The following is a 120593-nucleotide window of genomic DNA, read 5'->3' as shown; positions in this document are numbered from 1 at the left end:
GGTGTCCCCGAGCCCAGGATTGTAACGCCCATTCACAGCCAAAGAAACTGAGGCTTAGAGAGCGGAACGTCCTAAAGGTCCCACAACCGGTGACCAAACTCAGCCCGCAGCCCCCGCACACACGTCGCCTCCGCGCTGTGAAAGCACTGACCTTGACGGTTAGTGAGAGTCAGCAGCCCCGGTTACCTGGGTGGTTCCAGCCCCCGGGGAAGCTGAGGGTGTCTTCCTCCTTCCACACTGGATGTGGACCGGTCCCCAGAAACCGCTGTCACCACACAGTGTGGCCTGACTGATTTGTTGGGCCACCGCCGTGTCTCTGAGTACAGATGACCCCAGGGCACCAGCGTTTGCCCAAGGATGTGCCCCTGTGGTTGGAGAGGCCGGTGCCTGGGGCCAGGAGCAGCGTGTCCGGTTGGTGGGGACAGGCTGGGGGCTGCTGGGGACAGCTCTCTGCTGTGCAACTTAAGGAGGACAGCAGATGACTTCAGGTTGCTGGAAGGGAGCAAGAGCCAAGCCCAGACGGGCATCTGAAGTGGTGACATATCTTGGCTAATGGTGGGCACAGCTCCCCTTTGAAAGTCCAGGATCCCCACCAGGCTGAGGGCATTGGGCTGTGGCTGCAGCCGAGCCGGGGGCTTGCCACGTGGGACTCATCTTTGAGCCTCGCCGGGGCCTTCCCACCTGCCTGCCCCCAGCCTCGGCCTGCCACCCGCCAGCCCAGGAGGTGGGTTTTCATAAAACTCATGGAACTAGGAGCTCACGTGTTCTAGAAGCTTTACGATTAATGAATAAACTGTTTATTTCTTCCCTCTCTCCCCTGCACGGCAAATACAAGAGGATTGGGTAGAGCCCGAGAGGCAAAGGATACTTCAGTTTGCAGAAGGGGGTTGTCCCTGAAGCAGGTGATGGGAACAGAGAGTTCATTACACTCTTCTTTCTCCTCTTGTGTATGTTTACAATGTTCCATAATCACAATGAAATAAATGCACAAATACAAAAGGCTCACACCAAAAGTATACAGTAGAACGTTTATGCTTTTCGACAGAATAAACACTGCATTTCCCTGTAGACTAGGGTGCCGACGTTCTCACAACAGGCTGCACGTGAGGGGCCAACCCCTGTGATTCTCGCTCTCTATGCATTCCTCGAAGTGCGGCTCTGCTAGGAAGGAGTCACCAAGAGAAAATGAGTCATTCTAGCATGGGGACATTGAAACACATGGAGGGGAAATGAAGAGCACCAGAGAGAGGAGAAGAAAGGGGTGTTTTTATGCACTCATCACACCCACCAGGCTAGGCCCTGGGGAAAGGCAGGGCACGGGGCGGGGGGACCTCTGCCTCCTGGGGTCACTCTGCCATGTTCCTGGGTTGTGCTGGTCCAGCCAGTGCAAGGGCCCAGACGTGTAGATCCCCTGGGTTCTCCACTGCCCTGCTGGTGGGCCTGGAAGGAGGGGGCAGCCAGGTTCCTCCGAAGAGGTGGCAGGAAGGGATGAGTCCCAGGGAGGGCAGCCTTTACTAAAGACTTGAAGAGAGCAAAGAAACAACCAGGGACGCGTAAAAGCTGGCTCATGTGCCCTACAAGGAGGAGCTCCCTCCTCTTCAGCTGTGGGGCCGATGGCGGTCTCCCTGCCCGGCCCCACCCGGCAGAGGCCAGAGCCCTATCTCTTGGGAAGACCCTTGGGCAGGTCTGGACAGCTAGAAGGAAGCCCAGAGCGAGGCCAGAGTGAGCGTGTGAGCTCTCTGGCGGAGGCTATCGTCTGCGTCCCACGTCCTGCCTGACACCTGGCACCTTTCCCAGTTGCCAGGCCCCTGGGATGCCTGCCTCTCCCAGGTAGGGCCCCACCCTGCCCAGGTGTGCATGTTTAGCCTAACAGGTGATCAGGAGCCCCGAGAGAGCAAGGGCTGAAGTCGAGTGCAGGGGAGTGGGGGTGGGGGTCAGGGTGGAGGAGGAAGGGACGGGGAGGAGCAGGTGCTGCCTGCCTGTGAGTGTCAGGCGCCTGGCGACTGGCACAGCTAACCTCAGGACGCTCTTCGAGGATTCGAAGCCGATGCTGTTGCCCCTACTTGACAGTTGAGTGACCTACCTGGGCTTCACAGCGGTAAGTGGCAAACCCGGGATGTTCCTGCTCAGCTCTGCCTGACTCTGAGGCCTTGTTTTCAATGTTCTTGAGGGGACGGGCTCCCAAGGGACAGTGGGCCCAGGAACATTTGTGTGGCAGAGGTAGGATGTGCTCTGTGACTCAGAGGAAGGAGAGAGGGAGTGTTCACCTGGGGGCCAACCTGAGGGTCTTCATGGGGGAGGTGTCTTGAGCTGGGACTTGCTGGGAAGGACCAGGGGGTGCAGTGGCTGAGGAGCAGATGTCATTCTCTGCAGGGGGTGGGCAGGCGGCGTGAGGGCAGGGGTGGGGAGGGAGGAAAGTGTGGGGTACAGTTCCCTGTGGCAGTAGCTTACAAAGTGTTGTGGGGGGGTGGGGAGGAAAACTAATCAGAGCCAAAAGCCAGATCTGAAGAGGCCACGGGTTAAGAAAAACGGAGGCTGTCCGTGGGCCTGGGGAGCCCTGGCTGGGAGAGGAAGAGGCTGCAGGAGCAGCGCACAGGCGGGAAAAGTGCAGGGTGTGGGGCTTGTAATGCCATTCATTGCTGCCTGCTCCGTCTGTGGGCGGAGCCAGGGGCTGGTCCCACCTGGAGGGACTAGGCAGAAAGCGAGCGCAGGGGTGGGCTCTAGGGGGCAGTGTTGAGTGGCAGAAGGACGTGTGTTCCAGTGCTGACGGCCCTGACCAGCTGGGGTCGCCCTGGGGTGCGTGGCTCCACCGTAACCGCTCCATGCACGCTGGAGCCGCATCTGTCCAGGGTGATTATACAATAGGGGTGCTGACCTATTTGTAGAGGGGTCAGCTGACCCATGTTGAGGTTGTCTTGAGAGACAGCTGAGGGCAGGTTCTAAAGCCCCTGGAATGTCCGACGGAGCCGGCCAGCTGTGGGCACAGCGGGCTTCTCGCGCTGTCACCTGCACATCCGCAGGTAACTGTGAGGTTTCCTAGAACTTCATCCCGGGTAGGTTAAGAAAAGAAACCGGAAAAGGACCAGGTTTGGGAGACAATGCTGAGCTCTGTTTGGGATGGCTGCTCCCAGGTGGCCGCAGGACAAGTGGCAGGAGGTTGGGATCGGACAGGGAAACTGCCCTTCCAGAGCCTGGTCTCCCGGGACCCGTTCAGACTGGGTCACCCATCCTCGAGGACACGCGTGTCATTCCCGGGCCCCTTGGTCTCCGGCCTGCCCGCGGGGCCAGACCGTGTGCATTAGAGGGACTGTGAAAAGCTGGCCCCCTCCCGAAGATGACCAGCATGGCAGCAGTGATATCTGAGGACAGGGATCCTGTCAGCTTGTGTTGTGGACTCCATTATCGCGCCCCCCCCCCCCCCCGCCCCAAAACATACCTTGCTGCCCTGCCCCCACTGCCTCAGAATGTTTGGAAACAGGCCCAGTGAGGATGAGGATGTAACTATGACGACGAGGTCAGACTAGCAGGAAGTGGGCCTTTCGCGCAATCTGACTGCCGTCCTCAGAAGACGTGGGAGACGCAGGGAGAACACCTGGGGTGGCGGACACAGAGCAGGAAGAGGTGGGTTTCAGGGGGAGCCCAGAGCTAATGACACCTTGGTTTTGGACTTTGGTCCTCAGAGCTGTGAGAGGACACACTCTTGCTTTAAGCAACCCCCGCCCCTACCCCATGTGTGTGGTCCTTCGTTGTGGCAGCCTCAGGAAACTCATGGGATATCCTGTCTCCCAGCTCATCATAGCATTGGAGGGAGGGAGGGAGGGAGGGAGGGAGGGAGGGAGGAAGGAAGGAAGGAAGGAAGGAAGGTCGCTCAGGGAGGGATGCAGGGGTGCAGGCAACAAGGAGAAGTGTGGGGGCGGGGCGAGATTGGCTGAGCCCCCAAATGTCAAGGGGCATGAGGCTGTGCTTGCCTGCCCCAGGAAGGCTAAGGGGAGGTGCAGGGAAGTGTAGGCAGCAGCAGGTCTCCAGCCACTCACTCTGCTGGTCTTGTCACCCAGGTTGGATCCCGAGGGCTGGGGAGAGGACAGAGGGTACAGAAGCTCCTGGAGTTGACGGTGGAGCTGGTTCTCACACCGAGTGTCCCCTCCCTGCCTTGTCCCCACTGCCCCGGACCCTGCAGTATCTTCATTTGAGTGCCCTAGCCCTTCTTCCCACATTGGTTCACTCCTGGGGAGTGGGCCCTGGGATGGTCCGGGGTAGGGCCGGAGGCCCAGTGGTTTGGGGGAGATGGCAGCTCTCAGAGCTTAGCTGGAATGGGCGTCAGGGGCCCAGACTCCTGTTTAAGTCCCTCTGGAGCTTTACTGTTGGGGTGGTTGGGGGCAAGTTACTTGCCCACACTTAGGCGTCAGTTTTCTTATCTGAAAAATGGGACTATTTCTACCTACCTTTGTGTCTGCCGTCACAAAGATGAAACAAGGTGGTGGATACGTTCATCATCATCACCGTCATCTTTGGTGGCCAAGCTTTCCTAGGAGAGCAGCATCTATGCAGGGTGGATGATGGGGGCTGGGGACGTTCCTGACCACATCTCTGTGGCATTGGTGACCCGACGGCCAGGCAGGATGGCACTGAGGCATGGCCATGTGACACCCCACCAGGAACGTGGGAAGCTTCCTACAGTTTAGATGGTGCCGTTGAACCCTGGTGGTCACACAGAGCTGAGCCGTGGTGGCAGATACGTGACAGCCCCCGCTGAGCATGCGGAGGCCCCTGGGTGTGAGCCAACACCATGAAGGCGGACGTGAGTCTCCATGCCGGAGCCCAGCAGAGAGTGGGGATGAAGGGGGCTGAAGCCACTGCTGAAAAGCAAACCTCATGCCTGAACATGGAGGTGGGCAGACCTGACTGCATGGAGTTTTCTGGGCACGAAAGAGGTGGGGGTTGGGGGACGACCCTGACTTTCAAGGTCAGACCCCATGAGTCAGGTTCTGCACTGTGCTGTGGGTTCTGTGGAGCCTGATCTGTCTGCTCAGCAAACCGCGCTCCCTGCGACGTCGGAGACGGGAGATGGGCGCTGTGAGGAATTACTTAATTAAAGGACGCTGTTGGGGGCGGGGAGCATCGGGCGCAGGTTTCCTGGTGAGGGTGAGTGCACGTGGCCGGTGTCCTGTGACTGCATTAGAACTGCCGCTGTGGACGAAGCTCAGGTTGGCAGCCTCCAGGCGCAGGCCCCTGTGTGTCCTGGGACAGTTTCTCTGCTGTGAGTTTGGAGATGTCCCAAAGCAACACTTCAGAGATTCCACATGTGACTTTATGTTTCGGCCAACGGCATGCTACCCCTGGGCTGTATTTCCAGGGGTCCTGTGAGTTTTGGGGGCTCCAAGGACAGGGAGTCGGGAAATGGCAGGATGAGAAAGCGACACCGCAGATGTGTTGGGGGCTGGTGGGCAAATTGTGACCGGCGTGTCCCAGGCCCCCCGTTTGCTTCCTGCCTGAAAGTGTTGTGACTGAGCTGTCGGACAAGGCGAACCAGCAGGTCCATGGCTGGACCGATGAAGCTGCCCTGAGAACGTGGAGGGACTCTGTTTAAACAGGGGGCCTAGAACTGTGGCAGAAGCTGCTGCAAATAACAGTAAAGAAGGTCTGGGGGAGACTACAGCACAAACAAGAGGCGGGCCAGTTCACTAGACTTCCAGTGTGGCTTTCGAGGGTGAGGTAAGGGGTCCCGTCAGGGACAATGGCCACCTGGATCTCTGAGATCAACAGGGAGTGGAATCCGTGACCAGTCCACATTGACAGGGGGCAGGAGAACCATTGATAGTGTGTGTGTGTCGTGGACTCTGAGTCCTTACCCTGCTGTCCCCAAGGATGACTGCCTGAGGAGTTTGTTGTCACTTCCGTCACCAAACCCAGGGCCAGGGTTCAGACTGAGGCTGAGTAAGTCCTCGGTATCTGTGGGGCTGGGGAGCAACTGGAGCTCCAGGAGTGTTGTTGAAATTTTCTTCAGGATTTTGCTGAACATCATTCTTCACTATTTACTTACCCAAGTCCAAATTGCCAGAGAATTTGTCTAGAAGTCCAGTCTTTTCCTAGTTCTCTGACAGAGGGGCCCCGTGGGCCTGCGGGTGAGCACCGTCAGATGGAGCAATTGGGTGCTGAAGCAACAAGGCACCGTGAATGCACAGCGGGGGACAGAGGGTGGTTAGAACTGTGAGCCTCACACGCAGCTTCCAGATAAACCCTGGCGGCAGGGACCCTGACTCATCCTCAACACACAGCATGTCCAGTTCTTGAAGTCTAGAACTGTCCCTGACAACCTAGGCACATATCCCTTACACCCCTCAGCTGTTTGCTCAAAGGCCCTTGGGACCCCAGCTGGAGCAGCTCTTTACCTGGGCGTCTGGGGTGGGAGGGAGGTCGGCCGCTGTGTGACGCCCGGTATTTTGTTGGAAGACAGCCCGGAAGCTTAGAGTCTGAAGGTGCGTTGGGAAAGCATGGTAGCACTGGGTCTGGGACAGAAGGCCTAACCAGCCAGAGCCTCTGTTCAGCTCAGCCAGGCGGAGCTGGAGATGAGAAATCGAGTTCCCTAATCTTGCCTGTGACCCAGAGACGATGGTACCTCAATCGGTGGGCCTCTGTTAGTGGCTGAACTGAGAAATCTCTTTGGCCAGAGGATCTGGTATCTCCCCTCCATGTTCCTGTCTCACTCACTTCTCTCCAAGGAAAACACTGTTTTTACTAAGAAGTGCCTTAGGTAATCATGTGAGGAAGTCGCGGGAGACAAAATAGCCCCTGAATTTCCAATTGCTCACATGCATATTCTTGTTTCAAACAGACACATTAAAACACCATTGAAGACCTCTCCCAAGATTTAAAGTGTCTGTAATATCCTTTAGCACATAACAGGCTCTGTATATCTATACACAGAGTATGTAACTTGCTTACAGCTCAGTTCATCTCAGGGAATTCTGCGACTAACTTCTCCGGCAGAGACTTAAATCAGACCAAAGGAGAAACAGATTTTGGAATAGGCATGTGGGAGACTTCAGTAACACCTCCCCTTGAGCTCTTTAAGGTGATGTACAGATCTTTCATGGAAGAGTTATACTCGCTGAAAATCAGAGTACGTTTGGGTTTAACTGAGGTCAACCAGCAAGATGAATCCTCTAGAGGGCCTCTGGCTTAAAACAAAATTCTGAAAGGGAGAGGAGCCAGAAGGAAAAAGGTGGGTAGGAGTTGGGGGAAGCTTGTGGCCCCTCTAGTGGACAGTTGTGGAATTGCATTCAGAAATTCACTCTGGCTTGCCAGGGCTCAAACACCTCACCTTACAGAGAAAATTAGACCTCCCGCCACAAAAAGGAATCACTGTCTTCCTAAACCCAGCAAGGTCAGTTCACCTGCAAGGTTCTAGCTACTTAATTTTCTTGGAGATAATACAGTCATAAACTAAGAAAGTACTATAAATATGATAAAGTTTATTTGAAAAAGGCAAGAAAACCAAATTTCTGGTTTATCTAAATTTGAGATATTTATACTTAGGTCATGACATACTCATTGCTCTTCAGAAATTTGACATATATGGTGTTAGGATTTTTTTCAAGTTTATCTTACTCCGTTTTGGAGGGAAAACATCTCCATGGCTTCACAATCTTTTGAAATTATCACCCACTGAAATTCTTTTTTTTTTTTAAAGAACAAACCCTCATAATTTTACTTAAAGAGTTCCTATCTGAGAATAATCTCCAAGATATAGTAAGTGTAAAAATCAAAATAATGTGTAGTAGTCTACCATTTGTGCTAAAGAATAAAGCAGAGTACTTTTATGTGTTGATTGTATATGCATCAGTATCTCTGGAGGGACGCGCACACACACACACACACACACACTAGTGAGGCTGGTTGTTTTCCCCCAGCTTTACTGAGCTATAACTCACATGCAACATCGTTTAAGCCGAAGGTGTGCATTGTGATGATTTGATACACTTACATATTATGAAGTAATCGCCACCATACTATTAGCTAATACCTCCATCACAGCATATAAGTAGTATTTCTTTATTGTGTTGAGAACATTTAAGATCTACTCTCTTAGCCACTTCCAAGGATATGATACAGAATTGTTAACTATACTCACCATGCTGAACATTAGATCTTGGAGAAGTAACTGGAAGTTTGTGCCTTTGGATCAACTTCTCCCCAGCCTCCCTCCCCTGCCCAGAGTCCCTGGCAATCATCCTTCTACCGTTTCTGTGAGTTCAAAGTTTTTAGGTTCCTCACGTAAGTGATGTCATACAATATTTGTCTTTCTCTGATTCTCTCACTTGGCATAATACCCTCCAGGCTCATCCACGTTGTCCCACGTGGCAGGATTTCCTTCTTTCTCGTGGCCGAATGATACTTCTTTGTAGTATATGCATCCTCGTTATCCATTCATCTGTTGATGGAGACTTAGATTGTCTCCGTGTCTTAGCTACTGTGCATAGTGCTATAGTGGACATAGGAGTGCAGGTATCTATTCGATATCCTGTTTTCATTCCTTTGAATATATACCCAGAAGAGGAAATGCTGGATCATATGGAAGTTCTATTTTAAGTTTGCGGGGAAGTTCCATAGTTTTGTGGGGTTTTTTTTAAAGATTTTATTAATTTTTAGACAGAGGGGAAGGGAGGGAGAAAGATAGGAAGAGCAACACCAGGGTGTGGTTGCCTCTTGAGCTCCCCTTGCTGGGGCCCTGGCCTGCAACCCAGGCATGTGCCCTAGACTAGGAATTGAACCAGCGACCCTTTGGTTTGCAGGCCAGCGCTCAATCCACTGAGTCACACCAGCCAGGGCCATAGTTTTTTTTCCATACTTAATGTACCTATTTACATTCCCACCAACAGTGTACAGGGTTTTCTTTTCTCCACATCCTCACCAACACTTCTCTCTCGTCTTTTTGATAATAGCCATTCTAAGCAGTAGTATCTCGTGATTCTGGTTTTCACTTACCTGATTAGTGATGCTGAGCATCTTTATACGCACATGTTGGCCATGTTTATGACTTCTTTGGGGGGAAGTGTCTATTCAGTTCTTCTGCCCATTTGATTGTTTCTTGTGCTATTGAATTTTACTTCCTTATATATTTTGGATGTTAACACCTTAGCAGATATGACTTGTAAATATTTTCTCCCATTCCATAGGTCGTCCTCTTTTTGTTTCTTTTGCTGTGCAGAAGGTTTTTAGTTTGATGTAGTCCCACTTACTTTTGCTTTAGTTGCTTGTACTTTTGGTTTATATCAAAAAATGGTTTTCAAGACCAATGTCAAGAAACTTTGTGCCTATGTTTTCTTCTAGGAGTTTTATGGTTTCAAGGCTTATGTTTGTCTTTAATCTGAGTTAATTTTTGTGGTGCGAGTAAGGTGTCTAGTTTTATTCTGCATGTGAATATCTAGTTTTCCCACCACCATGTACTTGAGACTATCCGTACTCCACTGAGTGTTCTGGGCTTTCGATTCTGTTCCATTGGTCTGTATGTCTGTTTTTCTGCCAGTACCATACTGTCTTTATTACTATAGCTTTGTAGTATAGTTTGAAATGAGGCACTGTGATGCCTCCAGCATTTTGCACACAGAATTGCTTTGACCATTTGGATTTTTTTGTGGTTTTATATGAATTACAGGATTTTTTTCTATTTCTATAAAAATGTCACTGGAATTTTGATTGGGATTGCATTGAATTTATAATGACTTTGCATAGTATGGACATTTTAACATTAATTCTCGTGATCCATGAATATGAGCTGTCTTTCCATTTATTTGTTTCTTCAATTTTTTTTCATACAAGTCTTATAGTTTCAGGTGTACAGATCTCCTTGGTTAAAGCTATTCCCAAGAATTTCGTTGTTTCTTTTTAAACTTACTGAATTTATTAGGATGATACTGATTAATAAAACTATGTAGGTTTCAGGTGTACAGCACTGTAACACATCATCTGTACATCGTGTCCTGTGTTCGCCACCCAAAGTCTCCTTCTGTCACCACTTACCCCCTTCACCCTCTTCTACCTCCCCCACCCCCCTTCCCTGTTAGTCACCATACTGTTGTCTGTGTCTACGAGTTTTTTCTTTCTTAATCCCTTTGCTTACTTCACCCAGCTCCCCAACCGCCCTTCCAGAATCTGTTTTTGATGATATCGTGAATGTGATTTTATTTTTCAGGTATTTCATTATTAGTGTACAGAGATGAACTGATTTTTCTATGTTGATTTTGTATCCTACGACTTAACTGAACTTGTTGATTAGTTCTAACAGTTTTTGGGTGGAATCTTTAGATTTTTCTCCTTATAAGAACATATCACCTGCAAATAAAGACAATTTTACTTCTTCATTCCCAATTTAGATGCTTCTTTTTCTTGCCTGATGGCTCCGGCTAGGACTCCCAGAACCATGTTGACTGGGAATGATGAGAGCGGACACCCTTGTCTTGTTCCTGATCTAAGAGGATAAACTTTCAGCCTGTAATTGTTGACTATGACGTTGGCTGTGGGCTTGTCCTATACGGTCTACATTATGCTGAGGTTCATTCTTTCTAGACCCAATCTTTTGAGAATTTTTATCACGAAGGGAAAAATGCGAAATTGTCATCGCTGGAGGGGGGCGACACAACAAGGGGCATCTACTGCAGCCATGTTGCTGATGTCACTGAGGGGGTTGTTTTTAGTGAGGACAGCTGGGTGGCTGGGAAGAAATGGATGTCCAGTAGTCTCTCGTCAATTTTCAGATTTCTGCTCTTCCTCTGCTTTGTCCTCTTTTTCTGAGATGCAATTCCTTTCCGTTGTGAAGGGTAGGAGTTCAGGATCAAGGTGTTGGCAGGTTTAATTTCTGCTCTGCGCTATACGGAAGGGTCTCTTCCAGGCCTCTCTGCTTGGTTTGCAGATGGCTGCCCTCCTGCTTCCTCTTCACGTGGTCTTTCCTCTGTGTACTCCACATCCCCCATGTTCTCAAAGCTCTTCCCCGGCTAGCTGACTGAGACTGGCATTTCACATCCTGGCGTCGGTTTCAAGTCATGAACTCCTTCAGCTACTGAAATCCGTCAACAAAAATGGATGAAACCGTAGGCAGCTGATGAGGCTTTCACCTGTGCTCTAAAGGTTTGAGTTCAAAGACCAAGGCGCTTAAGGATAACTCGTTGGCTCCTGGGAGCACCCACGTGCTGGAGATCTCAGGGGACCTCCGCCAGGCCTGGGCCGACCCAAGCGGCTGCATTCACAGTCGAGCACTTCTCCTGGGATGAAGCTGCTCGGGGTGGACACACAAGCCTTGCGAAAAGTGGTAATAAATGTTGTGAACACTCACCACGTGGCAGGCCATCTTTCTCTCTGTGCTTCAAACACATGAGCAGGCCCATTTCCTCCGGTTTAGGTTCTTTTGGTGGCCCTTTTTCGGTACGGGGCTGGCCCTGCCGGAACCTGGTCTGGGCCACTCTTCCTCACAGGACCGACTGGTGCTCCGCACAGACCCTGCTCAGCAGGTCCTGCATAAAGGTTTACTCAGTGAACATGGTAGTAAATTAAGACAAAGTGATCCCTTTGCTTTTCCCTCCTCCTGACACCCCACGAGAGTACAAGGTGAACTAGCTGGGGGAAAAGTGGGGTATGGCAAAGGTAATCCTTCTCTATGAATAAGGATACATGTGACTGATGGTCCTTTCAGTAATAACCACACAGAAACCCAGAAATATCACAATAAAATACAATTAGGTTTCTGAAGAACAGAAGTTTGCATGCACATAAATAGCCCCACACTTTACTTAAGAACCTCAGTGCTATTTATTTCTATGACATCAACACACAAAATGCGCAGAGATTTACAAAACCAACCGTACAAATTTCAAACACTCTTACAAAGATGAAAATATAAAGAAATAAAGACTATGGAGTTCTGTTTGCAAACAATTTTACTTTGAATCCTGTCTTGTGTGAAAACCAAACTGTTCATCAGAATTTGTATTTGATACAGCTATATGTTAGGATTTCAGCAGACAAAATTGATGAAATCCCAATCATCAATCATCTAGAGCAAATAACTATTATAATTAAAATTAATGTGATCTTCAATCATTCCCCTAAATACTGCTGTTACAGTTTTCTACGTATTAAAACTTGCATTTAGGGAATAAATCTGACAATGCTATTTCAGGAAAGCGAATAAACCTTAATGAAATCTTTAATCTCACCTTTTAAAGCTTAGCTTTTCTGCTAATCTCAAACTATTTTTGGTTCATTGCTAACTCTTAAAACGTCTTAAGACAATCAATGCGATTTAAAGTCGTTTTTTGTCTGAACAGCGCCCACATTTTTAATTGTATGCTGAGGCAGTAAGGCAAGAAAGTTTTTCCTTTCCCAAATCAGACAGAGAGAGAGCATCTACCCGTCTAAAAAGTCAGGACTAGAGTCACTGCAAATAATTCTGCCAACAGGAGGTTAAGGCTGCTGTGATTTTCCTTTATGTTTGAACCATAATGTAAGATTAGCAGTGTTACTGCCTACAAATGTTGAATTTACGAGCCTTTGGGCTTAACTCACAGGACATAAACATTGTCAATTTTGTCTATACTTGCATTTCAGTTAGTAAGACACTGTTTTTCCACAGTCACCTTTGATAGGTGTGAAGATGAAGTGAGAAAACACTACAAGAAGCTGAAACCGGGTGGTTCTGACACACGGAAGCAACGCTCGAGCGGACAGGAGTAGTTGTGCAGCGTCTGGTGAGGGTTAGCACACTGTGCCCACAGCCACCGGAGCCGGGCAGGCCCCACCCAGGCACCCCGGCTTGGGCACCGGTTTGGGCGCCTTCCCCGCCACCTGAGCCTGGCCCACAGGGCCCCAGACAGGATGCTGGCTCTGCAAGAACCACCAGGCACCGGTCAGAGCACATCCTGTCTGCTGCAGCATTCTTCTGGAAAGCAGGCCCTTCCCGACACGTGAATGAGAAATATCACATAACCTAGCCAGCAAACGGTTCCTGAAGTCCTTTCCCAGCATGAATGTGGACCTGTCTTTGCAGTTACCTCTATCATTAGCACCATATTTAAGCCTGAGTTGAGGCAAAAGTAAAGTTTCAGGTGGCTCTGGGTAGAAAGTACCATAGTGACTTTTTGTGGGTGATTTTTTTTTTGTGGGAGGGGTCTTTATTCTTCAATTTTATTTGTTAATTTTGAATGGGGTATCTGCAGCAGTATTCTTTTTGATCATTAAAATAAGTTGTTTGGAGAACCATTTGATCCCAAGTGTATATATGTAAGTACATGTCAAAATTGATAAATTATAAAGCCAGGTGAGTAAGCTTTTAACAGGAGAAATGTAGCAAATAGGAACTCTCATTTTTGAAATTTTAACTATGTTATTATTGGGTTGATGAAGTCAAAAATTTCGATAAAATACACAGAGCCAGTATCACAAGGCTGGGTCTTCAAACGGCAACGCCCAGGAATTGCATCTGTCGGGGCACGGTCAAGGTTACTGCGGGTGCTACCCAGTCTGCCCTGTTTTTGCTCCGTTTAAGGAAAGGTGAGGCGCTTCTCTCTTCCCTGATTGTTTTAATTTATGCCGATAAACCTCTCTGGAACTTATACGTATCATTTATATAAAGAAATACAAAGGGAAATACCCTAGAACTTGGTTAAAATTTTGAAGGGGTACATATGTTTCAGCAAATGAAAACAGAGATTACTTAGGGGATAACTGGGCAAAATGAGATAATTCTCTAACGTAGTTCCCATGAACTGGTAAGGTGAGATAATGTGTAAAGAACTAATGAGAACTTTTCAAATCGTTCCCCCCTTAACATCACTTAACACAGGAGACACAAGAAATCTTAGACACAGCTAGTTTGGAGGGCAACAGAACTCATTTTTCAGAGGAGAGTATAATTACCTCACTCGCACCAGAAAACCCGCCCGTGGAGCCCACCGCACTGGGGCTCAGCCTCCAGCTGAAGCTGACCTCGGTGCCCCGGCGCCCGTTCTTCACTCGGCGTGCCCGAGGTTCTTCAGAAACGCTCATCAGTAGTAGTTCCCTCTGACTCTGGGTAACTTTGCCTCGTAGAAACATTTTTGGGAAACGGTTTAAGGTCTGCACTTCACCTAAAAACTCAGCGGAATCCTGCTGATCAGGCTCCAGAAAACGCGCATGAACAGTCTCGCTTCCTTTGTGAGTCGCTGGTGCGCGGGGGGCCGCACGTGGTAAAGACGCAGAGCCCAGAGCAGCTGTGTCCGCAAGGGTGCTGGTCAGCAGATCAGCTCTCTCAGTTCCTGGTCGGTCAGTTCGTTCACCTCCATGATCTTCTCTAAGTGCTCCATGTACCGGCCCTGGTCCTGCAGGAAGTGAGGGACCCGCATGTTTTCGGTAACTGCCAGTCCTTTTAAGCGGTCCACATCTTCGTAGGAGACCTGAGAAAGGGAAGCTGGTTCAGTTTTAAGTGCAACCACCACTCACATTTGGAAGAGCAACTTCTTCCCTGGGTAGGGAGTGAAACTTTAAGTATGTGGGCTGTTTTTCAAATTACTTTAATACCCACAAAATAACAAAAATAAGTGACTTTGTCCTCTTTACCATGTTAAGAAAGAATGTACTTATCTGCCCCCTCATACTATGGCCATATTTTTTAAAAAGACCAAAAGCCAATATTTGATTTCTTGGACCTACTCAGTTTGTCTAAAAATGATACAACTGCACTTAATATACATGTTAGAGACTCTAAACTTTAACAAATCTCCTGACTAAATGATATAAAGGAGTCAAGAAAATAGCTCAAATATAAATACCATATTAATAAATTAGAAAAATCAGCCCAATTATGTATTGGGTTCCTATTTCTATTTAATTTGAAAAAATAATGATTTGTTTTGTGTTAAATTCTCTTGCTTTTATTTTGAATTTTTGTAAGTATTTAAAAAATTTGCTATCTCTTTCATTTGCGTGTGTAAGACCTCAACTTTGACAAGTATTTATATGACATTTAGGGGTGAAACTTTTTAAGTTCTATAAATTATCTTTGCAACTTTAAATTCTGAAATAGGGCTGACTTTATTTTTTTTAAAGAGTTTATTGACTTTTAGAGATTTGGGAAGGGAGGGAGCAGGGGGAGGGAGGAGGAGAGAGAGAGAGAGAGAGAAACATCAGTGTGTGAGAGATACATTGACAGGTTGCCTTGCTCCCAACGGGAGACCTGGCCTGCAACCCAGGCATGTGCCCTGACAGGAACCGAACTGGTGACCTTTCCATTTGCAGGCCGGGGCTCAATCCACTGAGCCACACCAGCTAGGGCATGGTTAACTTTAAACACTATTGTCTTTTGATCAATATTCTTCCTGGCTCAGTAGGAAGACTTTAAGTAAGGAAATTATGTTTATATTATATCTGTATTTTATTAAGTGATTTAATTATTATTAAAATTATTAATTTTATTGAGCATTTACACAACTAAGTAAAATGAAAATAGGTTTGTTGTTGACAGCGGCGTGGTTAATACGTCCCCAACCATCCTTCGTCTATCGCCAGAGAGAAGGAGCAGGCAGAGTGGTGTTCTGTCAGGGTAGGGGGATGCACGTGTGGGGTGGGAATGAAGGGGTGAAAGAACCCTGCTGGTTTGAATCCAAATGCCCTCATAATTCAGAACACAAACAGTCTGCTCTCTGAAAAGGTCTAGAAGCATCAGCACCCAGTAACAATGAGCACGCCTAGTGCCCACATCTTGTTTTCTGAATACCATTTCCCACTAAAAGGGATCGAGGCTTCCTAGAAGAATTCTCAGACTTGGGTAGGAAAAGTATAAGATGAGCTCAGAACATTTTATACTTTTTGTAAAATGCAGGGAAGCCACTGGAAGAGTTCAACAAAAGAGAATAAGTACAAAATAATACCACAAAACAAGGGGAGGGAAATGTAACAGAATTCAAAGTCTCTGTTCTGCCACCACCAGGGTAGGGAATGATGTGCGCAAAGATCATCAGCGGGTATTAAAGCCATTCCTTGAAAGGTTAAGAAACATTCATAGGGGTCACCCCACAGGTTACTTATTAATTCAATCAGGGAAAAGTCCTTTACAGCGGAGCAACCTGGCAGCAGTAACTAAGTTACCCAGACGGTCACACTCAGCATCAGCAGTAACGAGGCACAGTGACATCATGTGCTTTCTAACGGGATGCAATGGGAAACACACAGCTCACTTATGTCGGGTTCTTGGCAAAATGTTTAACCTGACTCTAATTACAAGGGAACAATCAGATATCCAGATTGTAGACATTTTCAAGAAAACTGTCCTGGATTCTTAAAAATGTCATGAAAAACAACAAGACTGGGGCAAGAGGGCTGTTACAGACTCAGAGCGATGCAACACCTGAGGACCTGAAGCAACAAAACGCAGAGAAGAAAACACAGGCACTAACTTACGGACCTTGCTCTCTGAGGGGTTCTTGTGAACTTACCCAAAGGCAAGGGAAATAAAGGCGAAAATAAATGCACAGGGCTACATCAAACTAAAGTGCTTCTGCACAGCCAAAGACACCGTCAACGGAACAAAAGGGCCACCAGCCGAATGGGAGAAGGTATTTGCAAACATGACCTCCAGTAAGGAGCTAATATCCAAAACACATAATGAACTCATAAAATTCAACAACAAAACAGCAAAGAATCTGATCACAAAATAGGCAAAGGAACTGAGTGGACACTTTCCCAAGGAAGACGTGCAAATGGCCAGCAGATACGTGAGAAGATGCCCAACTCCATTACCTATAAGGGAAAAGCAAATCAGCGCCACAGGGAGACACCTCCTCACACCTGTCAGAAGGGCTGTCGTCAAAAAGACAGGAAGCAAGACGTGTTGGAGAGGCTGCGGAGGAAAGGGAGCCCTCGCACACGCCTGGTGGGAACGCACACTGGCGCAGCCGCTGTGGAGAGCAGTGTGAGGGTTCCTCAAAAATTAAGACTAGAAGTACCCTGTGACCCAGCAATCTCTCTTTTGAGTATCTACCCCCAAAATTTGAAAACACTTATAAAAATGTAGGTCCCTCTATGTCCATTGCGGCACTATTCACAACAGCCAAGACATGGAAACAAGCTGCGTTTACCCTGAGGGGTGACTGGACAGAAGAGGGGGCACATACATAAAGTGGGACACGCTCAGCCGTGGAAAAGATGAAATACTGCCATTTGCAACAACACGGGGGGACCGGGAGGGTTCGATGCTAAGTGCAGTAAGTCAGATGGAGGAGGACAGGAGCCGTATGGTTTCACTCACGTGTGGGACACAAACGAGCGAGCAAACCAAACTAACGCACATACACAGACAACAGTACGGCAGTGACCGGACAGGAAGGGGGTCCTGGGGAGGGTGGGGGAGTCAAGGGGGCTGAGTGCATGGTGACAGAGGGGGACTAGGCTTTGGGTGGTGAGCGCCCAATGGAGTACCCACATGTCGTAGTAGAAAGTTGTGCATCTGAAGTTCATATAGTGTTTTTAACCAATGTCGCCCCAATAAATGTAATTAAAACATAAAGTAAGTGGCACTGGGGAAAGGGGAAATCATACGGTCATGTCAGCACGGCAGAGACATGCTGATGTATTGGGGGGGTGCTGTACCTACAGAGTACTTTAAAGTGCTTTAGAGAGAAACAGCAGCATATGAAAATAAAAATAAAACTATGTAATATGGTCCCAAATCTCCTCTTCCCTTCTTCACCTCTTACTGTCCACAAAGAAACGTTGCTGTTTCCTTAGTTTCTGTGACGGAACCACATTGCTTCCCTCCTGCCGTCGCATGAAGGACACCCCTCCAGCCACAGAGGCACAGCGGCCTGACCCCGAGCTGCGGGGAGGCTGCCCCGGGCCTGCGCCCCGCCTGACTCACCTTCCCCAGGGCGGTCAGCAGGGGAAAGTCGATGGTCTGCCGGTGCCGCAGGATGCGCAGGATGCCGTCCAAGTACACCTGGTCTTTGCTGAAACACCCTGGAGGGACCGCAACAGTGCTTACTCTCCGAGGTTCGGGAGAATCACCAAGCAATTAGACACTAACCCATCCCCTTTACTATAGGAATCAGTCCTGTAATATAAAAGCAATGTTCTCATTTGCCATGCTTATTTTCATTTAATTACTATATCTTCATAACATAAAACGTAAGGTCTTTGGAAGTACCAGGGTAATATGCAGACCAGTAGCTTCTTTTTAAGAATTCCTGCTCTGGCCAGCATGGTCACTGGGAGGGGCGTCGTCCTGCAAACCTAAAGGTCGCCAGTTTGATTCCCGATCAGGGCATGTGCCTGGCTTGCGGGCTCTGTGCTCTGCTCCCTGTCGGCATGCTTGCAGAAGGCAGAAGGCAACCAATCGATGTTTCTCTCCCTCTCCTTCTCTCTCCCTTCCTCTCTCTCTAAATTTTTTAAATATTTTTTTTCAAAAGAATTCCTTCTTCCCATAACCACACTCACCGTAATTAAAATAGCATTTCCCTCTACTTATAAAGAAACACTGGTAATTTAAACTGTATGACTGTGAAGACAACAGGTACTGTGACTGTGCCCCTTGCCCCTCTCTTCTTTAGAAAAATAAAAAGAACAAGGTGCCAGAAACGCCCAGTGAAATTAACGGATCCAGGCTAGGGTTGCTGATGGACGCAAACACCATTAGATAAAACTGTTGGAAAACGGTATTTTCACAGCAACTGTCGCCTCGCAGATCTCTTAATAATTAAAAGGGGGAAGGAAAATGCACTTTTACAGAGGACAGGGCGCACAGCCCGTGCCTGCACCAAGAGTCAGAGTTAGCATCGCTACCAGGGGAAGAGCCCGCCCTCAGGCAGCTCCTGATAGGATCCAACATCACACGTGTAATAACCTCTTACAAATGTCCACCCTGAATCTAATCGTGAGGAAACCATCAAAGGTGTCCAGGCTGTGGGCTTCCTGTAACAACAGTGGCCTGGACTTTTTAAAGACAAGTCGCTGTCATGAAAACCAAAAAGGTGGGAAGATGCTCCGTATTAAAAGAGGCTAAGGCGACATACCCACGGAGAGTAGTGGGTATGCCACGGCTGGGTCTAGATTTCCTTAAACAGCCACGGAGGCCATCCTGTGGCAGTCAGGAGGTCTGACTGTTGCGGGTGTATTAACTGATATTGCCAAAGTAATGCTCACTTTCTTAAGTGTGATAATGATACTGTGTTGGGAGAATTTTTTTTCCTTAAGGGATGTATGCTCAAGTTTTTAGGAATGAGATGACAAGTGTACAATTTACTTGTAAAAAGTCACATCTGGAAACTGAGCCTACGACCCACAGAAACGGGAGAAAATATTTGTAAACCATGTATCCGATGAGAGATCTACACCGAGAATATACAAAGAACTCTAAACCCAACAGCAAAAAGAAAGCCGATTTAAAAATGAGCAAAAGATCTGAACGGGTATCCGAAGATGATGTACAAACAGCCAATAAGCACATTAAAAGATGCTCGACTTAAGCCCGAAAAGAAAACAGGAGCTGAGGAGGCTGTGGAGACACTGGAGCCTCGCACCCTGCTGGGGGGTGGAAAGCGGGCAGCCACTTTGGGAAACAGCCTGGCAGGTTAGAGGTTAAACGCAGAGCTGCCATTTGACCCAGCGATTCCACTCCTAGGTATTTACCCCAGAGAATTAAAAACATAAACTTATACACAAATGTTCATAGCAGCATTATTCATAATAGTCAGTGTGGAAACAACCCAAATTTCCATAAACTGGTGAATAGATAAATAAAATTGTCAAATCCATGCAGCGGACCATTATTCAGGATTAAAGAGTACTGAAATACTAATACCTGCTACAATGTGGATGAAACTTTAAAACATTATGCTAAGTGAAAGAAGTTAGTCACAACGAATGACATATTGTCCGATTCCGTTTATGTGAAATGTCCCAAATGGTCAAACCTATACAAGTATGTTAACAGTTACTCAGAGCTGGGGAGAGGGAATGGAGAATGACTACTATGGGGTGCAGATTTCTCTTCGGGGTGACGAAAACATGCTGGAATTAGAAGTTAGCGACGGCTGCACGACTCTGTGAATGCTCTAAAACCCACTGAACTGCACGTTTCAAATGGGTGAATCGCATGTCACATGAGTATCTCAGTGACGCTGTTTTTAGAGCCAGAGAAAGAAACAACAAATAGCAACACGTTAGCAATTGGTGGATGTAGAAGGAGGGTAGGCGAATGTTCATTCAATCTTTATTTCTGTATTTGTCAGTTTGAAATTTGTCCAAATGAGATGGAAAAAATAACGCTAAGGAAAAGTGGTTTGGGAAAACCGGCACTGACCTTAAGTAACAGAGGTTTAATGTTTCATAGGTAAATGCTTGGAGAATTAGGATGTAAGCAAAATCAACAAGCCACCACCCACAAAGTCAGAAGACCTCACTCAGGGGACACCCACCTGGTTGGGAAGTGTCAGTCCAGCCCCTCTTGGCTCTAACACAGTAATCCCACCTGGTGTTGGGGTCCTTGACAAACCTCCCGATGTCCTCAAAGAGCTCGCAGAACGACATCTGGCCGGCCTGGTAAACGGTGTAGTAGAGCAGGGCGGCTCGCCACAGGAAGGGGTCTTTTCTGAACAGGACGCTGTGGATGCTTGCCAGGCCTTCCTCCGTGGGGTTGTTTGGCTTCAGCTCGTGCTTTCTGCGGCCAGTCCAACTGTTCCACGGCTGCTGCAGGTTGTTAATGCCTCGAAAATAATGGGTGCCTATTGAGAGGAGAGGCGCATGAGAGCGAGGAGGGCCATTCTCATTCTCTTTCCCCAAAACGTCTCTACGAGCAGTTCTAAAACCAAGGCTTTTGGTTTGAAGGTTTGTCTTCCGAAGGCTCACATGTCTCAGTAGAAGAAGTGTAACTTCTATAGCGGCTTTTTTTTTTTTTTAAATGAAAGAATCATAGACTTGACATTGGAAAAGAATCTCAGAGATCATGTAATTCAGTTCCTTCGATTTAAGGTCAAGGGCCTGAAATCTCCAAGGTTAAATGAGTTTTTAAGGTTAATACAGCTACATAGGGCCCTAAAAATCTAACTTGAAATGAGACATCGCTCATTGTAGCTTCCGTTCAAGTGAAACCTAACAACTTCGTTACTTTTCACCAAACACTACTAAGAAAAGCCCATTATAAAAGAACATTTCTGTGAAGCTGATTTCTGATACTACGAATGAACAGCAGCGAAGGCTTGCCCCTACCTATTTCGTGCCTCAGCATTCCCTCCAGCCAGTGCTCGCGTGCTGTGGAAACATTGATGGTCAGCGTCGGACACCCATTGACCACTGTCATCGAAGCTCGGGACAGCAGGTCCTCGGTGAGGTGGACTACAATCTAAGGAGCAACCGGAAATACACACACACGCACACATACATATATACACACATACATATAAACACACACACAAAATGTAAAGGTAAGAGACATCAATGTCCCCATAAACAAACACTTTTTCTTCTGTTTATACCACCCCGAATCTCCCAGAAACCAAAATGAAGAAACACAGGGCCGGTCACTTTGACCCTCCGATTCTGAGCTGGTGGGAACTCCGGGCCTTGACGGGAGGAAAGCAGCAGCTTTGCCGAGAAGGCACCGAGCGCTGACCTGCCCCCGCTGTGCTCTGACCCCAGCCGGAAGGACGCACAGGAAGGTGCGCAGCGGGGGCTGGGGGCTGGGGGGCGGGAACGGCTCACTGCCCTGCCAGTGTTTTCAAGCCTGAGCCCAGGGCCTGGCTGCTGAGGAGAGGGGCCGCTGGAGCAATCACCTCCTTAACAACTTCCCACAAGCTACACAGAAACGGTAGTAAAAAAGGAACTCAACCCAGTTCAATGCAACAGACAACGAGATGTGGAGTGCTTAGTCAGAAACCTGGGTGACCCCTTCAAGGCGCTAACCAGGGTGGGAGAAACAAAACCTGCCGCAGACACCAAGTGGTGCTGCGGGGGCCACGTGCCCGCAGTCCGGCCGCCCTGCTCTCCGGGCCCCACCTCGCCCATGCAGCCTTCTTTCACCATGTACTTCCTGACGTGGCTCCAGATCCGCGGTTTCGACAGCAGGCTACCGCCTGTGGCCTGTTCAAATTTTTCGTAACTCCCATACTTCTGCAAAGTCAGCTCCATAATATTGATAGACTGGAAAAGAGATAATGAAAGCAAAGTCTCCTGTTACTTCGAGATGAGCAATAAGCCAGTTATACTCTTATTTATCGTGACCTGTTTCTGCACTTATTGATTTCCAAATGAAAATGCAGTGGAGGCATCACACCTCTCTAACCCCGGACAGCTTCCGCTCACTTTCACTAACGTTTACAAACGCCCGGGCAGACGCTACGAACACCACTTCCTGTGGTCACCCCTCTTGAACCCAGACGCCCCACTGCTGTGCAGTCTACTGCCACAGGACGGACGGCACGTGGCCACGGCCAGGTGTCCACACAACCTCTGTGCACATGTGTTCACAGCAGCAGTGTTCACAAAGGCCAAAAAGAAGAAGCCACCCAAACGCCTATCAACTGGTCAACGGACAAATAAAATGCAACATATACATACATGGAATATTTCTCAACAATAAAAAGCACTGATACACGCTACGACATCAATGAATCTTGAAGACGTTATGCTAAGTAAAAGAAGCTTGTTACAAAGGACCACATGTTGTATGATTCCTTGTATCTGAAATTTCCAGCAGAGGCAAATCCACAGAGGAAGAGACCATCGACTGGGGGTGGCTGAGGGCTGGGGGGTGGGGGGGAAATGGTGAGTCTTGCCAGTGGGTGTAGGGTTTCTTCTGGGGGTGATGAAACATCCCCGCATTTGATAGTGGTGGCGTTTGTGTAATTCTAAACACACTGAAACTCACCAACTGTACACTTTTGGTGGGTGAACTATAGGGCATGTGAATTTTGTCTTAATGAAGCTGTCATTTAAGAGGAGTAGTGATCAAATAGCACTATGTAACATTTAAACCACTAACCCAGAAAATGAAGAATCGCTATAGAAAATGTTCAGCACTGTCTTGGGTAAAACCAACTTCCTGAAAAACCTCAGCATTCTGTTGCAAGATCTGCTCTCGGTCTCCTTGCTGGATCGGCTCACTGTTCAGCATTTGGAAATCTGACCGTCCTTCACGAGCCACCTCAAGAGTCATGTGCTAAAAAACGATCTCCCTTCTCAACTGTGGGCTCCATGCCGTGGAAAACAGTATGTAATGGGGACACCAGCAGGACAGGAGGCGGGTGAAGAGACCAGAAGTCAGGAGGTCCGGGTTTACATCAGTGCCCTGCCTTTTACTGACTGTGAGACCTTAGGCATGCTGTTGCCTTTCTCAGGTTTAGTTTTGTCACTGGCAAAGTGGAGATGGAAATTTTTGCCCTACTCACCTCACAGGGTTGTTGTCAGGGCAAAATTATATATAATGACAGAGAAAGAGAGAGAGGGGCAGAGCGAGACTGTGAGTACATTTTGTAATTATTCCCCATATAACTGTATGCAGTATTTAAGTTTTAACAGGATTAAATGCTAGGTTCTAATTTTAGAATTGAAGATAGTTGGTTTGACCTCCACCCAATCCCAGCCCTCCCTTCATTCCTCCCCTTTGTAGCAGGCTCCGCCATCCAGAACTCCCCCACTCCCAAAATATGGCATGGCCCCGGAGGTCACTCCACCCTGTGTCCTGTGGGAAGGAGGCTGACGAGACACCATTGTTGAAAGGGCTCCAAGGCCAAGTGTGTTGGGAAAGTACTGGATTGAACAAAGTCAAACAAGACTCTGCCAAGCCTTCATCATACTATGTGTGGCAAATCTTGGAGATGAATATTTTGTGTTTTCCAACTTACATGGCCCTCTTTCTCACGCAGTATTCCTTGGAACAGTTGGAAATGCTTAATTCAGTAAGTAGGAGATACACACACATCTTTTTGGTGCTTTGAGATTCTTAGCCTGAAAAGCAAATACCGAATAAGTTTTTTGGTGGTGGCTACTGCGTCTTGGCAGCACACCAGGACGCAGGAATTTTGGATTACTCAGTCGGAACATGGACCACGAGGCCTCCGTCACACCGGTGGGGCACTGGCGCCGCGGCCGCCCCCTGCCCAGGCTCCCCAGCTGCAAGCGGCAACCTCGGCGTAAAGCTGCTGAGTGCGAGACATCTGGGAGTGGCAACACAAGAGCGTCTTTATATTCCAATGTTTAAAAAAAAGAACATTGTGCTGACCCCAAAAAACATATATGCGGGCTGAGCATGACCCTTGGGCCCCAGGCCTGAATCCATTGTTTATACAGTGCTTGACTAAATTTCTGGACTCCCATCGATGAGGACCCTTCGTTCCCTCATTCCTCCATCTCTGTGGCCGCCTTCTGTGTGCCACACGTGGCTACTTCTGTTCACTTTGGTGTTTTAGAGTCCAAGTCGCCGTCCAACCATCAGCCTGGCAGAGGGGACGTGTAAACGGACAGCATCTAGCAGTGCTCCATGGAGGTGTGAATTGGGTGCAGTGCGCTCACAGAGAAGGTGAATATGAGCAGGGACTAGAGGAAACGGGGCATTCCAGGCAGAAAGGAACACTGCCGTCCAAGCTTACACTGAACACAAAGCAGAGGAAGTGCAATACGGGGTTCCGGGGCTGGACGGGCACGAGGGGACTCACTTATTCACTGCCGGGAGCTGAGCCGGACTCGGGGACCAGCTGAGGTAGATAAAACACACGTGGTCAATGAGTCAGTCAGTGGAGGAGCTGAGAAATAAGGGTGGTCACGGTAGCAGAAACGCTGTGATAGGCCACCCGCACGGGGCGCTGTGCGAGCACAGAGCTGACTTTGGGAACACAAGCGTTCGCCACACCAGGAACGAGGAGAGGCCCGTGGGCCACGCTAAGGGTGCTGGGCTGTACTCAGCTGCGAGGAGCCCTGAAGTTTCAGGAAGGGAAGGGATGCAATCAGATTTGCACCTTAGAAAGACACTCCCGGCAGTGTGGACAGCGGAGGAGACTGAAGCGAAAGTACTTCTGCCAACAATTCAGTTTTCTATAAGACAGACTGCATACTATGACCAGATGGTAATATAAAGAACAAAAGTATTTCAAAAAATCGTGTTCTACATAAGCAGAACCCAGGAAATAAACAGACCTGAGACACCACATCGGCCTTCAACAAAGGAACAAGCGAAACAGCACAGGACACAGGGAGATGTCACCTGCAGCCCCCCTCGCCTTTTGAGTGTCTGTGCCCTCAGGCTGGGGCAGGCTGATGCAGGTGACAGGGAGCTGGCTACCAGGACAGGACATTTATAAACAGCTTATACTGCACCGTCTTCCTTCACCAGCTACAAGAACTAAAGCAGATACTCGAGCTGCTTTGTAGGAAAGACCCCGTTCAGATAAGAACCTGAGAATGCACTTAGGCAAGTTTTCAAAGGCACGTCCACAAAGTGTCCTTTCAGTGAGTCATCAAGGTCGCTCCTCCTTCCAAGGACAGCAGACAATCTGATGGAGTGTCTCCATGTCTGACTGTAAGAAAATCTTCCTTGTTAGGTTAAGAAATCACCCCACTTCTCCAATCTAATACACAAAATTACCTCAGAATGTACTAAACTCAAAACAATCTTTTGAAAAATCTTTCATATCTTTACGGTATCTGTGAAAGGTTTGATTTTGCTAGGCAGAAAACTGTGTCACCTAGGGAGAGGTAGAATTTAAAGAAGACTGGCTTTGTCCTGCTCTCTTTTTTAAAGGTTTTATTTATTTTTAGAGGGAGGGGGAGGGAGGGAGAAAGATAGGGAGAGAAATGTCGATTGGTTGCCTCTCACAGGTGCCCCAACTGGGGACCTGACCTGCAACCCAGGCATGTGCCATGATGGGGAATCGAACCAGAGACCTTTCAGTTCCCAGGCCAGCACTCAATCCACTGAGCCGTACCAGCCACAGTTGTCCTGCTCTGTATTCTTTGGACAACTTGAGGTCTACCAAGATAAAATACCATCAATGCTAGTACAAGTGAAAATTAGCCTTAAAGGAATTTTACATCAAGACATCCTGCTTTCAGTGAAGGCATCTGATTTCCAATTAAGCTGTTTCTATCAAAAATGAAAAATGAACATGTCTTGCTTTAGAATATGACACAATTTTACGTATTTATTATGCATGCGTTTTAATACAACAACAAATTGCCTATTCCACTTATGCTGTAAACTCTAAAAGCAGGACACTGTTTTCCAAGGACCATATTTCAAAATCATTGTTATGCTAATCATTGGTCCCAATGAAGCAGAATTTATGTTGAACAGATCTAGTGAATCAGAGGTGGCAAACTGGCAACCCAAGGCATGAAGGTGGCCCACAGACAGGTTTTCTTTGGGCTGGACAGCCTTTGCTTGTTTGGCTGAATTAGCTGTCAACACTTACAAATTGGAACACTTCCTACGAAATTCAGGTGTCCGCTTTTCTCCTGCACATCACGAAGACAGACCCGAGTGGCAGCCCTGATTAACTGCTGTCCGGTTTCCAGTTTGCTACTGTGCCCAGCCAGCTCTCTGTGATCATTTGTGCTGCCTGCCCAGCTCCTTACAGGGCTCTGAGTTTGTGACCCTTCAGGTACCCTAACTGTGTAGCTTGCTGACTTTCCTAACATAATGCAGTTGGTCCATCTAGGTTCGTACTTTGAACAACCGAACTCTGCAAATGCAAACGCAATGCCAAGCCACAAAGGGTTGTTCTTACGCTGTTGCAGTGCCAGAAAAGGCTGCTGCCAAAGTCAGAGTCCCTCCCTTCCCTCGGTTCTAAAGGTCTCTGCGAGTTTGCAGTACCTCTACCAAGGCACCCCTGATGGTGTGGAACCGTTAACCCCCATTAAGGTCAAGCAGCAAAGGCGAGTTCAGGACGCTGCCATTACACAAGCAGGACCGTTCTACTGCAGTCGGGTGCGTAGACTCTACCAGTATCAAGTGACACCCTCACTCTTAACCAACCTGCGTGCGGTGGAAATGGCGTTGTCGGGACATCAAACACCCTTAAAAGAGGAGCTGTTTCCCGCAGCTTTCCTTCTCAGCCCCCACTGTCACTACACTGTTTTGCTCATGGACCCATCTTTTCAGAAGACATCAAGAATGTGTCACTCTTAAAGTTTTATTATTAAGACAGTATGTTTGTATCCCATGCGATTATGGCATTTTTATATAAAAATACTTCATTGTGATTTTGAGGAATCAAATTTTCGTAGCCATACCTCTGTATTTCTCCCTGTGCTGCAAGTCTGTGACACCTGTCTTCCTCCGCACTGACACGCCTCAGCGCTGACCCCTCATCTTTCCTAACTGCATCTCCCCCCAACCCCTCCCGGCGGTGATGGTGCAGGATGCCTGGAAGCAAGCCACAGCTCCCATCTTTATGAATCAATTCAGTGGTTTATTTTCACTTAGGTGTCGGATATTAAACAGCACTTCCACCTACAATCTCCTTTCTACGTCACGATTGGTGGTGTTTTTCTGTTGCCGTGTCTGCTTCCATTACTGCATTTACTGCCCACTGCTGACCCCGGCGAATTCCTTCTGGCTGGCGGGGCCCTCGTGATGATGTTGTGGGCGGGAGCAGGGAATAATTCGAGCTAATCCAGGCAGATGCTTCCTTACGTTAACGTGGGCAATCAAAAACTAAGTGTATTGGTAAATGACACTTATTTCGAAAGCTATAGTCTTAGGAGTAGGACGACACTGGGTATACCATACTTCACTGTAGAAGGAATTTTTGAAAGCAATTTTCAATTCTCTTGCTTCATCTGAAGATACCTAAGTAATTTTGTTCCGCCCGCCTGTCAGTTCTGGGTTGTGCACAGGCCCTGTGAAGTGGAGCAGAAACAGGTGCGGTGCTGAGGGCGGTGGTGACAGAGAGAGGTCTACCCTGTGGGAGCGGCGATGAGAGGGACGTTTCTGTTTGTCCCTGGCAGAGTCCAGGGGGGTGAGGAGAGCGATTGCCGCCTGTAATACTATGGAAAACCTTTGTGGGGAGCCCCCTACTTGACTTTCTCAAACACACACTCGGTGTGCAGACGAGGAGCCCAGTTCTGACCTTGCCACTCTTCCCACGGCACTAATTAACATGGAACCATGAGCTGCGACTGCAGCTGTAGCTGAGGGACGGCAGACACCGAACCAGGGAGGATACGCTTGTCTTCAAGCTTCCGCCCTGAAGACCCTTCCCATCTCTCATTTCTGTCTTGTTCGCCCTCTGCTTTGTGTAAGCTGGGTCCAAGGCCACACGGATTTGGTCCTGGGGTTGCCTGGGATGGTCAGCCACCAGGAAGTAGGGCAGAAAGTACACTGGTGGCCTCTTTACTGCTCAGGAGCCCCACCAAGGGTCTGCTACTGACCCCTGGCCCTGGACAGTGTGTGGCGAGCGCTTTCTCATCCCACACCCTGTCCCCGCAGTCCCCAGGACCTCTGCACTCTCTCCTCAGAGGTCCACAGCCACCAAAAAGGGACAGTTTTAGTTTCTCTCACATACCTGAGGATGGGGCAGCTGCGGACCCCAGAGCTGCCGGCAAGGGCCGAGCAGGGTTCAGCAGAACCCTCTGGAGTTATGTCCAGCCCTGCCACCCACACAGGATGCCATGTGCTCCGTCCAGGGCCCGAGGGCCTCCTGAGGGAGGAACACCTGGACCAGGAAAACTGAGTCCTGAAACTGCTTGACACTGACAGGACCCCAACTGGGACGACCGCTCCTGCCACTGCCTGCATTTCACCGTGGTAGACTCACCTGCACCTGGGAAGTTCAGCACTGTGCTGCCCACCCGTGCCCTGAAGAGGACCACGGTCACTCTCCAACAACAGGACAGACTGCCTGCCTTAGCAGGACCCAGACCCTGAAGCCCAGGAGACTGTTGGCTGGGGGTAGATGTCAAGGCCTCGAGAGTACAGCCACTGCACGCCCCGGCCCACCACGCAGCACGCATCTGAATCCTGATGCCAGCCTGCAGCTGCTGCCGTAGCCTCACGGCTGGGGCAGGGGGTGGATGACATGTCACAATTCCCTGAGATGCCGAGCAGGAACTTACGTATCTTACTGCAGCCTTGCTCTGATCGGTCTCCTTTATCTGGTGACAGTGGCTTGCACAGCACACTTGGCATTTGTGGAGAGCACGCTCCCAAATGGTGGCATTGGAAGCACCAGCCTGCTAGGACTGCTGGTGCTACTTAGAAGTCTCAAGCAACCCAAGTATAGGTTCTCTCTCCCAAGCTGAATTGGGTAAAATACAGGTTGCAGAGCCACAGGGCGGGGAGTGTCAATTCTCAATCAGCAGGGCTGCTGAAGCCTCCTAATTGCCTCCCAGAGAAATGAGAGAGCAGGCGCTTGATTTAACGGTGGGAAACCTCTCCCAGCCGGCAGGGGTTGGGGTAGGATTCCAAACTGAGAAGGACTGGTGAATAAATCTCAGCCACTTGTTTCAGCACGCAGGAGGGAAACAAGCAGCTTTTTAATAATTATCATACATTTTAAGTAAGTCCTTGTTCAATCAATTGTAATTTCCACCAAAAAAGTCACAAAATAATTGCCAAATGGGAATAAAAAATAATAGACTTTTAAAATTAATGTTTAGCACAATCTCAGCACATTTAAATAAAAAGTGATTGCCCATTAAAAATCAGAGATGTAGTAGGTTTCTTAGGCAAAGGAAAATTAATAGCACATTAAAATTACTTTAATTTTAAAATAAGCTTTAACAATGGTTTACAAAGATTAGTCACATTCCATGTCATTTATAATAACACAAAATCTGCTGGCCACAAACCCAAAGAACTTCCTGTAGCAAAACTGCTGAAACAGGGCACGCCCCTCAGCACGCGGCACCACGCAGAGTGGTCCAGCCCACCCACAGGTGTCGGTCCCGACAGAGCCGCGGTGAGCCCCACGCACGGCACCATAACGCCTGCACGGAGCTAACGCAACCGAATGAAGTCTGCCTGTGTGATCGCAACACTGTGCCCTGCAGGTGAACACCAGCCAACTTCCCCTCAAAACATTAAACGGATTTTGACGTTTAGTGCACAAAACTAGGTGTCTACATTGAGCAATCTGGACGGGGTACCTCATATCATTCACAAATGATTCGCTAAACTCGAAGATAACTTCTAAATTTTCATTATTTTCTTCTTTAAATGAGTGCCTAAATATTTACTTGATGATTAACTATGTTAGGAAAGCACTAGGAGTCCACGGACGAGTATCAAGCCTTAGCCCCCCAAATGCCCGTGGGGCGCCAAAGCGAGCTGGGGATGTACCGCAACGGGCGAGTGGAGCCGGCGCCTCCACCTGAGGCGCTCAGAGCAGCCACGCGTCTGGACTCCCCAGTGAAAGCTTGGAGCCGGGCTCTGGGGCTTTTTTCCCAATGAAGTGTCTTCCTGCCACAGTCTAGAAACTAGATTCTTTATAGAGTTTGATTAATGCAAAGCAGTTTACCAAAAGCTATGCCACTTACCTGGAAATTTATTGACACATGTACACATGTCCTGGGTGGAAGTTAACTATAACGTGTAAACAATTAGAGTACTTTTAAATATTTTAAAACATCTTTTTTGATATGGTTGCAAATAATTGCCTTAGCTCCATAAGCATGAAATACCGCTATGGAAGTAGCATTTTACCTGCTTCAGAAACCGGTCAGAGACGTGGCTGTGCTTGGCCAGCATACTGGGCAGAGAAGGGTTAGCGTATTCAAACTGAGGGTTGTAGGTATAGTCAGACTTGAAGAATCTCACTTTCTCCTTCTCCAAATTGGTGGGCTTTATAGCCGTCAGTATACAAAATTTCTTCCCAGAAAAGTCATCTCCTTTTTCAAAACTTCTAGACGGCTGCGGCTGCGGCTTTGGCTTTGGAAGAGTAGAGAAATGGCGTCGCTTGACCTTGGGTTTAAGTGGCAGTACTATGCTGTTCCCCGTAACAGAGATATCATGTGTGAACTTCGCAGGAGTCGACACTGGACTAGCGACAAAAACCGCAGGCTGCCTCTCCAGGCAGTACCAGGTGCCGCTGCTCATCCCAGGCACTGGGGTCTTCATCTTGCGAAGATCTTTACTACGCGAAGAGCTCGGAGACTTGCTGGGTTTTCTGCAGCGTTTGGAGCACGTAGATGAGGACTGCTTTTGTGAGTGATGCTTCTTCTCCTCTTTGCTCTGTAGGAGGACATTGTAGCTACTGGTTCCAGTTGTGAAAATGTCCTTCAGTATTCCGGGAGGCAAACGCGAACCGCTTCTCTTGCTGTCAGTGATCAATGACTCCTCTGCATTGAGAACAGACTTCTTAGCCAGTTCTTGCTCAGGCCAGTGAAGCTTTTCTGTGTTAGTAAACAAAAGCAAAACAAAAGAAATAACAAAGATACCAGATGAAGCAAATTGCTTATGATAAGTATTCTGGAGGTTGTGTGAACTTTGTAATTTTGCAACAATCTTTAGAAAAGACTTTGTAAGTATTAAAAGGATATATTATGAAACTTTAGTCATGCTAAACATGGCCACTTCTATTTGAGTGTTTATATGCTAAATTACCTACAAAAATTCATAGTTTCAAACCATCTAGATGCTCAAAGTTTAATATAGATGTGAGATAATACACATAAATTATCTAAATACTCAACTCTACCAAAGAATGTGGATTTCATAAGAAGATACAGTTTTCAACAGTATTACCGACATCAGAGTAAAATCCAAGGCACTGTCAGAGCCAATACACAGTCTTGAAATCTGACAGTTTATATAAAGTGACCATCGGTAAAGGAAGGGTGACACTGCCTTATTCATCTCAAAAGCCACTTTTAAGATTAAAAAAATGATACGTGTGTGTTCAAGTGTGTTTTAGTAATGCCAATCAATATTATTTGATTTTGTTAATTCTAGGCTATAGGTTAAGGTTAAAGAAAACCAAGGTATTTTTCTTGCCATGTCTGAAAAAAAATTATAATTACTATTATATAGATACCAGTACATCAAATAGCAAATTAAGAAGAGGTCACCTCTGTCTTTAGATATCACAGGTGGTTTAAAGAAATAAGGATCCCTTGATACGTTGCTACTCTCGCGCTGCTTTAAGACTTGATTTGCATTCTTCCATTCCACAAACACACAGAATACTACTAACTAGGCACAGGGCTCTGAGACACTTCTGAACCATATATTGTTCCTGCCTTCAACCAGCTTCCAATCTGGCTCTGAAGCCAAGGCAGTTCTATGAAGATCTAAATAATACTACAAGGTACAAGTGTAAGAAGTTTAAATGTGAAAGACAGAAGACAGAACCTAGACTTCAGAGAAGGAAGAGAGCAATGTGAAGAGAAACAGATGAGGAGATTTCAGATAGACCCCCAAGGGCTTTCAGATTCAATTCTAAACTCAGAGCGTGTCTGAGTTTGCCTTAAATCCCTCTCATCTGAACTTGACTCCAGCCAAGGTCCTGTCTAGAACTCCGACCGAGTCGGCTCATAAACCTATTCTGAGTCCTTTCTGCAAATGCAACCAATCATGATTCTCAATCAGTTCTCTTTTCCAATTCTCATGGACCGTTAGGCCTCCAGCCCTCCACCTTTGGCTCCTGCTACTGAGGCAAGTTCAATACTAGCTGACTTGGACGAGTGCCTGCCTTGCCAAGAAGGAGACAATTCATTTTACTTCAATTTTTTGAAAATTATTTATCCACATCTGTCATTCAAGATTAGAAGTTCGGGGATCCTTTCTACAATAAGTAGTAATAAATAACAACAACAATAGCAGCCACCATAATGTCAATTTGTTGACACACTTATATGAGTTTGGAATTTCACCCAAACCTGTTTGTGTTATATCACTTACACCTCAGAGATGCTAAGTAATCGGCTCCAGGATATATGGCAAGCAAGGGCTAAACAGCAAACTGTGGTTTGAATGCAGGTGTGTCTGGTTACAAAGTCCACACTCATTCTCCTATGTGTGGTCATTCATTCAGTCGCCAACAGACATTCAGTGTTAAACCAGCTGTGTGCACGGTTCCCAGAACAGCAACCCAGTAAGACATGGTGGTCTGAATAACCGATGTAGGAAGACAGGTACCAGGACCACGTTCGATTCGCCTCTCTTTCCAACATTGGGCACGGTATCTGGTAGACACTCAGTGAACGTACACGGAGTGAACGGCACGACCTCATGCCACTCTCCAGCCACTGTGGATGAACGGGGGTTAGTAGTGCTGGGGCCGTTTTATATGTTTATGAGGACATCACCACACAAGCAGAGCTGTAAAGGGGAACGCCCTAAATCCATGGTTCTCAACCGGAGGCAATGCTCCGCCGCAGGGGACAACTGGCAGTGTCTGGAGACATGCTGGTGTCACCACTAGGGAGTGCTCCTGCTGGCATCTTTTGGGGAGATGTCAGAAACAATGTTAAACATCCTTCGATGCACAGGACAGCTCCCACAACAAAAGCATCCGTCTAAGATAGTGCCAAGACAGAGAGCCCTGTTCTAAACGTAGGTTTGCAAAGCCCAGAAGTCATAGGGTTTAGGCTAAAGAGACAGTACCAGGTCAAAAGTGACTAATAATAATCCATATATGTAAGGTACTGAAGGTATATAAGATATTATAATCCATGTATTGTAAGGTACTGAAAACTCCTTCTACTTAACATTTCCTAGGCCAACATGTGAAATTTGAATTCTGGTGTCTAAAAGACAATGTAACTTGCAGGGGTTAAATAAACTGTCAACTACCTATCCCAGCTGAGAGGTGAGAAGTAGGAGCTAGACTGCACAGGGTCAGGTTGAAGGCTGCCTGCACAAAGAAGCCATTCAACACAAGTTAAAGACCAGCCAAAAACAAACAGAACAAACAAAACGTTCCCTGCGGGCGGGTGGGCCCCAGTTACTCGGGGGTTCAGAGGTAAGTGTTGCCAACTGATAGGACTGGGGCTGGATGAACACAGGCTGAGGAGCTCCAGAACTCAGGCTCCAGCCCAGGTGCCCAAGAACAGCGTCAGCGTCCCGAAAAGACCAGAGGTGGCAGCGAGAGGAAGGCCGAAATGCACGCAGAAGGGAAAGCAGGAGAACTGGGATAAGAACAGGGTGTCACAAACCTAGAGAAGTCAGGACTATGCACAGCCAGGGAGGTAAGAGAAGGTAACCAGGTTTTCTCACTGGGTCTTCACGAGGAAAAGCAGGGAAATTACCCCAAATTAATGTCAATGAATAAGACTACCCTGAGGAATTCCTAGTTTTCACTGTTTATTACACTTGTGTTAATTTTTTTAATGAATATTCCATGTAAAAATGCTTTCTTTGGTCCCTAAGACTCAGTAGCTCTATGATCAAAGAGGTGAGCTCACAGACTTCTTCTGTTCTGTCATCAACGCCAGTGACCTCTAAATTCATCACTTCGTCCCATCTAGCACAAGCTACGCGTCAGGATACTTTCAGAAAGTCCAAAACCATCTGCCAAAACCCTGGAGGAGGAGGTTGGGCTGGGAGAGAGGCGACAGCTTGTGACAGGACCCCTCCCCCAGGGGGTGCTGCCTGCACTTCGGTTCACCGGCTTATCTTCTACCTGGAGGCCTGGGCCCCTCCAAAGCTCCATCTGCCTGTGGGGGGTCAAGTGTAGGAGGGCCCACAGGTGCTGCTTTCTCTAAGAAATGCCGCTGCTGCCAGAGGCTGCTCTCTCCTGAGGTCCACAAACGTGGGGCCCCTTCAAACACACACACGGGAAGGGTGTTAATTCATTCCTCACTGTCGTCACTCAAACCTTATTTTCAGTTGTGTGAAAACTATTAGAGAACCTGAAAGTTTTTTGGTGATTTTTAAATACTACTGTTTAAGAAAAGATGACTTTTAAGCCTGAATAAGAACATAAGCAAAGCCCAGTGAAGACGATTTTATTGAAGAACATCCTATTCTATCTCCTTTTTCCTGAAAAAATTCAAACTTTTTTTTTTTAAGCATGGGCAGACTTCTTTGGGGGAAGTGTAACTCATTTTCCCTTAGAAAAGTAATAAGGTGACTAAAAATCATACTTTCTTGTATTAAAAGTCACTATGTAATGTGACATTTTGGCCACCAGCAAGCCGCTTCACTGGGGCCTTGGAGTAAATGAACCTGACTTGCTGGTCAACGAAATTACTCACCACCAACATGGTTACCCACACTGAGGCAAGCAGGGAAATATTACATGAGAATTGGTACTCAGGACGGTCCCGCAACTGGGTAAGCAGGCTGAAATTACCACCACAATGGAGGCTCCGACGGTACCTGGCACGGGAGCCAAGGGCAGCAGGACGCCTGGCTCCTGTTCCCCCTCTTTCAATGACCTCTCTGTGAGAGGAGCCTAATCGCTGGTCCCCATCAGGCCTCCCGCTCCTGGCCTGAAGGAATGGGGAGTGGGGAGCACTGCACCCGAAACTCTCAGTGTTTCACCGCTGTGAATAGGGGAGGTTTCACAGAAATCATGAGGTCCCAGGCTGAAAGGAAGATTACATCACCAGAAACAAAACCGAGTGGAAAATACCATTCACCCCGTTTTGACCCACAAGGTGGCGATTTTATGTGGTTCGCTAACACTTATGACACCTGAGAACCTGGGGTTACTTTACACCAAAAACAACAGGTTGCTTGATTGCAAACGGAAGAAAAGTCAGAACGAAATAACCCCTGAATAAGATAAACAGTTTTATCAAGAGTAGTTCATCATCTCTTAGAACCCCAATGATACAATCTCAATCAGCAGTAGAAAGGATGACTAAATGGTGGTGTATTCATACAATAGAATAGTACATTGCAATGAAAAAGAACAAACCGAGGTTGCAAGCAACAATCTAGGTGAATCTCACAGACAATGTTGAGCAAACAAAAGCATATCAAAAGAGTACATACTGTATAATGCCATTTATATGTAGTTCCCAAACAGGCCAAACTGATTCACGGTGTTAGAAGCCAGAACAGGGGTCATCTCTGAGTGAGGGATCGTAACCTCGGAGCAGGTCTCAGGGGGAGTGCTGGAGATGTCCTACCTCTTGTTCTGGGTGGTGGTTACATACATACAGGTTCACCAGGCTACCCATTTACGGCTGGTGTGCCTAAACACATGGAAGTTACACCTTGATTTTTAAAGTGATTTACAAAAAATTAGTATCTTTGAAAATAAATTTATTGCCCACTGTCTGCCTAATAATAGATAAGCTACTAACTGCATCATCTCTAAATTCAACAGCCCCCACTACAGTTTCTCAACTGTAAGTTAAAAATCAAGAGATGGAAAGATACTGCTATTATAATTCAGGAACTGAGAAGCACAACTGTGTTTCAGGATTCCTAAAAATGCCACCGTCCCAGCTAGGAGTACCTCAGTGTTAGGAAACAGGAACACTGATTCTTTACCATGTGACACTGTTGGTGTTTGGTCAGAAACTCTTGTGTGTTATTTTTTACAGTTAGAAATATGCAGGGTACTCTATAATGCCAGAAAACGATGCTTGGGGTTAAAAAAAAACCCAGCATGACACACCATCTAAAACAACAGTGAATGTGCCAGAAAACACACTTCCCCACGGTTTTCCGTTTAGGATGAAAACAGAACCACGGCACCTGAGGTCCCGCAGGTCAGGTCGTCCTGCCTCGCCGGCTGCATCCTGCACTTGTCCCGGGGTCAGTCCGCTCGTGCTTCCCTTAGCTTTTCTGTCCCTCACACACCCCACTCCCCAGGCACAGCCCCTCTTCACACTCTGGCCCCATGTTTGGAGAGCTCTTCCCTCCCCTCTCTGTTAGACTCGTTTCCACTCATCCTTCCATTAGACCATCCCTTGTCCAGGAAACCTTCTCTGGGAGGCTCTGGAAAGCGCTTGCCATGGCCGCCGCTTTCCATGTGCTGGCAGGATGGCCTTCCCCAACCCTGAAAGTACGGCCCGGTACGGCCCAGTACGGCAGAGCGCTGTGGCCGCTTCTGCCCACTGCTCTGTTTACAAAAAGATGGCCAAAGTGTAGCAAAGGGAAGAGAACATCTGAGAGGAGAGAACACAAGATCTGAATGCTGAGGTCTGAGAAGCAAATCATACCAGGACAGCATAAAAAATGGAACAAGTGGTGATGCTGAAGACAAGCTTTACTTGTGGAGGGGCCTTCTACTGTTGGGGGGCAGACGGGAGCTCTGTGTCCAGGTGTCTTCACCCCACTGGGCCAAACCCCTGCCTGAAGGCGGCTTTGGTCTCAGTGTTTTTAAACATTTGCCTTTGCTACGAAGGAGCTTCATTTTGAGACGACTCGTTAATCATTTGTTATATCACATACAAAAATATGGGCAGCAAGAAATCGTAAGTTAGCATAATCTTACATGGCTTCTGACAGCACTTTGCTACTCTCATTCAGTGAGCTAGGTGTCTTCTTTTCTATTTTGGAAACAACAATGTTAGAGTGAAGTATGACACTTCCAGACCAAAATTCATAGACTTGCCCGGGGTACAGACTTAAAAACAGCAACTTGAGTACCCTACCCGATCACGTGCCACTGCCGTCAAGGGAGACCTTCCTGCTGAACTGCACGCCTCAGTCGGCACGCAGTCCCGCAGCCACAGCCCAGCTGCGACTTTGCAGCAGCTGAGAGCGTGGGCTCCTCTGCTCTGAACCTTGACTACCTATCGGTAGCTGTGACCCTAACCAACTTATCGCACTTCGTCGTGCTGTGGCTTCTTATCTGTAAAATGGGACACTAAACTACACACGTCACAGTACTGGTGCAGGGGACAGAGTGGAGATCCTAGGCACAGCTGCGGAGAGCACTGCTGGTTTGTGTAACACAGAGCAGCCTGCGCTGAGGAGCAGTGGCATTACGAACTTCGATGTTATAGTTGGATCCCACGGAGAGGCTCCATGGAATAATATAAATGAAAAAAATACTTAGAATCATTCAATTTAGATTTCCGAGGTAAATTCGACACTACGTGATTAATTCTACATTCTAGAGCCAATCGTTTGTGGGTTTAGCATAATAAACCATCTTCTTTATAAAAGACAGGGAGAGGCACAGAAACCTGTTCTGACTTGGTTTCACCTTAAACAGCATGTAGAGCATACATATCCTCCTTATGTTAGTTCTCCAATCAGCAGTTACACTAGGATGTTATATTTACACTACATTAAATCACGACCAGTAAGTCAAAAGTAGGTGTTATGTAGGAAGTGATTTCAGAAACACTTAATTGCTTCAGTCCTGAAATTAAAAAACAACCAGTGTGTTCTACATTTATAGTTATTTTAAAGCTGGGGAAAAAAAAAGAACATATTCCCATCAGCACTCACCACAAATAACTAAGTTCTTCTGCTAACCGGGAGAACAGGGACTTCTTCGGCATCAATGAACAGTGAGGGAATAGTGAGGGAGGGGGGCCATGTTTTCAGCTAAATTCTCTTCATAAAGCTCTGGCCATGCAAATAGGACTTTCTGGTAAGGCGATGAAATGCTGGGCACGGGGCGCTAAAGCTACCATTTTAACTAGTCAAGCACTACATAAAAGAAATGGAAAAACTACTTTGAAAAGTGACCTAGTCAATTATTTTAAAAGAAGTTGTACATTTGAGGCTTGAATTGTCTCATTGCTATTTTCAGCTTTAATATTAAACTATAGAAATTCACTGCCAAATTATCTGTCTCAAGGTAGTTAGCATGCAGAGTTGGACTGATATGTATACTGCCATTAAATTATGGGAAGGGAGTTGAGGTAAGAGGAGTGTGTCTACTATTTTATCAAGTATCTCTCTCCAAACTTCCAATTCTGCATATCACAAAAAAACTGGAGACCCACTGTGCATTGCCCACTAGTTGGTCAGAACATTCACTTTCTAACACTATCATACTTGTATTCTCTCTCTAGGATGATGGTTACACTCGGGAAGTTATTTTAACTGACTTTACTTCTAACTCGTTATCTAATAACCTTCCTCTGACAGAATCTAACTACGTTAAGGCCACAGTTCTCAAATGTGGAGGTGGTGGCAGTGTGATTTTTGCGCTCCAGGGGACATTTGGCAAACCCTGGAGACAGTTTTGATCGTCACACTGAGGTGAGGGCGGGTACTGCTCTGGGCATCTAGTGCACAGAGGCCAGGGATGCTGCTAAACGTTCTGCAACACACAGGACGGGCCCCTGCAACAAAGAATTATCTATTAATTCAATGTTACTTGTGCCAGGACTGAGACACCTGCTGCAAGACAAGAGGATGGTATGGCATTTTAACGCCACTTTCAAATTTTTCATTGTATTTTAAGATGAGAATAGCATTTACATGAAATCACATTTAAAAAAATCTAATGCCAATTTCAGTTGCCTCTTAGATCTTAGATCCTATAACTAGTTGTCTGTGCTTCCTGTCGACAATGAAATAAATTACAGCAATGTTATGACTGAACAAAATCAGCTCCATATTTTATACCATGGAACATGAACTAGAATAGTATAAAATTAAGATCATAAATATTTGGAAAGGAATGTAGTTTTACAATTTAAAAATTCACAGAAAAATGGTCTATTAGGTACTGCAATGCCTTAAAAGTAAAAAAATTCTGGCCTTATTTTGACACTGTTGTTAGTTAGGCATTTCCTTTTACTTTGTTGTTCTTCGTCTTAATACCGGACTACCACTGCCCTGTTTGCAGAAATGTTATACAGAATCAGATGCTTGGAACATGGCCTAGAAAATTATTCTAATACTGTGTAAGATAATTTTACAAGATTAATATCCATAGTTTTTTTTAAATTTTAAATAAAGAAGGCAAGTAACCTTCTGACTTGGGGTCTGAACATCCATTTTTTACACTTGGTACAGTACATACCAAAGTGACCTGTTAAAAATATCAACTCAAAACATCCTACTGACGTTTCGATAAAAGCATGAACACAAATAAGCAGTATAAATACTGATATATAGAGATGTGTTCTTTTGGTTAGCTCTGATTTTTATGAACACTAGAAAACTAGTTCCTGAAACATTATAATGTCTAACTACATACCTAATATGTTTCGAAACAGAATTTAACAATGTGTGTGAGACTGTACATTTGTAGGGCCAGTAATCTGTGTTAGAAGTCCTTTCACTGTATTCCACGGCAAGTGCTTACTGATTAATAGGCTACAGAAGGAAAGGGGGCCGCTTTTCCCCCTCAGCACAGGTTCCCCGAGCACCTCGGTCCCTGCAGGTCCCTGGCGCCGGGTGGAGCGCCCGCGCGGAGCCCGCATCTACCGTTACCGCGGCCTCGGCCGTCGGGACCCCGGCCCGCCCCGCACCCGCCGCAAGCTGCCGGGCAGACCCGGGCCGCCCCTGCCAGGCCAGGGGCCAGCCCTTGCCTGCACTCACCCGTCACGCGAATGGACTCCAGCATCGTCCCGCCGACGCTGCGGGCGGTGGGCTCCGCGGGCGCGGGGGGCGAGAGCCGGGCGGGCGGCCTCCAGCCTCTGGCCCGGGCCTGAGAGACGAGGGCGCTGGGGAGGGTGCTGTCGGCGACCTGGGGCGGGATAAGGTGGGTAAGGACAGACGGAGAAGTGCGGACAGACCACGGTGAGCAGCGCTCGCTCCGGCTCGCAGGAGACTGAAGGTGCACACCGCAGCCCTACGGAGGGTAGCAGCGTTTAGAACCCGCGGCTGTGACGTTGCCGCTCCCCCGTTGCTAGGAAACGCTCCTCGCGTCTGCAGGCGCTGCGCTTCCTGGAGCTTGAGAGCCGCTAGGGGCGCTCGCGCGTCGGGGCCAGGCTCGCAGAAATAGGGAAGCGGGGACTACAACTCCCTGCGTGCACAGCGCAGGCCCGTCCCCCCAGGGCTCGTGGGCGGGGCCCCGGAACCCGTCGGTCTCCGCCAACCTACGCACTTCGGCTGATTATCCACACACGTTTGTGCGCTGTTCAAGTGGGCTCAGCTGGGCAGTAGCTTCGCAAGAAAGAGAGGTAGTGTGGTATGAAGCTTAGCCCCAGCTGCGAGCTGCAAAGCCGGTTTCCTCCGCCGTTCAGTTAACTTAGAAGGTGCGCACAAGCCGGAACAACCTGAGGTTGAGCTGGTGATAAAGAACTTCATTAATTGAGGAAGCTCGAGTACGTTTACCGTAATATCCTTAATACTAAAATACACATTTTAATTAATGACTGTGTAACTGATCGGGCTGACTGTTGCTTTTCGCCTTATTATTCCGCGGGAAATGTAGTGACATAACAAGGGAAGTGAGAGCCATCTCAGGAAGCTTCCAGTCTAGGAGCTCATAACATAGCGTTGGTGCTGTCCGGTTCAAAGCCACATTTTCTCTTTACCCTTCCTCGAGGTTGAGATAGTAATGGAGGAGAGGGGCCCCGAGAATGAACCATCTTGGCTCAGGGCTCGAGTCTTCCCTCCCCAGGCACTCGCCCCTCAGGCGTCGACAGGACACAGAAATAGCTGGCATGTGTTTTCGAAATCAGGAGCGAAGAAAGCTCAAGTTTTGGCAGGCATATCACACCCTGAGAATGACAGAGAGCATGTGAGGCTCTGTATCTTTCTCAGGTAGGAGAAAACAGTGGAAATATAACCATCACAAGTAGGGGATTAACCCACATCTTATTCTGTCCGAAAAAGCTTGGGAACACTATCTTCAAAATACGAATATTTGGAATCCAGCCACTTCTCATTATCACCATTCTGGTTCAACCCAGCACCATTTTTTATCTGGATTATAGCGAGAGCCTCCTGCATCAACTATGCCAAGCACTGTTTCACCCCATGACCTTTGCCGGCTGGGATTTCCCCAGCATGAACTCAGACTCCTGGGACAGGAGCTCCTTCACTTCTTTCAGACTCAATCCAAATGCCACGTCTCAGTGAGGCCTTACCTGGCCGCTCAATTTAAAGTTCCACCCTGTGCTCAGATTTCCTATCCCCTTCTCTGCTTCATTTTTTCCCCCCCATAACACTTTATCCAATTTATTACATATTTTGCTGATTTGTCTTATTGTCTGCCTCTGCCCCTAGAATAAAATCCCTCCAAGTGCAATGATTTTTCTGTGTTTACTGCTATATTTTCAGCATCTAGAATAGTGCCTGGCAGACAGTAGGTACTCAATAAATTATTTGTAAGTTAATGAATAAGTAGACAATCGAAAGGATGCATTTTCAATGATAACTCAGAGAAAACAGAATGATATAAAATGGGTGTGTAGATAAAGAAAAACTCTTCAGGTTAAAGCACTTGATATAGTAATGAGCGAATCCTTTGTGTTCATAAGAAGTCATTCTTGCAACCTGTCCTAAGGAAAAAGGCTGTGAGTGAACCTTACATACCAAGCTTCCTTATATGCCTCCCTTAGCTTCCTTATACACCTCAAACTCAGAAACCCATTTTCCAAGTTCGCTATAAATGCATCTATTACTCCTGCACATTGCTAGTTTTTAAAGTCACTGTTTCTCAAAAAAAAATACACTCCTAATTTTTTTCTGAGCCATGTCAACATCAATGTAAAAAATTTACTCTGAATGCTTTTACTAAAGCATGCTTAGACTGTCCATTTTCATTATATTTTGAAGAAACCAAGATGTATTATTTTATTCATTCCTTTTATTTATATAGAGAGCCCTGGGATTTGTACTTTTAGAGTACATAAAAGACACAATACTTATTCTCAAGACTAGTAGAGGAGGTTTTATACACACACACAATGATGTACACCTCCTTCTTCAACATTCATTAAACTTACGAATTCCAAAAATAAACAGTCTGATGCCCCGTCCTTAGCCCACCTAGAATAATATTTCATTCTTTCCTTTGAAAATTATTTTTATGTTCACCCTGCCAACATTTTCTTGTGGGTCACTTTGATTTCGACATATCTTTACTGATAAGGATTATATAAAGTTGTATATCGATTTAATCAAAGCATTTTTAAAAGATATTTTTCCCGTACTATTTGGCAGTGAAGTACTCTCGCTAACAAATTTGTGAATACAAAGGGTTGATCTAATTTCTTACAAAACTAGAGCTGTTTATCAACTCCTTTTACCATTCCCGCCTATGCAATTATTTATCCTCATCCAGCTCCCTGCATCTGCTCTGTTAATTACTGATTCCTGTGATGCCTGCCTAGTATTTCCATCAGCACAGCATCTGCAGCTGTCCACTGGGCTGCTTCTGAGTCAGCATTGTGCCTGCATACCCGCCAGAACAATGAACAATTCCATCTTTCTGAGAAACTATCCTTTATACCTGTTTCCATATACTCCATTAATATCGATTCAAACGAATCGATGTGATTATCCATTTTCAAAGCACGGATTGCAAAACAAACTTAAACACTTATTAAAACTGACTTTAATGAGTTCTGTTTAAGGATGCTTTGGATCCCCTTAAGGATGCTTTAAGGGGACGTTCTCCCCTCTTTAAAGTTTTCCTAGAGTGCAGGTCTGATAATAGCCAAGAGAGCCATTGTAGGTGTCCTACCACCGCATAGCACTTCCCTTCCCTGGGCAGCTCTAGGTGCACTACCAACATTACACTGCAGATTAGTTTGGTTTCTGAATACCTTTATTGATGACTTCCATTCAATTTAAGTACAAAAATAACGGGAAAATGGTTATTTTAATAGAAATATTATTCTTTTGCATGTGGTTGGATTTTTATGTTATGAATAAACAGCTTAAAGTTTTCTTATTTTATCAGTAACTTTGTTAGTTAACTCAGATGTTAATCTGTATATTTCATGTACATGTGACAAGGAAAAATATTCATAGTCAGTGGAGTTTGGGGATAATACAAATTCGGTCCAAACATCTCTGTAATAAGAGAGGATTTTATTTTATTTTTTTAGAAAAAAAAGACCAACATCCTCCTTTTGAAAGACTTACAACACATTTGATCATTTACTGTCAATGGGGCTGGGGATGGGGTGGGTAAAAAAGACCAGGAAAGAGGAAGAGAGTGATGACGAAGGCTGGAGAAGGCAGCCGCTGAGCATCGCTAGTGCCGGCAGGGAGACAACGAATGACGTTGAGATTTCACCTCCTGCGGCAAAAGTTCAAGCTATTGAGAACCAATCAAGCGTATCATTTGCTGGAAACTGAGAAAAAGTTCAATTTCTTAAGGAGAAGTTAGCTTAGTTACTTGAAAAATTAGAATAATATTAAAATATTATTTACTTTTAAATTTCACATAAGAATTTAAAAGAATGGGGGGAGGACAAGCTTCAAGAAAAGACGTTCTTTCCCATTCTATTGGAATCAATTTATAACATTCTATGCCATTGGAAAGATATGAATTGAGGAAAGTTCATCCATAGCCTGCTGGTATACAAGAACAGACTCTAGTTGCAACCCCCAGATTCTAAACAAGCATTAATAGAAGCCGTGGGCAATGCTCCTTCACTTAGACAAAAATCCAGGGAATAGTTGGTTTTGTGGCTTAAAAAAAAAAAAAAAGAAATTGTCATTGAAGCTCGAGAGCTTTCAGGATGTCTGCACTGAGGAGGGAGCATTTCCAGGACGTCTTTTCCGTGAGGATGAACAGCATTAAGAGGAAGCCCAATAACAGAATGCTTTGTGAGACCACCTCCGCCTTTGCAGTTCGGTGAAAATGGTCAGAACAGCAGAAAAATCCTGGGACACCCTGATATTTTCGATTTTATTTATTTATTTTTTGGAGAGAGGGGAAGGGAGGGAGAAAGAAGGGGAGAGAAGCGTGAATTGGTTGCCTCTCATCCATGACCTGCCCAGGGGCTGAACTGCAACCCAGACGTGTGTGCTGCCCGGGAATCAGCTGGTGGCCCTTTGCCCTGCAGGACAGCACCCAAGTAACTAAGCCGCACCAGTCAGGGCAACGCTGATTTTTAAAAAACAGGACATGTTGTTGCGAATGATTGGAGGTGGACAGGTATTTTTGAATCAGACAAAAACTACTGCCCATCTTCATAATAGTTGGAAGAAAACAAGATGCACGTTAATCACTCCACAGATATTTATTAAGTGCCTACTATGCGCAACACGAAGCATGATGACAAAGGCACAGCCGTGCGCTCGGGAGTTACTGATAGTGCGCACACACCTATGTAAATGTGAAGGACGTGCACCTACCAGTGCTTGACCACGTACGGCAGGGGTGCCCTGGTGAATAAGTCAGGTGGTTCTCTTGGAATGTGTGTGATGGTGGGAGACAAAAACAGAAACCCGCTGAACTCATGAAGTAACTGCAGATACAGACAGGTATGACAAAGGGCAGTACCTCAGGGAAGGGAGCTAGGTGGAGACCTGGGTAGGACGGGGGTCAGGAAATGCCTCTCTGGGGACAAGTAACCTTTGAGTGTTGAAGGGTAAGCGTCAGCCACAGGCAATTTGGGGGCAAAAGCATTTTGGGTAGCGGGAACTGCAAAGCCAAAGCCCTGCGAGGGGAATGATCTTGGCATGATCCTGGGGCTCCTGAAGGCCAGCCGGCACTGGAGTCCAATGCGCTGAGGAGCAGGGGTAGAAGAAGGTCTCAGAGGCAGGCAGGGTCCAGGGAAAGGAGTTTGGATTTTGTTCTAAGAGCAACCAGAGCCACTAGTGGATTTTATACAGGGCAGTGACATAATATGGCTTTTTTTTTTTTTTTTTTTTTTTTTTTTTTTAAGATTGCATTGGCTTCTCTGAGGACAATGCGTAAGAGGGTGGAGCGAAATCAGGGAAAACGGGTAGGAGATGCTTGTGGTGGGTCCCGGGATGATGGCTTGGAGAGAAATGAAGCTGTGGGAGGGAGAGAGGGAGAAGAGCCTTTGATGGCTCTCGTTTCTTCGTTATCATAAACATATGGAATAAGTGGCTCTTCAGCTAGATAACCTGAAGGAGAGGACTTGACTTTCATCTTTCCGGCCACTGCCTTATGGTTAGATCTTGTTTTTTTCGCTCCCTGTAAATTTATGGCATTGTATTATTTTGTGAATGAAGAGAATGTGTAAATGTATTCTGAAAAAATTAACTGTGAATATATAACAGTTGGAGTGTCCTTACTGAAGGAAGTCCTTTTGAATTTTGTGTAACCAAGTATTAGGGAGGCGCTGGAGTAGCAGGCATGTTCTTATACTGCTGATTGGAGTACAAATTGTTACAGTCATTTTAAAGAGCAATTTAGTATAGTTTCTGGTGATAATAGTGAGATATGTTTATTAACTAATCCTCTAATTCCTAGGTATATTACTTTTGAGAAAGTTTTGCATGTGCATATAAGGAGATATAGAAATATTCGTGGCCTCATGGGATCTTGGAAATGAAAAACTGAAAAGGAATGAAATGTCTATTAATAGGACAATGGATATGTAAATTACAAGCGTACTCATACAATAGAATACAGCAGTAAAAATGAATGAAGTGCAGCTGGAGCTGTTAATGAGGATGAGTCTCATAAAGAGAATATTGAGCAAAAAAATTGCAGAAAGATATGTACAGTGAAAATAAAATTTATGTAAAACTATATATTGTTATGGCTGTATATGTAGATGTAATATGAGTACATACATATCATGGGAACAATAAACATGAAAAGCAGGATAGTTTTACTCCTGGGGAGGGGGGGTGAATGTGGTGTTAGGGAGGGACACACTGGAGACTTCAATTATGAGATTATACATTTTCTAAGCTAGGTGTTGGGTGTATGACGATCTATTTTATTCACTACATTTTTTTTTGTAGACTGGAAATATTTTATAATGATTTTTGAAAGGAGAAACGTAGTTCTAGCTTATAAACTGAAGAATGAACTACCTGCAGGTACAAATGGAAGTAAGGAGGCACACTAGGAAACAGTTTCAGCACTCCCGGAGAGTGGAACTGAGTATCAGCACAGTTTCTGGCATAGTAGTTTAACAAACGGTTGCTGTTGTGGTGGTGGTTGCTATCATCAGAAACTAAATGTTCCCAGTAGCTATATTGTACTACGTGCTTTATTTGTCTTTTAGTCTTGACTAGAATCTAGGTATAAAGAATCCAAGGCTCACAGAGGCCAATGCCAAAAGGCACAAGGCTACATAAATTTCTAATGACTCATTATCCAGTATTGTTTAAAACATACACTCTCTCCCGCCAATATACACACCCTTTCCCTGTCTAGCACTTGAAAAAAAATTCCAGCCTCTTTTCTCTTTGGTTTATAAGTAGCACATTTTGAGTTAAATTTAATAACTTGATAGACCAAACCCAAGGGTAGTGCTTTATTACAGAATACTTTTGTTATCATACTTTTGGATCCCTCTCAATTTTTCGTTTGGTCCTCCTAACTACTCTGAGGAGAGCAGGGCAGTTGATGATTCCTGCTTTACAGATGAGCAAACTAAACTCCAAAGAGGCTAAATCAGAGGTTCTAACCCGTGTGACCACGAACTTCATGAAATCCTATGTTAAGTAGTTTATGACTGAATGGGCATTTTTCTAGGTAGAGGGTCAACTTTGAATGTAGTTTCAAAGGCGTTCAGGACTCTCCCAAATGGTTTAAATGGTTTAAGGGGTTAAATGATTTGCCTAAAGCCACAGGGCACAGGTTCCTGGTGCAGCAAAGACCCCAAGCAATTTCCTCCTACTCCACACTCAGAATTCTTTCCATTACAACCTACAGAATCAAAATCCTAATTAGAGATATTATTGGTAAAATACTTTTTTGGTAATGTTTACTGATTGCTAAGGTGCCAACGTTATTAAATATACCGAAACATCTGCCCTGGGAATTCGGTTTGTTCAGCTGTTGGGCTGTCACTAATCTACAGGGTGTTACTTTTCAAATGAACAAATCAAGAGCTGTCCTGTTACAAACACGCCCTAACACAGACTTGCTAAGAAAGGAATCTGATCGGTAGCCATGTAACGTATTTCACAATTCTGGGTAATCTATAGAGAATAATTATGAGACACAGCTTGATCTAGAGGTGGGAAGCGGACCATGAGCTGAGAATGGGATTTTCGTTTCTCTTGAACCCATTACCTAATGTCTCAGGGTTTCCCAGATGTAAAAGAATGAATTATAGATCCCTTTTCAGATTCCTTCCAATTCTACCATTGTTGCAATTGGATAGGATTTAAAATAGGAAGCGCAACGGGAGTTTTGGGTATAAACTGTATACAAAGTCTGTTAATGTCACCCTTATTTTCCCAGTAAGAGAGGCCAACGCCCAAAGTAGGTTACTGCTGGCCATTCGTCCAAAGTGTCTGGGCCCCCCAATCCCTGCCCTTTAAGAAGGTCAGGCCTGCAGTCCCCCTCTGAGTGACGTAAGGGTGGGAGGAGAGAATGCCGTGGGAGGCCAAAGGTCCAGGGGAGTTTCAAACCCAAGGGCTCTCGATCCTACACTAAGGAATGGAGGAATGCGGAACGCCCAAGCCTAGTCCGGGCGAAGGGATCGGTTTAAACCCGGTGGGTGTGAGAGCCTTTTGAGGGTGCGGCTTCGGGCCCGGAGGCGGTTTGTGTGCTGGGAAAACCTCCCTCCCGCTCCGGGCGCCCGGGCTATAGGATGCGGCTGCGCCTCACTGGAAACAGGCTCGCCCGGCCAGGCCACGTGACCCACCGCGGGGCGGGGAGAGGCGCGCCCCGTCCCGCCCCGCACGCCTGCGCACGGCTCCCGGCGCTGAAATTCAAATTTGAACGGCAGCCTGAGCCCGAGTTCGACACTGGAGGCTGAGGGCGAGAGGCGAGAAGGTTAGGAAGAGATTCTCGGTCCCGGACTCTTTGTTTTCTCCAAGTGACACACTGAGTCGGGACTCACTTCTTTTCTTTTCTGAATTTGAACCGCCGTCTCTCCGTCGTCTCGCAGTCGACACCCGAAGCCCGTGGCGATGGACCCGTTTACGGAGGTGAGAAAGCTTGCGGGCTCAGCGGGACTTGACCCTTTTGGTCCCCCCACCCTCCTTTCGCACCTTGATGTCAACCTCTGGGCCTACTGGGGGGAGAGCGCGTGCGCAGAGCGTGCGCGCTGGGGCCCGCGGGGGCCGCCGGAAGCGGGCCGCGGTTTTATGCGGATGAACGTGTACGAGCAAAGTTTAGAGTCTGCCCTAAAAGGTGGTAGGGAAGAGCTTCAGGTCAGCCCTGGTTATTGTGGATTGCCCCTCTGGAGTGGAACCCTGGCCCCCCAGAGTGAGGGTGGGGTCGGACAGAACAGGTAGTAGCACTGGAAGTAAAAGTGGGGACAACTTGTAGGGTGGGGTTGGGTGCCCGAGTGACTCACCGTTGTGTGTGCAACCGCCGCCTGGAAGTGGAAATGGAATGTGATTTGCGAGATTCGTGCGACCCGCAGAGGGGCCGAGTGTGCTTTTAAGGATGCTGCGCTTGAAGTGACAGCAGAGATATACAATAAGCTGGTGCCTAAGACATCGCATCCGTTCGCGTGAAACCAATAGTTCCTTCAGATTACATGCTCACGGGTGGAGTTTCATGCCCAATAGACGTGTAAATTGAAAGGAAAAGTGCTAGCCAAATATGTACAAATCAAAGTTAGTAGACCACGATTAAAAACAAAAAACAATAAAGAAACCTTTTTATGTGTGTTTATGGGTAACATCACAGCAATGTTTAACTCATCTTTGGTAACTTGGAAGTTGAATATGGATTCATTTCATTCTTACTGTGCGATTATTTCTCTAGTTTTGACTTCTGGTTGAGGATGTATGGTTCTTCCTCTTTCTTTAGGTGGTTGTGCAAGTTTCAAACTTATTTTTTTGAGTTATTGCTTAGTGAACCTAAAAAATGTCTCTACACTAGATTAGAATACTTAAATGCTATGGAGAGTAGTAATACTTTTTTTTTTAAATTGTAACTACAATTCTCTAAGTCTAAGATATTTAGAAGTTTCAACAATTAGAGTTTACTTGTTTTCACACACAATATTTATTTTTGTTTCAAATTCTAAGTCATCTTTGGAGAAGACACATTCATTTGCTTGCCTTTAAAAATCCTGACAAAAATCCAAAACACATTTTTGTATTAACTTCAAAGAATTGGGTAGGTCGTGTGCCATATTTTTCACTTACATTGAAGTTAAAAATGATACATCTTTTTTAATGTTACTTAGAATAGTTTTCTTCTATTAACCTACATGTTCTGAATATTTTTTTTATTCTAAGTGATGAACAGGAACAAAGCATTTTGAAAGTTGGCTAAAAATTATACTTCATTTTACATAAAAATGTCATCCTGAAGCAGTACAAATCTCAGGTGAAAGAAGCTTTATTTGAAAGAAAACACGCATTTTATAGAGGGCTCAGAGGGATGTATTGTTGAATATGTGGGTTTGTATTATGAAAAGTTAGGTCTGTTGTGGTTGGAATAAACAGCTTTGGCATCTTTTCCTTAATTGGTAATGAGTGAACTATTTGAATTGGTTCCAACCAGTAGGTGCTTAATTATAGCATTCATAACATTTTTTGGAGAGTGGAACACACTGGCACAGTTCCTTGTCTGAAAAGCACTGGAAGTCAGTTAAAATGACTTTTTCCACCAGCGGGTCTTATCAGAACCGGAAGCTTAGCACAGGGAACTTATCTGAGAGGAGAGATTTGAATCCGAGACATTGACGTCAGGGAACCAGGGCTTAGTTCTCTTGGTAGCTGTGGTTGAGGAGCGCCACGGCCCTCCTAAACTCTCTTTTCCTTGGCTCTCCCTGCTGTCCCGGGTGCTCTCCGCCACGCTCTTCTCCCTGCTGTCCCGGGTGCTCTCCGCCACGCTCTTCTCCCTGCTGTCCCGGGTGCTCTCCGCCACGCTCTTCTCCCTGCTGTCCCGGGTGCTCTCCGCCACGCTCTTCTCCCTGCTGTCCCGGGTGCTCTCCGCCACGCTCTTCTCCCTGCCTCCTGCTCAGTCGGGTCCCCCTTCTTCAGAGGGAAGATCCCCTTTCACGGTGCTCAGCTCGCTGGCATTCTCCTCTCCATCGACCTGGTCTCCGGCCAGAATGTGAGCTTCGTGGAGGTAGCAGGCCTGTTCTTCCTCACGCAGGGAGATGTTCCCTGACCTCAAGCACGTCCAGTAACACTCTGCTGAACTCACACAGGAGAGCCATTCAGTGCGAGTTATTTTACAGTCAAACAACTACACACAACAGTAGCTGTTAGAACATTTTAGCAATGTTTTTTTTATCATAGAAAATTTCAAATTACACCAAAGTATAGCTGTTCAAGCCTTCATCACTTGGCAGCACACTGTATCCCCTCTCTAGCCCTTCCCACTGGATTATCTGAATGCAAACCCTGGAGATCATATAATTTCCTACATAAAAACGCCAGTGTTTATCACAAAATGCTAAGGACTTTAATTAAAAAAAAAACACCACCACCCAGCATGTCATATCACCTTAAACGATTAACAACAGTTCCTTCATAGCAAGTCTTCTGCCAATGCTCAGATTTCCCTGTGTGTCCCGTGCTTTTGCAGCCTGTTAGAATCAGGACCTAGAGGTCCATGGGGCCATGTCTTTCTAAGGTTTTCCCAGACCAACCAGAAGTAGTGACTTCATCTTGATTCGTGGATGACCCAGCAGTTTAAGCAGATGTTTATTGTTAAGATCTGATATGTAATGTTAGCATTGAAATGTCATGTTGATGGCATGGAATTAGTTCTCTGACAATGAGTTCATAAAAAGGGCGATTGGATTTCCGTCAAAGCACAGTTTATAGCAAAGTGTGTAAGAGCTGGGCTCTGGAGCCCGACTTTGGATCCTGCCCTGCCTGGTCTTGGCTCTGTGGCGAATGGCTTGTCCCTGAACCGGTGCCTGGAGGTTTTCATCTGTAAAACAGTAGTGAAAAACAGAACCTACCAAATAAGTTTTCTTACTTTTTTTTTTAGGCTTTGCAAATGGCATGAGTTAGTGTGTGCAAACACTGAGAGTACTTTATATCATATCCTACATAGGCGGTAGTGATTGTTGTCACACCATTAGGTGAATTTACAACCATAAACATACTGCTTGTAACATCGGTGTCAGCCTCTTAGTGTGAAGACCCGCTCCCGGGTGAGGGTCGTCCCAGTCCAGGCTAGCATGAGGGAGATGCAGGGCTAGGCGTGCCACGTCAGAACTTTCAATGTAGGAACCCTAAGAGAGGAAAGGCTACCGTGAACATGCTTTGGGAAAGCATCACTTCTTGAGATAAAAATAAGCAAACCTGCTGTTAATGTTTTGAATGGAGTTTTCCTTATTTTCCAGAATTAAGTGGAAACCTCTGTATTGACTTAGGAGAGAATGCTGCTGGCCCATATTGGAAATGAGAAGTTAATTTCTATTGTTGCGTCTATTCTGTTTAAGAAGACAGGGGGAGCAGTAATACTTCTAGAAAAATTTGTCAGAAATGATTCAACGTGGGTGTGGCAGAAACTGCTTAGGGGCTGTAAACTTCAGTTATCCTAGACTTCTCCCTGTGGAGTATCTTATTTCCTGATTCTGTTAGTTATTGCAGTGTTTATTTTTTTATTCCTCTACTATTTGAAGAAGGAATGTACCTTATAAACAAAAGAACCCTTAAATTCCTGATACACCGTTATAAGGAAGGGTGACTTAAATTTATTGAGTTGTTGAATTCATATACATATATCATTTCTTTTAAATTAATAACCTTTGGTACTTACTTGTTTTTATTTTATAGGTTAGGGCACTTTTTCTTGATTATCTACTTTAATTATTTTTAATCTTGAAATTCTTAGATCCAAAGTAGACACTAGAACCCTTGTGTAAGTTTGAAAGGCAAAGCCACATTCTTTTGCTGTGACCCGTGACTCGCAGTAACTGAAGCTGTGCTGACTCACAAGACTCCAGTGGACTGGGATGGAATGTAGGCGTGTCCACGGATGTAGCTCTGTCTTATCTGGGGAGTGACAGGTTTTGTTGGGGGGGGGGTAGTCACCAGCCATATGGTTGTGTAACTGTGTCACTTTTGCGTTTGTGGAGGAGTTTTATTTGGAGAGGGAAGGCTTCATGTTTTGGAAGGCACGTGGTTCATCGATCACCCTTCAGTGACAGCGTGGAGATTTCATGTCGCTGTGAATGAACTTTACGTCAGAAGTCATCCCTACGGAGGGGGGCTGCCTCCCTCCCAGCTGAACCCACGCTTCTGTTACATACTCAGAGGGATTTTTAAAAACTGATACTCTGTTTTAATTAAGGCAGTGAAAAGGTCAGACGGAATTTAATATCTGAGTCAGCTCAGTGCTGTGCTTGCAGGGCGTGTGCCAGCCAGGGATCTGCACCCCCACCCCTGCATTTGGGGGCCTGTGGGGGGAATGATTGCTTTACAGGTGTTGTGTTTGTTTTACCAGCCGCTTCAAACAGGAACTTCAGTGGTCAGGGCAAGGAAAGAGTAATCGTAATCTTGTGGAATGGCCAAGATTTCAACGTAAAACTTTTATATTGATATTTAATTAGAGAAAACATGAAGATGGTTTAGGTCTTTTTTTCTCTTAGAAAGTGCCCTTGTTTTCAAAGGCCTGATACGTCAGCTGTCTCTTGCTGTTTGCCACCACCCCAAGTCTTAGCGGCTGGATTAGTTTTGCTGCTGTAACAAATCACCTCGAACTTGGTGATTCAAGATCACACATACTATCTTCTGTAGGTCAGAAGTCTGATGGACTTGATGGGTAAAATCAGGATGTCGGCAGGATCGTTCTCCTTCCGGAGGCTCTAGAGGAGAATTTACTTCCTTGCCTTTTCCAGCTTCCAGAGGCCACCTGCACTTCTGGGCTCGTGTCCCCTTCGTCTGTGTTCACAGCCACCAGCTACACACTCTGACCTGTGCTTCTGTTGTCACGTTTCTCTGACTGACTTTCCTGCCTCTCCCTTTTCCCTTACAAGGGCTGTTCAGACTACAGGGCTGGTCATCTGGGACTGGATGGGCTAACATGGCCTTACTCCTGTGTCTGGTGGTTGATGTCAGCCGAGCCGGGTGTCTCTAGCAGGCTAACCTGCGCTTCTTCACGGGTGGCAGTGCTCCCAGGGCGGGAGAGTAGAAACTGCAAGACCTCCTGAGGCCAGGGATTGGAAGTCACACTGCGTCCCCGCTGCCACATTTGTTGGTCAAAGTGTATCATAAGGCCAATCCAGTTCAGGGATGTGGAGGTAGATTCTACCTGTTCATGGAAACAGAAAAAAAACTGGCCATTTAAAATCTTATACAGCTAGCTACACCCCCTTTCACGTTCATATTACACCTGTAGTGATTTTGACATTGGGATGCTGCTCATTTAGCAGATCTTGATTTAAATTACTTAGGATTTCACTTTTGAGATGTATTTAACTGTTACCCTACGTGGCACCTGGTGATTTCAGAAGACCCCTGAAGTTCTGTGAGCCTTTGACTAAACTGTGTTTTAAATATCATATGTGTAGAAACTGCTCGAACGAACTCGTGCCCGGCGAGAAAATCTTCAGAAAAAGCTGGCAGAGAGGCCCACGGCAGCGCCCAGGTCTGGGGCTCCCACCAAGCGGGCCAGACAGCCGCTCGCGGAAGCAAGTAACCAGCAGCCTGGGGCGGAAGGTAAGACTGCGGAAAAGCCAAACCCGCCTTTTTTAAAGGAGGGGACCCGGTCACTTCATTGAGCGGGTGGGAGGATCCAAGTCGTGGGAGACACGTGCCACAGCCCCTGTGGGAAGGGTCAGCCTTCTCTCCTGGTTCAGGGTGGTTTTTCATGTTGGGCCTAGAGCCTGCTGGGCTAAGGCAGAGATTTTTGTTTTCTGCTTTTAATTTTTTTAATTACTATTTTTAACAAATATTTCAGTTTCATTGGTTGAACTTTATTTTTCTCAATCCAAAGTTGTTCTTATTAAAACCCCCGAGGGAAGAAAGTGAAGGTGCAGGGGAGCCCTTCTGCTGGCATTGGGGCGGAGTCGTCCGCCCCGACCTCGCCAGCCCGCCGACCGGACCGCCAGGGTCAGACGGTGTCTCTGGTGTGCGCTGGCAGTGGGAGGCAGACTCAGGTGCAGATGCTTGCGTTTTAATGAGCCTTTTCATTGTCTGCCTGAGGAACCATCGCTCGGGCTAGGCACAGAGTGCAGGTTGTTACAGAACAGGCTGGTGAGATTAAACACACACACACACACATCCTTGGAAACCCAGCTGTTCCTCCTGAAGCCCAGCCTGTGCAGCCAGCTGCCTTGGTCTTTTCCCAGGGTGTTTGCGGGGTAGTCTGGAGAGAATCCTCAGCATGACTTTCAAATGCCGGGAGAAGAGTTGAGGGCTATTACAGGGTTGAGGGCTTGGGGCTGGCTTACCGTTGTTTTGGGAACTGACCGTAGAATGATGATTTATTTTTGTGTGTTTATTTTGAAGGCAGGGAGGGGAATACGTTCCATATACACGGCACTTGGCCAGGAAAATAGAGGCCGGGTCCCGGTCCAGGGTCTTCTGTCTTCACTGTGACATGGGTCCCTACAATCAGGTAGTGGGTTCCGGTGGCGAGAAGTGCATTTTGATGCTTAAATGGAGGCATTTACTGTTTAACACAAGAACTGTAAACTTAAAGAATTCTGTATTTCCAGGTGGCATTGCGTGCTAAAGTAGAAACACTTTCACAGAATGATTAGAATAGTTAGTGGAAAGCCAGTGAATTACAGAAGGTCGGAGCATTTCACAATGCTCAGTTAGATGGATGTTGAGAAGGGCGGTCCTGTCCTCTCACGGGTACACGTCGGTCACTTCCAGAACGAGGACCTGTGGTTGGACCACCATGAAACGGCCGCCTAGGAAATTTATAGTCTTACTTTTTAAAAAATTAATTTTTCAGGAGACATATTAAACTCATTTCTGGGTTGAGATAATACACCTTATATTTAGATAGCTTCTTTTTACTGTAGGAATTTAAAATTTATTTTGTATGGGTTTGTGGGAGTTTAAAAATATGAAATGTTAAGCACTCGTGTTGGCGAAATTGTTTGGTATTGACTATATGACTCATTCGCTTTTTTGGTTCCCTGCCTCTTTCGTAAACCTCAAGCCAGGTGCCCTCTACCCTTACTTATTATTGTCCACGAAAGGTTGTTTCAGAAACGCAAAGTCTGGTCTCTACCCTGAGCTCAGCGCTGTCGCTTTAGGCAGGTCACTGAATTTCTCCAGGCTTGACTTTTCTTACCTGAAAAGGAGGTGGTTGGGCTGGATGACCTTTGACACCCCCTCTGACGCTTCTGCACACAGGCACTTTCCCTTCCCTGTTGTCCTAGGCTGTGTGACATGTTATGTATATATCCTGAGAATGTTCCTTGAACTTATGTTCATTCAGGTTTTTTAAACCATAAATTATGTCTTCTTAAAAAGAAATCTCTCATATGAGATTTCTAAGTTACTGAAAGAAAGTAGAATTATACATATTTCTTGTAAGTAAAATCTTTTAAAGGATTAGAGAAACACGAGGTTTTATTAATTGGCTAAGTACTTGTGGCAGGTTGTTCGTGCGGTGAGATAGTATGGAATTTTGAATTTTCCCCCCTTTTTAATCTAGAGAAATCTTGCACAAAACCATCGCCATCAAAAAAACGCTGTTCTGACAACACTGAAGTAGAAGCTTCTAACTTGGAAAATGGACAACCGGTTGAGTCAGCTTCCGCCAAACCTTGTTCTCCAAGTCCTGTGTCCCCTCAGGCGCGGCCACAGGCGCCAGCTCCGGCCAGCAGATCCCCACCCACCCCCCAGGCATCTCTGCTTGTGGGCCCTCGAGGAGGGCTTGACACAGGACCCGAAGCGATAGGACTGGAAGCGACGGCGGGCTCTTCTGTTAAGACTCGGATGCAGAGACCGGCAGCCCAGCGGCGCCACTGGGATGCGGAGGATGATGGGACGGGGACAAACGGTACGGATGGCATGGCCCCTCATCTGGGTCAGTGAGGTTCCCCTGGGTGTGCTGGGGCTTGTGTTCGTCAGCTAACACATGAGGGTGAATGCTTTTGCTTTATCTGTACCCTAGAACCCGTTGCGTAAATGGTTCGTATGTCACTCATGTATTCTTCAGGCGGTTGTTCTCGGGGAGGTAGACGATGAGGCTCCTGTACTCCTGGCATTGTTAGCATCTCTGACCTTCAGCTCTGCACTCAAGACATTCCATTGTGTGGGTTGACTAAGTAAACTTGAGTGACTATGGTATGCAATGCTGTTGAATAGGGGAGAGAGAAAGCTTTAAAAAAATCGCCAAGCACCTACAAAGCAGGTTGCTACTCTGCTGAGGTGCTGGAAGCAGGTGGAGCGACCCGATCTTCACCTTTCCGGCCCGTGGTCAGGTAGAGAGCCTGGGAGCAGATCAGCAGCCATGCAGCAGGGCTGTTTGTTCCGTGATAAATTTTATCTACCTCCTACCTTGTTGCAAAAAATGCCTCGAGATGACTGGCAAAAATGCCTGTGTTCCAAAATAAGCAAATAAGGAAATCAGCGTGAAGAGAAGGAAAAAGAAAGTGAAGGGTAAGGTTAGTTTATTCGTGAAAGGCCTTAAGGTCCTCCTCCTTGCTAGAGAGGGTTCGGAACTTGCTAGTAGCCCATGGAAAGAGGGGAAACTATTGGCTGCATGACCAGTGTTTATGAGATGAAAGCAGAACTCATCACTGACCCTGAGACACGAGAAAACTCTCCTCCCTGTGTCCTCAAAGATGGCCTTGTGCGGGCTAGTAAATGTGAGGTGCCTCATGAGGCACGTGACCCAGCTCCAAGCTCGGGGCAGTGAAAGCAGTTCCAAAGGGAGCCTGTGGAGTGCCGGTGGGCAGCTCAGCGGCGGCAGGGACTTCCCCAAGGACCGATGCTCAGTGTGGCTTTCCCGGCCGCGCTCCTGTGTGTCCATCGTCAGCACAGCGGATTGGAGTCTCAGGAGCGCAGCGGAGCCCTGGACGGTGCTCTGTCGAGAGCTGCGGCTAATTCTGAGGCACAGCCAGAATCAAGGCCAAGTGGTCTGAAGAAACAGATGCACTGCGTGTACTTTGGGCGGTCTTCCGTAAATATCAGTTCTTTTCATAGGAATTTTGAGACATTGGACAGCAAAGCATTTGAGATTATCCTTTCTGGCAGTGATGATAATCTCAAGAGCAAACCCTATGTAAAACCCTATGTAAAGTGCTGGGCATTCTAATTTTTTTTTTGTTTTAATATATATACTATAGCATTTAATTCTTATAACAACCTTATGAGATATGTCCCATCTTTATCTCTCATGGAAGAGGAAGCTGGGTTCAGAGAGGCTAAGAAAGCTGCCCACGGTCAGCAGCTAAAGTTCAGACGCCTGTAGTTTGACTCTCGGGCTCAACCCTTGCCTGCAGTGAGCTGCCTGATGTGTTGGGGGCATGTCACAGTGTGTGGGTATTCCAGGTTGTCAGTTGTACCCATGTATGTTAGCAGTGGGTAGTGGTGACCGTGCCTGTGTGCCTGAATGAAGGCTGCCCCCCTTCTGTTTTGTAGAAAACATCTGTGGGCAGCAGACTGCAGCTTTCCTTTAAAATAAAAAAAAGAAGAAAGTGGGTTGTGATTTAATATGTGGTCGAAAAAACAGCCAAAACCCCACACGTTCTAGAGCAGGAAGCAGGAGCAGCTGGGGTTTGAGCATTCTGAAAGCAAGCGTTAGCCAGTGCCTGCCTCAGCCTTGAAATCTCACTAAGGCATCGTAGCCGGTCCAGTTCTAATCTTTGAAACCTGGGACAGAAGTGCTCGTAATGAATGGTTTAGTGAATGCCAAACAGGACTGCAGTAGCTACAAGCCAGTGAAATGTTTGAGGACTCACACTGAAATGCACTTTATCTCAAGGGTTGAGTTTGGACAGAGACTAGAAGAGCTAGAGCCCACTCCTAAAATGCCTAAGATTGCTGGCATCTACTGAGGACAGCGCTTGTTCTGAGGGGATGGTAGCAGTATGCAGAGGGGGACTGAGGGAGCGTGGGGTCAGGGAAGATTTTCTGCAGGAGTCAGGGATGATCAAACCGGCCTTTGAGGGGCTGCTGGCTTCAGACGGTAGAGATTTTCTAGGGCAGAAGCAACAGAATGTGTAAAAAGCACAGATACCGTGAACATAGAGCGCCGTGTATAAAGTCGGTGTTCTGGTGTACAGTGTGTGTGGGAGAGAAAGAAGAGATGCATTTGAAGCAGCTGCAGGGCCCGGAGCCTTCGGAATTTAGCCAGGAGGCAATGGGGAGATGCAGGGGGAGTTTAAGGGGGCAGATGTTTTAGAAAGCTCGCTCTGGCTGCAGAATGGAGAAGGGATTGACGCGGGAAGGCCAGTTAGGAGGCTAGTGTCATGGCCCAGATGTGCAGTGATGACGGCCGGTGGAGGCGAAGAGCAGAGGCTGGCTTGGGAGAGTTAGGAGAAGGAACCTGTGGGACTTGGTGACGGGGTGGTGGAGGATAAGGGAAGGAGGAGGAGGCTGCGATGAGGAGGGACATGTGTGTTGCACTGTGAACTTCAGGTGTGTTATTGGGGCGCCTGGGGTTTAGCCCAAAGGCGGTTGTTGGTAGTTAGAAGGAGACCAGGAAAGAGGCCACCGAGACACAGTGGAGGGCAGCGTCACACAGTAAAGTGCAAGGTCTGCGGAGTGTGTCCTGGCATCTGGTGACAAAAGCAAATGCAACCTCTGGGCAGGTGAGGTGAGCTGAGAGGTGAGGGAATGTCATGCAGGCGAAGAGGGGCAGTAGCTGAGAGGGGGTGCACCTTGATGAGACGAGGTTCGTTTCTAGTTTCGGCATGAGAGGGACTGGTGCATACTTATGTGCAGAGAACACAGTGTGGACGGAGGACCAGGGGTTATTTGGAGCAAGATCCCTGAGAAGTTTGGGAGGGGCAGAGTCGCAGCTCCAGGCAGAGGTGTGACCTTGGACCATAGGAGGGATGCTCTTCTGTGGACTGAGTTTGGGGGAGAGGAAGTGTTGTGCCCTTCGACTTCTCTATCAATACATACAGTGTTTATGCTTGCAGACCTAAATCCTTCACAGTGTAAGTATTACTTATTTGAGATTTATCTCCAAATGAAGATAAACTGGAAAACCTTTTTAGTCTAACCCTGTGCTATCCAGTACCATAGCCACTGGCCATATGTAGTTTTTAAAACTGAATTAAAATGAAATGACATTAAGCTTCTCCATTACCCTGGCCACATTTCGAGTCCTCACTGGCCACGTGTGCTGGCGGTCACTGTACTGGACAGCACAGAGAGGACATCTCCAGCATCACAGGAAGCTCTGTTGTATGGCACTGGTCTAACTCATCTTTACAACCAAAAGTTCCCGTGGACTACATGATCTTATGTTGTGCAGCATAATAGCACCACAAATTCTAAAAATACAGCCTGAATGCTATCTTGTAGCACTCAAAATCCATCAAAGAATTGGAGAAAAATAGGGGTAACCAAGTTGCATTTTTCTTTTCAATTTAGAGTAAGTATCATCTGATTTGAAATGATATTGTCAACTTTAAGCAGTTTGGTACTTGCATGCATGAGAACTTTTGACTAGTTCTTAAAACTATTAACCTCATCTAAAAGTTCTGACCGAGTGATCCTGGTGTTTCCACATACAGGCATCTCTTGACCAAGGGTGTTAATTCTCTTCCTGAAAACTTTCTCAGGTGATGTCCCGGAAAGCTCACCCGTCACAGCCGTGTCTGCAGAGGACAAGGCGGCCTCGCCTCCCAAACCATCGGAAGCCTCAGCGACTCCGATCGGGAGAAGGGGCCGTTTGGCCAACCTTGCTGCAGCCATTTGCTCCTGGGAAGATGATGTCAGTCACTCATCTGCAAAACAGAGCAGTGCCCAAGGACCGCCTGGCACCACTTGTTTATCCAAAGCTTCCTCTGCCAGCGGAGCATCTGCCAGGGTCAATAGCGGCAGTGTTAAGCAGGAAACTACATGCTGCTCCCAAAGGGATGACCGTGCCTCTTCGAATAAAGGCCCGACCTCGAGAGCTGAGGGTGCGTCTTTGACTAGGGTCGCAGTCTCCAGCTCCTTGGTAAGTAAATACAACTTTCTTTTTTTTTTCCCTTCTTTTGCTTTTTATTTTGTAAATGTAATTTTCAATACAAAAAACCCTTTCCTTCTTTTGTTATGAGTGATAATGTATATTTATGTGCAGGTATGTGTTTCTGTAACATATCCACAGTGTTCATGTGTATTTTTAGAATATTGGTTCCTTAGAAAGTAAAAGTCACCAATTTGGCACCCAGTCCCGAGATAAAGGGTGGTGAACAACTAGTGCCATTCCAGAGTCTATGATAAGAAACTGTGGGGCCTCTTCTTTGTCACCAGGGAGAACTCTGAAAATTACTTTCTGCATTAGAATGCTTTATGCATACGGATAAGTGTAAGGTAGCAGGTATTTCTGAAGACTAGGAGGTATAGTTGCCAGATGTCAGTTGTCAGTGGTGGGTACGGCACTTTCACTGTGTGTCCTTTCGAAAGGTTCCCTTGTGCGTGCACAGTTTAAAAAAAAATCTTTAAAAAACCAGAAAAATGAAGTTGTGTTGCTGAGCATCGTCTTTCCCTGTAGGGCTGGGTTTGGGAATCAGTCACGGGTGCAATCCCAGGCCTGCCACATAGTTAGAAGTGTGGCTTCAGACACGTCCCTTCAACTTGCAAACTAGGAAAGGGCTCTGGGGACAGTGACGTGATAAAAATAAGCATAGAGCGCCTAGTAAAATTAGATACGGTTTTGTTAAAATAATCCTGGCTTAATGAAAATTAAAAAAATATATAATTTGGTCTAACATAGTTACAATTTATAAATGTACTACTGTGATACTGTGAAAGAAACTTTTTTAAAATAGTGAGTGACTATTCTTCATACTAAATTAGCCATCAGTATATTCAGACTAAACTACACATTATATTCTGAATTACAGCATTTTCCCAGTTGGTTCTTTTTTTTCAAATGTTTCACGTGAGTTTGACCTACTAGATAGCAAGACCATTTTTTTCATGAGTTTCCATAAAGGCTGCTAAGCAAAGAGGATATGCGTTGTTTTGTTATGGGACTATGTTTCAGTGAGTGGTGGTGTTTACCCGAAGTATTACTGTGTTTCAGAAAGCCCCTTCCCCTGTGAAGTCTTCCATATCCATCCCTCATGCCAAAAGTTGTGAGGTACAGAATCCTGAGCAACTTCAGAAAGCTCCGGCTCGTCCTCTGGAAACTGAGGTGTTGAAGCCAGTGGGGAAGTCGGCTATACCCCAGACGGTTCCGCCCAAAGAAGCGTTAAGTAGAGAAACTTGTCTGCAGCCTCAATTTAAAGACAAATCTACAACATCAGGTTATGTATTTTTTAAAAATCTAGAGTTACTGCTGATTATTTTCAGGGTTTCTGTTCTCAGCATATTAAACATTGGTTGTGAATGGTACAGTGTTGGTTTGCCAGGGCAAATGCCGACTGTGTCAGATGTGACTTCTTCAAGTGCAGTTTCAGTTGATAGAATAGATATCACTAGTGCAGGCTAATCCAGATACTGGTCAGAGTATCTAACCTGTTGCATCGTAGCAGTCTAAACATGCTTTGCTCTCAGAATGACTGTGCTAGATACTTCCTTCTGCACTTTTTGGTGCGGACAACACGTGTGCAAGTGGAGGTCCTGTTGTGCGGGCAGAATGGAGAAGCATTATCATAACCAGGTGTGTGGGGCAGTGCTTCTCGTCGCTGCAAAGGCACCCCTAATAGCAAGGGAGGTGAATGTGCATGTCAGTGACCCCGCCCCCAGTTGTATTTGTGTGCGAGGGTGTGCACACGAGCAGTCAGAATTACCTTCTGTGTGGTGTGGAGACTTACACCCAGTGCATACCCCAGCCTGGCTGGCTGGGAAGCACAGGACTCGAAGCGTGGGGGCAGTGATTGCTTTGCACTCCCTTCCTTCTCATTAGAACTGGTCTTGGAAAGACAGTCTTCATTCTAAATTTTAACTTCTTGAAAACCTATTTCTCCAGAACCCACAGTCCATTCTAAAAGGGATGTAGACAGAGATGGGGGTGGGGAATCCGTTGGTCGTGGGGTGAGTAGAAGCCAGCAGTCAGTTTCCAGATGAGCCAAAATGAGAATTGGAAACAATAGCAAAATCCCAACGTGGAAAAGGGTTAGTTACTTCCAGTTTTCTAAAGATTCAGGACACAGGATGGGGTGGAGGGATGGGGAGAAAAGGCATACAACTGTAATCGAATAACAATAAAAATTAAAAAAAATAGATGGGGAGAGATAAAAAATGGTATAGGAAACAGAGGGCTCAAAGAACTTATATGGACAACCCACGGACATGAACTAAGGGGTGGGGGGAATGCTGGAGGGTTGGGGGGCAGGGTGGAAGGGGGATAAAGGTGAAAAATTGGGAAAACTAATAGCATAATCAATAAAAATACTTAAAAAACAAACAAAAAAAATTAAACCTCCAAAAAAAAAAAAGATTTAGGACACAGATAGGAATGCCTAGATAAGAAGCATTCTTTTTATTTTCAGGGCCTGGGAGATATTTAGTTTACATTTCTTTGTATTGTTAATGAACTCCAGGGACATGTGAAGCCTTCACACTGGCTGTCGTTCAAATTTTCAAATTCTGCCCTTCAGCTGTTCTTGCAAATAGGGTTTTACCGGGACTCACCCTGCTGACTGCTTTCCTGCCTCTGGAGTGGAGCTGAGACAGGACAGTGGCTCCACATTCTGCAAAGCCCAAATGCTCACTGCTGGCTCTTCATAGGGACGCTCTTGCCGGTTTGTGATGCAGGCAAACCTGCTTTGATGCAGTGCGAGCCTCCCTCGCGCCCTCCCGACCTCCCGACGGGGACAGCCTGTCCCGTTGGCTCTGCTCCACTGTGCCCCGTGCCAGCTGAACGCCTGGGGTTTCACGTTAGGGTTCTTAAAAGCAAGATAAAATAAGTTGGGCTGTAGAAATACAAGTAGTTGGGTTATCATGGCCAGGATGCTTGGTAGTTAAGGTATGTTATTGATACCTGGCCTGTCAGTTTCCAGTCATTTAGGATCGTTGTGTTGAAGGGTTTTCTAACACCTACTGTCCTTTCACTCCACCTTAAAAGTAATTTATTTTTTTTTGAAGAACTAAGTCCTATAATTAAATTTTAGGACATGGAATTAAATAGTATGGTAATAATTAAAAAAAATCTTTTTAAACTATTTTGTATTGTTTACTTTCTGAACGAATATTCCTAGTAGAATCAAAGCATTTTGGAGCTATACTGGATTTTGGAACTTTTGCCAGGGACATCATCTTGGTTAACTTATTCTGAATAGCCTCCAAAAACGTGTGTTTTCTGTATTTGGGGCAGGAGTCAAGCCTTTCCTGGAGCGCTTTGGAGAGCACTGTCGAGAGCGCAGCAGAGAAAGTCCCACTCGTAGCGCCCCCCACAGGGCCCCCGTGGTCACCCCAAACACAAAGGCCATCCAGGAAAGGCTGTTAAAGCAAAACACCTCCTCCTCCACAACCCACACAGCGCAACGGCTCAAGCAGGTATGGCTCACTGCTTCTGCCATTACCCATTACGTGGTCCCGCAGAGGGTCTGTACAGACTAAATCGTGTATTCTCATACCAGTCTTTTTGACCGAGGTAAATAGCATCTTGATTCTCTGTATTGCGTATTTCAAAGTAGAAATATTGTCCTGTATTCCATGCGGGTTGTGATTTTTTTTATCTTAACTTTGAAGATAAGCAATGTTAGTAGAGTTTGGATATTATTCTTAAACATTCTATTGGCTCTTGTGTAAAATAGAGCTTTTGATGATTTTAGGAGCGGGAAAAAGAACTAGCATGTCTTCGTGGCCGATTTGAAAGGGGCAATTTATGGAGTGCAGAAAAAGGCGAAAACTCAGGAAGCAAACAACTGGAAACCAAACAGGTAACAAAAACGAGAGAGGAGAGCGAACTTAGTACCAAAGCAGTGCTGGGATCTTGCTGTGGTTCTGAACTGCAGAATAGTGTGCTTTCCTGTTCCGGTTCCTTTGACACTTTCCATCCGCGAGCTCTTTCAGTGTCCGTGCCAGCGCTGCTGTTCCCTTGTGACCTCCCCACTCAGGGGGACTCTTTTTTTTTTTTTTTTAATTGTTATTCAATTACAGTTGTATGCCTTTTCTCCCCATCCCTCCACCCCACCCCAGGTGAACCCACCTCCCTCCCCCCTCTTCACCCTCCCCCTTGGTTTTGTCCATGTGTCCTTTATAGTAGTTCCTGTAATCCCCTCTACCCACTGTCCCCGCCCCCACCCCCCACCCCCACCCTGGCTATTGTTAGATTGTTCTTAACTTCAATGTCTCTGGTTATATTTTGTTTGCTTTTTTCTTCTATTGCTTATGTTCCAGTTAAAGGTGAGATCATATGGTATTTGTCCCTCACTTCCTGGCTTATTTCACTTAGCATAATGCTCTCTAGTTTCATCCATGCTGTTGCAAAGGGTATAAGCTCCTTCTTTCTCTCTGCTGCGTAGAATTCCATTGTGTAAATATACCATAGTTTTTGGATCCACTCGTTTGCTGATGGGCACTTCGGTTGCTTCCAGTACTTGGCTATTGTAAATTGTGCTGCTATGAACATTGGGGTGCACAGATTCTTTTGGATTGGTGTTTCAGTGTTCTTAGGGTATAATCCCAGCAGCGGAATTACTGGGTCAAAGGGCAGTTCCATTTTTAGTTTTCTGAGGAAATTCCATATTGTTTTCCACAGTGGCCTCACCAGTCTGCATTCCCACCAACAGTGCACGAGGGTTCCCTTTTCTCCACATCCTCTCCAACATTTGTTTGTGGATTTGTTTATGTTGGCCATTCTGACTGGTGTGAGATGATCCCTCATTGTGGTTTTAATTTGCATCTCTCTGATGGCTAGTGATGCTGAGCATCTTTTCATATGTCTCTGGGCCCTCTGTATGTCTTCCTTGGAGAAGTGTCTGTTCAAGTCCTTTGCCCATTTTTTAATTGGGTTGTTTGTCTTCCTGGAGTGGAGTCGTGTGAGTTCTTTATATAGTTTGGAGATCAGGCCCTTGTCTGAGGTATCATTGGCAAATATGTTTTCCCATACTGTTGGTTCTCTTTGTAATTTGGTGCTGTTTTCTTTAGCCATGCAGAAGCTTTTTATTTTGATGAGGTCCCATTTGTTTATTCTTTCCCTTATGTTCAGGGGGACTCTTTACCGGAGCCTGGTGGCCTACTAAAGTCAGATTTAAAAACATCATTCTCATCACTTCACTGGTCTCTGATTCCTTTTAGCCTCCCATGTAGATGCTGGTTCTGAAGTGTTCTCTCAGAATCTACTTCTCCCGTCAGGGATCGCGTGCCTCCCCCCAGACACCATTCTTTACATGACCTGCAGCCCTTGCAGTGACCAGACGCCTCCCAGCTTGCTCTTTGCTTCTGTGCCCCTTCCTGCCCATTCTTGTGAGCCAGGCTTCAGCAGAATCCCTCCTTGTGAGTGTAAGCTATGTTCTGTTTCATTGACGTGCTTCCTGTGTATGAAGTACTGCACTGGGACGTATTTTTAAGCTAAAAGTAAGAGTTATATTTAAAGTGGGTACCAATAGAAAAAGAACAATAAATGTAAGCAGTATGCTCTGAGAAATATCTACTTGATTTTTTTTTTTGTCAGTTCTCTTGCTTAACAGATGATGTTTCCCAGAGTTCAAATCTCAGCTATGTTTTTCTTCCCACTTGCCTGGGGACGACTCTTTCCCGTCCCTTATCCAGCTTCAGCCCCGCACAGAAAGGCTAGTGGTGCCCAGCTCCGGGCACATCTCTCTCCTGAACTCTAGGCCTGGTCGGCCAGTCGAGCCTCTGCTCTCACGGCAGCGTCTTCCCCACGTAGCATCTGTCTTCTCTCAGGGCGCGTCCCCGTGCCCGTTGTCGTAAACAGTCGGGAGGCTCTTTCTGGACTCCTTCCTCTGACTACTGTGTCTTCCCACCTCCTGGCCACTGGTACGCACAAGCTTGTGTGCACACGCACATGCATAAACACACACACATCCAGTGGCACGTTTTCTAAGCCCGTCACCGAGCTGCCATCGCCTTAACCACAACATCGCTTTGCGTGTGTTTGACACCCTGCGTCTAGGCAGTGCAGCTTACTGCTGCTGCCAGAGAAGTATTTTTAAAAGACAAATACTCATGTATTTACTTGCTTAACGTCCTGGAGGGCTTCCCGTAGCTCTCACCAGAAAGCCGTCAGGGGTGCTTGGCTTGACCCCTGGAGTCGTTCAGAACCCACCTCCTCCCTAGTGTGTCGGTCCCGTCACACACTGCAGGCCGTGTGCGGTTCCTCACACGTGCCCATCTTGTCAGACCTCCTCGCCTTTGCCTTGCTGCTCTCTCTGCGCGGAGTGTCCCCTGGCCAGCTCCTGCTTCCGGTGAGTAGGTCAGAGTTTAACCTGCTCTGGGAATCCTCATTGGGCCCTTTTCCCAAGGGGCGCCCCCTCTTTTTCAGCCACGTGACTCTGTTCGCCTCATCTGGAATATTTACCTCCCTGTGATTGTGGGCTCTGCCTTGCTCTGCTGTCTCTGTGCCAGCCTGGCCCCAGCAGGAGCCCAGTGCCTTTGTCTTTGCGGAAAGGATGGAATGTGCTCGTTTGCTCTGCTGTCTCTGTGTCAGCCTGGCCCCAGCAGGAGCCCAGTGCCTTTGTCTTTGCGGAAAGGATGGAAGGTGCTGGTCTTTCACATCAGCACACTGCAAGTTGTCATCTGTTATCTTCAAACCGCACTAACTCTCTTGACCACACCCACCTGTCCTCCTGTCTTTCTCTGCCTCCTGTCCACGCACACTCTTCCAGAAGAGCAGTCTCTACTTGGTGCTTCCAGTTTTTATCCTCCGATGTCCCTCCACTGTCCACCCCACGGACCCCTCCCTTTATCAGATGCACCGGTGATCTTCAGTGATCGGTGTTGAACTTGACCTGTTAGCAGCATCTGACATTGCTGATCACTCTTCTGTTGGAAGCCCCTCCTTCCTTTGGTTGCCAGTATATTGTGGTCTGGTGGTTAAACCACTTCATGCCAAATAATTCCTGCTAAACCTGTGGGATTCCTCCCCAGATGGATGCACGTATGCACGTGAACAGTAACGGGGCTCAAGGGTCTCCCCTGCTTAAAGCTCCTCTGTGTTACCCACCCCCAGAAGGAGCAGCCAGGGAGGTGGCAGGGACAGACAGTTGAGGGTCCCGTTACTGCAGTGAAGGGAAGAAAGGGCCTTTTGGAAGGAAGGAGCGGTCGGTATCATCAGGGGTTGCGTGTCCAGGGCGGGCGGGACTGGGACCCCTGGTTGTGAAATAAGGAGCTTGTTGTGACTTGGCAAGAGCGGTCTGAGGGAGGTGAAGCTAGCACACAGAAGTGGGGCCGGGGGGGTGGGTAGGCAGTGCTGGGTTCGGAGGGGACGGGGAGAGGTGGCGGCTGGCGGAGGGTGAGGATGGGATGGGTGGTTTATGTTTGTTTTGTTCTCCCGAGGAGACTCAAGTCAATTTTGGTGTTGATGGGGAGGACCTCGTAGAAAGTAAGAGGTTGCAGGTAGAGGTTATCTACACCGATTTATCTAGAGCTGAGCCCTGATGCAGATTCTCATTCGCCCTCACCTCCTGGTCTCAACGATTTTACACGCTGAGCATGAGTGAGAATATGAACCGTTGCTGAGGGCCCTTCCACACACGTGGCCTGTTTTGTTCCGAGGAAGTGTATGTATAGTAACGACCCTGGTGTGTTTCATTCAGTAACTTGTAAAAAGACAAACATCTCTTGTTTTAAGAAATAAAATTTATCTCTTCGTTTGCTTTTTGCAGGAAATTCACGGTCAGAACACTCCCCTCCAAAAACATCAAGTTGCTTCAAATACCCCATCACTTCCAGGCACAGAAGGAGACAGAAAATCAGATACCAGGACAGAAAAGGAAAAGGGGACAGAAAATCAGACACCAGGAAAACCCCCCAGTACAGAACCTGCAGGTCAGCGTTTTCTTTTTGTTTCACTTAAAATGCAGCCCTCAGTCGGCTGCGCTTTCGGAACTTGGACTGGGGTCAGGAATGCTGCTCTGGTGTGAAAGGGCAGGTTCGTTTCTTCGTTTCCCACCCGCTCTTTCATTTCTGGCTGCACGACCTGCTTCTTCCTTAGTTCCCTGTCCAGGGTGAGCACTCATTCTCTTGACGAGAGTGTAAATGACTACTCTTTTTTTTTTTTGAGAAAAATTTAGTATTAGCTATTGAATTGTGAGGGGTGCATGATCTTTAATTCAGCTTCCCTGTGAGTGTTCGTAGGGTGAATTCCTAGAACTCGTGTGCGAAGAGCTACCGTGAGCAAAGAGGTGAACTGTGGCACTGTTTGTTCGTGGTCATAAGAATGAAACGACCCGACGGCCCATCAGTGGGAGACTTTTGCTAGACCCATGTAATCAAGTATTACGTAGCTGCTTAAGAGATTGAGGTAGCTCAGTATATAATGACGTTTAACATACCATTGACTCTTAGCGACACATTTTTTAATTTTTACATCGTGGGGAAAAAACGTGTTGCTAAAACTTAGCCATCTAACAGTTTTTAAGTGCACAGTTCACTGGTGTTAAGCATACTCACATCGTTGAGGAGCAGATCTCCAGAACATTCTCATGGGGCAAAATGGAAACTACCCCCATTTAACAACAAACTCCCCATTTCCCCGTCTCAACCCCTGGGAACCACCATTCTGCTCTCGGTTTCTATGCATTCACTACTTTGGAGACCTCCTGTAAGTGCAGCTATATAGTGTTTGTCCTTTTGAGACTAGCTTATTTAGTTTAGCATAGTGTCCTCAAGGTTCCTCTGGGTTGTGGCCTGTGACAGAACTTCCTCCTTTCACGGCATGAACGGGAGTCAGCTGCGCACATGGGCCACCTTTTGGTTGTCCGCTGTCTGCTGTCTGTCACGGGCTCCCGTGAACAGTGCTGCCGTGAGCACGGTGTGCAAGTGCCTGCCGGAGGCCCTGTTCTCCGTTCTTTCCGACTTATCCCCGGGAGTGGGGTTGCTGGATCGTGGAGCAGTTCAGTGTATGGTGTTCTGAGGAACCTCCTACTGGTTCCCGCGGTGTTTGACCCTTCTGTCATCTCACCAGCAGTGCACAGGGGTTTCAGCGTCTCCACGTGCCGGCCAACACTTGTTCTTTTCTGTCTTTTTGGGGTAGTAGCCATCCTAACAGTGAGAGGTGGCACATCATTTGTGATTTTGATTTGCATTTCTCTTATGATTGGCCATGTTGAGCATCTTTTCAGTACTTGTTGGCTCTTTGTCATAGTGTCTTTGGAGAAATGCCTATTCAAGTCCTTTGCCCATATTTTTTTAATCAGGTTATTTGAAATTATTGTTGTTGAGTTGTAGGAGTTCTTTAAAAGTTTATACAATTTGCAAATATTTTTTCCCGTTCCATAGGGCGCCTTTTCCATGCTGTTGGCTGCGCCCTTTGCTGCACGGAAGGTTTTAAGTTGGATGTAGTGCTGTTGGTCTGTTTTTGCTTTTGATGCCTGTGCCTTTGGTGCCATACCCAAAATATAATTGCCGAGTCCATTGCCATGAAGACTTTTTTCTCTTTCTTTCTAGAAGTTTTATAGTTTTCTACAAGTTTTACATTTAGGTCTTTAATCCATTTTGAGTTAATTTTTGTATACGGTGTCAGATAAGCACCCAACTTCATTCTTTTGCATGTGGATATTCAGTTTTTCTAATACCATTTGTTGAAGAGAATTCTTCTCCTTGACACATCTTGGAAGCCTCCTCAAAGACCATTTGACCATGTATGTGAGGTTTTATTTCTGGGCTCTCTGTCCTCTTCCATTGGTGTATAGCCCTTGCTTTATGTAAGTACTGTGCTGTTTTAACTAGTTTAGTTTTATAATATGTTTTAAAATCAGGAAATATTAGTCTTTTAACTTTGTTCTATTTCTGAATTATTTTGGATATTCAGGGTCCCTTGAAGTTTCGTATAAATTGTAGGATGGATTTCTCTGTTCCTCCAAGAATACCCTTGGGATTTTGGTAGGAATCACATTGAATCTGTAGGTTGCTTTGGGAAGTATTGACATCCTGATGATATTAAGTCTGCCCATACGTGAACATGGGATGCAACAACATTGTTTCCAGTAAAGAACATGGGATATCTTTCCGTTAGTTGTGTCTTTCCTGTCTTTCATCCATGTTTGTGGAGTTTACGTACAAGTCTGTCACTGATGTAAGTGGAATTGTTTTCTTCATTTCTTTTTCAGATTGTTCATTGTTAGTGTACAGAAATGCAGCTGATTTTTGTGTTGATTTTGTGTCCTGCATCTTTGCTGAATTCGTTTATTAGTTCCAACAGTTTTTTGTGGAACCTTTATCGTTTTCTTTATACAAGGTCTTGTCATCTGTGAACAGATAATTTTACTTTTTCTTTTCAAACTTGAATCCTTTCTATTTGGTTGTTTTTGCTTCTTGCTATGACTAGGACTTCCAAAGCTTTGTTGGTAGACGTGGTGAGAGGGGTGTCCTTGTCTAGTTCCCGATCTTAGAGGAAGAGCTTCCGGTCTTTCACATCGAGACTAATGGTTGCCGTGGGCTTTCCGTGTGTACAGGTGGTTTCCTTCTGTTGCTGATTTTCAGAGATTTTGTTGGCACTTTTTTAAAAAGTGAAAACACAGTGCAGAACAGCATGTAAGTGTGATCACCTTCTGATACAATGAAAGGATCCACCCCCATGCTCGTGCGCGTGCGCACACACACACACACACACACACACACACACAGGCGGGAGAACTGGAAGAACAAACAGTGACCTGCTAACACTGGCGTCCCTGTCTCTTGGTGAGAGAGAGATGGGACGGTTAAGCGAGCACAGGTGTTTGGGGTATTCTCTATACATTTCTAGGTTAGAAATGTGGTTTTATAATCAGAAAAAAAGGTACATGAGATTCTTTAACCAGAAAATTCTGGGGTCTTGTATGTATTAATGTGGTTTTTCCTAAACTTTTTTTAGGTCTCACTGAATGTGAAATGACGAAGTCTAGCCCTTTGAAAATCACATTGTTTTTAGAAGAGGAAAAATCTTTAAAAGTAACGTCAGACCCAAAGGTTGCACAGCAGAAAGGTTGGTTTTTATTCTTTATTTCTTATTAACACTGAGCATGTTATAAGAAGCAATATATTGGTAGAAGCACACGATCAGCTATCCAGTGTTCTGTGTTTTTAAACGACTGGTGGTTTTAGAGAATGCTCTCTCTCTTTTTAAACCAAAACATACTCCAGCTTCCACAAAGGCAGAGCACTGCTGACAGTCACCATCAGGCCCCAGCCCCCGTGACAGTGTGAGCGAAGCCGTCTCACCTGTCAGGGGCGGGGCGGGGAGCATGCTGCCCTCTGCACCCCGCCTGTGCTGCTAGGGGTCAGGGCCCCAGATGACGTTAGTCCCTTCCCATTGGTGACTGCCGTCTCAGGGCAGCTCCAACAACAGAAACAGTTATGTGAAAGAATGTTTTTTGTAAGTCTGAAGCTTTTGGCTGTTATCCTGAGTTCTGAGTTCTTAATGGTCTTTCTGACACTCAAAGCGTCGAATCAGCTTCTGATAGTTGCACTTTTGTTGCTTAGAAATTGTTACCAGAAATTTGGAGATTATTTTGGTTTCACATATTCATCAATTTCATTATTACTTTTTTGTTTGGGAGGTGCTTTTCATTAGGGCCTTTCCCCTGTTTATTTAGTCAGCGTATGAATATTACATCTTCTCGGCCATCCCGTGAAAGTTTAGAGGTCTGAATCTCATTGTTCGCTTATTGAAATCTTTTCAGAAGTGGTACGTGAAATTGAGATGAGCGTGGATGACGACGATGATATCAATAGTTCAAAAGTAATCAACGACATCTTCAGTGATGTCCTCTTAGAGGAGGGTGAACTGGATGTGGCAAAGAGCCAGGAGGAGAGGGACCGAGCAGCGGCCGAGGGCAGCGAAGACCAGGAGGACGCGCTGAACATCTCCTCCATGTCTCTGCTGGCCCCCCTGGCACAGACGGTCGGCGTGGTGAGTCCCGAGGTGAGAGCAGGCTGACTGTAAACAGGCTGGGACAGAAAGGAACCCATGGTAGTGGGCTCTCCTTTTGTATTAATGGGGATTTAGCACTCTGTAGCCAGGGGGGTTTCGCAAACCTGATGATCAGTCTCTTAAAGGAGAGTTTAAAACTCTTCAGTGTTTCCGGTTGACCTTAGATAAAACCCAAGCTACCACGGCTTCAAAAGCCTGCCGTGCCGTTGGGCCCAAGTCCTGGCTCTGCCATTTCCTGATGTTTACTGATCAGATCGTGTAACCTCTTCACCGCAGTTCATGCAGCTGTTAAACGAGGGTAAAACTAGTACCTGCATCATGGGGTTGATGTGGGTATTCAGACACCTCAGTGTACTGGTGTTTAGCACCAGACAGATAAGTAACATTTATTGAGAACTAATGATATTATTAGCTATCACTCTACATTGAATAACTGCAGCTTTGTTTGAAAATTGATTCAATTAGAAATATTTTTATTTATTGATTTTTAGACAGAGAAAGAAACATCAATTTGTTGTTCCATATGTGTATGCATTCGTTGGTTGCTTCTTGTATGTGCCCTGACTGGGGCTCAAACCTGCAACCTTAGCGTATTGGGGCAACACTCTAACCACCTGAGGTCCTTGGCCAGGGTCAAATAGAAATATTTCTAAAGAGGGTTACGAGTGTAGTTTTTAGCTGTCTTTCAAGTTTTATTTATTCATTTATTTTTTAGGAACTTATTTTAGTTTGTCTTGTTTTTACGATGAATCGCTTAACTTATTGGATATTTGTTTCCTAATAATAGAGAATTCATTCAGTTCCTTAGAATTATCACTTAGAATCAGTGTCATCTATAAAATCTACGAACTCCTGATATCTTCCTTGCAGAGTTTGGTTTCCTCGCCTAGACTGAGACTGAAGGACAGTAGCACAAGTGAGAGTCCAAAGTCAGGCAAGTTCCAGAGAACCCGGGTCCCTCGGGCGGAGTCCGGCGACAGCATTGGCTCTGAGGATCGGGACCTTCTTTATAGGTAGGAACTTCCGGGAAGGCCTTCACTCCTAAGGGTCATGGTTTAGGTTGACGCAACAGGTCGTGCTCCTTACAGTTATGATGTTCGCAGTAATTAACTTGCATAGAACTTTGGAATAACTTCTGTCAGCCTGTCTTTCACCCAATGGCATCTTCCATTCTGGTGAAGTGGCTGGCTGCTGTGTTTCAGTATCAATATCCAGTTCTGCTGAGATGTTTAGTAAATGATAGTGCTTAGTGTGTGGCTGGGTTTCTAACAGTGGAACTGTTTCCTGAAGCATTGACGCATATAGATCTCAGAGAATCAAAGAAACAGACCGTCCTTCGATAAAGCAGGTGATCGTTCGGAAGGAAGATACTACTTCAAAATTGGAGGGGAAAAAGAATGCCGAAGAAAAGAATGTCTTTCCTTGTCAAGTTAACATCAAACAGAAAACACAGGTATGTCCTTGCAGGCGAGGGGATCAGGAGTCTTCCTGCACGAGGCGGAGCTCCTGGAGGACAAGGGCCGCGCCCTGCTCATCTCTGTGCCCCGGGCCACCAGAACGGTGTTCGGCCCCTGGGACCTCAGTAATCACTCTCGGATTCAGTTTAATTTTAGAAAGATCCTCTTTCTTAGAAAAGTAGGAAGCTGGTTTGATATTGTTGACATATTTATTTTTTACACGTTTGTCCTAAATATCCTTGAAGTGTTAACTATAAATTAAATGATGATGAAATGTGAAATTTATTTTTCTCTTAGAGTTTCTTTTACTCTAAGGAAAACTTTTTAGAAATTACAACATGCATGTAATTTAAATAAAGTGAATCAGATCATCCTTAATCTTGACCGTGTGGACATAGTCCCGATTATGATCTTAGTGTCAGCTGCAAGTCTTTTCATAGGGAAGGATGGTTGTAGTGTAGCCACTACAGTGTGTTACTTGTCTTTGGTGCGCAGTCTGGAGCTTGAACTGTGAGGCTGCACCGCTTAGACTTTCTGGGAATTTGGGAAATGGTTGGGTCAGCTGGCTTAGAATGGAAGTGTCAGTAAAGGGAGAGTGGTGACGGAGGCCGTTTCCCTCTCCCTGCGGGTCCCCCAGGAACTCAACAATGAGATCAACCTGCAGCAGACCGTGATCTACCAAGCCAGCCAGGCCCTGAACTGCTGCGTGGACGAGGAGCATGGCAAGGGCTCCCTGGAGGAGGCCGAAGCGGAGAGACTTCTTCTCATCGCAAGTGCGTGCGACATGCCGGCAACAGTCCTCCCCAGTTTCAAACCAGGAAAAACGCTAATTTCCGAGCAAGGGCCTTTGCTGATAATCTGTCTTAGTTGATCTCTGTTTTGTTGTTTCTACTAAGGTCGGTGGACACCCTAGATATTTGATGGTCACAAATATACTCTTTGGCAATCGCCACAGAGTGTATTGGTCTCGTTTAGAAACAGTCCTGTTGTTAATGTTTGAAATAGTAACTTGCATATCTTTACCCAGCTGAGAAGAGAGCGCTTTTGATTGATGAGCTGAATAAACTGAAGAATGGGGGGCCTCAGAGGAAGCATAAAGCTGCTCCCGTAACCCAGAGTGAATTCGCCCCGTCCAAAGGGTCGGTTACTTTGTCAGAGATCCGCCTGCCTCTGAAGGCAGATTTTGTCTGCAGCACAGTTCTGAAACCAGGTACGGTGTCGTTTTCCTTGGCATGCCTTCTAGATCTCCTGTTCGGTTGTGACCTCACCTAGGCCGGAACGGTGCAATGGGAGCGAGTAGAGGGCACGAGGAAAGATGCAAAGCTTCTGTCCTGGGACTTGGGCTCCTTTTGTGAAGATGTGTGTGAAAATAACCAAGGAAGTTTCAAACGTGGGTCACTGGTCCACACTGTCACAGGCGTGGCTCTGCCTGAAAGTAAGGCTGGCTAAGCGTCGTTCGAACATAAACTGTTTTCCTGAGATGAGGCACCCTGACACAGCAATCAGTCAACTTGCGTTAATTAATGTCATCGTGGAAAGCATTTGGGGCATCTAAAAGAACTGATTTTACTTCCTTTGTTCTCTGTGAAACTCGTCCCGTTGTAGAAATGTGTTCTGCAAGTTACGAATTACTGGCTGTGGGAGTGAAGAGCCCCACGGTGGAGATACTTCTACTGGAACTTTATTCCCTTCGCCCCTCTAGATTGGACAAGTCAACTTTTCTAAGCTGTGTAATCTCCTAGAAGTCACTGATGAGCAATGTGGGTAAAGGAGACCATGGCACCAGGCCCTGACGACCGGGCAGGATGATCATAGCAGGCTTAAGAAAATTGAGTTTTGGATTGTTTTAAAGGTGTCTTTGGGTTTTTGTGTGAGACATTCTCTTAGAGAGAAAGGAGGGCTAGACATAGGTGAGGAGTGAATTTCAGGTGCAGGGAAAATAAAGAGGAGCTCTTTGAAAGTGTGAGCGTTTGGGCAGGAAAGAGGTGACCTGCGTCCCAAGCCTCGCTGTTGTCTGGTTCGGCGGGTGGGGCGGAAGTCGTCGGTGATTCGGTGCGTGCCTTCGGGTCTGTGATTGTTTGATGACAGGTAGTTCGTGTTTTCACTAGAACGTTTCTCTAACTTGCACAGAAATATAGTATTTCAGTCTCAGTTTTATAATATAATAGTATATACTCAACTATATACTATTACCTAAAGAATTTGGGGTCAATAGGTAAAATTTGAAGTCAGCAGAAATTGAGGAATGTGGAGAGAAGTTATTTAATTTGTGTAATAGGAAGAGATTTGGTGAAGCTTATTCCAGAATTATGACCATCTGCTTATGTCTTACTTACCTTTTTGTGTCTAAAAAATTGATTTTAGAATTGTTCAGTAAATTTTATGTCAGTCAGTTGCAGTGTTACTTTACTCCTTTGGTCTTCCAGAATGCTGATTACCTAAATCTGATTGTGCTCGTGCTCATTACGTAATGTGGTTATTTCTTGCAGATGCAGCGACTTACTATTTCTTACTTATACTGAAGGCAGGAGCTGAAGACATGGTGGCCACTCCCTTAGCGAGTACTGCAAGCTCCCTCAACGGCGATGCCCTGACATTCCCGACGACCTACACTCTGTGAGTGCCCGGCCTTCGTGGTCAGACACACTTTCTTCTTAATGGTCGACGCGGCCTGAGCACACGGGCATTTATGGCCTTTGACGTGCAGGGTGCTCACTCTTTACACGGACCGACCACTGACTTTTCAGTGGGTGTAGCCCTTCTGTTGTGCCTGGGGGTGTTTACTGTCTGGAAGTGCTTTAAAATGCACGCGTGTGTGCATGTATAAAATATCATAATTTTCTAGGTGTGCTTTAAATCTAATGCACTTAATATTCAGTCTCAAGGAAAAGACATTTAATGTCATAGGTTTGTTTTGAGACTAGAGTCAAAATTCAGTTTGAAAAAAATTACTTTTGCTATTGAAGATCCTGAGTTGTAAAATACTAAAGAGAATATGTGACTGGTATTATAGGAAAAACTTGATTGTTCTTTCCAATTTTTATATTCTTAAGTGGTTTATAGCTATAGCCGTTAGTTAAAACAGTGAATTCCTCTCCTCTCGGTCTTGTAAGAGTGTTTGTGGCATCATCTTGAGATATAACTTGGTATTTTTCTTACAGTTTTAATGCTTTTTGTTTTCAGGGAAGATGTGTCCAATGACTTTGAAATAAATATTGAAGTTTACAGCTTGGTAAGCAGTTAAACTTTCTAAAGTAAGCACTAGTGTATTTTTCTTAGAGATACCGGATTTAAGCTAATTATGCTTTGGATTTGTTGTAGATGCAAAAGAAAGATCCCTCAGGGCCTGATAAGAAGAAGAAGGCGTACAAATCCAAGGTGAGAATGAAAGATACCCAGCGAAAATACACTAATCAGAAATAACAGATAGCACATGCGTTTCAATCTGGGGACAGTGTAATGACCGAGGTGCAGGCCCCGCATCTCAGTTCCTGCATTTCAGAGGTGTGAACGCTGAGAGTGAGCTTACCCTGAGTGTGTGGTCAGGGCCCCGAGTGTGAGCTCCGCATACACTCGGGCTCCCTAGTTCTATTCCTCTGTGTTTCCCTGACGGCTTACTTTTATTACCCTTTAAAATTTTCAAGCCATCATTTAAATAACTTCGTTAGTTTTAACTAAGAAGGAATGACAGTATGGGTAAAGCCATAATAAAAGACTTAAGTAAAATACATTCATATTTAAGAATTATTTATGTGGAGTGTCTCAAGGTTGGTTATTTTTAAGCTTTAAATCGTAATGTTTACTAGGAAGTGTACTAAGGTATCTTTTCTTTCAGGCTATTACTCCAAAGCGACTTCTCACATCTATAACCACAGTGAGTAGAATTTCTAAAAAAATGGAGCTTCCTTGTAAAACCTTCATGATACACATATGATTATAAATTGGTTAAACATTTCTAAACCCTTAGTGCTTTGGAAATCTTTAAAATACCATAATGGGGGGGGGGAATCTCTGATATTTACATAGAAAAAAAATGAATGTTTTCTGAAATGTAGTTCTTGCAGTGTTAAAGAGTTTTGCATTTAACATTCAAATCTTTGTATCTAATAAAGAAAATAATTTGTTGCTTCTTCCCACTCTTTTTTAGAAAAGCACCCTTCATTCTTCAGGTGAGTGGATGCTGAACTATTTGAGGCGCTAGACTAAGGAAAAGAACTGTGCGGCTGCGTACTTACACGAATAGGCAGCTTGGTTTCTGAGTGCTTAGCATAGTCTCCTTTGAAAGATACTGTCTGCATGGCTTAGTAACATGTGGGATCTCTGCTACTTCACATCCGTCCGGTTGCCGTTGTCAGACACCGCATAGGCCTCCGGTCACTGCCTCATTCAGGCTCCAGCAGGTGGTACACGCACGATACCTGCTCGTTGACCCCTGCGGCAGGTTGCGTTACTCTTCACCTGGCTGGACTGCCCTGCAGATTCTTTTGGTGCTGTTGACGCTGCGGGGCTGACTTCTTCTGACTTTGCCGACTATCCCCGGCATTACATCATGTCAGAAAAGCGTCTTCCCAGCACAGTGGGACCCGGGGTGCCAGGAAGCCAGGAACGGCCTTTTCTGGAATGAACTAGGCCTCTTTTTTCCCGAAGGGGATTGGGACTGGGCTGGTTTCACTCTCCTCTTTGGGGCTTTTGGTCTCTTTCTGGTACAGGAGTAACTAAGAAGCGCCGTGCGGTATAGTCTGTGTACTAATTATGTTCATCCGAGACGACAGCACTGAAGTCTTCTCTTAGCTCTCACAGGACAATTTGCCTTTACACGCATATTTTGAGGTTCTGTGTCTTTAAAAATCTGTCTGTCCCAAATGTTCAGAAGTGCCTATGCTTCCCTATAGTTAAATATAAAATATTTAACAGTTTGCTTTTTTTTTTTTTTTTTTAGCAAGTTTATGTGTTTCTACATCTTTAGAGATGGAGGAGACTGGTGCCGTTTTGTCTGTGGCAGTTTATTTTCATTGTGTCGGGTGAGGTGAGGGACTGTTACTTACACTTACAGAAGTCGCCCTGCGCTGAACCTCACTTCCTTTTCCTTTAGTCACAGCCAGTCCAGGAGGCCTCAGCGCCGTGCGCACCAGCAACTTTACGCTTGTCGGCTCCCACACGCTGTCATTGTCTTCAGTAGGGAACAGCAAATTTGCTCTGGACAAGGTAATGCCGATTCACGTACTTTCAGAGAAATTAGGTCCTTGGAAATGCGCTGGTACTATCAAGCATTTGACGTCTTTGAAAATCGGCGTTCTTAGAATTGTGCATTTTAACTAGGCATCGGTGTCCTACGTGATGTGTCTGTGTGTGTATTGCTCTCACTTGAGGACATACTGATTTTAGAGGGAGGGGAGGGAGGGAGAGGGAGAGAGACAGTGATTGGTTGTCTCTCATATGCACCCTGACCCGGGACCAAACCCACAACCCAGGCGTGTGCCCTGACTGGGAATTGAACCCGTGACCTTTTGGTTTACAGGACGACGCTCCAACCAACTGAACCACACTGGCCAGGGCTACATGATGTATTTTTTGATGCTGGAAATATTTCTCCCTGTGTCTTAACAGTTAAATCCTCGAAGTACTGATGCTGCTTTATTGTAAATGTCAGTTCTGACTGCAGAAGCAGTGAGAACTGACATTTAAATAAAAAGAAAGTGTTCTTTCTTTTTAAAGAAAAGTTCTTTCTTTTCTTCTTTTTAAATAAAAAGAAGTGTTATTTTTTAAAATTTTCAGTTACAGTCGACAGACTGTATTGTATGGGTTTCAGGTGCACAACATAGTGATGAGACATTTGTGCGCCTGGCAGAGCGATCCCCCCGGTGAGCCCAGCGCCGTCTGAAACCAGCCGTACGCGGTCATTACAGTGGCGTCGCCTGGCGTCGCCTGTACTCCCCGAGTTGTCCTGTACATCCCCACGACTCTTTTATTAACTGGAGGTGTCACTTCTTGCACAGAGAGGTCAGGTGTACAGTGTTAAACACAGTCACTTGCCCATTCGAACCAGTATTTTGAAAGAGTAGTATTTTACAGATTTAATTTTGACAAGACAAGGAAATTTAGGTTAATTTCTTAGAAAAGTCCCTATGGAACAAAGGAGTTCTTTCCCTCACTTTCCTCCCCGTTTAAAGCATCACCATTCCGATCTGCCTGATATCACAGAGTGCTTCCTCCCCATAAAGTGGTGTGCCTGAGCTGTTAATAACTAACGAGACCACTCGAAGGAGCGAGAGAACCGGAGGCAGAGGCTGGTTCTTGGGTTGACTTCTGCTTCACAGTACAGCGTGCTCTGAAATGCTGTAAGAGGTGAAGTATTAAAGATTGGGAGGCCTGCTTCCTAGTGTTGGCCCTGCGAGGAATGTCCCCTTTAACTTTGAGCAAAGTCCCTTCATTTCTCTGGGGTCTCATTGTCCAAGTGTAGAATAGCAGGCTACATGAAAACAGTGCGACTTTAAACTTTCATGAAACCTTTTTTTGTTTTTTTTAGTTGGTAGACAAAAACCAGACTATATTTGAAGTTTTGATGATTGTTAATGCATAAGTGTATTTTTTAACATGTTAATTAAAAAATGCTTGTACCTTTTATTTATTTAGTGATTCAGCTAGTTTAACACATTGAGTGACCCTGGGTCTTTTTTTCTCTTTATCTTTTATTTTGTTTGTTTTAGATAAATTATGATGTAAAAGAGCGAGAGCTACTGGGCTATTTGTTCCAGGAAAAGGTTGCCGTTTTTTCTTTGCTTGAAACTAACAAGCTTAAAAATCCTTAATTTTGGCCTGTATGTGTTTGTTTCACTAACCACTCTCGAGCCTTCTTGGTTATTTTGAATAACCAAGGACGTTCTGTACATTATCCTCTCTGTAGTCTCCTGAAGTTGGGCATCTTTACTTTGTTCTTCTCTTACTCGTGCATGTTTGGTATCGGCTTCCTTCTACGTTCTTTCTTCATGTTGGAAGTCTTTCAGATTCTATAATCTCTTCAACATTGATTTTCTGGGTACTAAGATAGAGAAATTAGCAACTATGTCTGAAGCTAAAATTTATTCGGTACTGCTTGTCCCCCACATAGTGAAATAGTGAAAGAGCTGTTGGTGGTGTGTTAAGTGGAAAGCTTTTGGTCACAGTTGGCCAATAGGCATATTGCTGTGTAGGTGATGCTTCGTTTATTAATTTTTAAATTAAAATGCATTTAACACTAAAATTACACTAAATATAATCGTACTTTAGATTTTTAATATCCTTGTGAAGATCAATTGCAAGCATTTTGTGGATATGTAGAAATGCTAATTTACGAACTGCTGGGTAGCCTTGTATTGTTTTACTTCTTGTTGAAACAAGACTTGTAAACTGGGGCTCTGTGACCTGTCCTCCTTCCTGGCTGTTGTCTGCGCTGCCGCCAGCTCCCACACGTGTACGGATTGCAGTCATCTCTAGGATGGAAGGGCTTCAGTGGCACACGGCCATGCAGAATGTGTGCATTTTTGAAATTTGTTTTGTCTGCCATTTTAGTTCAAAATGTCACAAAGTATTTCTATTCTCTTCATGATACTTTTGAATTCATAACTTAAATAGCTAGCCACATGATTGAGTGCAAAATCATTTAATTAAATTGGTTGTGTTTGATACTCTTAAAGTCTCTTTCCGCCTCAAATACAATTTTGATGTCAGATTTGCCCTAAATGTGCTTTTGTGAGTGCCAGAGAGAGAGCGTGTTTGTTTCAGTAGCTCGTAGTTGATGTAAAAGGATATTAAAAGTAGTTAAGCTTAGATGTCCTTTAAATTAGTGGGAAGAAATGCAAGCCCTTCTGTGCTCATATCATAATTCTGTTTAACTCTGAGAGAGTGAACAAGTGTCCTGTGTCTTCCCAGATGCCATCGGTACAAGGGGGCATTTGCCCGTTTCATGGGTGCCTTGACCAATAACAGTGGCACAGCACCCACCTCTGAGATCCCTTGAGTGGCATTGCCTCGCAGGTTCATGCAGACTGTTCGTTCTGAGGCACAGGTGGCAAACACAAGGCCCTCGAGCCAAATCCAGCCCCCCCACCTTGATTTATCAGCCTGGTACCTTGTTTCTACCTGGCAACAGCGCGGAGCTCTCTCTTAACTGTTAAAGAGTAGTTACATTTATACAGTCCTAAAGTTACATTCGGCCCTTTGAAGGCGACCTCGAGGCTGATGTGACCCCCGGTGAAAATGAGTTTGACACCCCTGCTAAGGGCTTAGGACACCTCCACCAGGAGCTTGCCTTCTGGTTGGAGGTTAGAGATGTCTGGTGGACAGTCTGGCATCCAGGAATTTAAATGACGAATCTCAGCGTATCGCAGACTCTCACATTCTTTTTTTGTCCCTTTGAATAGAGAATCCAAAATAGTCACGTTGTTGTTGTTCTTTTTAAACAGTCACAGGTTTTATTAAAAGTTTGTGGATAAAGGGAGGATATCCCAGTGCCCCTCTTCTGACTAAGAAACCCCACAGGTATTTCCACTCTCCAGGAAACAGAGACGGCACTTTAAACAGCACCAGGGCAAACAGTGAGCACCGCAGGATTCTGAGGCCATAGGAGGAGGGGTCAGGCGTTCTGGCGAGCACAAAGCTAGCTAATCTGGTGTATGCCTTTTGGGCTGGTATAATTAACAGTATCCCTTTCTCTCTCAGAAATATCCCAGTGTATAAAAATTACACAATTACGCTGGTTATAGGTTACATTTTACAGCTTTTAACAATAATCTTTGAGGTGTAGATAGCTTAATAGATCCTTTTGTTTGACAGAAAACAGAATAGGATCATAGATTTTTACACCTTTCCAAACTCAGCAGGGGGTAGCAACATTGACCCTTTTGTGAATGTTCTCCATTCACTTACTTTATCAGGACAAGCTTCTAACTGGGACTGTTCTCTGCATTCACAGCTGTAGAGTAAGAGGGGACATTTTCTTTTTATCTTTCAGAGATGCTTTTATCAGCAGCGTTTTCTGGACTAAGCAATGGAATCTATTAATTAGCATTGAGAGTCTAAGGTGCTTAAAACTGGCTATATGGAAAAGAAATGGCAAGGGAATTTATAGCAAATACAGTAATAAAACCTGATGTTTTAATTCTACATTATGGATCCCTTTTAAATTCAGAAACTTTGAGATTTATCTAATGGAATTAATCCATTGAAAACTATACTTTTTGGCCATGAGAAGATTAAATTGTTGGAAACACCTTACAATAAAAACTTTAAAATTTACACTGAATCAAGATTATTCCAACTAGGATATCGTTTTTTCCACTGGACAGCAGGAATGACAGCAGTATCATTTTTTAAAATTGATTTCAGAGAGAGAGAGGAAGGGAGAGAGAGAGAAACAGTGATTTACTCCACTTACTTACGCATTTATTAGTTGATTCTTGTATAAGCCCTGACTGGGATCAAACCCGAAACCTGTGTGTCTCAGGATGATGCTCTAACCCACTGAGCTACCTGGCCAGGGCAACGCCATTCTTTCTGACCCGGAGTCAGTATCACTTTAAATACGTGTATGTTACCGTTTTACTCTAATGGCTCAACTTCTCCAGTTGAAATTTTTATGTTTGTTGTAATCTGTAATTTAAATTTGAAACCTTTAAAAATTATCACATATACTTAAGCAGCGTTTATAATTTGAGATAATTTTGACATGAAGTGTCTCCACTAGTTAGTGATATGTTGATAAGGATGATTTATTTGAACATATTTCTTGTGTGAATATTTATTTAAAAAATTACTGAATTTGTTGGGGTAACAGTGGTTAATAACATTATGTGGATTTCAGGCACAACTTTGTACTATGACATCTATGTACTGTGTTGTGTCGGTGTTTTCAGTGCTAGAGAGACAGCAGGATTCTATTTGGGGAAAAAGTATTGCTCTCCCGACTTCCACCTAGTGAGGACAACAGAGTCTCAGTTTAGGCTCTTAAGTCTTGTTTCGTCAGTTTGTGCTTCCTGTGTTTTGCAGCTACGCTGTTAGGTGTGTGAACACTGGAGATTATTATGTCTTCTCAATGAATTGCTCACTTTGTCTCCGATAATCTTTTTTATCCTAACGTCAATTTTTGTCTGATGTTAATAGCTATAACCACAATAGCTTTCTTATGATTAGTGTTTGTATGTTGTATTTTGTCCATTCTTTCTTGTGAACACATCTGTCCATATATGTCAAATTTGTGTGTAAGCGTTTTGTATTTCTGTTCTTCGGCCTGACAGTCTTGTCCTCTCGCTGGGGTGTTCAGTCCGTGTGTTTCCAGTGCAGGGCTGGTACGGCTGGTCTAGTCTACCACAAGACCAGGCAGACGTACGGCCTACAGCGGAAATCTGGCTCATGGCCTGCTTTGTTGTGGTTTTTAAATTGTCCCTGACAACCACTAGTCTTCTTCTTGCTTCTCTGAGTTTGGTTACTTTAGATAACATCACCTAAGTGGAAACATGCAGTGTTGTCCTTCCGTAGGGCTTTTTTCACTTAGCACAATGTCTTCAAGCCTCATCCGTGCTGCAGCATCTGATGGAGTTTTTTTATGGCTGAAAACTATTCCATTGTATATATGTACCATATTCATTTTTCCTTTTTTTTAATGGAAGAACTCCCGGTACATATTTGCCCAAACAGTATTCTGTCAGCAAGTATGCATTGAATGCCTGGATATGATTCCACAGTAGGATACGGATACGGAAACAAACATGGAAAGGGCACAGTAGCTGACCACTAGGGTCTGCCGTGCGCGGGCGTGGGGCTGTGGGCTGGGACAACTAAGAAACGATGCAAAGCGGAGCTTCAAAGCCTGAAAGACAGACCTCACGCTCTGAGAAGGACAGCGTCTGGGAGGCCCAGAGTAATTTTCATGCTCAGAAGTCAGGGAAAGGAGACTCTGCCTCACTTCCCGGGTCCATCATCTGCTGATGGGCAGTCAGATCTACATAGTGAAAAGTTTTTAATTTTGATGAAGCCTAATTTGTCAAGTTTTTCTTTTGTTGCTCATGCTTTTGGTGTTATCTGAGAATCCATTGCCAAATCCATGATCATTGAAGATTTACCTTTATGTTTTTATGTTCCTCTAAGAGTTACGGTTTTTTAGCTTCCATATATAGGGCATCGACTCATTTGGAGTTAGGTTTTGTATGTGATGTGAGGTAGGGACCCAGCTTTCTTCTACATGTGGGTGCCCAGTTTCCCAGCACCCTGTGCTGAAAAGATTGCTCTTTCTTTATTGAATGGTCTTGGTACCCTGCTGAAAATCAATTGGTCATAGAGGTGTGGGTTTATGTCTGGACTTTCAGTTCTTTTCCTATGCTCTATATGTCTGTTCTCATGCCAATACCATACTGTTTTGATTATGGTAGCTTTGGATTAAGCTTTGAAACTGGGAATTGTGGTTCTTCCAGCTTTGTTTTTCTTTTTCAAGATTATTTTGGGGCCTCTTGCAATTTCATGTGAATTTGAGGGTCAACTTTTTAATTCTACAGTACACTGTTATTTATCCCTGAGTAGTATTTTATTTTAAAAATTATCTTATTTAATTTTAGACAGAGGGGCAGGGAGGGAAAAAGAGTGGGAGAGAAACATCAATATGCTAGAGAAACATTGATCGGTTGTCTCCCACACCCCTCCCTGGGGACCTGGCCTGCAGCCCAGGCATGTGGGAATCAAACCAGTGACCTTTAGTTTGCAGTATGATGCCCAGCCCACTGAGCCGTGCCGGCCAGGGGCTGAGTAATATTTCATTGCATTAATATACCAGTTCATGTATCCAGTCTCCTACTGAGTATATTTTATTGATGGAGAATGGATAAGCACTAGCATTCTGTTCTTAAATCTGAGTTTTCTTTATCACATTAACTGGGACTTGAGATTTTATTTTTATCAGCTTTAACTTGAATGGATTTATTCTTTTAAAGTGTTTGTTGCTGAGGAACCAGTGGCTGTCGGCCACTTCATATTTTCGCTTTAGAAAAGAGTGTTTGCAAGGCATACTATTCTCTATTCATGACACACCTGTTTTATCAAGAAAAATCAGTTTGGAACTCTTTTGCAAATAACTTACTGTCTTTCTTTGCAGGTGCCCTTTTTATCTCCTTTGGAAGGTCATATTTATTTACAAATAAAATGTCAAGTGAATTCAAGTGTTGAAGAAAGAGGTTTTCTAGTAAGTAATCAGTATGCATTTTCTTTTTTCTGCTTTGTGGATGTAGACTTGGCTTCTGGTTGGAAGGCAAGCCCGTCTGAGCAGGTGGTAAATCGGCTCATAAAGCTGTGTTGCATTCCCACTGTGTGCCAGTCCCTGTGCTGGCTGGGACTATGATAGGCCACAAAATAACCCCTCTGCTCAGGAGCCTTCCATTTGGCAGGGAGAGGGACTCGCGAACAGGTAAGGACGACCCAGCGCTACGACAGGAGGAAGCGTAGAGGGCGTGCGTGTTCGTGAACAGGTGGGATGTTGTCTCTGAGTGTGGGTAGGAGGCTTAAAGAAAGCTGCGGGAAGAAGTACCTTGTACACCACCGAGTAAGTGAGGCAGAGAGAAGATGCTGCAGATGAAGGGAGGGGAATGTGCTGTGGCCCAGGGCCCCCCCTTCTACCCCCCCGAGGAAAGGGTGCCCCATGGGGATAGAGGCAGGTGTCTCAGAGGGGCTGGAGTGCAGAGTGTGAGTGGGTGTGTGAAGGGCAGTGAGCACAGTGATGGGGAGGGCTGTGCGTTTAGGGGGACTGGGATCGCTGTTCAAGGGCCTTTTAAAGAATTTGGACTTTATCCTGAAGCCAGTGGGGGACTCTAGTCGGATTTTCAGCAAAGGACATCAAATTTGGGGTTTTGAAATCTCCCTCTGACTGACATGTGGAAGCACGTTGGAGGGGCGACCCTGAAGATATCCGGTGATGGGGACAGCAGTCCAGAAGGAGGAGCCTGTTGTGGGGAGAGGAGGAGGAGGAGGAGGAGGAGGAGGGAGGGCAGCCCCCTCCTTGGGCTCTGGTGGGTGGAGGAGCAGAAGCAGGGCTGGGATCTGGACGAGAGATCCACCTGCCTTTGGCCTTAACATTCCGTACTGCCCTGGCTTGGTTGTACGTCTACTGCCTAGCCATCCTTCTACCGTTGCTGAAAGCAACATATTGGGGGGACAGAATTTCAAAGTATATTGTAGACATTAGCATGCTCCCTGAAGTCTTAGGTGTAGATCCCCTGAGTTTTGACACATACATATATCTATGTACCCAAAGTTTTAATTAAGATATGAAACCTTACCCCAGAAAGTTCCCTCATGCCCCTGGCCAGTGCATCCCTATCCAAGGTATCAGGTTTTAACGAGTTAAGTTTTAAACAGTTTGAATTTTAGGTGCCTGGAGACATGTTTCAAGGATTGGAGTTTGGAGTTCAAGCACTTTAGCTGAGATGAGATTTGGAAATCTGCAGCACGGAGACCGTGATTTCAGTGCCGGGGGCATTGGGTGGGGCAGAGCCAGCAGGAACCCCAACAGCTGACCCGGGAAGAGAAGCTCCCGCAGGGCACTTCAGGGAAGCCAGGGGGGGTCCGTGTCAGCTGCTGAGGCAAGAGGCAGCTTGAGTGCCAGGCTGGATAACTGTCAGAGGCCACGGGGCTCACTCACAGGTGGTCGCTCTAGTCTCAGTTGGAGCAGGAGCTGGGTTGCGGGTGGTTGTCAAGTGAGTCGGGGGAGAGGAAGGAGAGCGAGCAACTCTGGAACAAAGTCTGGCACGAGGGAGCAAGTAGGGTGTGGTGCTTGACCGGGTCTGGAGGGTGGAAGAAGGATTTTGTTGAGATTTTATTACAGTCAGACAGACTTGGGTCTTCGAATACAAGGGGGGCGCTTCTTAGAGGGCTGGGCAGTGGGGACAGATGAGGTCCTGAGGGGAGAAGAAACCAGACCCAAGCTGCAGTTCGTGGTCACGGGGTTGGCCTCATGTAGAATCCTACGGTGCCTGTCACCAGAGGAGAACCGGATGTGTGGAGGATACGTAGAGGGTTGTGGGTGTGTGCGAGAGGTGGAGAACTTCCAGGAGCTTTGGTTTTCTCGTGAAGCAAGAGTTCGAATGACAACTGCGAAAGGCGTGGAAGGAAGAAGGAGGGGCACGGGAAGGAAGAAGGAGGGGCACGGGAAGCCACAGGTCCCTTGACGCAGATTCCCTGTTAGCTGTTTCCACACGTAGATCCAGCAGGTGGCACTAGATGTTCTTGGAGAAGCGTTCTCATAAATTCCTGAGTTGAAGGCAGTGCTTACTCAGTGACCTTTTCTCTTAATGTAAATATTCCCATATTTTATTGGAGACGCCTTGGGCAGCTGGTAGACTCTGGCAGCTCGTTTACTTGCATATGACGCCTGAGCCATCTGAGTTTTGAGCTGGGCTCTTAACTAGTTTGTTTCTGACAGAGCCCTTACCTGACCCAGATAACGGCAGTCCCCTGCCTAATCAATGCATTTTCATGACCTATGCCCTCTCCGAAGAGCAGAGGTGGCAACTGAATTTCAAGTTGTTCAGTTCCCTTCCTGCCGGCTGTGGGGAGGAGTCGGCCAACCGACGAGCGGTGCTGAGTGGCTCTAAGATGCTGCTTGCCCGGCTCTGGCTGGACTGCGAGAAGCCAGAGAAGGGCGTTCTAGATCGCCCAGAAGGTTCTAGTTCTGCCTTGTGACCCTGTGTTTCACTTATTTCCTTGGCCCTCGGTTTCCTTGGCTATAAGAATTAATCAGCTGACCTCTGGTCATTCCTCTCTGATCGTAGCCGAGAGCAGTAGCCACTTCTGTTATTCTTCTCCCTCAAATTTTTCCTTGTCTGTTACCTTTATGATGTAAAAGGTGAACATAAACACAGGAGGGAGCTGGTGAGTCATTCGGACCAACTTTGTCCCCGAGGTTGAAATAAGATGACTGTCTTACTTCCTTGGGTGGCTGTGAGCGGGTGTCACCTAGGAAAAAAGCATGCCTTGGGGAGGGACGTGGGTAGACTGGGGAAGAGAAAAAAAGGTGGGGTTAAGATGCCAGATGGTTGGAGTAAGGTAATTAATTTAGCTAATTAATTAAGCTCATAAATTTGAGGGTTTTTTCTATCATGGAAGCATTTCTTCACACAAAGTAATTTTCCTCTGTGGGAGATTGCACTCCCAACTGAGCCACGTTTTGGTAAATTTACACAAGTTAGTGCACCGCGGAGAGTGTCCGTCCGACCCTCAGGGTTTGGTGTGGGGCTTTGTCCAGCCATTTGAAGTGGATGCAAAGATACTTTTGGATTGTCTGTATTAGGGGTCAGCAAAGCAGGCCCACCATTTGTTTTTGTGAAGTTTTATTGGCACACGGGCTCATTTGTCTCCACAGTGTCTGGGGCTGCTTTGCGCTGCAGCAGCGGCCACGCAGGTGGTTGTGGCAGGGCCTGGGCGGCCCACAGAGTCCAGACCTGTACTCCGCACTGCCCAGGAAGGCCTGCCAGCCCCTGGCCGAGAGCACCGCTACGCTTTTGCCTTGCTTTGTTTCTTAATGCATGTAATGGTTTCCAAAGGAAGTCATTTTTAAATTAAAACCAAGGACTTACGTAAATTAGGGCTCCATTATGACTGCAACTAAACAATCGTGGGGGGAAGCAGCTTCCGCTTACCCTGTTGCAGTGGAAGCACTTGCACGGAAAACCCCACATGTCCCAAGTGACCTGTTCCAGAGCCCTGCCCTTAGCCAGCAGGACTGCTTCACTCCCTTTGGAACGGAACTGGCGCTCCTGAGGCGTGGGCTGGCCGGCACCCAGCGGTAGGGATGCGCCACGTCCAAGCGGGCCTGGTGGCTCCGAGTTGGGGTGTGCATCGCCGTAACCCATGGGGGCATGTAGTCATGAGCTGACTCTTCTCGAGCCCTGTTCTGTTGTCCTCCATAAAAACTGAAAGCCAGTCTGCTGTGCGGAGTCTAAGTGATAAGCTATTACTCATTTGTTTTCAATATATAAGGCATGATATTCTCATCATTATACTCTCCAACACTTGAAGTACTTTTATTTAAGAAGCATTTGGTTAGGGGTACTATGCTTTTAAAAAGTCTAACATTAGGTAGATGTGTGTATTTGGGGTTAACATGTGAAAGTTCTTAAATGCGCTGTGCCTGTAGATGATGCTGAAAATCTGGGTGCATTTCTGGGTGTGAGCAGTCAGTGACTTGCATTCCTAAGGTAAAAGGCATGATGAAAAATAGCGCACATCGATCGTGAAGTTGAAGTATTTCAACGTGCTGACGTTTAACCAATGCAATTAACACTCACTTGATCCTCAAGTTTCTAAAGTCAGTATTTCATTGACTTTTTTAGACCATATTTGAAGATGTTAGTGGTTTTGGTGCCTGGCATCGAAGATGGTGTATTCTCTCTGGAAACTGTATCTCTTACTGGACTTACCCAGATGACGAGAAACGAAAGGTAAAGTTAAGAGTGCTGGTCGCTGGTGAAGCCCCAGCTGGCTTCACGCCGTGTGCATGCAGGGGGCTCCACCACCCACCCAGGTTCCTCCGAGAGCATCTACTAAACCTATTAAGTAACAAGACCCCTCATCTATTAAGAGGGGTAGGGGTCTTGTTACAGGATGTGTGTGTGTGTGTATGTTTACTATTTTTGTGTTTTATCCATTCCCTGTGATTTGACCACTCTTGAAATACCTTAAGGCATATATTTGTCTTTCTTTCCTGCTAGAATGTTTCATAATATTTTTCTTGTCATTTCTAGTCAGAAATATATTAAGTTTACTTTTGTATTATTGTAGCCATGTAAAATTTCATTTAAAAATGTATTGGGAGATACTTAGGAAGTTCAAAAAGAATACAAAACAGTGTCCATCGGCCTCTGTGTTATCAGTTCCGTTGAGGCTCCGAAGTAAGTTTCTCTCCCCCGTAGTGCTAATCCCTACCCTGAAGTTTTGCTCCCACGTATTTCTTTAGTTTTTATTACGTATGTCCCTATTCCTAAGCAGTGTGTGGCTGCAGTTGCATCGTTTTCAGCATTATACAACTAACACCCACTTGCGTTTCTTGGCTCCCCATGGTCTGTGCGGTTGGTCTGGGTTGCCAGGTGGAGCTCTGGTTTGCGGAGCTCCCGCCCTTTCCCTGCACTGAAGTGTGCATCGTACGAGCTCCCCACGGTCAGTTCATCCATTGTCGTCTCTCTGGACTCTTCCGTGATGTCCAGTCACTGCTGGAACGGACAGGGCTGCCGTGGCCTGGCTGGGTGTGTGCACGGGCGAGAGCTCTTCCTTGCGTGTGCAGCTTGTGGCCGATTTGCCGGGTTGTAGAGTTTGCACGCCTTCAGCATAACTGGGTTTTGTCACCTGGTTCTTGAAGTGGCTGTACAGTGGCTGTTCCCATCAGCACAGTTCCCGGTGCTCCGCGTCCCCTCCAGCACTTGGCACGTCAGCCTTTTCGCTCTTGTCAGTGTCGTGGGTACGAGCCTTTCAGCTCCCTGAGCTTTATTTTCTGTTTCTGTGAGGAAGCATTGAGAGCCAGCATCTTTTCTTGTATGTTTTGGCTATTTATATTTTCTGTGAATTGATTTATCTATATATTTTACCCATTTATGGTACCTTGCAATTTTTTTATTCCCCTTGTCTTTTGCTTGGCATGTATTTTATTTATTTATTTATATTTTTAAAAGATTCATTTATTTATTTTTAGAGAGAAGGGAAAGGAGGGAGAAATAGAGGGAGAGAAACATCAATGTGTGGTTGCCTCTCATGCACCCCCCTACTGGGGACCTGGCCTGCCACCCAGGCTTATGCCCTGCCTGGGAATTGAACCAGTGATCCTTTGTTTCACAGGCCGGCGTTCAATCTACTGAGCCACACCAGCCAGGGCTGGACTGTTTTGTATTGTCAACAGCAGTGAATGAGAGTTTGTTACTTGCCCCTCAACCAGTCAGCAGAGGTCATTACTGCTCTTTCCAGAGTTAGCAACTCTCGTGTTTTAGAGTGGCATATTGCACTGTAATTTCTTTTTTAAGTCCCCAGCCGAGTGCCCACTTTCGTTGGCTGTTTATAACCTGCTAGTGCCTGCCAGTCCCCTACTTTCGGGACCACTCGGCCTCCCGAATGCCTACTTCAGCTCTCAGAGGAGTGCCGCGGCTTCTAGCAGTTAGCCAGAGCCGAGGTGGGGCCTCGCTCGCTGGAGACCCGTGGGAGATACTGGCAGATGAAATGACACGTCTAGGTTGCTGTTCGCAGAGGGGAGGAAGCGAGTGGGCTGTGCACAAAAGGTGCTGGATGGGGGTTTCTAATTGTTAAAGCCGGGGGGCGGAGCGTGCGACTTCAAGACGCTGTGTGTTTGTTTGTTTTTGTTTTTTAAATATCCTATCTGCTTGAAGTTTTCCCTAACAGAGTGCATTTTTTAAGTTGACTAACAGCTCCAGTTGACATTTTGGTTTTTATTCTTATGTCCCTTTATGTTTTTTATTACTAAGAAGCATAATAGAGGGTGGGGCAAAAGTAGGTTTACAGTTGTTCATATGGAAAATAATACAATGATGAATAAGTAATCATACAAGAATAAACTGTGTTTCACATACAACCATAAACCTACTTTTGCCTCATCCTGTGTATTACTTATATTTCTCTAACTTAGTATAATTAAATTTTAAATTAATGGCTTTTTAAGTTTACACGAACTTAAATGCTGCTTATTGCTTACTGACTTAAATGGTCATATTTTCTACTAATAATGTTTTTAAATGTTTTCTTTTGAAGAATCCCATAGGAAGGATAAATCTGGCCAATTGTACCAGTCGTCAGGTGGAACCAGCCAGCAGAGAGTTCTGTGCTAGACGCAACACCTTCGAATTAATCACTGTCCGGCCACAGAGAGAGGACGACCGAGAGACTCTTGTCAGCCAGTGCAGGGACACACTCTGTGTCACCAAGTACGTGCCGGGCTGTGAATGGTTCTGTGAACAAAGTAACTGCCCGCCCACCAGGGTCTTTCCAGTGTAAGAAACACCAGAGGTGGCCCTTGTCCTTAAAGAGGGCGCAGTCTGAATAAGGACACAAAACGCACAAACTATCTATCGGTAGGAGAACAATCGAATAACCAATTAGTAGAGTCAAGAAAAGCATAACATTTAAGTTGCATCTGAGCTAACCATGTTTTCGGTATAGTCCTGGTGTAGCCATTTGCAAGGCCGTTAGCTAATATGCTTTGGGTTGAGTTAGAAGATTTCATGTATAATTGAGAAGTCAAGTGTTATTTAAAGACATTTACACATCCTTCCTCTTCATTCCAACATACCTTGATCGGTCAGGTGGCTCACAAAAGCAGTCGTGCTGCTCTGCACATTTCTGCTTGGAGATGAACAGAATGAAGTCTTGGGAGTGTCCCTTTTTGTTGACATGAAGCTTATGTTTAAGATACAAAGCTTATTGTTAAGTCTTAAGATTCTTTTGCTCAGATGCCCAAGAGAAGCTTAAAGACCACTTTCAGTGTACAAAGCTGTGAGTAGGGACAAAGGTTCGAACTTGACACAGTCTTTATTAATGAGGCTGTTGGTGGGCCTTGCTGACAGGGAGGTGGGTAGAACTGGCCCCATGAGTTTCCGATGTGAAAATACTAGAAAGCTACATCCAAGAGACACTATGTATTAAAACAGCAAAGTTGCCTGGATACTGCCAATTTGTTTTAGAATAGCTGGGCAGGGGACCCATTCTCTGGGAATTCTGGATGTTTAGATTACTTCGGATTAGTTCAGTTGAACTCCTTCCCTCCTTCGCTCTGGGGACCTCTGTGGGCAGTGGCATCAGGCAAGACAGTAGGGGCGCAGTGGGCTTAGTCATTTTGTTTGTCCAGGTTCACGGTCAGCGGGGGAACCAAACAAACCAGTACAAGTGGTTCCTGGCCACCAGGCCCATTTTAATTTAGCCCTTTTAAATAGTACATTTTTCACATAGTTATTGCTTTTATGTGCTAATGAGCCCTCCCAGACTTGTCCTTGCCCGTCTCCTGTGGTAGAAACAGCGGGGTCCCACGGTGCTCCGACTCCTCTGCACTTCACTGCCCGCCGTTTTTCTCATTCTAACACTATCGTGATTGGGTGGACACTTCTTCATCTAAGCTTTTGACACTTGTGTTCTCAATTCAGTCCTGGCTGAGTCTTTAGCTCTGCTTGGTGGCTTCTCAAAACTGTTGTGATCATATATTTTGTAAAATGTGAACATTTTACTGCTCTGCATTCTCCTTTGCCTCACTTACCTGTTTCCACACAGGGCCTTTTATCTACAGTTAATGTATCTCATTTTTGTTTCTACTAACCAACCTTGCTGCCTTTCCCTCCTTCAGTACAAAGGCTTCTCTTCTGATTAATCTTGCCTGCTTCCCGCTGTAGCCCCCACGTGGGAACTAGAGACGCTTCCCCACGTGCGAGGGCCGTGCTGCTCAGTGGAGCTTTGAAGTCGACAGAGCTCAGTTTAAGTCCCGACTCAGTGACTTCGCGAGTGTAGCCGTGGCAGGTTAGCTCTGCTGGCCTCTGAAGACATTTACTGTGCAAATTACCCTCCAGAGGGGCGGGGGAGATTCGGGAGTGGGCACACGTAGGACAGTGTCAAGAGGCACATGGAATGAACTCTGCAAACGGTCACTATCATGATTGTCAGCATTGCATCCTTGCTCACTGACTGCTAGGTGACCCCTCGCTGCTTATCCGTGCTCGTGCCGTTTCTGTTACCAGTGGAGAGCAAAGGAGTCCGATGTAAAAACCTTCCAACAACCATCTGTCCCCAGTAGGACACTCTGGCCTGTGCGTTAGAGAGTTACCCCTCCCCGACCCTCGCCCGCCCCGTCAGTTCCTCATTCAACTTGCAGCCAAATGCAGCTGCAAAGACGAGACTCCTGGAACGGATGGAGAGGTCAGGGTGGGTGCAGTCTTAGGGTCTTCAGATCATCCATTGGGAACAGCATGTTCCACTCACACAGTGGCACAGAAATAATGGGGACGGTGGGGGCCGCTCTCACCTGTGCAGCCGGCGGAGGTCCTCGAGCCTGTGGTTCCAGCTCCTCGGGAGCCGGAGTCGGAGGGATTCGGGGAGCGCCCGATTGAGGCCTGTGGTGTGCCAGCTCTTGCGAGGAAGTTGGCTGCACTTAGGGGGTGGTCCACACCACCTGGCTGCCCAGGCCGGACCACCTGTGCAAGGCAGTGACCATGTTTGGCGTGGAAACGCCCTCATTTACCAAATGTCACCAGTGTGTGTTATATTCAGCTAACCAGCCTACAGTGTAACTTTTTACCCTTATAATTGGAGAAGCGTCTCCCTCTGGGGCTCCCCAGCATCCACAAAAAGAGGGTAAAGAGTAACTTGGGTTTGTTTAGCCTTTCCCCCTAGTGAGAGTGCGGGGAGGTACGGAAGGGTCCTGAGTGGGGAGGACGGTTCCTGAGCGGGTCCTGAGCGTTCCTGTGTCTGTTCCTGTAGGCACTGGCTGTCCGCAGACACCAAGGAAGAGCGGGATCTCTGGATGCAGAAGCTCAATCAAGCGCTTGTTGATATTCGCCTCTGGCAGCCTGATGCCTGCTACAAGCCCATTGGGAAGCCCTAGGCTGGGGCAGTTTCTGGGCTGTCATACGTGTATCTGAAGAGCATCAGACAGGCTGATTGCATTTTTTGCTTTAAAAAACGAAAGGGGATGTGCCAATATTCACTACATATTATGCAGTATTTATGTCTTTTGTATGTAAAACTTCAGCTGATTTGTCTTCTGTCATTCGTAAATAATTGGAGGAAAATTCATTATAGTTGATTTTACTAAATCTTAATTTAAAAGTCTCATTTTCCTATAAATCTAATTACTCAGTTATTCATAATAATTTTTTTTTTAAGTAAGAAATTTTAAGTTGTCTTCTTGGTCCTGCAGGTCTCAAAGTAGAGAGTCTTCAGGGGTTAGAGGTCATTCGTTCTGTAGCCTGAGTACTTCCTCATGCGGGTGGCGGTCCTTCATCGCGTCTCTCATCGGGTCTCTCGTTACTAGAGACTGAGAAAATGTCCGAGGGACCTTACAGACACGTTTGTGGTGACGGCGGTGAGGACTGTTTCAAATGACAGATGCGCATTAGTTTCAAGCTTGCGGCTTCAAAGAGGAGATGGGACTTAGGGGGTAATGTGTAAGATGTGGGGTTAAGTGTTTTATTTAGAAGACTTAATAATCATATGGTTTACATTTTCTCAGTTACTTTAGATGCTGTGTGGTGCACATTTTCATAGAATACAGGCTTTTAAAAGTAATGATTTTTGCTGTGTATCTTACAGACTCCTCAAAGATACTTGGCATGTTAGTTTTTCTCTGTTCTGGTAACAAGAACAGATGTAAATTCAAGAGCTTTTATATACAACAAGCACACTTTACAAGCTGCTGTGGACTAACACTTCGCTTGCCAAAGTTCTTGACTTTCTTTCTTTTCATGTCCATAGATGACGGTGCCCAGAAATCCGTTATGAAATCATTTGAAAAACTATTAAGTAAGGTATTGCCTTAAAAGCCTAATACTTTATTCTTTATTTTTTTGTTATAAAATATTGTAAGGCATGGTCTCAAACTTTTAAGTACACTTTGAGTTTCCTTGAATTATCAGAGTTATCAGTGATCTCATTTATAAACACTAAATTCTGTCACCTGTCGTTTTATCTTTCTTGTTTTAAATGTGTTTTATGTGTACTATACAAATGTATTTTATGATCTCTTACCTAAATAAATACTTGCAAATGGCTTACAGAATCAGTTATTTAAGCAATCTTATTGGCAATCTATTTGGAAAAAATAATGAAGGAAAATTTCCCTAATTTGGTGAAGGAAATAGACGTGCAAGTTCAGGAAGCACAGAAAATCCCAAACAAGATGGACCCAAAGAGGGCCACTCCAAGAAACATAATTAAAATGCCAAAGGTTAAAGATAAAGAGATAATCTTAAAAGCAGCAAGAAAAAGGCAGTTAGTCACCTACAGGGGAGTTCCCATCAGACTGTCAGCTGGTTTCGCACAAGACACTTTGCAGGCCAGAAGAGACTGGCAAGAAATATTCAACGTTATGAAAAGCAGGGACTACAGCCAAAGTCGCTCTACCCAGCAAAGCCATCATTTAGAATCGAAGGGCAGATAAAGAGCTTCCCAGACAAGGTCAAGTTAAAGGAGTTCACCATCACCAAACCATTATCATATGAAATGTTGAAGGGACTTACTTAAGAAAAAGATTGTCAAAACTATGAACAATAAAATAGCAACACATTCTTCTCAATAATTGAATAAAAAAAACTAAGCAAACAAAAAGAGCAGACAGAATCATGGATACAGAGAACGTTTTGAGGGTTGCCAGGTTGGGGGTGTTTTGGGGGAATGGGGAAGAGGTGAGGGGATTAAGTACAAACAGGCAGTCACAGAATGGCCATGGGGATGTGAAGCACAGTATAGGAAATGGAGTAGCCGAAGAACTTGCGTGCATCATGCATGGACCTGAACAGTGGTGTGGGGATTGCCTGGGGCAGTGGGGGTGCTGGGTGGACGGGGGCGAAAAAGGGAGAAAAATTGTGACAACTGTAGTAGAATCAATAAGACATAATTTTGAAAGTTGTGTGGTGTGCTGCTCCGCATGCCCAGGCTGCGGGGCTTCTCGAGGGGGTTTTCATGACAGCTCTTCCATCTTATTGTCAGTGTCCAGGGCAGGCTTCCTGTGTGCCCTTTGGGCTGCCGTGAGTGAGCAGGGGCCGCTTCCATGGGTTTTTGATGTACATTTGGGGGGGGGGGGAGGGTGATCCCCAAGTGCTTGGCAGAGACTGAGTGGAGAAGGGACATCACCAACCAAAAGCAGGAATAGGTTTGGTGGGATTGAGGACAAGGTCCCTTTTACTTATAGACTTGTGTTTATTGTAGGCATTACGTATGATGGTACAAAATTCGAAAGGCACGAGGAGGCGAATGTGAAAAGTATCTCTTCTCCCATTGCCATAACCACTTTTGCCAGTTTCTGTGTTCTTCTAGAGAGAGTCTATGCATATTACACAAATTACACTCTTTTGTTTATGTTTATTGTTTATTGATATGTTTATTTGAGAGAGAGAGAGAGACATCGATTGGTTGCCTCCCATATGTGCCCTGATTGGGGATCGAACCTGCAACCTTTTGGTGTTCAGTGATGATCCAACCACCTAAGCCACCCGGCCAGGACAGACGTGTTCTACTCTTTTGTTCATAAAAAACATTCCACACAACTATTTGTTGTAAGCTAAAGGAAAAAAAGCATTCTATCTTAGTATATATAAACCGCAGGGGTGTCAAACTCATTTTCACCGGGGGCCACATCAGCCTTGCAGTTGCCTTCAGAGGGCCGAATGTAACTTTAGGACTGTATCAATGGAACTACTCCGTAACAGTTGAGCGAGAGCTCGGCGCTGCCTCCGGGTAGAAACAAGGTGGAGGGCCAGATTCGGCCTGCGGGCCTTGTGTTTGCCAACTGTGATATAAAGGCTATATAAAATTCAGTTTTAGAAGAAAGTTAATTTAAGGTGATTGTGGAACAGCAAGATAGAAATACCTTGTAAACAGTGAAAACTGCTGCTCGAAAGAGTTCACTGCCCTAGGCCCGGGGGATTGCTGGGAGCGCTGGAGTGGACGGGTCATCTGGGGAGCGTGAAGTGGACAGAGAAGCAAGGACGAAAGGAACACATTCTCTAGGGGAAACATGGAAAAGGAGTGGCCAATGACATGTCCGCCAAAGAAAAATGAGCCATCTCTGGTGAGAACAAAGAATGTTAAGATTCTGACCACGGACTCGGACAACGTGAAGTGAAACCTGGAGCAGCCAGTTCCATAACGTGGTTCGGACAAAAAGTCAGGTTCCGGTGAAATCTGTAAAGGGGAAAAGACAGGTCTGACGGCATAAAAACACCCTGCCTGACACATGTCTGTAAACAAAACATAAGCGACAGACCAGGACGAAATAGTTACAACGTACTTAATCATCAAAGAATTAACATGCAAAGCATATAAAGAGCCCTAGGGCTGGCTGCCGCTGTGTGAGCGTTTACTACGCACCAGGCGGTGTTCTTGGTGTTTTGCATGGATTATCTCCTATAATCTTCACGTGGCCTTCTGAAATAGGCATTGAGTGAGGAAACTACAATTTAGGTAGTTTTTTCTGAGGCCACGTGCTTAGCAAGGGCACACTGGGATGCTAGTCCAGAATCTACATACTTCGCCATTCCACTATGATGTTTCTGATATTAATAAAATTTTAACCTAAAAGAGAGGGGCAAATAATATTAGCAAGGAAACACACACATTCAAAGAGCCAACAAATATAAAACGAATGCTAATGAAGGAAGAATACACATTTAAGTTGGCCCTCTCTCAGACTGGTGAAGCTGGAGCCGCTGTTGCTGAGGAACAAACTCGCGTTCTTGATGAAAATAGAAATCGAGTTAGCCTTTCTGGATGGCAATTTGGCAACCTCCCCTAAACCCTGTGCTAACGCACCGAACCACACTGTGGAATTGACTTGCGCCCACCGGAGCTCTTGTCCCTGTACAGGTGGAGCCGTCATTCCCTGGGCCGGGGGCAGGGGCGGTGCAGGGTGGACACGGCAACCGCCTGGACACCTGTGGTCTCCGAGTCCATGCTGGATGTGCGCACTGGCCCTGGGTAATAGGTGAGGTCTCAGGTGAGGTTGGGGGAATGTCTCCCCCAGCAGGGAGCCTTCAGGTGAGGAAACATCACTCTCTCACACCCGATGCTGTTACCTCGCTGATGTGACTTCGGGAGACCAGGTGCACAAATCCATAAATTCTAAGTTTAGTTACTGTAGCCAACTGTTGACCAGCCACAATCTGCTAAGAGCGTTCCCTGGATAGAGACCGCCTAGCAAATATTAGTCTTTGTACCAGGAGGCCCAGTTCTCAGCACATTTACGTGGAATCTAGATAGAGCACCTGCCTTCTTTCCTTCCCCAGAACCAACACCCAGCTGCTTCAATTCCTTCCCCTCACTCTCCTCGGTGATCCGGCAGGTGAGCCGAGGTAGCAGAAAAGGATCGTCTCAACACTGTGTTTAAAGGGAAAAGATGGGAATAGCTTGGAAGTCCCTCCACAGGGAAGGTAACTGGAAATAATCGGCAGGCCAATTAATGGGAAATTATGGCACGCTCTGCAAAACACCAGGCAGTGTTGAAGGAGAGAGAGAAAACAAACTTCCAGGGCACCTTTGGGGGAAGGCGCATGCCGTTTAACGGGAGCCATGGTAACACATGCACGCCCAAGCATCAGTCCTCCCTTACCCGAGGTTCCGCTTCCCGCAGTGTCGGTCACCCCAGGTCAACCACAGTCTGCAAATGGTAAATGGAAAGTTCCAGAAATAATTCGTGAGTTTTCACGTGCATGTGTTCTGCGTAGCACGATCAACACTCTCCCGCCCCAGAAGGGAATCATCCCTTTATATGCTCCCAGACTGTTTCGTGGCCCTCTAGGCGAGCAGGTAACTGTCGGTGTGAGTATCGCTGTGAGTGTGTTCACATAACTCTATTTTAGTGAGTAATGGCCCAAAACATTCGGACCTGTCAAAGGGGAGCAGGAAGGTGCTTCCTTTAAGTGAAAAGGTGGAAGTTCCTGACTTCACGAGGAAAGAAAAAAATACTTGTATGCTGAGGTTGCTAAGATCTACTAAGGAAGAATACATGTTCTATCTGAAATTGTGAAGAAGGAAAATGAAACTGGTGTTAATTTTGCTGTTGTGCCTCAGAGTGCAAAAGTTACAGCCACGGCGTGTGATAACTGCTGGGTTAAGGTGAAAAGGCCACATTTGTGGGTGGCAGATGGAAACAGAAACCAGGCTCATGGACGACCTGTTGCACCAGCAAGTACTGCGCCTGTAGGGAGACTTCGAGCCAGTTGCTGCAAGTAAGTGGCGGTCACACAGACTCAGGAACAGGCTGGATTGAGAAATAGAGAAATTACCGGAGGGGCTGTGCCTGCCCATGAAGAAGCTGCTGCCACATTTCTGGCAGGGTGGGAGCACCTGAAACTCATACAAAATAACATTGACTGTAAATGTAATTGAAAAATAAAGTTTAAAGAAGAAGTTGATTAAGGAGAAATGGTACCATCCAAAGCAAGTCTGCAGTTACGACGAAACCGGGCTTATCGGTAAGCCCGAGAGAACCTATCTTCACGAAAGCGTACACAGGCCCCATGACATAAAACAGTAGCAGAGACGAACTCTGGCACTTTGTGGCAATGCCACAGAGCATCTGATGGTGCCAGGTGGAACCGTGTGCCGAGCGAAGCACCCGTGGGCTCTCAAAAACAAACACAAAGATCACCTGATGTGTTCTGGCGACGTCGTCGGAAAGCGTGGGTGGCACCCTCGTGTTTACAGAATGGTCCTACTGGCGCATCTCACGAGGAAGGGTGAGTGCAGCCCCGTAAGACATTTGAGAGAGAGAGACCCACTTCACATAACTTACCGCAGTCTATTGTTGTTACTGTGCCATGTTGTAACGAGTTATTGCTGCTAATCTCCCACTGTGCCTAATTTATAACTTACACTTTACCACAGGAATGTATGTCCAGGAAAAAACATAGTATGTGTAGGGGCTGGTGCTGTCCATGGTTTCAGGCATCCACTGGGGGTCTTGGAGCCATGGTGTCCCTGCGGATGAGAGGGGACAACTGTACCCAGATAAAAGTGTGGAACCACACCAAATTTTATCTGAGAAAGGGCAGTGGGAAGAGGTTGGGACCAGTACTGGGTGGAGGAATGCTTTGACTTTTAAACAAATCTATATCAGCGTTTCACTTTTTTTTTAATTAAAACATATATATGATATATAAACATATATATATATATAAATACACACAAATGTACACACACACAAAGGAACCAAGGGGATAAAATTTACTTGAGTAAACGGAGTTCTCACACGCCAGATATCAACCGAGCAGTGAGCGGTGCAGACATTTCGTATGGTTTCCCTTCTGAAACTTCAAGACAGAAAAGCATCATCCATGTATTGCCTAGATAAGGAATGCTTCCATTTTTGACTCTCTTTCAAGCATATTTAATATGTTGACAAGGAGAATATTTTCATAATGCTTAGTATGTACATGGACTTAAGAAGACTTTCAAAATTACAACCAGCACGCAACCTCGAGGGGGTGGAGGACCGAGTAGGGACCACGGGCTATTGGACCTAGAGGGGAAAGGGCCCACGACAGGAGCTTGGGGGAAACATTGAGGGAGGACGTCTCTGGATGGGGAAATGTGTTCGTTACTGCACTGACGGGGAGGAGCCCAAGGGGCGGAGCCCCAGAGGGTAGTGGCCAAAGGCGTGCAGCGGATGAAGGTATACGAGACCCGGATGATAGTGGGGTCCAGACCCGCATCCCAGTGGTGAGTGCTTGTCAGGGACGCTGAACTGTGAAACCATGTGGGACCAGGCTGCGTGGAGTGACCGTAGGTCCTAGTCCTTGTTTAAGAAGTGTGATGGTTAATGGGAACCCCGTGGAGACACGGGCCCCTGGAAGCGTTTGAAGTAATGGCTCAACCGTTCCATCTAGGAAGCCAGGGCACGGCCAGCCACAGCAGGCAAGGGGACCCTGCGGAGGTGCCTAGGGCTGTGGTCTCACACCCCCACCAGTGCTGATACCCTGAAGAAGTCTAAACCCTAAGAGACGCCTACCCTTCTCTCCTTTTTCAGGGCCCACCAGCAGGCCTGCCCCTGCTCTGCCTCCTTCACTTTTGTTGGAAGCAGGTGTAAAATCCACCTGCCTTGAGAGAAGCTTTGTCGTCCTGCTTCGAGAACCCAGGAAAACCTCTCTTTGAATTGTCCCCCTTCTTTCAGTATTAGAGGTTTTTACACGCAGGACCGTGGCTGCAGGGAGTGAAGCCCCAAGAAGGTGTGTGCTTTGTAGAGTGGGGGAAGGGCCGTCGTGCAGGGGGGTGAGGTGGGGGTGCTGAACATCTCGGAGGCAGGGCCTCCTGGAGGCCGTTTTGCCTCATGGAAGATGAGGGCACTGGAATGGCTTGCTGACAGCTGTCCCTGGGCATGTGCCCTTTAGAAGGTCACCTGCCCTTTGGAAGGTCATGTGCTCATGGGCATACACTTGCCCCAGTCTGGAACCCACTGGTCTCAGGCATCAGGCCGTGCAGGTCTCAAAGGCGTTTTCTAAGGGGGTGGGGGGTCAGGAATGGCCAGGGCACGTGGAGCCGCCTCCGGGCCTGAGCCTCCGTTCTCACTTCATCATCGTGGTGGCTCCTTGAGAAGGAGAACCCGGGGCGCTGACAGTGGAGCGGCAGCCACGCCCTTTCTGCGGTCAGCTTGCTGTTCCTCCCTCCCTCAGGGAACTCTCGTGTTTTCACGTCCTTGACCACTTAGCTACACTAACTTACCTGCCAAATGTCTATCGGCTGTATTTCCTATAGCACTTTCATAGATGGTACAGTACTTGGAAGATTGACTATTGATAAACATGAGTCGCCTTCCCGGATTGCTTTATTAGTTATACCATTTTTTCCCCAGCTGATTCTTTCTGGTTTTCAGAGGAACAAATTTCAAATAATGGTAATTATGTCTCCACATTTTCAATATTTATCTCAAGCTTTCTGTGTTGGTTCTTCCAGAATGATGTAAACAATAATGGTGATAACAAGCAATCCTGATTTTAATGAGATGCTTTGGTATTTCACTGTTAAATATCGTGTTAACTATTCATTTGACATAGACATTTATTTTTTGTTATGTAGGGAAAGTTTCCTGATATCCCTCCGTTTCTATGACCAGCTCCCCAATTCACAGCCCTGTGATATAAATCTGACATTCCTGTCCCTCCAAAAGGAAAATCATGGGCCACGTCGAATCATAAATATTGACGCCAGCTTTCTTCTACACTCTGGGAACCTTCAGATAGCAGGCAACTTACGTAGTTCTTGAAGATTTTAAAGGTTTGCCCATAAGGCCGCCTAGGCTGGTGCATTTGTTTGGAGATAGTTTGTGTATTAGTTATCTATTGCTGGATAATCATCACCCCAAGACTTAGTGGCCTAAAATAACAACATTTACTAATGCACAGTGACTATGGGTCAGGAATGTGAACATGGTTTAACTGGGGGCTCTGGCTGAGGGGGTCTCACAAGGCTGCATGCAACCTGGCTGTTAGCCCCTGCCCATCCTCAGGCTCTGCCAGCGAAGGAGCCCCTTCATGCCCACTCATCTGGTTGTTGGAAGGATTTGGCTCCTTGCCTCTTGTGGGAAGGAGGACTTCAGTTTCTTGCTGGTACTCGGTTGGAGGCTGCCCGCAATTTCTCACCACCCGGCAGCTTCGACAGTGAGCAAGTGAGAAGAGCCTGAGAGAGAGGGTGAGCAAGAGGGAGGTCACCGTCTTTCGTAACCTCATCTTGGAAGTGACATCCACATACTTTCGCTCTATCGTATTCACGAGAAGTGGATCACGGAGCTAAGCCTCGCTCAGCGGGAGGGAGTCTCTGTGACCCATGTGGGCACTCTTGACACAGCAAGGGGGCCTCCTCCATCCATGCTCCCCCCTTAGCCTTTCTGAAATGGACAGAGAGGGGGGCATGTTTTTTCTGTGATGTTTGGCTGGGGTAGGGTGGTTATTGTCTAACAGTTTTCTGTCTTGATTGGCTGCCTCTTTTTCTGGCCCATTCCTGGGTGACCCGTTTCTCTAGCACCCAGTCCAGAATGGATCACAGGAAAAGGAAACCAGAGAACTCACCTTCTTGTAGCTTCTTGTAGCTCGTGGGTCTCAGGGTCTCTAGAGGGGCTTCCTTTCACGTCCGCCTTTCAGAGTCTCCTGGTGTTTGTCTCCTACATAGCGCTCAGGGCTTCGGCTCTGCTTAGAGGGAGGAATAAAAAGGGAGAAATACATTTACTTTGCTTCGGTCTCACTGGTTGCGTTTTAACAGTCTGTCATTCCCACCGTTCTCACGCACATCCTGTGGGGCTTAATTATGTTAATTTAAATGATTCTCTCTACTATGGAGTAAATTATTTTTCTTTAATGAACTTTATCAGGAAGTCTCCCAATGCTGACGAGTCCTTTTTAATAACTTAGGCAACTGTAGTCGATTCTAGGGAGGCTGAGTGTCTTCCCATGTGTTTATTGGTCCTATGTTTTGCTTCATATGTGATTTACATGTTTATGTTCTTGGTCCACGTTTCCATTGTCTTTGTTATTCGATTTATAAGAGCATGTGTTAGGGATGTGAATGTCGGTTGCATGTGGACGGTTGCCTCTACAGTTGGGTTCTTTATTAGGATGGAAGAACTAGGTGCTGCTCATTCCGTTCAGAGATACCCCATGGAATGTGAGGCATGGTACAGTTAGTGCTCAATACGTGTTCACCAAATAAATGCGTATTGCACCAGTTAAAATCTACCACTGACCTGATGTAGAGAGGCTTTGCACGTCTCGCTTGTGAAGTGAGCAGGTAGCGCTGGGACATCTGCAAGGGTCTTCACGCAGAATTCCAGCGTCGTGAAGTTAAAAAAAAAATGCACTTTGACCGTGGCCCAGAGCTCCTCTGGGGGAGCAGATGTCCTTGTTTTAGAAAATGCCTTGACAGGTGTGGCAGAGACAGTAGTGACCCCCACTCCCCTCCCACAGTGACAGAGCTCTACGCAGGGCACAGGACACAGCCTAACTACATCTCCCAGCCTCCCCTGCAGGCCAGAGTGGCCATGTGACCGAGCTCTAGATAATGGGACCTAGGCCCAAGGTTTGTGGCTCCTTTCAGGAACCTTTCCTAAGAGCCGCTTGGGGTGTGCTCTTTGTACCTGTCCTACGATTCAACCCAGATTACGTGCAGGTCCCACCGGGGGAAATTGGGGCTTGGGGGACAGCGCAAATGCTCACACTCTGGCTATTGTGTCTTGCGTCACGCAGTCCGTTGTGTCTAACCCAGGAGTCTGTGTCTCCAGGCAGCACCCCCGAGACTGGGCGGGCCCGGTGGTCAGCCTGCAGGGAGGGCTCTGACCTCAGCCCCTTGGCCTGCTTGAAGTAGCCTGATCCGTCTCATGTTTCTAAATCCCAGTCTGGGCTACACATGGGGGTGTGAGAAGAAACAGCCCAGGTCGTGAGAATCAGTGTTCGTTAAGGGCTGATCGAAGGACCTGCGTGTCTAAATGTCACCCTTGGAACGTGCACTTTTGGCTCTGGGACTTGTCCCAAATCGAGTTTCCATTTTCTGCCATCGGCCTGTTTTGACGGACATGCTAAGAGAGAGCCACGTGGAATTGACTGTTGTGTTCATCCTTGGGGTAATTTCAAGGATCCCCACTGCAGCATTATGCGGGCCCACGGGGGAAATTCATCTTGGTGTCAGGAGAAGCTGCGTCCTCCTGAATTGCTGCGGCGTGTCCGTCCTGTGGACGTTATAAATCTCACGACTGATGGCCACTCTCTCCCGTCTCAGCAGCTTGGAAGAATGGAACCCAATGTGCGCTCCCTGTCCTCACAGCATGCATTTGAGAGTCCTAAGTCTACTCCCGGTTAGTTTTTTAACTCCATTTCCTCATTTATTCATTTTTCTATCTTTGCAACATGTGTATTTTTCAATTTTTATTTCAATCAACTTGTAGGGGTCTGACACTTCTGCAAAGATACCTAAGGCCGGCACTTCCTGCCTCTCCCCATGGCTCCTGCACCCTGTCCTTCCCTCGCCTTTCCTCACCTTGCCCTGTAACTCCCGGCTTTGGTGGGACAGCCGGGAAAGATGCTGGGACACACCCCCTGAGCACTAACCTGCCTGACAACATCGTTAATCTACCATCACACTTAACTGGCACTTCGGCCAGTGATAGAATTCTAGGCTAGATGAAGTGTGGTTTTTTTTTTTTTACATTTTTGAAAACTTTGCTCCATTGGCCTCTAGGATGTGAGGTCCAAAGTCTGCTTTGGATCTCGATCCTTTGGTGAGACTCGTGTTTTCTCTCTGGAAGCTCAGTTGGGTCTTCTCTCTGTTCGCAGTGTTCTGGAGTCTTGGGAAATACTGTGCCTTTGTGGGGTCTTTTACATCCACCATATTGAGTACGTCTAATGTGGGAACTCACGTCCTTTAAATTCGGGACATCCTTCTCGGGTTGTTCATGTGGTAATCTCCTCTCCTGCCTTGTCTGGGTGCTCTGATGTGAGACCACCTGAGTCCGTCCTGCCCTGGCGTCTCGTAACCCTGACTTCCTTTGCCTCTACTCTTAAGTGCTGTTTCTTGAAGGAACTCCTTGTATTAGTTTTCTGTGGCTGCCATAAGAAGTCACCACAAACACAGAGGGTTAAAACAGCACCCATATATTATCTCAGTCTCTAGGGGACACAAGTCTGGACACAGTGTGGCCCAGGGGGGTCTTTGCTCAGAAAGATAAAAATCAGGGTGCTGGCTGGTTGAGGTTTTATCTAAAGTCTCGGGGCACAATTCTGCTTGGGAGCTCATTGAGGTTGGTGGCAAAATGCGGTTCCTCGTGGTGGTAGGACAGAGGTCTGTGCTCCCCCCCCGCAGCTGGCCAGGGCCGATCTTGGCTCCTAGAGGCTGTGACCTTCTTCTCATGCTTTCCACAGGCACCTAGAGGCCTTTCTCAGGGACTGTCCTTGCCTGAGGCCCCTGCAACCCCCAAATCTCTCTTCCTCAGTCTTTTGTATTCCTCTTCCGTCATTCAGCACTCCTGTGACCGTCTTAGGCCCTGCTCGATAATCCAGGCTCATCTCTCTCTTTTAGGACCAGCTGATTAGTAACCTTCATTCCATTTGTAAAGTCCCTTCACGGCAGATTAGTGTTTGCACAACCAGGGGACAGGACCTCCTGGGAGAGCTCTCTGTGCCCAGCACAGCGGGGTGGTTGGCTGGTTACCCTACCTCACCTGCCTACTGAAAAGAATCGGCCATTTTTCCTTCATTCACTTAGCACACCCTGACTGGGCAGCGGTCAGGTGTGGGCCCCAGGCAGGGGCTGGACCCTTCTGCTGCCTGTGGACTTTGGTCTGCAAGGACTTCGTACCCTCCTCTGTGTTTGCCGTGGGTCATTACAGAGAGATGTTCGTGCTTTAGGATCAAAGGTTCTTTTCTCTTCAGAGCTGCAGGTAGCTGAAGAACTGAGACCAGCTCTCTGGAGAATGGCCTGGATACCTGAATACACTGTGCCTGACTGCAGGTGGATTTAGCGGCCTTTTCTCTTCCAAGCGAGGTTCCTTAACACAGAAAGCTGAGTGAGGATGGTGCACAGGGTCCCCTGCCTTCTGGGAGCCCCGGAGCTGTTAGGTTGCCCAGAGCCTTTTGCAAACGAAAGCTTCTGACAGGTCCCTGGCAGGCTGTACTTATGGCTGAGAATCTGCATCTCTGTCCTTGAAGAAGGCGACTGTGTGACAGGTGCCATGTTCTGGGCTTTCGAGCTCCTTTAAGATGCAGCAGTGCCGTCACTTCCGCAGCAGAAAGCGTTTGCAGCCACCCTGCCGCAGTCTCCTGAACCGCTGGGCCGTGGTCGGCCATGCCACCTTGCTCGTGCTGCCGACGGTCTCCCTGCAGTTGTGTCAAAGGGGTTCGGATGAAACAGGGAAAAAGGAATTCCGAGCATTTCACTCAGGGTGAAGCACGATTGAAAAAGTGCACTACACAGCCTTAGCCGCGCGGCTCAGTTGGTTCATCGTCCTGTGCACCAAAGGCTGTGGCTTCCACCCCCGGTCAGAGACTCAGGAAATGGCCCGGTCAGGAGGGAGCGAAGCCCCACACAGCACTGTAAGGTCACCCGAAGTCTTTTTGTGCCTATGGACAAGTTTCAGATAATTTCAGATGTTACTTGTGGTTGAATTTGACAGGCACGTCCGGAGGAGAAAGCTAATGTTTTCGTCCTTGAAGGAAGAAGGGACAGGTACAGTGCCATTTGCTTGGCACGCTTCAGAGTTTCCTTCCTTCGGCCCTATGTGAGGCGTCACCAGAGTAAAGGAAATAAGGTTTTTGTGCGGTTACACTAAAGGCCTCAATCCTGGAACCACAAGGAACTGAATTCTGCCAACACCCACGTGAGCCTGGAAGGGGACTTCAAGTTCCAGGGGGCACATGGACGGGCTGGCCTTTGTAGCCCGTGGGACCCTGAGCCAGCCGAGCCAGCCTGGGCTCTTGAAACTACCGCCACAGCAAGCTCACAAATGACTGTGGTTTCTAGCTGCTTAGTTTGGGTTGATCTGTCCCACAGCAAAACCTGCCAGCCCCCTTGGCTTTCTTTCAGGCAACACCCTCTCGTCTTTTTGGATTCTTTCATTTGCAGCCCAGAAACTGTCCCTCCGAAGAGTCCTGAGAAATCAGGGCGTTGGTGTGCACGCGCATCGTACGTGGTCCCACTCCCGCAACTCACCTGTTCCCACCTCATTGGCCTGGCGAGATGGATCAACTCCATCACGCATGTACGTGTTTGTTCCTACAAGCGAATGGCAAAGTCAATGTTGTCTGTGCCCCAATCCGATCACACCAGTCGTAAATGTCCTTATAAATGACAGGGTTACATATTACCTAAACTGAAAGTGGCAAAAGGAATTTGTTTTTTCCCCGTGAGATCCATGAGAGACCCTATAAAGACACTGCGGTATATTAAGTACGTGAGAGGACAATACGAGAAATCTAGAAGGACTCTGCTCTGAGATGACTTCACACACGCTGTACATTTCGGGTCTCGTTAGAGACCAGAGCGTGGCGTGCCGCTGGTTTCTGTGAGGAGGGAGCTGTATGACTCACTCTGCAGACTTCTGCTCGCAGGAAAGGACCTGTCCTTACGTCGTGTGTGATGAGGAAAATGAGCATTGGAGGTGTGTGTGCGATCTTTTATCATGCTTCCGCACTTTAATTGACTTTTTCAATTAGTTGTGTCAGATAAAAGGGCTCCTTCTGAATTTTAATTTTAACATTTTCCCTCTGTCACAATAAGATGGCATATAAGCAATCCTGCTTTTAAGAAAAGAGATGTTTTGAGCTCGGTGGCTGGCAGTGTTTTGGGAGAAACTCAAAGACCTTGTCAGAAAGCTATGTCTTGCTGTCTGCTGTTTGTCGCGGCTGCAGCGGCGGCAAGAATAGCAGAAATGCTGGGTGGTAGGTTCCTCGACAAGACCGAGAAGTCGTCTCCAGGCTGTTCTTGATGTGTTTTCAAATGAATAACATAATATGGTTGGAAGATAGTGTCATTGATAACCCTGACAAAGAACACTGGCTGGTGGGAGTAACTTAGAGCATAAATAACAAAGGACTCTCGGAGCAGATTTCCTCTGTCTTTTCCTCCCTCCCTCCCTCCCTCCCTCCCTCCCTCCCTTCCTTCCTTCCTTCCTTCCTTCCTTCCTTCCTTCCTTCCTCTTCCTAAATCTATAGTTTATAACCCACCTTTGTCTTAAGGCACAGTAAGATCCCAGACCTATTCCTGACAGCCAACACATACACATACAATGAGCATGTCTCTGGCACTAATAATCCAGACAACTGGTTTACCAGTGAGGACAGACTCTCTGAAATTGGGGCATTCACTTCACTCTTGCTACAGGTTTACATAAGAAAGGCTTGTGACGGTTGCTGAGAGCACTGCAAACGTGGATTCCCCGAAGGGGTGCCATAATGAAATCTCTGTTCCTTCCACAGCGGGCCTCTGGAGAAGACAGACACTCTCTCAGCCTGGGGAGTGTTCAAATGCTGCTCTTGAGTCTGCAGATGAGAGTCTGTTAGGACATGGGAAAAGAGCTTGTCAGGAGATTTGCTTCTTTACGATGACTCCAGAAAGTGGCTTCCTAGACAACAGGCCCCTTCCTTGTGCGCCAAGCTCTGGACACCGGCCCCTTTTGCGCTGGCCCACACACCTCCTCAGTGTGGACAAGGAGACGTGCACACCCAGAGCTCGCATCTCCCCTTCTAGGCCAAGCCTCTGGCATCCAGGCCCCATGGCCAGAGTTCCCTTGTGGGGGCCCTCTGGGGCTTTCCCCCTGGATCGCCCCCCCAGACTCAGCCATCATGCCTGGGCGTGGCTGCCCCGAGGGGTGCTTCGCATAAAGTGGTGTGAAAAGGGCAGACGTGTGGTCTGCGTGTCCGTGTGTGTGAGGGAAAGCCCCTTTGAGAATGGGACAAGGACAGGGATGGGGAAAGAAGGGGCAGGTGCAGGCTGCCTGGCTGTTGTGTTTGGTATGGGAGACTGAATATACAAACTGTGGTTAAAAATAGACCTCTGACCTCCATTCCTCACCGACCAGCTGAGAAAACCCACCTGCTATCGACAGTCACCGGCCTGGGAAGCCAGGTTGTCATCTGTAGGTAAGAACTGTAGGAAGGCAAGCCACTGTGTCTAGTAAACTCGTGCGGAAAGCCAAACAAATTACCCCTGTACCAACTGGTCCCAAATGGCCAAGACTCGATTAGCAACTGACAGCTTCCCTAATTTTTATCCCCAATCCCAATTTAGGACCAACCTGAGAAAACTCGCTATACACCCTCACCCAATCCCATAGAATGCTGTTCTTCAAATGAGCTCCTCGCAGCGCCCCCTGCTGACAGCCTCCTATCAGGGCACCCTGAAGCCTTCCCTTCTCCACCATCAATCTCTCCCATTCTTCCTCGGCCTGTGAATCTCTGCCGACACAGCTCGATGCTGGCTGGCTGCGTTGCTAGGTACAGTGAGTTCTGAATCAGTGGCCTTTGCCTGCTCTCATTTGGGTAGTCTTTGCTTATTTCCATAATTGCCACTGCTCTTCAGATCTCCTGAATTCTCATGTCTAACCCAAATGCAGCATTTGAATGCTAAAAATGATTACTCAAAATACTGGTCTTTATTATTTACTTAATACATTTAGAGGCTATTTGAAGTTTTATGAGGCAGACTAAAAGGATTAAGAGTATTGAGTGTTGGAAACCTGTGAATATGTTGGATTGGGCAAAAGGTTTGTTTGTTTTTTCCCTATGACAGCTCTGGTAGCGCTTACTTGTCTTTAACTTCATTTGAAACAATTTTGTTCGATTGTATTGTGACAGCTGTCATATCAGCATGCATTAAAAAAACCTTATCAAAATTGGTGAATTTTTGTGTAGCCATTTTAATATTGAAGATGAAAGGAAATATAAAACATTTTTAGCATACTATGCTTTACTATTTCAGGAAAGGTAATAATGCAACTGGAATGCAGAAAAAGATTTGTGCAGTGTATGGAGAAGGTGCTGTGACCGATCGAATGTGTCAAAAGTGGTTTGCGACGTTTCCTGCTGGAGATTTCTCGCTGGATGATGCCCCAGGGTTGGGTAGACAAGTTGAAGTTGATAGCAGTCAAATCGAGACATTAATTGAGAAGTCAACATTATTCACGTGGGAGATAGCCAACATACTCAAAATATCCAAATCAATAAACTTATTGATGAAAATGAAAAATGTGCCCTTTATTTTTTGTAAAAAAACATACAGACTTTTAATATATATAGAAGTAAGATATATAGATATCTTAATTCTTATAAAACTGTTCTTTTTTCATTTATGTTTCTTTTAAAATAAACTTGAAAGATGTATCAGTCTACTATTGTTAATTTGTAGTGTTGATTATAGAATTCTGAAGGGAAGTCAGCAGTTAGGAAGTAACACTGTCTTGTGGGTCAATAACCTCTTTCAGTTTAAGAATAGAGTTTCAGCCCTGGCTGGTGTGGCTCAGTGGTTTGAGCACCCGCCTGCAAACCCAAGGTCGCCAGTTTGATTCCCAGTCAGGGCACATGCCTGGGATGCAGGCCAGGTCCCCAGTATGGGGTATGTGAGGGGCAACCACACATTGATGTTTCTCTCCTTCTGCCTCCCTTCCCCTCTCTCTAAAAATAAACCAATAACGTCTTAAAAAAAAAAAAAAGTTTCTAACAGCTGAGAGTGGCACACACACATGCACTTTCCAGTTTCACCACAAGATGGTGCCAATACTTCTCTGGTAGGTTTTGCCAATCTCGGTATCCTTTCATCTGGCATTTGGGAAACATTTTTTTTTTTTTTATTGTTATGCAAAACATTGAAAAGAATTGGTTACTTATGCTCCTAACCCAATTAAGGTATTTTATTATTAATTTAGCTTTTTATGTAGTTAAGAATGAGTATAAATACGTAACATCCTTCAGAACAGTTTCTGCCAAAGAACTCAGCCTCCTGCAAGGAACTACTTGTTTCCTATAAACGCGCTCACACTTTTCATTTACCCAACTTTGGAGCACCAGTTTCCACGAGTCAGACCTTTGGACATCTCCACTTGCCTGCCCTGGGCTGCATCACAGAGCGCCACGCAATATGAAAGATCGCTGAGACGCTGCAGTCTTTAGCTCACTGGGGGCTGGTGCCCTTGGGACCGGGAGGCGACGTGGAAGTCGGCCTCGACTCTGTCTGCTTGGTCTGCCCGATGGACTCGCGCCAAAGGTCTAGCCGTTCCCTTGCTTCCCCCTCGTCGGCTCCCCTCATGCATTCATGGTGTCTTCTGATAGAGAGTGGCCGCGATTTCCCCCCGAAACTCTGTGTCCTGGAGCTTGGGGGGAGGTCTGGAGGTGGCAGGAGGCTTTGCTCAGAAACTGCACTTCTCCTCCGGAAGATGCGCTCCCTGACATCGCGCAGTGCACTCAAAAGCAACTGCGATCGGCCCCCATAAACAACTCTTTAACGGAAGTTAAACCCTACGCCGGAGGTCTTGCTATGCAATGAAGGGCGAATAGGGGATTTATAAATCAATAATACAGTGAGGATATCACCCAGGCTCACAGTCTGTTATCTGAGTTCTTGGGACAAGAGGTGCTTCGGGATTCAGAATGTTTTGACTTTACAAAGTGAATACGGTGTACATACCGCATATCACGTGACACTCCAGAAGGGTCCAGGGCAACTCCACATAATCAAAACATTGATAATACTGCAGAGACACCTGAGTGTTCACGTTAAGTGGAATTAACAAAAAAGACTAAATAGCCACAGGTCAGGTCAGGCCAGGTTTTGCCGACAAATGGGTGAGGAAAATACTGGTTGTCGGAAATTTTTGGATTTGGGGGATGTGGAAAAGGCTTTGAGGAGCTGTATTAGATGTATTACAGGTGCTATTTCACTTAATTCTCACACATGTCCAATGTTAAACATAAGGGTGTAGGAAAATGGGGAACCTGAGGCTCAGAGTGGTTAAGTAACTTTCCCCAGGTCACACAGCAGAGCCAACATTCAAATCTCGGCCTGACTCTCAAAGCCGACATGCTATGTTGCCTCCCACATTTACGAAAATTACTAAATATTCTAAAAGAATAAAAACGCTTGGACTTCTTCACCAACTTTTGGCTTGTCACCCATTTTCTGCACTATCCTTGAGTTTTGGGGGGTCCATGAGAGAGAATGTGATGACAATGACCTCCTCCCCGGTGCTGGGTGCAGGGAAAGCCCCTCCTTCCCTCAGCCTGGCCTGGCTGGAAGGCGGCAGTGCTCAAAAGCAGCCAGCCAGGACTCCAAATGACAGATTTTCCAGGGGTGAGAGATTCCTGTTGGGCACTTGGTCCACACAGCTCATCAGCCTTGACACTGTATGTGATATAATCCCGTGTCTAACTGATGTCTCACTTTCTTTGCAAAATCTGCACCAGCCTGGCCTCCCCTAAAGTGATTCTGTGTCTTTGAATGGGGACATCAGAAGTCACTTGGCTTGATAACGTTGCCAGAAGGCCAGGGAGAAACTGTTGGCTTAAATCTGTACATTTACTCAGGAAGGGAATGAATTAAGATAATTATATTTTAAAATTGTGCTTTCAAAGTAATTCATGAGCCATGGCCCTAGTTTGCATTCTAATTATCCTTTTTCTCTTTTCCCTTATGTCTTTCCCTCTTCCAAATTATACTATTATTTGTGCTCCAAAGTTTACGAGCTTACAGTTTTTTCCCCCCACCCTCACCACCCCCCACGCCGATGTTTCTGTAATGAAATCAATAGCTTAGCAATTACAGGGACACAGAACTCCTTTTTATATGCCTGTAACAATATTACAAGCCACAAGACACTGTGTAGCATTTTAATGGATTCTTCCAGTGACCTTTTATAGACTTCCAAGATATGTTATAAAAATGATTCATCATAGGTATACCTATATCTATATGTTAGGCTGAAGGTGCTTGAAAAAGTCCCCCTGGACTTATTTTTATAAAAGTAAATAGCGGATATAGGCATACATATGCTCATACACATGCTCACACACAGAACTGCCCTTCTGCCTGTAAAATTTACACACCACGAAGCACACAATCTTCCATGAGTCCATGAGTTGTAGTGAGTGTGTGCACCTGTGTAACTCGAACCTTTTTGCAGATGGTCCTCCCCAGCTTCCTGCTCTCCAGACACACACACAAATATTTTTTCATATATATATATGAATTCTACAGTATATGCTCTTCTGTATCAGGGCTCTTTTATTCAACATTAAGAAGTTTGAGGGGAACCAAGATGGCGGCGTAGGTAGACACACTGCGCCTCCTCGCACAACCAGAACTGACAGAGAATCGAACAGCAAGGGGGACTGACACCAAGGAAACAGAAAATAATCATTCATCCAGACTGGTAGGAGGGGCGGAGACGGGCACCGGGGTGGAGAGGACTCGCGTGGCTGTGGGGGGACTGAGACTGGCGGAGTGTGGGACAAATGGCGCAGGCAGTCCGAGCACTAGCAGACCCTGCGGCCCCACATTTGCACAGATAAACCCAGAGGGCCGGACTCAGAGTGGCGGAGAGTGGGGCAGGCAGAGTGGCTGGTAGCACCCCGCGGCCCCACATTCGCCCACAGATAAACCAGACGAACGGCGGGCAGCGAAGCAGACCGCTGCGAAACCCAGGGCTCTAGCTCAGGGAAATAAAGCCTCAAACCTCTGATTGAAAACGCCTGTGGGGGTTGGGGCGGCAGCAGGAGAGACTCTCAGCCTCACAGGAGAGGTTGTTGGAGAGACCCACAGGGGCCTAGAGTGTGCACAGGCCCACTTACTCGGGAACCAGCACCAGAGTGGCCCAGTTTGATTGTGGGTATCGGAGTGGAAGATTGAAATCCGGAGGAGAGTGAGGCGGGTGCCATTGCTCCCACTCGGCCCCTCCCCCACGTACAGCATCACAGCGCAGCGACCAGCATTACCCCGCCCCGGTGAACACCTAAGGCTCCGCCCCTTAAAGTAACAGAAGCGCCAAGACAAACAAAAAAAATGGCCCAAATGACAGAACACTTCAAAGCTCCAGAAAAAATACAACTAAGCGACGAAGAGATAGCCAACCTATCGGATGCACAGTTCAAAGCACTGGTTATCAATATGCTCACAGACTTGGTTGAATCTGTTCGAAAAACAGATGAAAAAATGAAGCCTATGCTAAGAGAAACAAAGGAAAATGTACAGGGAACCAACAGTGATGAGAAGGAAACTGGGACTCAAATCAATGGTGTGGACCAGAAGGAAGAAACAAACATCCAACCAGAAAAGAATGAAGAAACAAGAACTTGGAAAAATGAGGAGAGGCTTAGGAACCTCCAGGACACCTTGAAACGTTCCAACATCCGAATTATAGGGGTGCCAGAAGGAGAAGAGGAAGAACAAAAAATTGAAAACTTATTTGAACAAATAATGGAGAACTTCCCCGATCTGGCAAAGGAAATAGACTTCCGGGAAGTCCAGGAAGCTCAGAGAGTCCCAAAGAAGCTGGACCCAAGGAGGAACACAACAAGGCACATCATAATTACATTACCCAAGATTAAACGCAAGGACCTACATCCAAGATTACTGTATCCAGCAAAGCTATCATTTAGAATGGAAGGGAAGATAAAGTGCTTCTCAGATAAGGTCAAGTTAAAGAAGCTCATCATCACCAAGCCCTTATTATATGAAATGTTAAAGGGAGTTACCTAAGAAAAAGAAGATCAAAAATAGGAACAGTAAAAATGACAGCAAACTCACAGTTATTAACGACCACACCTTAAACAAAAACGAGAGCAAACTAGGCAAACAACTAGAACATGAGGGTGGTCAATAAGGGAGTAGGAGGGGGAGAGGGGGGTAAAGGTACAGAGAATAAGTAGCATAGATGATAGGTGGAAAATAGACAGGGGGAGGGTAAAAATAGTGTAGGAAATGTAGAAGCCAAAGAACTTATAAGTATGACCCATGGACATGAACTATGGGGGGGGGGATGTGGGAGGGAGGGGGGTGGGCAGGATGGAGTGGAGTGGGGGGGGAAATGGGACAACTGTAATAGCATAATCAATAAATATATTAAAAAAAAAAAAAAAGAAGTTTGAGACTGCCCCCCCCCGCCCCGTATGTGTTGGTAGCTTCTTTTATATTGCCAAGTAGTATTTCATGTGTTTATCTGTTCTCCTGTTGATGGACATCTGGACAGTTTCCAGATTTTAGCCGTTATGAGTAAAGATGCTGTAAACATTCTCGTACAACTCTTTTTGTGCACATATGCTGGTAAATAGTTCAGACTTAACTTGTGGGGTCATGGAGCAGATTTATAATTAGTTTTACAAGACCTTTTTTCCAGTGATGCATATATGTGTGTGTTCAGTTGCTCCACATACTCGTCGACACTTGCTACTGTCAGACTTTTTCTTTTTAGCCATCCTGGTAGACGTGAAGTGATATTTCAACATGGTCTTCATTTGCATTTTCCTGATGACTAAGGGTGTTGAACATTTTTTTTTTCATGTGCTTATTGGCTATTCCTATGACTTCCTTTGTAAAGCATATTTTCAAGTCTGTTGCTCATTTAAAAAATGGGTTGTTAGTCTTTTTATTGTTGAGTTGTAAAAATCCGTTAAATGTTCTAAATCGTTTATAAGATTTACATTTTGTGAATATTTCCTCCCAGTCTGTGGTTTCTTTGGCTGAGCAGAAGTTATACAAATTTTGTCTAATTTAACAGAATAATGTTAGTTCCATTGTTTTTCAGTTTTGGAAATTGTTTCTGTGTCTTATCTAGAAAACTCTTGCCTATCCACAAACTATGAAGATTTTTTTAAATGTTTTCTCCTAGAAGCTCTTTAGTTTTACCTTTTGTGTTTAGGTCCATGGCCCATCCCAAATTAATTTTTAAGCATGGTATGATGTAGAGGCAGCCGGTCACTGAAGAACATCCACTTGTTCCAGGACCATTTATTAGACGTTCCTTTCCCCTGGCACCTGTTTGGCACCTTCGTAAAAGGACAAATGACCACATGTGTGGATGGGGTTCGTTTTCAGCTGCTCTGTCCTGTTCCACTGAGTCATTTGTCTGTCTTGATATCAGTTGCATGTTATCTTGATTATTGTAGTTTTATAGTTAGTTTTAAGTCAGGGAGTGAAACACTTCTATTTTTTCTTTCCAAAATTGCTTTGGCTAATCTAGGTTCTTTGTCTTTCTCTCTCTCTCTCTCTCTCTCTCTCTCTCTACTTTGTCTCTCTCATAGCATTTTGGTTTTGAGAGTCAGGCTGAGATTTGAATGTTGGCTCTGCTGTGTGACCTGGGGAAAGTTATTTAACCACTCTGAGCCCAAGGTTCTCATTCTTTTCACTGTATCTTTCACAGAACAGACATTTTTAATTTTCACAAAGTCCAGCTTATCAATTGTTTTTTTCATGGATTGTGCCTTGGTGTTGTATCCAAAAACTTTTTCAAACCCAAGGTCACCCAGATTTTCTCCTATGTTATGTTTTATGGTTTTGTCAATTGGTTTTATTTCTATAATTCAATTTTAGTTAATTTTTGTGAAGAATGTAAGGTCTATGTCTAGATTTATTTACTTATTTTTGCATGTGGGCATGCAGTTATTTCAATACCATTTGCTGTTGTTTCCATGTGCTTCTTCCAGGGTTTTTTCTTTCTCTTTGTTTTCTTCAATTTGAAAATGAGATGCCTGGATTTTTTTTTTTTTTTCGGCTTTTATACTGTTTGGCATGAGCTTCCTTGACGTGTGCTTTGACATCTGGCATTAATTTGGAAGAAATTCCCAGTCATCATTGTTTCAAATATTTCTTCTTTTCTTTTTTCTCTTTCTTCTCCTGGTATTCCCATTTATGTCTATGTTACAACTCTTGCAATTGTCTTAGAGTTCTTGAATAGTACATTTTATTTTTAAATTCCAGTTTGACCCTTCTGACATCCTGCCGTTTGAGTGTGGTCTGATGCTTGCTCTGTCTCTTCAAACTGTGCTTTTTTTTTTTGCTTTCTAGAATGTCTTCTTGTGTGTGTGTGTGTGTGTGTGTGTAGATACCCAGATATGACGCCCCCAGTAGAGTTCCTGAGAGAGTTCTGCCACTGGGTCTCTGATCCGCTAAGTTGAGATTCTGGCATCCACCTGTCTGTCCCTCCAGCTTTGGAGCTAGTTTGCCCTGTGACCTCAAGTCGCTGACAGATCTAAGAAGGTTTGCTGGTTTTCAGTTTGTTCAGCTTTTCACTTGTTGTTGGGATGGATGACAACTTCTCAACTCCTTGTAGGCTGGACCAGAAACCAGAAGTTGCTCAGAGCAGTTTAATTTGCATTTATCTAATTACGATGGAAGTCGAGTGTACTTCCACGTTTTCTTCCGTGTAGTGGGCATTTGATTCCTTCTGTGAACTTTGTCCATTTGTATCCTCCTCCAGTTCAAACATTGAATGATTGGTCTTCTTCTTCTTTATTTTCAAGAACTCTTTATATATTAGACAGCTCAGATCTTTGTGAAATGAGTTGCATTCCTCTCTCCCTCCCAGTTTTTCCATTTGTCCTTTGACTCTGCATATGGTACATTTTTGCCCTGCAAAAATTTTTACTTTGAAGAAGTAAATTTATAACTATTTCAGTGGTTTCTAGATTCTGAGTCAGAAATGGATTCTAAGAGACTTTGAAATCCAGAGGAATGTTTTTATGATTGCTGTTTAAAATGCTATATCCCAAAGCCACTTCTGTCTCCCAGCAGAGTGTCTGTCTTTCTCTCCAGAGCAGATGTTGTGGCAAACTCCCCTGTGCACCATTCACTGTGGAATGATGGGCCTCAGAGGAGTGAGGCAAAGGGAGGAGAAAGAATTCGCTCTGCACAACAAAGTAAGAGTGTGTCCGTTTCTAGAAGTCACTCTGGTAAGGGCCCCGGGGAGGAGCTGCGGGAGAGTAGAGCTGAGCCGTGGGGCCAGTGCCACTGAGCCTGGGGATCTGCTGACGGAAGATGTCCAGGTGAG

General features: G+C 46.0%; 2 protein-coding genes across 6 annotated transcripts; one reads left to right on the top strand and one right to left on the bottom strand.

The window, feature by feature from the left end:
• Nucleotides 1-11797: 11797 nt before the first annotated feature.
• Nucleotides 11798-40646, bottom strand: MATCAP2 (microtubule associated tyrosine carboxypeptidase 2). 4 transcript variants are annotated; one of them, XM_053927213.1, is made up of 7 exons: nt 40361-40646; nt 30653-31341; nt 22012-22155; nt 21226-21358; nt 20489-20741; nt 17882-17979; nt 11798-14423 (listed from the first exon to the last, which is right to left on the bottom strand). In XM_053927213.1, exons 1-7 carry the CDS (start codon nt 40383-40385, stop codon nt 13882-13884), a joined length of 1884 nt encoding a protein of 627 aa, XP_053783188.1. In that variant the 5' UTR covers nt 40386-40646; the 3' UTR covers nt 11798-13881. The 4 variants fall into 4 exon arrangements, with proteins under 4 accessions (XP_053783188.1, XP_053783189.1, XP_053783190.1 ...); XM_053927214.1 differs by having other exon boundaries at nt 20513-20741; XM_053927215.1 differs by having other exon boundaries at nt 14157-14423; nt 20436-20741.
• Nucleotides 40647-48272: 7626 nt separating this feature from the next.
• Nucleotides 48273-97151, top strand: ANLN (anillin, actin binding protein). 2 transcript variants are annotated; one of them, XM_045197421.2, is made up of 25 exons: nt 48273-48814; nt 54322-54469; nt 56427-56774; nt 60514-60893; nt 61965-62187; nt 64200-64381; nt 64660-64767; nt 68677-68839; nt 71868-71978; nt 72676-72917; nt 73797-73939; nt 74217-74379; nt 75021-75156; nt 75411-75593; nt 76873-76999; nt 77567-77615; nt 77705-77761; nt 78219-78257; nt 78531-78552; nt 79476-79588; nt 81091-81144; nt 86502-86588; nt 90730-90837; nt 93146-93318; nt 95855-97151. In XM_045197421.2, the coding sequence occupies exons 1-25, from the start codon at nt 48797-48799 to the stop codon at nt 95976-95978; spliced, it is 3501 nt and encodes a 1166-aa protein (XP_045053356.2). In that variant the 5' UTR covers nt 48273-48796; the 3' UTR covers nt 95979-97151. The 2 variants fall into 2 exon arrangements, with proteins under 2 accessions (XP_045053356.2, XP_024418762.2); XM_024562994.3 differs by lacking the exon at nt 81091-81144.
• The last annotated feature ends 23442 nt before the right edge of the window (nt 97152-120593 follow it).

Source organism: Desmodus rotundus, chromosome 6 (genome assembly GCF_022682495.2).
Source record: "Desmodus rotundus isolate HL8 chromosome 6, HLdesRot8A.1, whole genome shotgun sequence".
NCBI lineage: Eukaryota > Metazoa > Chordata > Mammalia > Chiroptera > Phyllostomidae > Desmodus > Desmodus rotundus.
The sequence above is the reverse complement of the archived record's forward strand: the minus strand, read 5'-3'. Positions and strand labels throughout refer to the sequence as shown.

Coding starts and splice junctions, on each gene's coding strand:
- MATCAP2 (XM_053927213.1), bottom strand. CDS start 40,385: ATGCTGGAGTCCATTCGCGTGACGG. Junction 21,359..22,011: donor AAGAAGGCTGCATGGGCGAG/GTGGGGCCCGGA, acceptor GTTGCTCCTTAG/ATTGTAGTCCACCTCACCGA. Junction 20,742..21,225: donor AATGCTGAGGCACGAAATAG/GTAGGGGCAAGC, acceptor TCCTCTCAATAG/GCACCCATTATTTTCGAGGC.
- ANLN (XM_045197421.2), top strand. Junction 56,775..60,513: donor TGATGGGACGGGGACAAACG/GTACGGATGGCA, acceptor AAACTTTCTCAG/GTGATGTCCCGGAAAGCTCA. Junction 75,594..76,872: donor CAGCACAGTTCTGAAACCAG/GTACGGTGTCGT, acceptor TATTTCTTGCAG/ATGCAGCGACTTACTATTTC.